The sequence below is a fragment of the Lotus japonicus genome, chromosome 1 (assembly GCF_012489685.1).
Source record: "Lotus japonicus ecotype B-129 chromosome 1, LjGifu_v1.2".
NCBI lineage: Eukaryota > Viridiplantae > Streptophyta > Magnoliopsida > Fabales > Fabaceae > Lotus > Lotus japonicus.
In genome coordinates, this window is record NC_080041.1 from 124,172,415 (window position 1) to 124,311,922 (window position 139,508).

General features: G+C 36.3%; 17 protein-coding genes across 22 annotated transcripts in view; 11 read left to right on the top strand and 6 right to left on the bottom strand.

Moving 5' to 3' along the window:
- Positions 1–21,882: 21,882 nt before the first annotated feature.
- On the bottom strand, positions 21,883–32,572 carry LOC130730191 (signal recognition particle subunit SRP54, chloroplastic-like). Of its 3 annotated transcripts, XM_057582135.1 has the most exons (20): positions 32,335–32,572; positions 30,828–30,941; positions 30,658–30,735; positions 30,229–30,354; positions 30,024–30,126; positions 29,689–29,789; positions 28,691–28,828; positions 28,467–28,610; positions 28,157–28,232; positions 27,331–27,416; positions 27,082–27,207; positions 26,832–26,992; positions 26,169–26,293; positions 25,537–25,654; positions 25,095–25,140; positions 24,610–24,709; positions 24,297–24,526; positions 23,010–23,078; positions 22,760–22,890; positions 21,883–22,612 (listed from the first exon to the last, which is right to left on the bottom strand). In XM_057582135.1, the coding sequence occupies exons 1-12, from the start codon at positions 32,419–32,421 to the stop codon at positions 26,891–26,893; spliced, it is 1,281 nt and encodes a 426-aa protein (XP_057438118.1). In that variant the 5' UTR covers positions 32,422–32,572; the 3' UTR covers positions 21,883–22,612; positions 22,760–22,890; positions 23,010–23,078; positions 24,297–24,526; positions 24,610–24,709; positions 25,095–25,140; positions 25,537–25,654; positions 26,169–26,293; positions 26,832–26,890. The 3 variants fall into 3 exon arrangements, with proteins under 3 accessions (XP_057438118.1, XP_057438117.1, XP_057438119.1); XM_057582134.1 differs by having other exon boundaries at positions 26,169–26,992; XM_057582136.1 differs by having other exon boundaries at positions 24,297–24,538; positions 26,169–26,992.
- A 1,695-nt stretch (positions 32,573–34,267) lies between these two features.
- On the bottom strand, positions 34,268–42,841 carry LOC130730190 (uncharacterized). Its single transcript, XM_057582133.1, has 17 exons — positions 42,205–42,841; positions 41,996–42,108; positions 41,340–41,503; positions 41,152–41,268; positions 40,836–40,976; positions 40,528–40,701; positions 39,154–39,361; positions 38,898–39,073; positions 38,091–38,320; positions 37,882–37,994; positions 36,720–37,003; positions 36,504–36,628; positions 35,972–36,250; positions 35,763–35,875; positions 34,877–35,160; positions 34,660–34,783; positions 34,268–34,406 (listed from the first exon to the last, which is right to left on the bottom strand). Exons 1-16 carry the CDS (start codon positions 42,609–42,611, stop codon positions 34,745–34,747), a joined length of 2,967 nt encoding a protein of 988 aa, XP_057438116.1. The 5' UTR covers positions 42,612–42,841; the 3' UTR covers positions 34,268–34,406; positions 34,660–34,744.
- Positions 42,842–47,621: 4,780 nt separating this feature from the next.
- Positions 47,622–50,636, top strand: LOC130730192 (probable small nuclear ribonucleoprotein G). The gene is made up of 4 exons (XM_057582137.1): positions 47,622–47,773; positions 47,872–47,894; positions 50,123–50,244; positions 50,366–50,636. The coding sequence occupies exons 1-4, from the start codon at positions 47,739–47,741 to the stop codon at positions 50,426–50,428; spliced, it is 243 nt and encodes an 80-aa protein (XP_057438120.1). The 5' UTR covers positions 47,622–47,738; the 3' UTR covers positions 50,429–50,636.
- Positions 50,637–54,326: 3,690 nt separating this feature from the next.
- Positions 54,327–58,552, top strand: LOC130730193 (rho GTPase-activating protein 5-like). Its single transcript, XM_057582138.1, has 5 exons — positions 54,327–55,042; positions 55,951–56,071; positions 56,290–56,409; positions 56,683–56,913; positions 57,590–58,552. Exons 1-5 carry the CDS (start codon positions 54,636–54,638, stop codon positions 58,190–58,192), a joined length of 1,482 nt encoding a protein of 493 aa, XP_057438121.1. The 5' UTR covers positions 54,327–54,635; the 3' UTR covers positions 58,193–58,552.
- A 965-nt stretch (positions 58,553–59,517) lies between these two features.
- On the top strand, positions 59,518–65,314 carry LOC130730194 (signal recognition particle subunit SRP54, chloroplastic). The gene is made up of 15 exons (XM_057582139.1): positions 59,518–59,804; positions 59,918–60,056; positions 60,130–60,197; positions 60,306–60,407; positions 61,031–61,183; positions 61,276–61,353; positions 61,657–61,782; positions 61,897–61,999; positions 62,236–62,336; positions 62,908–63,045; positions 63,127–63,270; positions 63,505–63,580; positions 64,325–64,410; positions 64,533–64,658; positions 64,748–65,314. Exons 1-15 carry the CDS (start codon positions 59,652–59,654, stop codon positions 64,847–64,849), a joined length of 1,695 nt encoding a protein of 564 aa, XP_057438122.1. The 5' UTR covers positions 59,518–59,651; the 3' UTR covers positions 64,850–65,314.
- A 2,582-nt stretch (positions 65,315–67,896) lies between these two features.
- Positions 67,897–68,865, top strand: LOC130730195 (replication protein A 14 kDa subunit B). Its single transcript, XM_057582140.1, has 3 exons — positions 67,897–67,980; positions 68,185–68,446; positions 68,593–68,865. Exons 2-3 carry the CDS (start codon positions 68,188–68,190, stop codon positions 68,655–68,657), a joined length of 324 nt encoding a protein of 107 aa, XP_057438123.1. The 5' UTR covers positions 67,897–67,980; positions 68,185–68,187; the 3' UTR covers positions 68,658–68,865.
- Positions 68,866–70,754: 1,889 nt separating this feature from the next.
- Positions 70,755–87,143, top strand: LOC130730196 (heterogeneous nuclear ribonucleoprotein Q-like). 2 transcript variants are annotated; one of them, XM_057582142.1, is made up of 10 exons: positions 70,755–70,919; positions 71,807–72,637; positions 72,710–72,826; positions 73,002–73,142; positions 73,282–73,455; positions 79,856–80,063; positions 80,144–80,319; positions 86,253–86,338; positions 86,490–86,683; positions 86,878–87,143. In XM_057582142.1, the coding sequence occupies exons 2-9, from the start codon at positions 72,200–72,202 to the stop codon at positions 86,638–86,640; spliced, it is 1,491 nt and encodes a 496-aa protein (XP_057438125.1). In that variant the 5' UTR covers positions 70,755–70,919; positions 71,807–72,199; the 3' UTR covers positions 86,641–86,683; positions 86,878–87,143. The 2 variants fall into 2 exon arrangements, with proteins under 2 accessions (XP_057438125.1, XP_057438124.1); XM_057582141.1 differs by having other exon boundaries at positions 72,175–72,637.
- A 1,772-nt stretch (positions 87,144–88,915) lies between these two features.
- LOC130730197 (uncharacterized) lies at positions 88,916–90,210 on the top strand. Its single transcript, XM_057582143.1, has one exon. The coding sequence runs from the start codon at positions 89,123–89,125 to the stop codon at positions 89,927–89,929; it is 807 nt and encodes a 268-aa protein (XP_057438126.1). The 5' UTR covers positions 88,916–89,122; the 3' UTR covers positions 89,930–90,210.
- A 3,589-nt stretch (positions 90,211–93,799) lies between these two features.
- LOC130730199 (uncharacterized protein At3g28850) lies at positions 93,800–95,332 on the bottom strand. The gene has a single exon (XM_057582144.1). It carries the CDS (start codon positions 95,256–95,258, stop codon positions 94,041–94,043), a length of 1,218 nt encoding a protein of 405 aa, XP_057438127.1. The 5' UTR covers positions 95,259–95,332; the 3' UTR covers positions 93,800–94,040.
- Positions 95,333–103,879: 8,547 nt separating this feature from the next.
- On the top strand, positions 103,880–104,715 carry LOC130732600 (uncharacterized). Its single transcript, XM_057584611.1, has one exon. It carries the CDS (start codon positions 103,976–103,978, stop codon positions 104,468–104,470), a length of 495 nt encoding a protein of 164 aa, XP_057440594.1. The 5' UTR covers positions 103,880–103,975; the 3' UTR covers positions 104,471–104,715.
- Positions 104,716–106,952: 2,237 nt separating this feature from the next.
- Positions 106,953–110,553, bottom strand: LOC130730200 (heme-binding-like protein At3g10130, chloroplastic). 2 transcript variants are annotated; one of them, XM_057582145.1, is made up of 8 exons: positions 110,226–110,553; positions 110,053–110,139; positions 109,899–109,969; positions 109,303–109,404; positions 109,055–109,159; positions 107,929–108,064; positions 107,408–107,517; positions 106,953–107,309 (listed from the first exon to the last, which is right to left on the bottom strand). In XM_057582145.1, exons 1-8 carry the CDS (start codon positions 110,431–110,433, stop codon positions 107,235–107,237), a joined length of 894 nt encoding a protein of 297 aa, XP_057438128.1. In that variant the 5' UTR covers positions 110,434–110,553; the 3' UTR covers positions 106,953–107,234. The 2 variants fall into 2 exon arrangements, with proteins under 2 accessions (XP_057438128.1, XP_057438129.1); XM_057582146.1 differs by having other exon boundaries at positions 110,232–110,552.
- Positions 110,554–111,968: 1,415 nt separating this feature from the next.
- On the top strand, positions 111,969–115,273 carry LOC130730201 (pentatricopeptide repeat-containing protein At2g36240). Its single transcript, XM_057582148.1, has 3 exons — positions 111,969–113,623; positions 113,908–114,084; positions 114,957–115,273. Exon 1 carries the CDS (start codon positions 112,033–112,035, stop codon positions 113,494–113,496), a length of 1,464 nt encoding a protein of 487 aa, XP_057438131.1. The 5' UTR covers positions 111,969–112,032; the 3' UTR covers positions 113,497–113,623; positions 113,908–114,084; positions 114,957–115,273.
- Positions 115,274–116,381: 1,108 nt separating this feature from the next.
- Positions 116,382–120,188, top strand: LOC130730204 (iron-sulfur assembly protein IscA-like 2, mitochondrial). The gene is made up of 4 exons (XM_057582151.1): positions 116,382–116,629; positions 116,946–117,076; positions 117,174–117,282; positions 119,919–120,188. Exons 1-4 carry the CDS (start codon positions 116,450–116,452, stop codon positions 119,982–119,984), a joined length of 486 nt encoding a protein of 161 aa, XP_057438134.1. The 5' UTR covers positions 116,382–116,449; the 3' UTR covers positions 119,985–120,188.
- A 963-nt stretch (positions 120,189–121,151) lies between these two features.
- On the top strand, positions 121,152–126,890 carry LOC130730202 (protein CIA1). The gene is made up of 10 exons (XM_057582149.1): positions 121,152–121,570; positions 121,700–121,846; positions 121,957–122,175; positions 122,308–122,372; positions 122,571–122,636; positions 122,727–122,792; positions 124,146–124,208; positions 124,753–124,822; positions 125,992–126,075; positions 126,550–126,890. The coding sequence occupies exons 1-10, from the start codon at positions 121,388–121,390 to the stop codon at positions 126,616–126,618; spliced, it is 1,032 nt and encodes a 343-aa protein (XP_057438132.1). The 5' UTR covers positions 121,152–121,387; the 3' UTR covers positions 126,619–126,890.
- On the bottom strand, positions 124,870–128,770 carry LOC130730203 (protein BIC1-like). The gene is made up of 2 exons (XM_057582150.1): positions 127,984–128,770; positions 124,870–125,813 (listed from the first exon to the last, which is right to left on the bottom strand). The coding sequence occupies exons 1-2, from the start codon at positions 128,445–128,447 to the stop codon at positions 125,708–125,710; spliced, it is 570 nt and encodes a 189-aa protein (XP_057438133.1). The 5' UTR covers positions 128,448–128,770; the 3' UTR covers positions 124,870–125,707.
- A 1,520-nt stretch (positions 128,771–130,290) lies between these two features.
- On the bottom strand, positions 130,291–136,707 carry LOC130730205 (cell division protein FtsZ homolog 2-1, chloroplastic). The gene is made up of 8 exons (XM_057582152.1): positions 136,525–136,707; positions 135,550–136,316; positions 133,536–133,835; positions 133,114–133,204; positions 132,452–132,576; positions 131,783–131,875; positions 131,010–131,075; positions 130,291–130,747 (listed from the first exon to the last, which is right to left on the bottom strand). Exons 2-8 carry the CDS (start codon positions 136,216–136,218, stop codon positions 130,619–130,621), a joined length of 1,473 nt encoding a protein of 490 aa, XP_057438135.1. The 5' UTR covers positions 136,219–136,316; positions 136,525–136,707; the 3' UTR covers positions 130,291–130,618.
- A 1,278-nt stretch (positions 136,708–137,985) lies between these two features.
- Positions 137,986–139,508, top strand: part of LOC130730206 (iron-sulfur assembly protein IscA-like 1, mitochondrial) — a 3,227-nt gene continuing 1,704 nt past the window's right edge. Inside the window, exons 1-2 of one of the 2 annotated variants that reach the window (XM_057582154.1) lie at positions 137,986–138,228; positions 138,548–138,665. In XM_057582154.1, the coding sequence (XP_057438137.1) occupies positions 138,039–138,228; positions 138,548–138,665 (308 nt within the window). In that variant the 5' untranslated portion in view covers positions 137,986–138,038. The remainder of the gene's footprint in view (positions 138,229–138,547; positions 138,666–139,508) is intronic. The other variant, XM_057582153.1, reaches the window with a different exon arrangement.

The window sequence follows — 139,508 nt, forward strand, 5'->3', positions numbered from 1 at the left end:
TCGGCTGAGGAGCAAGACACCAAGAGATCTCGACGCCACATCTTAACCCAAAACTTTAAGGCATTAGGTTTATGGGTCACATCTCTTACAAAGTATTCTCCTCACCCAAACTTAACCAATGTGGGACTCCAACTCCGCACTTGAATTCGCAACAATCTCCCCCTCAAGTGCGAGTAACCACCACATTATCATGGCCCTCTCCGCGGAAGCATATCCACCCTTGCACCGCCGTTCGCTTCACTGTGTCAACGGAACCCGCCGCCTAGCCACACCGCTAGGAAGACTTTTGATACAAAGAGCCGTAACCATGGCTATACTGTAACACCCCAATTTCTCAACTGAGGAATCACATTAGTAACCTAACAAAGTCTAAGGACTATTCTGCAATCCCTAAAATCCAAGGATATTTTTTTTAAAATGAGAATGAATACCATAGGGTTGGAAACACATGATAACTTTATTTAAATAAACTGTTTCCCGATATATAGTAATAATAGTTTACAACACCATAAGGAAGGTTCAGAATAAACATGCGCACTTTAACAGTGGCGGAAGTAAGGCTTTAATAACAGAGTTCTCATATAGAAAAGGAGACTCAAACATAGTCCACAAGAAGAGAAGCAAAGCTGCTTCTCACACCTCTACTCCACCGCTTACAACTCGATCTCCAACTCAAGCAGCTAAACCTCGGCGGAAGGATCTTCATCTCGCCTAATAGCGTTAAGCGCCCAAACAACAAGTAGCAAATAGAAAGGGTTAACTCCATGCAATTATCATGTATAAAAGAGAAAATCATGCTATTCAAATTTAATTACCTATCATGGTAATTAAACTAGCAACATCACTCAACTCATATATCAACAACTCAACATAGATTAACTCAGATAATAATAACCTCAACAATGTAGCATCAAATCAGATATCAATAAACCAATAATTAAAATCCAACAACATAGGGTCAGGTGTTAGTTCCCTATAATGCAACTATATGCTGCTACCAAAATGGATCGATTAATAACGCCTCAAAAGACGGGACAGACGTGGAACGACAACCACTGGATGCCATTTAATAACGCCTCAAAAGACGGGACAGCCATGTGGAACGACAACCACTGGATGCCACTTAATAACGCCTCAAAAGACGGGACAACCATGTGGAACGACAACCACTGGATGCCACTTAATAACGCCTCAAAAGACGGGACAACCATGTGGAACGACAACCACTGGATGCCACTTTCCCTATATGTCAAGTCAGTCAATGACAATTTCCAAACCAATAATCAACTCAGAATAACAACATGTTATTCATAATTTCAACAATAATCAATGGCCGAAGCCTAGAAAACATTTAGCAGAAGCCTCAGAAACGAAAGTGTAATCAAATATATATCACAGTAAAACAAGTCAACTTCGCAATCAAATTAAACACCTTCATCTCAAACACATACAGTGAAATTAAAGCAGGCAAGACTCAAAGACACTCTATACTGAGCTACCCTTACCTTCGTGAGTAGTGCATAAAAGTTGCGAACCTCGTGACCTTTCAGATCTTTGAAAAATTAATCGCTTTAGAAAATGCTAAGCTTCAAGATCCTAGCTTCCGCTCTCAAAACTCAAAAATTCCCTCACACTCAAACTAAAAACTCAAGAATTTAATAGGCAAACCTTTAAGCAAGCTCACAATTTTTTTTTTCCCGTTCTTATGGGAGTGTTGGCCTCCTCTTTTTATAGTAAGAATTCTGATCTTAAACTTTGCACACCTCATGCTCCTAGCTTCATAGCTTTGCCAGCACAAACAATTCTTCAATCTACACGTATATTTTCTTAATCCTTATCACGCTTGCCATGTGTCTCTTCAGTTTGTTTCCATGATCCTCGTCATGCTATCATTTATACACCTCACGCTTCAATCTTTCATTTCTGGCCCAGTACTTTCTAGTTCCTTTTCATTATAATTTATTTATTCTATTTAAACTACCATTATATCTTATGATTTGAAAAACATATATATTGAATAGGATTTTGAGTATATATTGATTTTGGTAATGTAAGATTTAACTCATAAAGTTATAGAAAAAAATATTAGGAAAATAAATCATTATCCTAAAAATTATAAGGACTCTATGATATAATTCAAAATCACGTTAAGCAAGTTTAAGTGATTAAGAAACAGAATGTTAACGAAATGTGTACACTCACATTTTCTAAGTCATTCTCGTGGCTTTTATATATATATATATATATATATATATATATATATATATTTCTTACTAGTCACTTACGTGACTATTTCTTTCTTCCAATATTTTCTTCCTGTACTTTTTTATTTATTTCATATAATAATAATAATAGTAACAATGACGACACAATCATTTTTCACCAAATCAAACATACATCCTCATAAGGACGTAAGAGAAATTAAATTCTCGCTCTAACGCAAGTCGGGATTTGGTGATCTTCCTACAACGAAGCGTTGTTTCCAAACTTTTCAGGAAAGCGAACGAATCTAACGATGTTGTTCCGAAACACATCAACTTAAGCTTAATAGTGCTTATCGCCCAATAACGGATAAATAATTAGTTAATTAATCGCATAAATTATCCGGGTCTTACATATACCAACCATCGGCTCTGATACCACTTGTTGGGGAGAGTCACGGCGAGGACTCATGGGGCAAGGCCGAGGAGAACACCAAGGAGATCTTGGACGCCACATCTTAACCCAAAACCTTAAGGTATTAGGTGTATGGGTCCTCTCACTTAAAAAATGTTCATTCTCTCTAACCATCCAATGTGGGACTTCTTTACTCACATTTGACATGCCAACAATCTCCCCCTCAAGTGTGAGTCCATCTCAAGCGCAAACCTCCAATTACTTGCACCACCGTTGGATCTCCATCAACGGAACACGCCGCCTAACCACTAATGCTAGGAAGACTTTCGACACAAGGAGCCGTAACCATGGCTACACCAATCATCGACTCTGATACCACTTGTTAACATGCCATAGAAATTAGAACATGCAGCATCAACATTAAGCTTGTATGATCCTAGTGCGGGGCAAATTGGTAAAGAGGAGCAAATTTTCCATGCAACGCAAGAAAGCAGTTATTCAATTGCTTAAGTTTTTTTTTCAAAAGAAATAACAACTAAATAAAATAACGGTGATAAACATTTCTTCTAGTTTGATTTGGAATCTTATAGGGAGAGTGCATAATGACCATGGCAAGCCAAGTGTGGAAAGGTCCAAGGGGTCGGCCTCCGTGCATTTTGGTAATATCATCTCTAGAAAAGAATTCACTTTATTCTATTCTAATACAATTTTTGAAAGGTTTAATCAAATTTTATGGAAAACCCCTTTAACAACTCCAAATTAGACTTTTACCATACTTTTCTCTCTCCTAGTCACCAATTTCGAAAACCACAAAATGATTACTATTATTTCAATTTTTATTTTTATGATTCATATGATTTATTAAATAATTAACCTAAATCTATTTCTAAATATTATTCATTTATGTCGTTCTACCGACGACTAACTACAAAAATAAGACTTATGTTGTTTTCCGACATTCAACTTACAACAGAAACAACAACAACAACAAAGATGGTTGTTGGTAAATCCGCAAGTGTACGGAATCCACCCGGTTTTAAATATCGAACCACAGGGATTGTGAGTGAATGAATTCGGTTCAAGTCTTGAGTATGAAGGTTTGTATTATTGAAATGAAGAAACGTCGAAGTAGTAAAAAGGGAAAATAAACTCAGAAAATAACATGCTTTGGGTTCTTGTTCAACTAGTCAAATTAAGCACATCATTCTAAGCACATGAACTCATGAATCTCTCCTTGATGATATAGCCTAGCTACTCACTTATTGATTCCTCACATAAGCAATTCTCTCATACTAAAAGCTAAGCCCAATTCCTTGTGTACTTAGTCATTTATATGAGGTTTTAGATCATGCAATTTCAGGCCATCAAACCCCAACCCTTCCTCTATTCCTAGTAGCAAGTATAGAAGGGGTAATCCCAAATCGGTTCCCTAATCTATAACAAACTTCCGTTCTGATTATAGAATAGTATAAAGCAAGCATGCATACAAGCTTAGATTGAAATTCAGAAAATGGGATTCAAGGGAAGAAGAAGAACATGTGGGAAAGAACTTAAGGTTATAACCCAAATATAAAAAGTCTTACAAAGAAATCCAAAGCAAAAGAAGAGAGATTAGCCAAGCTAGAGCCATGCTTGGCTAAGAACCTGAATTACAAGCTTGGAAGCCCTCTCTCACTCTCCTAGATGATCCTCTACCTCTGAATTTTACAAAGTATCAAAAGATTACAAAAGAAAATGACTAAAATCCTATTTATAGGCAAAATTCCCGAGTCTGGGCTGTTCTGGGCGCTCAGGCGCCAATTCAGAGCGCCTGAGCGCCAATTCCATCCTGAAAACATGCTCTCTGGAGCTAATTGGCGCCTACCCAGCGCCTGCCAACGCCTAGGCGCTCCAGCTCGCTTAAAAAAGACTCTTTGGCTTCTGTAACTCCTCTTTCAATCCTCTTTAAGTCCTCCTTCAATTCCATGCTTCTTGGCCTTCTATTACCTTCAGTTTCTGCTCTCCAAACCTAACCAACAAGTCAAGGAAGAATCTAGAAGCTTCAAAGAGCTCATTAGCACAAGAGGTCCTTCATAAAACAAAAGAAAATCATGCAAGTCCTAAACTTAACTTAAAATGCAAGAAAACTCCCTATAAGACTACAAAATTACCAAAACTAAACAAAGACTCAAGAAAAGATAAAAAATGCATGAGAATGCATGAAACACTACATGAGACACAAGAAAAAGACTCAAAACCTACAAGTAAAAACCCTAAAAACATCATATAAACCCGGGTCATCAATGGTGTCATCCTATGAGACATTACCATGTATTCATACTATACACACATTCACATAATTACGACAACTTTAAATCAATCAATTTACGGGAAGCAGACAATAGACAAAGATCAACCAATTCATGTATTATCATAATAATATACTTATTTCGTAATAACTTATTTAACAAGGTCTTACAATTCTACCCCCTTACAAAAGTTTCGACCTCGAAACTTAAGAGTCAGGAAAGCAATTCGGGATATTGTTTTCCCCGAACTTCAAGTCGCGTCACTCATGACTTGGTTCCAAATTACCTTCGCTAAGGAACTTGCTCGTTCCTCAAATGCTCGATTCTACATTCAAGGAGAAACTCAATGACTACTTTAAACACAAACGTTATGCTCACGTCGAGACGTACTGATCGCCATCCCGACCAGGTTTCGAGATTAACAATAACCAAGACAACGACAACAACCCAAACCACAACAGCAACCGCAGCAACCACACCGACACGGAAACAAATCCTCACGGACTTCGAGTTTAAGGGTTCCTTCCACCATTTCACAACAGCTAAAGAAACAACAACAACAACAACAACAATGCAGACACGGGAAAAATAAATCTTTCCGGACTTTGACTTTAATGGTTCCATCCACCACTTCACTCGTTCGATGATTCCATACACCACCTTGCCCGCATGATGGTTTCGTCCACCTTCTGATTTGTTCGATGGTTCCTTCCACCACCGTGCTCGACCGATGGTTCCATCCACCATATTATCCGATCGTTGGTTCTGTCCACCAATCATGTTTTCCCGATGGTTCCATCCACCATCTTGGTTTGACCGATGGTTTTATCCACCATCCATGTTTAACGATGGATCCCTCCTTCATCCATATTTACCAGATGGTTCCCTCCACCATCCAAGTCTAGCCAATGGTTCCTTCCACCATCACATCGACCGCAATAACACCAACCCCACAATAATGACTAACGGAGAGGACATCGTCCCAACATCGAACAACTTAACCACAAAAATATCACAATTCTCAAGTGAAAGACAAGGAATTTATTTCATGGGGGTATGGTCAAAAGGTTATGACTTCCATGACTAAAACACGAAAATGACAACACTATGACACAAGATAAGGTGGGTACAACCAATTTGAATTCGAATGAAAAGACAAACTAGGTTAACTAAAAGAACTAGAAGGTAGCAAGGTCTCTAACGTCCCTATACTCTTCCGGGGTTGATTCCTTATCGTCAACAACTCATCGTAACTGGTTCATTAAGTCAGTAATCTTTGGTAAAGGCATCAAGTCATCGCTATCCTTGTACGTCATTCTCCTTCATCTATACCGCGATTGTAGCCAAAGGGATTTCAAAACTCACTTCTTCAATGAGAGTTTCGAAAAGTAGGAGTTTAAGAGCTCTACGAGTCTAGCATTGTGAAAGATAACTACCTAATTGGTGTAATCCAAAAGAACATGACGGAGGGACAACCATTTCATGCCTATGGCCGTATTCAAAATGGGGGTATAAAAGGTAGTTAAAACTACTGTATATCAACTATCTATATACATATCCATAAACACATTACAGCAAGCAATCAACTCACTCTTCCTTCGATTAACATCCCATCAATCGATCTCAGAGTTCAAACATCTTAAGCAAACAAGTCTACCTAAAAGCTCTGGTTATCTCAACCAAAGCTCTGATACCACAAATGTAACACCCCAATTTCTAAACCGGGGATCACATTAGTAACCCAACAAATATGGGGACTAACTCGAGTTTTTCTTTTCTTTTCCAGAAGAGTTGATATTTTCGAAATCACAAAAGCTCACCATCACCCAAGCAATGGCTCGAGAAGTTCTCAGGTAAATTGACCGGACACAATGCCTCATTGAAAGCTCATTCTTGCCTTAGACAGAACAGTCTGAGTTCTTACTTGAACTCAAATGAGGTTTTCAATATCACATTTTTAAAACACTTTCAAAATCGATTCAATCATCATTTAAGTTCAAAAATCAGTTTGATTACTTCATTTTAATCAACTTTTCAAAACCTTTATCATTTGATTTTAAAATCATTATCCGATTAATAATATGCAAATTTAAATGTCGGTTATCGTGATAATAATAATAATAATAGAAATATAATCCCGATAAAAATCCTACGTAAACCGCTAGCTCAATTCAAAAATCCAACATCCGACGAGATCAAATTCACAAATTCAAAAGACAACAATTATTAAAACGTTCGTTTTGCAAGCTTCTTTTTCACCGCCACTAAGCCTTGTCACCTAGCCGTCGAACAACTCTTTATCGTCACGAAAATCAAACTTCACCACTCGATGGCTCATCAATTAAAGTGTTAAGCGCCTAATTAGACAAGTAGCAAACATTAGGGTTAGTCCCAATAACAAACAGCAAAATTCAAATTTTAAAACAAGATAAGATAATGACATTCAAATTCAAAATAAACATAAGATAAGAATTTCAAAATAAACGATAACGACAATTCAAAATCTTATCAACAACAACAATCAAGCCACACGGAAATCATCACGCAAGGTAGGTTAGTCCTTATGCAACTCTTCTTGATTATTAGTTTTTGAGATAAATTTATATATTAATGTTATGTTCTAAGACTATTAGCTTCCTCTTGTACAAAAAATGTTCTAAGACTATTACTAGCGTTTTTACCCCGTGCGTTGAACGACGAATGTTGATCTCATTATTTAGGCATGTATTAATGATTTAAGATATGAAAAAAAATGAGCATTCAATCTGTTTAAAATCAATCACAATGAGTATCACACAACTTGCAAAAATTGACCAAAACTTCATATATATATATATTTAATCCTAAATATTTTTAAAATTATGAAAAATATCCTTAAATTAGATGAAAAATCCCGAGAATTAGAAAAAGTCGTAAAAGTTATGAGACTCAAGGGTTGGAGGGGAACAAAAATTATTAGTTTTTACATGAATTATTTTCATGTAAACTATTTTTCCCCGTGGAAGTTTTTTACCATGTGATCTAAAGATAAGTATATAGTACTCATTTAAGAAAAATGTTTTAAAATATGACTAAAATTTGGCCCTAATTACTATTATTTCGTACTCATTTTAAATTTCAAACACAATTTTTTTTTTACAATTTTTAAAAAAGAAAATGCATTAACTTAAATTGAATATTGACTCCTTAATCTATGATATGATTCTATAAATTATATTTATTCATAAAAGTAAAAGAAACTCAATTAATTATTGTGAGCGTTTCTTACCCGTGCATTGCATATGTTCATATCAAAATTGATATACTGAAATTAATTTTTCTATTTTTTTACCTGCTAGAATCAAGAAACTAAAAAAAATATTAGCACTCAACAAAATAAAACCACAACGAATATCACACAATCTCCAATCTTTCGCACAACTTTTACAAATTTTACCCTTATAATTATTTATAAAAATATGAAGACAAAAATGCATAAATTATATAAAATTTATCTTCTATTAGGTTTAACAATGAAAGTACTTCTTAAAATGTTCCTTCCCGTAGGAGAACCTAACTCCTATAATAATTTGTATAAAAAATTAAAGTAGATTATATTGTTATGTAGTACGAAATTAACATGATATTCTGATAAAATCTTATTAACATTTATTTTTATGTAGAAATTTCATGTAAAATTCTCAACCCCTTAGGAGATTTTAACCTTATAATTACCGATCACCAATTAGATTACCTTTATCAATTCTTTAATATAAGGAAAAAAAATTCAATTTTCTCATAAAATTTGGAAAGGCAAGAAAATCTCACCTCCCATTTCCACACCTTGAGAACCTTCCATATAATCTTTTTTTTTTTCTCGAGAACAAATAGATCGTATTGATAGATAGAATAAATCATGAGAACAATCCTCTCATGTAGATTCTTTAGAGGACAATAAAGGAAGAAGATCCCAAGATAAGACAAGAAAGCTCAATGTCCTAAAAAACCTTGTGCTAGATTGGTGAAAGATATGCTAGCGAAAGAGCCTCATTAGAACCTCCAAAGGAAAAATCCAGTGGGAAAAACCCCAACGAGGAAAACGAGTACTCAGACAAAAGCCAACACCTTCCTAATCTTATATCTGCAAAATAAAAAATCTGATGTCAAAACATTTCAATTGAATTAAAAAAATAATCTCCCAACCTAAAAAACGCCACCATGAAATTAAAGTAACATTTTATCACTTTAACTCACACTGCATCATTGAATAGATGTCATTTCCTTTTAAACTAACCAAATATTAAAATAAAATGCTTAGAAAATTTCCCCGCAAGTGGAATAAGACGCAGGTCAGCGAACCTAAATGAAAATAGCAAAACAATACCAAAATTCAAAAATAGAAGTATTAAGCAATTGTTCATCCCCTATATAAGCTCATATTAAGAGCAATACATCAAAACTTACTATCATTGGTTACATTATTACAAATTATGAGAACGGAAAAATCGACCTTCAACTAAGAGCTAGTTTCAAAACTTGCTATCCTTGGTTACATTATGAATGTATGAAAATCAATGACCTACAAAACATAGAAGTGATGTTGGTTATAAAACATCTCGAGCAATGGTAGAAAACCATACCGTGAATATAAGATTTTAACATCTATATTAAATTTTGAGGCTAATCTATATGAGATATGAACATCTTTTGTAAATCTACCAAACCTCTGCTCCTCATTCTGGTCATCCTGAACGTAAAAAACTAAATACTTGTATAAAACATCAATTGATAAAAAGAAAACTAAATAGATATGACACATTGGTGGAATAAAGAGAAGTAGCCTAACCTTTTCAGTGAGCTATATAAGTTCACTCACTAAATTATACTCTTGAAATGAGTCCTCATCTACTATTAGTAGAACTTCAAAACAAATAAAACTATTATCAGTTAAAACCAACAAACAATTTAAATGGGATCTATTTGAAACTTGTAGAAAATAAGCTAATGGGATCTCTTTGAAACTTGCAGAAAATAAGTTATAAATTCTGAACTTTCAATTGTAAGAAACAAACATAGTTGAGACAAAAAATAAATTCCTAGAAAACCAAATTTAAAGTGATCTTTAGATAATCAAGTTTAGAACTAAAGCTTTGAATTTTAGCTACAATCCTCCATAACATTTATCACCAACAACATAAGACTGCAGTGCTTCTCACATTTATTTTAAGGCATCAGAGCAAGCACTACCACAAAAACATGAAATAATCATAGACAAAATGAAACAATCAAGATTTATCAAAAGAAGAATCCACTAATTAAACTCCTAATGAAAATCAAACAATGAAAATTCGAAACAAAGAAGGCAAGCAATAGTGGAAAATGAAACATGTAGAAGGAAGCAAAACATGATAAAATACAACCACATAAAGCAGTAAAATAAGTGTAAAATTAAAAATACCGGAAAAATTTATCTCTTCATTCCTGCAGATATTCACATTCAACAAATCATGAGTCTTTCTCTAGATCTAGATCATTATAAAGGCTGATAAGACTTCCTATTTACCCAAAGAGTCAAGATCATCTGTCTCTGCTTCCTGTCTCTCCACTAAAGTTTCGACACGTCATTTAATTAATCCACATCATAACCATCCAAGTTAACACCGTCTCCGCTGAAATTTCCCCACTCATCTCTCTGTCTTTATGATCTTTCCGGGCAGCCCCTCCGTCGGCTTGGCAACATCAATCGTCATGCACTCTGGAATCTCCAACGCCTAGTTTCTACCTCATCTGAATGACATCCACACCAACTCCTCGTTTTGGTGCGTCACTCAATTTCGCTGGGCTCTTTGCCATGTTGAGTCAGTATTGTTTAGCCAATCTCCACATCACCTGAAAAAATTCAAACTAAAATGAGCTTTAGACAAAAGCAACACTGGTGAACAAAAATTTATAAATAACAGGGAATGAGAAACATGTTAATTATTATAACTGTGTTATTTATGTACAAAATAAGGAATGTAACATTTATTGCATTCATATTTAAACACTCATCAAAATTGCTTTTTCTTAAAAGGGAAAAAATTTAGTTAATGATGTTTGTTATTTCACTAAAAATTATTTTCGAATTATTGGTGTAAGAACTGTGGTCAAATATAGTATTTTAATAATTTTGTAGAAAAATGTGTAAAATTCAGAATTTGAAAAATGTTAAATTTGTTCAAGAATCAATAATCTTCAAAGGCAAATTTTATTTGATGTTTATTAATAATAATGAATTCAAGATTCAACCACTCATTTATAACGTAGGTTTTATTACTAAATACTAAGACGTTAAGAAAGTTTGAATCAAAGGAATCTTTAATCCATTAGAAATAAGAAATACAACAGTATTGGAATCAATAAAAACATAAGATTAAATATTTTCATAAACAACCTTAACATAAATAATCCTATTTGCTATTTTTTCAAAGCTAAAATAAACTATGTCAAATGTTTGAATTTTCATGTCCTTGCAAAATTTTCGCCACCCGGATCTTGCACAATTAACCTCAGATGATTTTGAAGAAAGCATGTTCCATGAAATGTTGTTTATTACACCAGTATGTAGTTGAACGGAGAAGTACCAAAACGTAATAAAAACGGAACGATTTGATGAGGTAAAACCTGCAAAAACAAACAACACTAAATCTTAAATGATGAAATAAAATATAAAACATGTTGAATTTTTTTAAAAAAATACGGAATTTTTGCAATCTAACCAATTCGTATTGTGCACATTGATATGCGGTGAGTGTCAGTACCAACACTGGATGTTTGCGTTGATAAGAAGCAATGACTTGACATCCAACTTTATTTTTTCAGCAAATTGGAAACGTTTTTCAGAGGTTAGGAAAACATATAGAATCTCTTTCCCACACATTTAGAAATTGAAAACGTTTTCCAGAAAGTCCATAACAAATTTTTTGACGGAAATTGATTTCAGGCCAAATTTTCTCACCCTTAATGTGTTAATTCGTAGATTGTTTTGCTTCTAAATGCTAATTTGTTGAATTTTAGTCGGATATCCCTTTCTTGCCTAATGTAGTAATGTTGCACCATCCAAAGAAAAAATGTTAGAATCTAACATATGTTAAATCTCATGAAACTACAAAATTTACAGCATAAGGGTGATAAAAGTTCGAATGATATGAAAAGGTTGATTATCAAAGCGCTTATAATTTACTCAATCCGTTCCTAATTATAAAATCCAATACAAAAAATTGCGTTTATTAAGAATGCATTAAATGTGTCTAATTAGTGTATTGGTTTTAAAAAAATGCATACATTCTTTCATATTTACCCTTTTTTCATTTTCTCTCATTAGTAATCAATGCATTAATGGTAGGTGGTAATTAAAACTTTGGAAGAAGTATATATGAAAGAGTACAATACGTTTTGCTATATTATTGTAAAATTTCTTATATTTAGGAACATGAAAATTTTAAAACTAGGTCTTATACTTAGGGACAGGGGGAGTATTTACTTAGTCGACAAAGAAACTCGTCGATGCTTCTTTTTTTAATGGTGTTTGTTTTCATTTGTTCGCTTCTTTGGTTTTTGTTGATCTTTCTTTTGTTCGGAGGGGTCGAATAAGATTGTTGATTATTTTTAGCAAAACTAGTTTCTCTTCTCATTGTGTTCAGATTAAGGATGCTCCTATGAGGCTTCCTCCTCCTTGTAATCTGATTATTTTGATAAATGAATTTTTATATTCTTTTTTTAGAAGATGATATATATATATTATAGGGCAATATTAGTTGTTAATTGTTAGTAAATTAGTTCATTCATCAAGATTCGAACTCTGGCCCTTCACCCTGCAAATCCCTTCATTCCCTTAGCTCACCAAGTGAGCTACCCTTCCCCTATATATATCTATAAATTAAGTTTCATATTTAACGACAATTTTTTTTATCACAATAATGTGAAAAAATTTATATGTAAATCATACATTAAACTTCTTTAACTTAACTAAATAGTTCTCAAATGTATATAATATAAAATAAGGTCGAATAAGCTTATGATTCTTTTGTCGTGATAGCGAGTTTTAATTTTCAAATGAACAATTAAAATCAATTTTTTTAAAGTAATTAATTTTTTTTTTTTTGGCTAAAATAGAGTTAAAGTGGTATATAGTCCTAAAATGATAGCTCAAGTGGTAAGAGTTGTGAATATGAGTCCTATAATATAAAATAAGGTCAAATATATTATTATTATTATTATTATTATAATAGATAAAGATTGAACTTTAAGCTATAATCCTATTTAGGGGTGGAAATATGGGTTGGCAAGGCGGGCCAAGCCCAACCCGCTATTGGCCCGTCAAAATGTGGGTTGGGTTTGACTGACCCACTCTTGGTATCTGGGTTGGAAGTCTCAACCCAACCCAACCCATATTTTGACAGACTGGCGGGTTAGCTCACTTTAAGAATATGATATACCATAAAAAAATAGGTTGTACAATGAGAAAAAATAAAAAACTCTCGCTCCCATTTCTTTGTCTAATGAACAAAAAGCTAACAATGTTTTTTTTGTATCTACTAGTGTTTTTTACCCGCGCGTTGCACGGGAAATATGTCTATTGTATTTGATATATTAATTAATACTTTGATTATTAAAAATATATTAAACAACGAATGAAATAGAAAAGTCAGAATTGATGAGTAAAGTGGACATAAAGACTTCTCTTCTAAGCCCGATTGAGATAAAGAGGAACTCGTTTCACATTCTTTGTAAATATGAAGACGATAACACAAATCATAGATATAAGGAATTATCAACATATTAATCTTAAAAAAAAATTAATGTGATAGTAGCACAAATCAGGACTGTGTAAGATATATCATAAAGTATAACATTATTGTGTTTATTCCAACTAAGTAGGGATGACAATGGGTAGGTACTATAGTACCATCTCCATACCCGCGTTTTTAAAAATTACATGTACCCGTCTCCATACTCACGTGGGTAGCAACTCGAAGCTCTCCACCTTTAGACAATTCAATGTCGTTATAGGAAGCTATCCATCTTTGCTAAAATCTAAATCTATGGATGACAATGGGTCTCAAAATCATAGGGTACCCGCAAAAAATATCCACTATGAGTAGGGTAAAAAACCGCTAAATGGGTATGAGGTTGAGTATAGATAATTACCCGCAAAGAATAGAGGGTATGGGTGCGGGTATGGGTACTATAGTACCCAACCGGCTCATATCCGCACACACATGTTGTTATTATTATTATTATTATTATTATTATTATTATTATTATTATTATTATTATTATTATTATTATTATTTGGAAATATATTAACAAATTAACTTAAGCTATAGCTTTCAAACTCACTCTTCTTAAAAAAAAGTTTGGGATATATTAATTAATACTCTAAAAATAAATAATAAATAAATTAAGATAAAATCAAGAAAAAAACCACCTAAATCCTAATCAAATCTAAAATTTAAAAATGTATTTTTTTTACTCTAAAAATAAATCAAAAATAAATTAAGATAAAATCAAGAAATAAGCAACATAAATCCTAATCAAATCTAAAATTTTAAAATGTATTTTTTAATGAGAATTAATCTGAGAATGACACGTGTTATTTTTTTTTTCCAATTAGTGAATATTCTGCACCCTAGAAGATTTTCTTTTCCTCAATCATTTTGCTTTTGATTAAGAAGATAAAAGCACGAATCCTTAAAGCATATGACATCTTACAATTAGTTGAAGAACAAAATCAATTCACGAAGAAGATTGAAACAGAAACCCAAAATGAAGTCTTGAAGAACAAAATACTCTCTTTCACCAATTTGAAAGGACTGTGGTGAAAGAATTGTATTTAGTGTATTTGTGAATCTTGGGGTAGAGTCCTTGTGAAACAAAAAATCAAAGGAACATTTCAGTCAAGAGAAACAAAAAATGATGTATTGCCTCATATGTGCGCACCCCAGCAAATTATCTATATATGTAAGAAAAAAACAAAATAATTCTCTCACCCAAAATAATTGTGGTTACTTCACCAATAAACTTATACTAACAATCAATTTAAATTGAACTTAAGGAAATATATAGAGTAAAGTAAGATAAGTCACCCAATTGACATACTAAAACATGAGTATATGCAAAACTAATGAGTTTGAGAAAAACATGAACCAACCTTAAGAATGAGCTAACCATACTCATGAAGATTAAATGTGAGCTCTTCATATGCTTTCATCAATTTGACTGACCTGTGCATCATTAAAAAAAAATAGTAAGTTGTGCATCATTCACATACAGTGCAAATAGTATACTTATATACACAGCTCAAACATAATGAATAAAAACGTGCAAAATTTGAGAAATGAATATAAATTCAGGCTATCCTAAGTTTCGTAAATTTCTATAAATTATACCAAAATCTGGTTTAGAATGGCTTCAAACGCATGGATTTCTACAAACTATACTAAAATCTGGTTTAAAAAAATACAAAAGCGGAAGTAGAACAATAGAAAAAACATTACGTCTTCAACAATGATTCGTTAAAGGGTCTATGCAAAAATTTGTAAACTTTTGGATCAAAACACACAAAATATGTGAAATTTAAGAATCCAGGATTGAATTACGAACAAAGGATAAACGAAATAGCACAAACCATCAATCACAGCATGATAAACTCTTCTTCACGTAACATCATCTTACGGCATACCTCTGTCGTGATCGCGACATGTGGCAGAGATAGAAATAGCAGCTATCAAATCTCTGCGTGTCCATGGTAGCTTTGTAGACCCTCAGCACCAAATCAACTCCCTTTTCTTAGAATTAGCATTAAATAAATAATAAGATAAATTAAGATAAAATCAAGAAATAAACAACCTAAATCCTAATCAAATCTAAACTTTAAAAAGGTACTAAATAAAGATAGATAAAAACTACCAAAATCTAACAAATCACAATAAAAAACTCATAAAATCCTGAATTAAATAAAAATATGAAAATTCAATAAAAATACCATAAAAATTCATTTATACTCTAAATGTAACTCAAAAATAAAATAAAATATTTCATGAAATTAAAATTAAATAAATAATAAATAAGGATAGATAAAAACTATCAAAATCTAACAAATCACAATAAAAACTCATAAAATCCTGCATTAATTAAAAATTCAAAAATTCAATAAAAATTAATTATTATACTCTATAAATAAATGTAAAATAAAATAAAATATTTCCGGGAAGTAAAATTAAATACATAATAAGATAAAATTAAGAAATAAACAACATAAATTCTAATCAAATCTAAAATTTAAAAAGGTACTAAATAAAGATAGATAAAAACTACCAAGTCTAGCAAATCACAATAAAAACTCATAAAATCCTGAATTAATTAAAAATCTGAAAATTTAAGAAAATTTAATTAATATACTCTTAAAGTGAATCTAAAATAAAATAAAGTATTTTCTGGATTTAAAATAAATGATAAGATAAATTAAAATAAAATTAAGAAATTAACAACCTAAATCTCAATCAAATCTAATATTAAAAATGGTATTAAATAAAGATAGATAAAAACTAACAAAATCTAGCAAATCACAATAAAAACTCATAAAATCCCGAATTAATAAAAAATTCGAAAATTCAATAAAAATTAATCAATTTATTCTAAAAAGAAATTTAAAATAAATTAAAAGACCAAATCTTATCTTTTAAAATAATATCAATCAATTATTTTAGAATATATAAAATTAAAACATATATCAATTGAAAATTATATCTTCTAAAATAATATCAATTAATTAGGTTAGAATATATAAAATTAAAATATATATCAATTGAAAATTATATCCTCTAACAAATTGACACGTGGAATAATTTTTATGAGAATTAATCTGGGAGCGACACGTCACTAACTTGGCCTGTGGGAGCGACACGTCATGCTAGAAGTTGTTCTTTTCTAATATATATAGATAGATATAGATTTCTTTGATTCATCTCAACTAGATAATAATAAACAATTAAAGGGTCAATTTCACAAAAGAATCAATTTTTAGAATTGGAAAATTCTATAAGACACGAGGAACCCGTCCACAAAGGTCACGACAATGAACATTTCAATTGTTTGTTGATTAATTACCTGATTTTTCTCTCCCATCTAATTTATTTTCACCGACTTTGATTGGTTAGATTGCCCAATCATGCTACTCATGTCTGTTTTCCTTCATGCCCTGTAGCTTTGTTCTTTACAATTACACTAAAAATAAAGTCAACGAATTCATAACCAACTCACAAGTTCCAAAATTCACAACTCATTAATGTCTTTTAAAACAACAAAAGCATAAATCAAAGTCCAACAATCTCACAATAACATAGTCTTAGTTCAAAACTTCTAAGTTGAATTCGAAACATTAGATGCTCTCTTGGAAGAAGATACACTCGCTTCTTCATTACCACCACCACAATGATCAACATTCAAATTTTCATCACCATTAAAAGCTACAATACAGGTTGTTGTCGGAGCGGAATGAGCCTAACTCGCATTAGCTCGAAAAAATGCTGGTTGAATTAGACTGACCCACTTTTGATTTTTGGGTTGAATGTCTCAACCCAACCCGCAAAAATGTGGGCCAAACGGGCTGACCTAACGGGTCAAGCTCATTTTGCCACCCCTAATCCTATTCAAGAACGTGAAGGGTTAGATTATAAAAAGAAACAATCGTGTACTATGCACTGCACTCATTACAATATTGGTTTCTAGTCCGTACAAATTGGGGGCAAGAAAACTAAAGGTGAGTAATAGAATTAGAATGCATGTACTCTCAAACATACCCTAAAATTGTAGGATCAAATATAAAGTATTCGAGCAGATAGGCAAAGATGAATAATTATATGCTTGCTAAGACGGAGAGATGGATGTGCAGTCCAATATTACAGTTAAAGTGTTTAACAATTTTTATTTTTTCTTCAAATTAGATGCTCCTCCTTTTTCCTGTGGAAGGTCTCTGAACTAAGTTGATGCATGCCTCTCTAGATGATAGACAAGAGTTGCAAAAATAAGAATATGATCTATTATGCTTGACAAAAGAAAATAAAACACTCTAGACTTCAATTATAATCAGTAAAAGTTATTTACCAAGAGAAAACAAAACAAATGAAATGTCCATACATTGTTGCTAAAACAATGATCATGTCTCCTCTAGTTTTCCATATGATAGAGTGAACTTTGTATCATCTGATAAGCTTGTTATAACTCACAGGAACAAGTGCTTAAATTCACCATTAGCAAGCTGACAAAGCTTCTAGTAGCTGACCATATCTGCCAACAGAGGAAAAAACATCAGAACCCATGTACTTAGGAATTTCATTACAAAATTGAAGAATGGAAAAGAAAATGATACCAATTGAATCACCAAAATTGGTCCACATCTCAGCGCGAATGGACTTATCACTGTCAACAATACCAATAACTTCCACAAAAGTTGTGAGAGGAGCAGGTGGTGGTGATCCTTTCACAACTAGCTGCTTGTCATCAGTTGATTTTCCAATAACAACTCCCCCATCAGAAAAGCGAGGGAGCGAGCGCGGCTACTCTTTTTCTGAGTGAGCGTTTGGATTCAAGGTTTTATAATGAATATATCTCCATTTTTCTTTTTGGTTACTACATATATGTCCATTTTGATTTTAGTCCCTAAATAAAAAAATTTAGGTTTTTAATTTTCTGCGATTAGAAGTGGTATCAATCAAAAAAAAAAAATTGGTAGATGATGCTAAAACAAAACTAAGGCCTTGATGATGGACACCAAGCCTATCCGCTAACAACAAAGGCTCCAATCCAGCATGGGGGGAGTGGTATTAGACTACTTGCACAGTAGGCAAGTATGCACCCATATTCGTCATGAAATCCGCTGGAGCATTCCCCTCCCTAAGAGTATGCGAGATCTCCACACGCCAAGCTCGAGCAACTAAGGCGGTAATAGAGCCAACCAACGAAGCATACGCATGGAACCGCGCAGCTGGACCCTTCACGACGTCAATGGCCATAGTAGAATCGGAGTGAACTACCACCTGCCGATATCCCTTATCCCAACAAAGCCTCAGACCCTGATAAATTGCCATCAACTCAGCATGCAAAATCTCTAAGTGACCAATAGAGCCCGCAAAACCCAGAAGGAAACCACCACCATCATTCCTAAGCACACCGCCAAAACCCGCAAGGCCAGGGTTACATTTGGAGCTACCATCAACGGTGAAGGAAGTCCACCCCTCTGGAGGAAATTGCCACCGCACCCAACGAGGTTGTCGCGTCGACGTGTGAGGAGGTACCCCATCAAACACATAAGAACCGCGGGAACGCCAAATACATCATACCATAATGCAAAACTTACCCCACAAATCCTGAGGTACCATGTCCATCCAAGCACAGAATGAAGCACTGCCCCAGAATCTCGTGGAAGCAAAGCCATTAGCAACCCACACCTGCCTAGCAACCTCGCAGTCACGAAGACAGTGAAGAAGAGACTCAGGCACACGGCTGCACTCTGCAGCACCGGCAAGTGACCACAAGAGGGATTCCACGATGAGCCAAAGTAGTAGTCGTAGGGACAGCATTGTGACAACATTGCCAGATAAAAAGCCTAACCTTATGCGGAACATGAAGCTTCCAGATCCAGTTCCAACTGTCACCAGAGAAACTTCCCGAGGCATCCCTTCTCAACCATTGATAGCCATCCTTGGCTGAATACGCCCCATGCAAACTGCTTTGCCACGTGAGGAGATCAGGAACATCAGCATTGATACATATCATAATCATGTCAAATAATCTTAAATAACATTTTTTAATCGTCAAAACTTGAAACCATGTCATATTTTTATTAATTTTCTTTTGCTATGATGTACAAACTAGTATTGTCAAGATATAGATCCGAATCTTAGGATCCTTCAATATTGTAATCTTTTTGAATTCTGATACTTTACAATCAAGACCCCATATAGGATCTCATGAGAGTAGGATCCATCTAGATCCTAATTGTTGGGGGTAGACAATCAAATCCCATGACCAAAGTCTTGGAAATGAGTTTCGAGTTCCAACCCCTAATAGAGGCTCAAGCTGTCAGGCATTCACAACCACTTCCCATCTTTCTTGTTTATCTTTGTGCACGACCTCCGTGGTAGACCATCTTACGCGGCTGTTTGAGTCCTTTTTCCAGTTTAAGTGTAATTTTCTATGTATGAGTATTGTTTAGTAAACTAGGAGTATACCCGCGCGATGCGCAACGGAGGTTTAATTTCTAAATTTTTAATTTAATCAAATGATTAAGGATGCACATTGTGAATATAATTTAAGCGGTAACATTGCCAATATATTTCATTATTTAGTTAAATTTAAAACATAAATTTAGACATACAGTATAATAAAATTATGTTAAAAGTTTTTTCCCGTTGTTTTTGGAGTATTTTCTTAATTCTAATTAACATTAATTATAACAAAATAAATTTTATTGTTACAACATGAATAATGTTTTCCACTAAAGAAATTATAAAGGTTTTGTATTTTGAGACACAAAATATTGCCAATGGTAAAATTTTGAGACACTAAAAACATTTTAATGCATTTGAACCACTTTTAAAAAAAGAATAAAAGCATTTTTTCTGGAACAAAATGAATAAAACATTAAATATAATTGGCTTAATTGCACTTTTGGTCCCCCAACTATTGCCTTCCTGCGAAAATCGTCCCCAAACTTCAAAATTAGCAAAACACGTCCTCCAACTATACACCCGGTTGCAAAATTGGTTTTCCGTTAACTTCCGTCAAAAAACTAACAGAATATTCCGTTAAAAATGAATTAAAAAATAAAAGAAAAATTCTTCTTCTTCCTGTTCCAGCATCACCTTCTTCTTTCTGTTCCAACTTCTTCAATTGGGCCATGCTCTCTTCTTCTTCGTTACACCGCCAAGCTCCTGTTATGCCGGTGATGGCGGCGTTTTCCAAGCTCCTGTTTCGCCGCCATCACTGACCGCTTTCCACCATCAACTCGCCTTCTTCCTTCGATTTCGATCTGAGCTCGCCTTCTCCTTATGGAAGTTGGGGTTTTCGTTCGGTATGGATTTGGGGTTTTTGAGATTCAAACCTCACCCTCATCACCTGCAAAATCTCATATCTGAATCGTTGGGCTGGTAGCGAGATTGGTGCCTTTGTGAGGGGTGGGTTTCAGGGGTGGGTTGCGGGTGAGGTTTCAGGGGTGGGTTGCGGGTGACGGTGGGGATGGGGTTGGGTTGCAGGTGAGGTGCGGTGGGTTGCGATGGGTTTTGGGTGGGGATGGGTTTCATGGGTGGGTTGCAGGTGAAAGAGGGGACGACAGAGACAGAGGGAGGAAAAGGGACAAGGATGGGATAGAATCGATGGTGATTTTTTATTTTATTTTCCAGCAATATGTTAAGTTTTGGACGGAAGTTAACGGAAAACCAATTTTGCAACCGGGTGTATAGTTGGAGGATGTGTTTTGCTAATTTTGAAGTTTGGGGACGATTTTCGCAGGAAGGTAATAGTTGGGGGACCAAAAGTGCAATTAAGCCAATATAATTTCATTGTTGTTACTATTCACCTCTTTGTTTGAAAATGCAATCTTATAGTACTCCGCAAGCCCATCTAACACGAAACCGGTGGAAAAAAAAATTGCCCATGAACAGGGAAAGAACTTTCAATTAAAGGTTAGGAGATATTGAAATTGAATAGATATGAAGAATGGGTTAGATTAGATAAGAGGAAAATTAATAGAAATTAAAAGCAAACATGCGAGTATAGAAAAAGCAAAAAAAGAAAACCATTACCCCAAAAAATTTGATCATTGAACGGAAGAATGAATATAATTCTCTTCTCCTTATCCTTGGTGAAGTGTCAATAATATCTCATCCTAAATATATCATTCAGAGTTGAGTTAAACATAAGCATGACAGATACAAAGATGAAAGAAAATCTGAGTACCTATACTAAAATCTGAGACTATATTAATAACTATCTAACATAGACATAATGGCCTATAAATGTCAAATTAACACACTCAAAATAACATTACATTTCCAATGTAAAGCATAAAGAAGAGTAAACTCATGGAGCTCCATCACATGTAAATTGAGCAAGATTTGGTTAACTGATTACATTTGGCATCTAAGCTCTCAAGCAATCCTTGAGAAAAGCTTTACTCCATGTTATGATAGTTTGGAATTCTCACAACCAATCTTAGAAGCCAATAACAAACCTGGAACATGACTTGGCTCCTTTCTACTACTCAACAATTTTCCGAGAAGATCCAGTGCTACCAAGTCCTTACACGCTCCATAATAACAAAGAGCTATAACATGCTACCTTTCTCTTTTACTGATAGCCCAAGGAGCAATTCTTCCAAATGATTAGTTAAGGCTGTCAAATCCCCTAAAACAGAAAGAACAAATGAAAGGTGGTCTAAAATTGAAAGATCTCACTCAATTTTATAGAGAGAGACATTTCTTTTGCAAAAACATTTAAAGAAGTATAGCCTCTTCCATGTTTTTTTTAGGTACAAATGAGTTGTCCATTATGAATATGCATAACAAATGGATCTAACACACAAAGCTCAGCGACAACAGTCAGTATGGGATCCAAACAGTTGAAGATAGCTCCCAAAATGAGCATCTTGCCAAGTTTGGGTTCTACAAGAAGCATTGACAACTTGTGCCCTGAAAATTAAAAAATCAAATCTCAGTAGTGGCTCTCTGAAATAAATCAAAATAATGCATTGGAAAGGTTTGTAGAAACCAACGACAGGAGAAAATTCTTTTAATGGAAAAATGGCAGGAGAAGCTAAAGTACACTTTCTTTCTTACCTAGAAGGTCAAATTTTCATTCTCATCTAAGGGTCCAATAGTCTTCAAATATCCAATAGCATTTTGAACCTGAAGAATGACCAGTGTACAATGAACTGCTTCAGGCAATCCACCAGTGTATTACCAACTCTCTGTAATATTTCATATTTAATAATCAGGATTCAGGGAGCTACATGAGGCATGCAGCACATCAATTATCAAAGAAAATAACACCAAAACTCCAACATAAGTGATCAATTTTTTAACTTACTATGGTAAAACTGTCACTAAGCACAGGTGAAAGAGGCAAACAATCAAAATGTTCGAAGTTCATTGCGATCTGCAAAAAGAATAAATATAAGTTAAAAAGATTATCACAATTCCATTTAAAATAACAATAGTGGAATATTATCTAAGAAAACAGAAAATTATATTAATGTAGAGCTAAATTGAAATCAAGAGAAAATTATGCAATCACCAGCCTAAGAAAATCTATTAAAATAGATGTCTCATGTCACACACAGACCAAGAACCTGGAACAATCTAAAAGTAAACTATGATGTCATAAGTAACTTGAATTGCATGTTTGAAGTAACTAAGTGAGTTAACTTTAGTCATTTCAGCAACCTGCAGGCACAATAGGCCATGCCAAAGTAGTCTAAGCATGTGAGCTAATGAACAATAATTGTGACCAAAAGATTCATCCTTCATACTACTACCATCATTAAATCTCTCAACATGTCAACACTAAAGTGCCAGAAAATCAAAAGTCACACATAAAACAGAACCAAAATTGAATTTCGTTTTCTTAGGTTGTAAAACCCAAGTGGCCAATAACTCCAATCCCTTTTGAGTGCATTTCCGCGACAATTTCTCAGAATCTATGATTTATACTGATTAAAGGGCGCAGATATGAATGGAATCATTAATTTTACTTTTATGAAATTTGGGCCAGGTTATTCAAGGAGTTCAAGTAGGGTCTGTTGTAGAGGATGCTCATGAGGCTGAGGACATTCTAAAAAGGTGGTTACTTTGGCAAATGTTCCTGTTGTAGAGGAAGTACATGAGGCTGAAGACACTCCATAAATTATATAAATATTAATTCTAGTGCATGTCACAAATAGAAATAGTACCGAGAAATAGTGAAGAAAATCAAAAGTCACACATAAAACAGAACCAAAATTGAATTTCGTTTTCATAGGTTGTAAAACCCAAGTGGCCAATAACTCCAATCCCTATACTTCTATTCATTACTAAACATTTCGAAATTACTAACTTTATTACTTCCTAGAGGTTTTACCAACCAGTTGTAAAGTTACCCTACAACCTTTTCTCCAAATGCAACAGCATCAAATCAAAACTGCAATGCTCCTTGTAGCCAGTTATAGAATAATTTCAAACATAATACACCTCGGACAGAGATGCAGAATTGCAAAGTCATAGTTCCTTATGATTTATGAAGGCACTCTAATATCACAAGGAAGAACCATATAGTAAATATGCAATGCAAATAAGGAGGAAAAGTTTATTACATTGTATTGAGGATAGTCTTTTGTACCTGAGAGGAACAACTTCGACAGGTTAAACTGCTACCAAGAATCCCATCAAAAGGACCAAGGAAGAGTTGCTTCCATCTTTCCTGCTCGCTTTTCCAGTCCCTCTATATGGGAGCAATATTCTATTATTAGAAGCAAAAGCGTCTGCTAAAGAACCCACATTTGGAGCATAGCAACCTCCAAATTCTTCCCTGAGAGAGCATAACAGATGAAGAAACGCTTCAGCAGCATCCTACAAAAAAAACTAAGCATGAATGAGACAGAGAACCAGAACATGGTCAGTTGCTAAATGATTAAGGGAAAAAAAAACTCTACCTGCTGGTCTGTTAGATTAAAGTCTAGATTGTAAAGGACATAGCAAGCATTATCTCTCGCGGACTTAGTATAACCTCCTCTCCACTAACTGAACTAAGCTCTGCACATACAGAACATTAAATTCAACTGCAAGCATAAAACACAAGGATTCCCCAGATCTTGATAATCATAATTAAAAAAAAGTGAAAACTCATTTCAGTTCCAAGTAACATGCATCATTTATCAATTTAGGCGGCATTTGAATACACAGCTTAATTAGGTGCTTATGACAATAAGCCTGTGGATAAATAAGATCAGAAGAAATTTGCTTCAAAACTGCCATCATATCACGCTATCTACAATGTTTATTATGTCTGTAGGCACATAGCACAATTATAGTCCTTCAGACCTCATTTTTCATTTACTGTTTCTTCTTTAACAATGTTAGTTGAGTTCTCAATTCCTTTTAAATGATAGAAATGTTCAAGTTTCAGTAAAATCCACACCTTTTCTTGATCAGCTGGCTTTGCATACACTCCATATCTTTCCTTCCTGGCATCATTCAATCCCAAATCAACAAAAAGTAGCATCAAATTCTTGGTATCACATTGCAATTATTTAAGATACTATAAAAATCATTCACTGTGATAAACTCCCAAACAAAAAAGAAATAGTGAAGAAAACAGGAGACAAATTACAGGGTTCCAGCAGAGAAATTTGGCTACTTCTTATTTCAATTATTTCATGGTGAAAGATCATTTCAATTTCACCATGCAATTAACATATCAATTTCTATTTAAAGTACCATCAGCAACTAAAATTCAAAGATTAGATCATGATTTCATGAACATCTTACTCAAAGTCCTAGAGTTCTTAAAAACTGATTTCCTAAACATAATGAACCCAGTACGAAGTCTAAAATTCAGAGCTTAAAGTTCGAGAGCTTACAAATCCCAAGTTCTGGAATTTTTCCGCGAGAAGTCACCGAAGAAGATGAAGTTCACGGAAGCGCCGATCTGAACTTGGATATCATATCCTTCCGAGCGCTGGCCTCAATCTTGTTGCCCTATCATTGGCAAAAAAAATCATCATAAGGCAGTTAAATTCACAACAAAAACTCAACAATCCAAAACTTTACAACAAAAGATAGATATATATCGTAAGGGATCAACCTTGACATCAACTAAAACAATATGGATAGCAAATGGACTCAATGGGTCGTTCACAGGGAAAACATCCCACATCCACCCTACTCCTAATTTTCATGAAATTCTTTCCTGAACATAGACTCTTGATGGGGTTGACACGAGAACTCATATATCACCGTAGACTCATTCACAAAACACACTCAATAGACAGAAATCAACCAAAATGAACTGATGAAAGGATGAACAAATCAAAGTATGAGCCCTTATATTTATAGAGAGAAAGTGCAAGCTGTGACCAGCCAATATACAACTGTAATTGAGTACGAAAATGGATTATAGCTATTAGATGATAGCATATGGAGTAGAACAGGGCCATGCAGACTGTAAAGAAACAAATAAATTTAGAAGAAAATGGTTGAAGGTAAAAAGTACCTAAGAATATAGGAAGAGCTTCCGGAGAATAGGTTGTAGATCTCCTGCATAGGGATCTCCCTTCTATGCACCAGCACGGCAACAGCTGGCCGGTGGGGGACCTCCTACATCCATGCCGAAGAGAGCTAGAAGAATAGGAGAAGAGGGTAATCGATGAAAGAATAGGGAACAACATTGGTACAAGCATAATGATGTACACAAAATGATATACAAAATTACAAACATAAAACAGAGAATTCACGAGGAGCCAGTCGCTAAACCATCTTCATTGTACAAATTACAAACATATACAAATATGCAATGGAATCTTCATTGTAGATTCTTAAACCATCTTTTTCACAACTACATGCATTTTCTCTTTTTGGCCATCCATTTCAAACTGACAAATGTGGGGACAAAGGCATTGAGTTAGAAAACCAAATGAAAAATACTGGACGGTCTCTATAAGTAACATTAACTTCCATTCCATGCTCAGATACAAATTTAAAATTGTACAAAAGAATGGCACCCAGATTTCTTCAATTTGCGCATTCCGCTAATATAGCTCATTTATTCCTAAAGTACAACAAACTCCTAGACAATGCTCATTGCTATATGAACGGATCTAGTGACGGAATGCAATTATAGCTAAACCGAAAGTGTTGACCACTTATGAGAAATGACCTGCTGAACAAAACTTTTTCGTCATATTGTTGAGTGTCGACCCCCTGTAGAAATTTTCATTATTTGCTCCCAAAACCACGAGGAGTTGGCCTTGCTGTTGAGTCCGCAAATAGGCTCCTTTGTTCTGATCTCTTTCTCCTCCTTGCAGTGCCAGGTGGAGCCTTTTAAAATAAACATGCTTAGTTAATCCAAATTAAAAGAAAGTAACTTGAAAATTGTTAAATTTCTTATGTGTAGGAAATGAAATAACCTTTTCCTCTGGTTTAAGTGCTTCTTCAAGATTACTAAGTGTTGGCATTGATCCACCTTGCATTACACCCATCAGATTCTGCATTCGAACACGCATTTGGAATAGTTGAGCTACAACTTGGCTTACCTGACATTGTTGTCATACATTCTTCAAAGTCAGAAAGAGTAGCAATGGTAGAGAAAGAAGAGCTAGTTTACTTAGACAAAAAAATAAGTTTTGAAAAATTGAAAGAAAAATCATTCTGCATACCTGCTGCTCTGTTTTCCCTGATTCCTGAGCAACTCTTTTCCTCCTAACAGGGGATTCAGCCAACAGTTCTGGTTTTTCCCTCTCCTCTGAGAATAACAAGAAAAGTTGGTTTAGCAAATTCAGTGAATTCAGGTTCAACAAATCAAAAGTAAAACCGCAAAGCTCTCCTCACAACAAAATTAGCATCCTCGTCATGTAGTAACCAAGGGAATCTGGAGTGTCTTTCAACTTCGTTAGAATTTTTTTTATCTAATGACTGTTTGTCCATCCACGTTGTGCAAACCCATGTAAAGGATGTATGGTAAATGTCTAAAGTGAAGATATTACAAAAAGAAGCAGATGATATCAAATAATACCACCTTCAAAGCCTAAACATGAGCAAATCACCTGTCACATTCAAGCTGAAATCTCAATGGAGAACAAGTGACATGAAAAGCCTAGGGGAGAGTGGTTAAAGTATTGATTGCATAACTGTGATATCTAAAGGGTAAAGCCATCTCTCAGGGATCAACTTCATGTCTCACAGGAAACAGGCAACGATTGGGTTGAAATTTTCCCAAAACAATTTCGAATAACTGAGTTTCAAACAGATAAAAAGTATCACTTGAAAATTGAACTACTAGAATATGTGAGAGGTGGATTGAGAGATAGAATTTGACAGGGGATTAAAAATCATCAACATATGTCGCATGTAGCCTCAATCATTGCTCAGTTTTTTATTTACATTAGATAAACCAATGTTAATAAACAAAATTACAAATATGAAGATGATAGAGCAATTTTTATTTGAAATATATGACATCATTGATCAGTAGAAAGAAAGGACCTGGGGTCATGGCTTCTATCATTGCTTCCATATTCTTCAAATTCTTCTCTGCTTCTCGAATTTGAGCAGGAGTAACCTGTATGCAATCAGATGAGATTCCATAAGTTTTACGTCATTAACAGAATTAAAACTGCAAATATCAAGAAAAGTTTGCAAATGCAAGCAGTGCTTAGTTTGGAGGTTCATACACCAAAACTGGGAGATTGTCATCATATAAGTGCCGCCTTTGTTCTCAATTGGTATGGGGAAACACATATTAAATTTTCATAAATTGAAATATTTAGGAGAGTTTACATGAAGGATCCCATACCTTCGACATACCAGGAATCATTCCCATAACACGAGACACAGAACCCATTTGTGCAACAGCACGAGTTTGCTTTAGAAAATCCTTAAAGTCAAACTTTGCACTCATGATCTTCTCTTGCAGTTTCTCAGCATCTTCTTGTTGCATCTATAATAAGTGTGGTTAATAACATATTACTTTACTTTGGTTTTGTGACAATGACAATAGAAAAACATAATGAGACTTACAACTTCTTGTGCCTTCTCTACAAATGAAAGAACATCTCCCATTCCTAGTATACGTCCTGCCATTCGATCAGTGAAGAAAGGTTCAAGATCATCCATACGCTCCCCTCGTCCTACCAGCTTAATTGGCTTCCCAGATACCTGCCATCATTGAACTATCCATGTAAATGAAATATAAGAGAAAGAAGGAGGGAGCTTCAAAATGGGGTACCAATTACTTTGCAATTCCAAATAAGCTTAAAATATTGGTAAAACCTAACACTTCAAAAAATAAAAATAAACTATAGCAAGAACTGTACCAAAATATATATTTATATAATACATATAGATAGATATAGATAGATAAATAGATATTCACATATTTAAAGCAGTATCCGTATATTATGGCTATGAAATCTAGGGGTCATATAAATCAGGTTTAGATATATGTCATTCAGAACATATTAATAGATTCAATGAGGTTATAGTAAATTTACTGAAACATAAATATTGAAAAAAGATCCCCCAATAAATTATGAGTTCTTTAGTACAAAGTAATAGGAGTTACGGAGCATATCTCTGAGAAAATCATCAAATAACATGTCCTAGGCACATATATTCACTAAATGAGAGACAGAAATGCCACTGACACAACTTAATTACCCTAAAGAGTCTGTTAACATTCCATTGTCAATCCGTTAAGTTGTTTGTAATACATGGAACTAACTTAATACTTGACTGCATATCATAAAATTTGTTTTAATCAATCGAAGTTAATGAAGCTTAAGCTACCAAACAGGTTCTTTACAATAATAGTTTTTAATAAAAAATGTGCCTACAAATCACATTTTTGTAAATTAATGAAACTAACTTTCAAGTTTCAAGAACTTGCAATGTTGAAAATTATGGGGTAGAATAGTACACATTTCTTAAGATGAGAACAAATTCAAAGTAGCTGCACTTTTCAAAATAAAATACCAAATAAAAACATCTTATGAAAGCTGTGATAAAGACAAGCAAACCTCTTTGACACTCAAAGCTGTTCCACCTCTTGAATCACCATCTAGCTTTGTCAATATAGCACCTGTTATTCCAATCTCAAGATTGAAAGTAGTTACCAAGGCTGTCCACCAAAAATAGTAAAGTCAGAATCTTTGAATGGTTATAGTTGTCATGGTATTACAACCTACATCGAGTACAAAATTACACTAAAGCCAAAAGGGTTTTTTTATCAGTAATACGATAATAATTAATTTACAGTCAATTCATAAACATGACCAGTTTTGTTTTTCATTTTATTTTTATAGAAAAATACTTTCTTTTTTGTGTAAAAGGGTAAAACTTCTCTTCTGAATACCTGCTGCTTCTTGCCATGTCATTGCATCCACAACTAGCAAGACTTCTGTTGGATTCAATGCCTTCTTAACTTCTTTTAACTCATCCATCATAGCTTTGTCTATCTGTTTCACAAGAAATGGAAAACTTGACCAAAAGAATAAAATTGATTCTAATAAAAATAAATAAGTCACGATCGTAAAACCTCCAATCCTATAAAGAATTACCTGCAGCCTACCAGCAGTGTCAACAATAACCACATCAATTTTCTTCTTTTTGGCCTCTTCTAAACCTTGTCTAGCAATTTCTGAAGGTTTAACATCGGTCCCTGCTGTATAGACAGGCACACCCACCTGATACAAGCTATAACTAATTATAAAGATGTGACTAGAAGTAAAAATGAGAGAAGAAAAGGTAAGAAATTAGTCAAATTGTCTTAAGTAGATGCTGTTAGATGTCTAAATTCAATTGGCTAAAAGATGAGAATGTTCACAACATTTCTCTTGATTCCTAGTCATTTTAAAAGCCCAAGAGATTGCTAAGTACACTGAAGATGCAATAACCCTTCTATAACATAGCCGACTACAATTAAAGGAGGTGTATTACTAAATAAATTACAAATGATCAACAATGTCAGTGACATAAAATATCAGTACCTGTTTACCCAAAATAGTAAGCTGGTCAATAGCAGCCGGTCTGTAAATATCCCCAGCGACTAGCATGCAACTCTTCCCCTGAAATCAGATTATTCCGTTTCAATAAGGTGTAGGAACTAAAAACTACCAGAAGGGAGATGGAGTAAGTAGGAAGGAGACTGGATAGACACCTGTTTCTTTAGATAATTTGACAGCTTCGCACAAACAGTTGTCTTCCCAACTCCCTGGAGTCCAGCCAATAAGATGACAGTGGTCCCAGACTTTGCAAAAACCAGTTCAGAGACCTCTCCACCCATCAATTTTACAAGTTCTTTAGTAAATTATTGCATTTTTAGTAAGAATGTAAGATCTTAGGATCCGATCCCATCCAATCCCGTCATATAATCTATGATCTTTCACCCCGATCCAAACAACATTGGTACTAACATAATGATGTACACAAAATGATATACAAAATTACAAACATAAAACAGAGAATTCACGATGAGCCAGTCGCTAATACATTTCTGCATGCAATGGAATCTTCATTGTAGATTCTTAAACCATCTTTTTCACAACTACAAGCATTTTCTCTTTTTTGACATCCATTTAAAACTTACAAATGTGGGGACAAAGGCATTGAGTTAGAAAACCAAATGAAAAATACTGGACGGTCCCTATAAGTAACATTACACTTCCATTCCATCCTCAGATACAAATTTGAAATCGTATTATAATTCATTATTACTTAATGCAGAAGCAACTTAATATGATCAATAGTTCTATGATGTCTGCAATCAGGCAAGGGACCACGTATATGAAATAAAATGTTCAAAGGGTGAAGGAAACCTAGACAATTGAGAGTAAGACAATGTTAAAAGACAAATCCAACCGTGGATGGTGCCTAGGAATTTCAGAGTGCGATGTTATTTGTGGGTTTGGTTGTTTGGCCATTGGAGGGGGAAGGTTGTGTTTGGGGGTAAGGGGTTGTGTGTGAAGGTTTCAGGAAGGTAGCAGTAGATGGGAAAGGGGGTCGTGGATAGCGGGTAGGCTGGGTTTTGGTGTCTCGTAATTTCTCTTTTATCTACTCGGCCATGCCAATGGCTTGAGACACACAATATTTCAGTTCTTTGTTGATATCGTCATGTAGCCTAGACAGAAAACAATTGAGCATGAGTTCAGGTGTTCAAAATAGATGATAAGCATACATCCTGTAATTGTTTGGAAACCAGATTTTTCTATTGTGTAAGCATATTCACAAGAGTCATGAGAGGAATACAAGGAACTTGGCTATTCTTAAACATCTTTTAAGACAACCCAACTTATCCATCACACACAATAGTTGAAGAAAGCCAATAGCAGAAAATCAGCATTGTCTACTGCGTACTTTCACCTTCATCAATTTAAAAATCAAAACCAATCAGCCTTGAGATAAACAAATCATGCAACTGCTGCTACTGAGTACTGATGATAATTAAACCAACAATTAAGTCAGATGAAAGAAAACTGCAACAGCTTCAATTTCAAGTTAAAACTAAAGCTACCAATTGAACTACAACATGTATGTGTGTGTAATCTAACTCTAGCAAGAAATGGAAGACAGCTAGCTAGTGTTCTATTCAATATAATTCAAACAATTTCAGCTAAGATTTTCCCTAAGTCAAACTTGCCATTGTTGCATTCTATAGCATCCACTACCTCATGAAATGCAGAAACACTACACAGAACTACCCGGCCATTCCTTTGCTCAAAACCAAATTCATCATAAGCTTTTTCCAGCAGCATCTTGCATCTCTTACCAAAGCTGCCAGAGGCCAATCAGCAACTCTAAGAAATTGGAAATGTTATATGAAGAGCTTCTTGAGGGAAAACTTCTATGTCATGTACTCTTTTGTTCTCGGGGAGAAGCTTTGGGTCAATAGTCATGACAGACCGCCACATATCCACAACTTCCCCCACACTTTTATCTCTAGCATTCTTGAATAGGGTATTCTTACCTACCAGAACCTTATCATAAAAAAGTGCTTCCCATCCCTCACCTGCACCTGATATTGCAAACATCACAATTTCACCCATATTTTTTCTATCAGTTAGTTGCAGAAGTTCCATAACTCTTCCGCATATTATGGCGGAGAAGCACACTTCTATGGCCATGGTTAGTTTCACCCCGACTTTCACTTGCTCCATGATCACACACAATAGAGATGCTGCGTAAACACAATTAACAAAAGGTCAGTTTCAAACTTAAAAGTTAAATTTAGATCTAAGTTAATAGTATTTAAAGTTAGTAGTACCTGTGATTTGAATATCATCACTACTGATCACATGAGGTTCATCCGCATCTGATCCCCCAAAGCCATGACCAGCGATGTGGACGTAGAGAATGTCACCGGAAATTGCTTCTTCTACCAATCTCCTCAATTCTGCTTCTACATTCAATTTGATTGGCTTTTTATACTTTTTTCTTCTATCATCTGAAAGAAGCAAAATGTTTTGCTTCTCAAACTTATAGAAGTGAGTTAGGAGAAGCTGAATCACCTCTATTGTTGCGAGACTTCTATTCAACTGCTCACTTTTCCCTTTTTCATCGACTCTTCCGGGGTAACAAATGCCAATAAGGAGAGATTTTCTACTTGGTTTCTTCACAACTTTGGAAGTTGTTAAATCTCTAGGAGGTTTAGGGGTTTTTGACTCCCTCTTTCTAGAACTTTTACCGCTCCCTTTGATTTTCTTTTCAGGCTTAGGAGGACCCTTCACATCTCTTTGAATTTTCCAATTATTTCCCTTGTCTTTACCAGCTGGCTTTGTAAACATTTGATTCCTAAACTGCAATGAAAAAAATGAAACATAGGGCACACAATTTAGAACAAAAATGACAAAAAATTCAAATGTAATATAAGCTGATCTGAAGATCTTAAACTAAAGGGGGGGAAATGTAGAGCAGTGGAATAATCTAATACCTGAAAAGCACACAACTCAGATGTTGAGTCAGCAACGTGAAAATCTACCAGGCATCCAAACAATCATGAAGAGTGATTAGTATGTGCCTTACTAATCAAAATGTCTACGAAATTGAAGACAGATAAAATAAAATGCAAGAATTCTTGAAATAAGCCAAGAAAACTTAACCAAGGTAATGATCATATCATATCAAATAACATATAAGAACAAGGAAAGAGGAATTTTAATTGCGCCACATCAATACACATTTATTCTCAATTTTGCGGGCAATTTCATGACGAAACAGTAACTGCAATTTAAAACGGGGTGATTAATATGTACCTAGAATGAGGAGCATGGAATCAAGGAAGAAGTGTCCGTAAGCATCTCGTGCAGCAGAGCGAAGCAAGGAGAGGAGTGAACCGAGAGCTTCAAAAAAGACTATATGACGAGACCTGAAATAAGAGGATTGGAAATGAACATGAGAAGAGAAATGAAATTAAATTCAGTTTAACAGAAAATCAAACATATAATAGGCAAGCGAAAGATACCGAAAGAGAGGGTCTGCGTAGAACGAGAGGATCTCAGCGAGGACGGGCAAGACGGCAATGGGCTTGCCGTGGCAGAAGACGCTGGGGAATAATAAAGTGAGCTGTTCTAGCGAAAAGCAAGCACGAGTGTTAACCTTAAGTTGCTGGCTTTTGGTTCTCCACATTGATTGGAAGAATACGCTGACCAAATCAGAAGCTGTTAATTTGACAATATCTTCTGGACAGATAGAGTAGAGTGCATTGAGGCAGACAACTATCCATGAATCATAAGCTGTGTTCCTGCAGGTAGGTTTCAACTTAATGTTGTAAAAGAATTTAATATTTTTTTTTTTTTTACTTTGCCCGCTACACAAAGCAGATTTCCAATAGAAAAAAGATAATCTAAACTTAAGTATAATTGAATAAAAGTAACAATATAATCAAAATTGAAAGCAGATGTGTAAAAGAAAATCCTTTTACAAGGGCGTAAATATAGTTTACTGCTAAAGCCAATTCATATGAAAATGAAAAACAAAACAAAACATATTCGGACCTGAAAACAGGAAGCCCCTCCTTTTCCAAACTCAAGATAGTAGCTATTGAGCGAATTAAATTCTGATAAGGAATGATATCATAGTTTATGACAGTTGCAATGATGTGCACATAGTCCAAGCACGCTTTCGAGAGAGGAGAAAATTGCTTGTCAGTAAAAAAAAGTAATGTCTAAACAAAACATGAATTTCAAATTTCATCATCAATGACCCACCCACCATATGCAAATCAGAATCCCGATAGCATAAAAAACAACAAGCAGCGGAAACGAACGATGAACGGATCAATCCTTCAACATAGAGTGTCCCATCAGTCATACATTTACTGAGAAGCTTCAAAGTGTAAGTGGCAAAAGGCAGCCACCTACTTTGGTCACTGATATCAACCAACAACCCACACCCATCAACCAGTTTGTTGATTGATGGAATATCTTCAATTCCATTGAAGGACTTGGGAAAACACTTGAACGTTAAACTGGAGGGTGCATTGACATCAAGTGTATCTACAAAATTGAAGACAAACAAAAATTTAACTCAACAAAAGAAAAACGCAAGCATGCATTGGAAATAAGTCAGCAAAATTGAACCAAGGTAATGATCACATCATATCATATGACAGACATGAAAAAGCAAAAAGAGGAATTAAGCTAGATTAGAATAACTATGAATAGAATATTTGGTGTCATATTTGAATCTTTTGGAATCACTTCTCATCCATCAAGAGATAGGTGAAGTAACTACCCCCAAAATCATTTATACTCCCAACATGTAAATACCATGCACCCAAACAATCATGAAGATTAATACTCCCAAAATCACTTCTACTCATGCATCCAACCAATCATGAAGAGTGATTAGTCTGTGCCATACTCATCAAAATATCTACGAAATTGAAGAAAGATAAAATAAAATGTAAGAATCCTTGAAATAAGCCAAGAAAACTTAACCAAGGTAATGATCATATCATATCATATCAAATAACATATAAGAACAAGGAAAGAGGAATTTTAATTGCCCCACATCAATACACATTTATTCTCAATTTTGCGAGCAATTTCATGACGAAACAGTAACTGCAATTTAAAACGGGGTGATTAATATGTACCTAGAATGAGGAGCATGGAATCAAGGAAGAAGTGTCCGTAAGCATCTCGTGCAGCAGAGCGAAGCAAGGAGAGAAGTGAACCGAGAGCTTCAAAAAAGACTATATGACGAGACCTGAAATAAGAGGATTGGAAATGAACATGAGAAGAGAAATAAAATTAAATTCAGTTTAACAGAAAATCAAACATATAATAGGCAAGCGAAAGATACCGAAAGAGAGGGTCTGCGTAGAACGAGAGGATCTCAGCGAGGACAGGCAAGACGGCAGTGGGCTTGCCGTGGCAGAAGACGCTGGGGAATAATAAAGTGAGCTGTTCTAGCGAAAAGCAAGCACGAGTGTTAACCTTAAGTTGCTGGCTTTTGGTTCTCCACATTGATTGGAAGAATACGCTGACCAAATCAGAAGCTGTTAATTTGACAATATCTTCTGGACAGATAGAGTAGAGTGCATTGAGGCAGACAACTATCCATGAATCATAAGCTGTGTTCCTGCAGGTAGGTTTCAACTTAATGTTGTAAAAGAATTTAATTTTTTTTTTTTTTTTACTTTGCCCGCTACACAAAGCAGATTTCCAATAGAAAAAAGATAATCTAAACTTAAGTATAATTGAATAAAAGTAACAATATAATCAAAATTGAAAGCAGATGTGTAAAAGAAAATCCTTTTACAAGGGCGTAAATTTAGTTTACTGCTAAAGCCAATTCATATGAAAATGAAAAACAAAACAAAACATATTCGGACCTGAAAACAGGAAGCCCCTCCTTTTCCAAACTCAAGATAGTAGCTATTGAGCGAATTAAATTCTGATAAGGAATGATATCATAGTTTATGACAGTTGCAATGATGTGCAGAAAGTCCAAGCACGCCTTCAAGAGAGGAGAAAATTGCTTGTCAGTAAAAAAAGTAATGTCTAAACAAAACATGAATTTCAAATTTCATCATCAATGACCCACCCACCATATGCAAATCAGTATCCCGATAGCATAAAAAACAACAAGCAGCGGAAACGAACGATGAACGGATCAATCCTTCAACATAGAGTGTCCCTTCAGTCATACATTTACTGAGAAGCTTCAAAGTGTAAGTGGCAAAAGGCAGCCACCTACTTTGGTCACTGATATCAACCAACAACCCACACCCATCAACCGGTTTGTTGGTTGATGGATTATCTTCAATTCCATTGAAGGACTTGGGAAAACAGTTGAACGTTAAACTGAAGGGTGCATTGACATCAAGTGTATCTACAAAATTGAAGACAAACAAAAATTTAACTCAACAAAAGAAAAACACAAGCATGCATTGGAAATAAGTTAGCAAAATTGAACCAAGGTAATGATCACATCATATCATATGACAGACATGAAAAAGCAAAAAGAGGAATTAAGCTAGATTAGAATAACTATGAATAGAATATTTGGTGTCATATTTGAATTTTGGAATCACTTCTCATCCATCAAGAGATAGGTGAAGTAACTACCCCCAAAATCATTTATACTCCCAACATGTAAATCACCATGCATCCAAACTGTCAAATAACCACTTAATCCCAAAAGCTTAAGCTATTGGGTAAGGGCAACTTTAATGGTTTTATATTATATTCTAACACGCCCCCTCACGCAAGAGCCCTTTGGGCTTGAAGCGTGGACAAATGCACAGGCCCACCTACCAAGTGCTTAATTAAATTCCACTTTTTAATTAGAAAGTGAGGGGAGCGAGGATCGAACTCTAGACCTCTCAGTCATAAAGGCTCTGATACCATGTCAAATAACCACTTAATCCCAAAAGCTTAAGCTATTGGGTAAGGGCAACTTTAATGGTTTTATATTATATTCTAACACAAACAATCATGAAGACTAATACTCCCAAAATCACTTCTACTCATGCATCCAAACAATCATGAAGAGTGATTAGTCTGTGCCTTACTAATCAAAATATGTACGAAATTGAAGAATGATAAAATAAAATGCAAGAATTCTTGAAATAAGCCAAGAAAACTTAACCAAGTTAATGATCATATCATATCATATCAAGATAACAGATAAGAACAAGGAAAGAGGAATTTTAATTGCGCCACATCAATACACATTTATTAGCAATTTCATGACGAAACAGTATGTACCTAGAATGAGGAGCATGGGGTCAAGGAAGAAGTGTGTGGAAGCATCTCGTGCTCCAGAGCGAAACAAGGAGAGGAGTGAACCGAGAGCTTCAAAAAAGACTCTGTGACGAGACCTGAAATAAGAGGATTGGAAATGAACATGAGATGAGAAATGAAATAAAATTCAGTTTAACATAAATTCAAACATATAATAGGCAAGCAAAAGATACCGAAAGAGAGGGTCTGCGTAGGAAGGGAGGATATCAGCGAGGACGGGCAAGACAGCGGAGGGCTTGCCGAGGAAGAAGACGCCAGGGAAGTTTCGGGCGGTGTGAGAGATGAGCTTGACGACGGCGATGACTTCTCTGTCGTTGTTGCCGGAGGAAGAAGGGACGACGTAAGCGTGTAGGAGATTGGGGAGGACGGTGCAGAAGCGGACCTCCATACCATACATAAGTGGCTACATATTTAAAAACCTCTATATTAGTAAGAGCCATATAGAAATATAAAAGTACTGTATTACTTAAGAGCAAAGAGAGGAGTGCAGCTCATTTCACCAAGTGCAACTCTTGCTAGCTTGTGAGAACAAAGATATTTGTTCAATCAGTACAACAGTTAAAAAATTCCATGCATTAAGTGTTCACATCATATAATATCATACGAATCATCAAACTGTGGTGATTCACTATATTTATTACCAATATGATTATATAAGTATATATGCCAGCTAGTCAAGAGATACTAAATCAACTAACTGAAATTAATGTTAATAAGCCCGTGAACAACTCAATTCAAGAAACAATTAACTAAAAGCTGGGATTTATGCCAGTGGAATCGAGAAGGATTGGGATAATTCAAAGCATAAACCATTGAACTTGATTAAAAAAATTCATGCTTTGCAGTTAATGAAGTGCAACAAATTTCTCACGCCTCCTCTCAATGGTCAGACATAGTTGCCGCAGTGTGGTGAAGCATATTTTATTGACAATGCAACAAGAAAAACAAATAAGACTCAAGCAGGGCAAAGAGCAACTAACTTGTGCAAAGCCAGCAGCACCGTATCCTGCACCGATGCCACCATATGCACCTCCAACCATACCATAACCAAGACGATGTGGATACGTGGGAAGTACGACTGGCTTCTGTGAATTTGATGTGCCGGACGACCTTTGATCAGCCTCCGGCTTAGCAAGTGAACATTCCAAATTTTTGCCTGTCCATTCCAAAGTACCCAATGCTTATCATATGTAACAGTTCACTGTCTTTAAACAAAGTTGCGGAAAAAGAAAATACCATCAATTTCATATTTCTCTGTATTCTTCAATGCCTTCATGGCACTTGACCTATCAGAAAAATGCACAAAACCAAATCTGCTCTTTTCTTGTCCAGATTTAGCAGGAGGGAGAACCACTTTTGTGATCTTTCCATGATGTTCAAACAGCTTCTTAAGACTATCTTGAGTAATGTTTTCTGGAAGGTTTTTTACATACACTGCTTTTACCTATACCAAGCACCAGGTCTAAGTAATAAAACTTAATATGAATAATTCAATTCAAGGCATACATGCTAAAAATCCAAAAAGTCAATGGTTCATGTGACTAATAACAGTTGCAAATAGACACTGTAAAATAAAATACAATAACCAAAGATCCCCTTCTTCAAAATATGCAGAGAGCAAACACATGTGCTGGCAACAGAAAGAGGATAAATGAATTGTAAACACAAATTTCCAGAGCCAGGAAGAGGACACCTCAAATAATAGATAGAGCACCAAGCAGTTGGGTAACCCAAGCCAAAGAAAATAATTGAACCTTGCAGTTTCATTCGAGCCGACCTAGACCCATAATAACTAGGTTGTGAAGGATAATATAGAGTAACTCTGCAACTGAGTACTTATAATCCTGTTAGGTTGTTATGGATATAGAAGTGAGGCATGGGAGGAACATGACTTACGTTCTCTATTTACAAACCACAGGTGTAGCCAGACTGGATTTTCTATAGAGATGTTTTAGGAAGTTAGATACAGTTTTCCTCTGGGTAAAACATAAACCCTCCCTCTCCTCCCTCCCCCGCCCCACTCCCCTCTTCAACTTTGCTCTATGAGCACTGTCAAGAACCAATGGGTAAAGGACACATGAATGGTTTTATATTATATTTTTAACACGCCCCCTCACGCAAGAGCCCACTTAGGCTTGAAGCAAGGACAATGCACTGACCAACCTACCATGTGCTGAAATCCAACCTTTTATTTGAGGAACTGGGGCGGCAAGGATCAAACTCTAGTACACTTAGTTATAGAGGCTCTGATACCATGTAAAGAACTAATTATCCCAAAAGCTTAAGCTATTGGGTAAAGGATAAATGAACGGTTATATACTATATTTCTAACAAGCACTTAAGACTTGCAACTTTCATAATGTGCAAGAACATCCCTAAGTTTCCAATTATGTGCACCGACAGTTAAAAACCTTTTACGTGGGAGCAGCATATGATAAGCATGCAAAGGCAATTTCGCCCAAAGTATAGACATACAAGCCTATTGACAACTATGATATGGGTAGATATATCAGTAAGATTTAAGTCAGATATAACAAAAAAAAAACCAAAATTTTAAGGTAAGTTACACAGAAATTTAAATTTAAAAACATAAAGAATATAATAGATCACCTGGGAGACTGCAGATGATTCAGAATTACGTGGTTCAGCCCAGCTCACTGTTGGAGCATTATTTTCAAGTTTAAAATTTGAGTTTGACATCTTCTGCCTCGAATATTCTGCACAAGCATGGTTGTAATACTCAATAAAAGCAAAGCCCCGATTACGGCCAGAACTCTGTAGATCCTGTAACAATGAAACCATTCGCTAGGTCAAGAAAAAAAATGAACTTAACAGTTTTAATAACAATAAGAAAAAGGGATTAAATAACACATAAAAAAACAAAAACTGAAACATAATACAAAACGTTGTTATCATACCTTCAGCAGTTCAATAGAAATGACTCCAGGGCCAACATCTGCAACAACCTTCTTCATATCTTCTACAGTCCATTTTTTAGGAATATTACCAATGAACAACCTATGCTTAGCTTGAGATGATGAGCACTTTATTTTTTTCCCCTAGAAACTCAGAAAGTAGAGACTTAATTCAGATAAATGAGATAATAATTCTACAGTCTAGAGAGGCCAGCCAAAGAGATAGGATGGAATATTTAAGATCCATAACTTGATAATCATGAACAAGATAACCACCAGAAATTACAGAAAATGACAACAAACAAGTGCACCAAAATACCTTAAATTCAGAGTTGTTCAGTTCCTCAATAGCCTGGGAGGCCAATTCCTTTGTCTTGAAGGCCACAAAAGCATAACCTTTTCTTTCACCGGATTCTTTCGCCTTCATAATTCTTACCTGTACAAATTTAATTAGTCTAGAGAGTCATGCAAGGAGAAAAAAGGATAGAAGAATTTCATGTATCATACCTCTGACACTTCTCCAACAGATTGACAAAAGACTCTCAAATCTTCTTCAGAAACATTGTTAGCAATGCCCCCAATGTAGACCTCTGAACTATGAGGTGGAAGTGCAAGTAGCTCAGCATGTTTCTTTTTCTCAACCTCATCATTAGTATGATCGAATCTCATCTCTTGGTGTCATGAAAAAGCAAAAAGAGGAATTAAGCTAGATTAGACATGAAAAAGCAAAAAGAGGAATTAAGCTAGATTAGAATAACTATGAATAGAATATTTGGTGTCATATTTGAATCTTTTGGAATCACTTCTCATCCATCAAGAGATATGTGAAGTAACTACCCCCAAAATCATTTATACTCCCAACATGTAAATCACCATGCATCCAAACAATCATGAAGATTAATACTCCCAAAATCACTTCTACTCATGCATCCAAACAATCATGAAGAGTGATTAGTATTTGCCTTACTAATCAAAATATGTACGAAATTGAAGAATGATAAAATAAAATGCAAGAATTCTTGAAATAAGCCAAGAAAACTTAACCAAGTTAATGATCATATCATATCATATCAAGATAACAGATAAGAACAAGGAAAGAGGAATTTTAATTGCGCCACATCAATACACATTTATTAGCAATTTCATGACGAAACAGTATGTACCTAGAATGAGGAGCATGGGGTCAAGGAAGAAGTGTGTGGAAGCATCTCGTGCTCCAGAGCGAAACAAGGAGAGGAGTGAACCGAGAGCTTCAAAAAAGACTCTGTGACGAGACCTGAAATAAGAGGATTGGAAATGAACATGAGATGAGAAATGAAATGAAATTCAGTTTAACATAAATTCAAACATATAATAGGCAAGCAAAAGATACCGAAAGAGAGGGTCTGCGTAGGAAGGGAGGATATCAGCGAGGACGGGCAAGACAGCGGAGGGCTTGCCGAGGAAGAAGACGCCAGGGAAGTTTCGGGCGGTGTGAGAGATGAGCTTGACGACGGCGATGACTTCTCTGTCGTTGTTGCGTGAGGAAGAAGGGACGACGTAAGCGTGTAGGAGATTGGGGAGGACGGTGCAGAAGCGGACCTCTAAAGCCTCGCCGGAGGGGTTGTTGGGAGTGAGGGTGGAGGAGGATGCTGCTATGCGCTCAGGGAGGCTCGATAGGTTCGCCTTTGCCATCGAAACGAAATAAGCTTCTTCTTCTTCTTCTTCTTCTTCTCTAACTCTAACCAGAGTAGAGTGTGGGAATGTGAATGTTATTAACTCCTTTTCTTTCACTTTCATAGTTTCTTTATTTTCGTTTCTTGATTCTTCTCTTCTAAAATGCTAGTCATTCAATTTCATTTCCTCCTCCGGTGCGTGCTTCTTTCAGTTCACTGGTTCAAGAGTTTGAGAAATGAGAAACCGAAGCGTCAATGACTAACAGGGTACAGGAGAGGAGACAAATGACTGGACCTCACCATCGACTTTCAATATCCCCTTTTCTTTTCTGTTTTGGCCCAACAACACTAAAGGCCCCTCATGGATGCTTTACTGGATCAGGTTCTTTTTAGAAAATGAAATATATGTTTATTTATATATATATCTATAAATTAAATTTCAGATTTAGCGTCAAAAAAATTTTATCACAATAATGTGAAAATTTGTATATGTAAATCATACATTAATCTTCTTTAACTTAACTAAATAGTTTCTCAAATGTATATAATATAAATAAACATATATTTCATTTTCAAATGAACTATTAATATTAAATTTTTTAAAGTAATTAAAAGTTTGTTTGGCTAAAATAGATTTAAAGTGGTTTATAGTCCTAAAATGATAGCACAAGTGATAAGAGTTGTGAATATGAGTCCTATAATATAAAATAAGGTCAAATATATTATTATTATTATTATAATAGATAAAGATTGAACTTTAAGCTATAATCTTATTTAGGCGTGGAAATATGGGTTGGCGAGGCGGGCCAAACCCAACCCGCTATTGGTCTGTCAAAATGTGGGTTAGGTTTGACTGACCCACTTTTGATATTTGGGTTGGAAGTCTTAACTCAACCCATATTTTGACAGGGGCTGGCGGGTTAGCCCACATTAAGAATATAGTATACCATAAAAAAATAGGTTGTATAATGAGAAAAAATAAAAAAAAAAAAACTCTCGCTCCCATTTCTTTGTCTAATGAACAAAAAGCTAAAAATGTTGTTTTTGTATCTTTGTACAGTGAGAAAAAAGCCAAAATATACATTTAGCAACACTACCAAACTAACACCAAATTAAACAAGAAGATGTAATTACTCTCTATTTCTTTGATTCATCTCAACTAGATAATAATAAAAATAAAAGGCTCAATTTCACAAAAGAATCAATTTTTAGAATTGGAAAATTCTATAAGACACGAGGAACCCGTCCACGAAGGTCACGACAATGAACATTTCAATTGTTTATTGATTAATTACCTGATTTTTCTCTCTCCTCTAATTTATTGTCACCGACTTTGATTGGTTAGATTGCTCAATCGTGCTACTAATGTCTGTTTTCCTTCATGCCCTGGAGCTTTGTTCTTTACAATTACACTAAAAATAAAGTCCACGAATTCATAACCAACTCACAAGTTCTAAAATTCACAACTCATTAATGTCTTTTAAAACAACAAAAGCATAAATCAAAGTCCAACAATCTCACAATAACATAGTCTTATTTCAAAACTTCTAAGTTTAACTCGAAACATTAGATGTTCTCTTGGAAGAAGATACATCCGCTTCTTCATTATCACCACAATGATCAACATTCAAATTTTCATCACCATTCACATGCTCAAACTAATTCTGAAATAATTTTTTTTAACAAATGAACTATTTTTTTATTCGTCTAAAAACCTTATAAATTCAAATTAAAAAATCATATTTTTGGGCATAGAAAAAGAATTTTCACAGAAAACAATTCTATTTCAACTGGAATAATTAGCATTTTAGGAGATTTTTCATCCAAAAAAACTCAAACATAAAACCTTAAGAATAATTAGCATTTAATAGAATCAATCATTGATAATGAGTCATCTTCTTATGTTGAATATATAGAAGGGAGATATTCCATGTTCACATTATTGCTATAATATATGAAAACTTTGAAATCAAACACACCCACAAAACGCGGCACAAAAATATTAACAAAATGTAGGTAGCGTGGGTTTCAACCTTACATTTGTTGACTGTAAGTTATTAACGAAACAAATTGGTTGGTGAAGGCTCCAAAATTTGTTATTGCTGATCAGTGCTGACATGATCCATGTTACATATCTGACATTAATTTATTGATTAATAGATAATTTACACTAATTAATTATACTACAACTTCTGCAGGCGTGTTGAGATGATCCTATACGTACCATTAATGTACAAATGGCTTATTCAGTTAAGATTTAAAATTGTTATGGTTACATCCATAACCGCTCTTCATCTCTAATCTCAATGTACGGAAAACTACAGAAATAACGACCATTCAACTAACATACTTGTTTATTCTAATTATCATTTATAAAATATGTTCCAATAATGAATTACGTACCAGGCTTTTGGATTTACTATACATAATACATGGGTACCTTCCACGATATTCTTATCCACAGCTCCAACCCAATAAATGACAAGAAGAAGAAGAGAGAACTGATTATGTCATCCTCATCATCAATACGTGGAGTACTATAGCTAATATATGAAGCAAGCTATCATCAACACTGGTTTTTCTCATATTTCAATTTTTTTACATTTTACCTCACACACTCATCAATCCCTATTTTCCATTTGCATCACGTCTTGTACATAGTATACACCAGGTGTGCTGGTGAAAACATTTTCTTGGAAGTTATTTATTTCAAGAGCCATGTAAAGATTGTAACGAAAAGAAAAGAGCCATGTAAAGATAAATAGAATGCACAAATATCGTCCCCGCCGGAATCATACTTTTTTCTTCTCTCACTTTTTCTCGTTAATTATATTTTAGAACAGAAACACCTACCACCATGCATACTCTGTTATGAGCATTATGATATGCACAGAGGAGTGTGAAAGCAAATTCGGATAGTCAAAAAACAAAGGAAGGAAATATAGAAGATAGGATTTCTAGTTTCTTAAATAAGTTCTGATAAAAAAATAATATCTTAAAAATAGGATTTCTTTCAAATAAATTGTTTGATGACCAAAAAATTGAAAACAAACATATCTTTGCCAAAAGTAATATTCATAAATTAGGTGAAAGTCTATCAATTATCCTTTAGAAACTGTTAACTTTTTTTCCCAAAAGAAATGTTTACTAAAACATGCAAATTGTTAAAGTATCTTGAATTGGATAGTTGCTTAAGAGTCTTAAGAATCAAACTCTCGATTTAAGAGTTCAAATTAGGGGTGTTTGCGGTCTAGGTCAGTTCAGTTTTGAGGGAAAATTCATTTGATCCAATCATTTTGATTTTGTCATTTCATCATCCAATCGGTTTTTTTTTCTTTTTTTAAATCCGATCTAAATTTTATCGGTTTGGATTGGATTTAATTTTGGTTTTTCAAAGACAAACTATCAAAATCAAGAAACTAAAGTTAACTTTAATCATATAACATCACACTACAAGCCTAAACAGTGAGACTTTGGAATAAAAAAGTAAAGACTATCACCAAAAATCTCCAAAATATTACTACATTACTAATCTTGGCTCATTGCCTCTAAAATAATGAGAAAGAAAAAGTTTATTCCTACATAGTAGATGATATATTTTTCAAATATATGTCCATTTTTATGCATATTTTTAAATTATTACTTGAAACTCTATTTACCCATATATGTTCATAAATAAGTACATGTCATATAATAATTATATAAACATTTAAAGACATTTACATTTGAGTATAATTGATATTATATATGTACCAATACAATTATATATATTTACAAACATTCGGTTTGGATTGAATTGGTTCGGTTTTGATAATCAAATTCAAAATCCGATCCAATCCAATAAAAAAATCGGTTTTTTAATTTTGGATTCGTTCGGTTTTTTGATTTTTTTTATCAGTTTTTCAGTTTTTATTGGTTATCTCGAAACCCTAAACCCCTAATTGCAATTCACTAGAAAGAGAATATTACTACAATTCTTCAATTTATAACTTTGGTTAAATAATTTTAAAGTAATATGTTAAGAAAAAAAACAAGCACATTCCTTTCAACAACAAAAAAAAACACATTCATAGACTAATGGATGTAGTAGACCTTGTGGTGGGCGGGGCCTAAAATAGTCGTTGGCAGTGACAAATTGACCCAACAAACAATGAGTGGCTGTGCCTCTAGTCTAGCCCATCATCAATGGTGGAGTTGAGTCCTAGTACTAGCATCTAAAACTATACTACTCCACTTGACTTTGACAAAACCAACTATACTTGAGAACATTTCGAATATTTGTTTTTGTCTTAGGTTCCGTACACCGTAGCCTATTTGTACGTTGTCAAAAGTATTACTTTCTACGAAATTGTTCATGACAATTTTATCACACAACACATATTCATTTTGAGTAGACTTTTGGAATGGGCTAGTAAACGCGTGAAGACATGATCAAAGAACTAAATCATAATTAAATACACATAATTTTACATAAAATGGGTAAAATACACTTAGTAGTTAGTACATGATAGGCAAAGCTTATACACTTATAGTGTTAAAAACTAGTCTATTTATGAATTATGTTTTTACATCTAATATATATATAGTACATATTACTATGCTTCTTATGTATCAATAAAGAAGTCCTTAAAACTCCTGAACCACTTTTTCTTTATCCACATTCCACAATAGACAAAGCTTAAGATTATAACCATTTGATTTTGTTGATTTTGTTTTACGGTATATTAAAAAGAAAAACATATTTTGGAATTTCTAATATATATGATAACTAAGTTTTATAAATTAATATTTGATAAATCAATTAAAGAAAACACCATAGAAAATAAATTTGTTTTAAAACTCATCGAATGATAGATTAAGTGATAAGAGTTATGATACATAGAGATTTGGGTGGGGAAGATCCAATGTTCAATCTCTAGAAAGTGCAATTTATCCTTCTGATATAAAATAAAATAAAAAACTATAAAATATAACTTTGAAACCTTATCTCATATAGGTAACATAATTTTTTTTAAAAGATTAAAGAATGATAAAATATTTTTCAAAACACACCTAAAGCCATTAATTGTATAATTGTTCATACTTTCTATATGGGCCATCCTTGAATATTTTGGGCTTTTTTTGGAGAGTTGTGGTCCTTGTTAGGGTTTTAGGTGAAAGGAGGTTCTGTTTTTCGGTTCTTCCCACCCCTCTCATCCATCATCTTCATCTTCTTCTTCTTCTCCACTGAACTCTTCTCTCATCTCTAACCATGAGCAGGTCAGGACAGCCACCAGATTTGAAGAAGTAAGCATCACTCACTCTTTTCACTTCCAACTCTTTTTCTTTGTAATTTCGGCTGCATTTTTTCTGATTTTTGTTCGCTTATTTTGTGGATGCGGCAGGTACATGGACAAGAATCTTCAAAGTAAGTTTCTGTCATTTTTCCCCACTAATTGAGGTTTTTGAACTGATTTGTATGGTATCATCTCATGTTCCTGTATGATTTATTGGACAATGATTGTCCCATGCTGGTTATGAGTGCTGTGAGCTGTTATCAATGTTGACTTACAGGGAAAAGTGTGTGTGACTTTGTGATACTGACTGAGAGTATCATTACTCTTTTAACTGTGTATTGATTGATTTTTCAATTTCATGAGTGCACTTGTTAGTTATTTTGACTACTATTCATAAATCATTTATCATTAGGGGTCCAACTATGTAATTTATCCATTTGGCGTACCATAATAGAATTCTGGTTAGGCCTAATTCTACCCAAAAGACAGCTCCTTTGTTTTCAGTGAATTATCTGGAATCTGCAATATCGCAGTCTGTCACCAGGAGAGTTTAAGCAATCAAGCTGCCAATTAGCATTCTGGTACTCACTCACTACTAGCATTGTCAAGTTTCACTTTAATATCTGAAACTTCAGCTTCCAGAAGATTTTTCTGGCTTTCTACATGAGCAAGAGCTTGGTGCAAGTCAGTACCTGATGTTGTAGGCACTCTGTTTGCTTCCAGTTCTTCTCCTGTAATTTCTGTTTCTGCTGTATAGCAATAGCATGGATGTCATTCGCAAGTTCCACTATCATCAACTTCTTCTCTTCAATTTCCATTGCATCTAGAATTTATCACAAGATTCCTGAATCCGTTTAATTTCATTCTCTTTCTCACCAAGCTGTGAAGAAAAAGTGATCAATGAGTTCATTAATTATCACGAGTTCATCAGTTATCATATTTTTCCTATTCATGAGCTGTATAAATTATCTTTCTCATGCTCATAGATTTTATTCATAGCTCCTTTTGTAATCAAAGCATTTTCAATTCTCTTCCAAATGATTCTTGTTCCAGCAAAACAACCTCTTTCTAGAGCTCCTCTAGAACCTTGTCTTTCTCCTCTATGGTCTGAGGTATCTGACATTATTAGACTTAACGGACACGGCTGGTTCTCCCCTTGCTGGAACAGAGGTAATGTCTCCCTTCCTCTTAGCTCATGTTCAACAGCACAAAATGTTGCTGCAGATAATCTAGCCTCTTCTCTTTCTATCCCAACTTATAAACCAAGCTCTCCTTTTCTTTTGAAGGCTTTCACTTTTACAGACATCTACTTGTGCAGGAAGTGAAGTTTCCAGTTCTGTATGCATCACATGTTTTTCTTTCAATAATTGACTTCCATATTTGCAATTCAAATTCCATTTCATTAATTCAGTCATTTTCTCTCGTCCAATTCAATGAGTTACTGTCTAAAGCATCATGAACTTCTTTCATTTGTTCTTTTATGTAACATTCCATATGCCAAACTATCTCTTTGAGGATCAGCTGACACATAGTTGATTCCTCCAGCATTTCCTTGTGCCGATCAAGTTCATTTTGCTGTGAGTGATGCAGTTCTATGTTGGATCCATAGGACTCGACCTTCCCCATCAAACATGCTTCTTTCTCACATTCTTCATGTATGCTTTCTCACCTTCCCCATCAAGCAGCATCTTTCATCTCCAAGTGCTTCATCAGTTGAAAAATCTTATCTTCTCTCTTGTTGTTTATAGATCCATCTCATGTCTATGGCCGGCAATTTAGCCTCAAAGAAAGTCCGTGTTGAAGAATGAGACCTTTCCAACTCTATCTGGAGCCCTTCCACTGCTGCAATTTTAGTTTCCAACTCAAACTGACAGTTATTCAGGTCTCCTGTTAATTGTTCTAGCTGAGAACTCCACTTGTTTCTTAAGCCTTAAAATTTGAGACGCACTCTTTATGAGCTTGTTGCAAGTTACTGAGCTTGGACCTCAGCTTGTACTGTGAATAAGCTCCTGCTTCTTGAATTTGAGCTTACTGGAGTTCTTTGAGGGGCGTCCGTAACTCTTGATTTTCTTGCTCGAGCTTTCCCGATTTTGTACTGTAATTCTTTACGATATGCCTCTTTTGTTTTAACTCCTTTCTTTCTAACTGTTCTGCATCCATTTCTGATTCATCTACCTGTTATTTGTTTACTATCTGTTAATTTTGCTTGTCTCTGTTTGATTGCTCCTTCATATATATCCATTCATATGTGGGTTAAAGACTTGAACTTATGGATAATAATTGGGTTTTTATTGGTGAAAACATTTCTTTAAATTTGGGCGTAGTAATTATACTGAAGTACATGGTAATTTCCTTGCAGTTAAGCTGAATGCAAATCGCATGATTGTTGGCACCCTCCGCGGTTATGATCAATTTATGAATATGGTTGTTGACAATACTGTAGAAGTGAATGGCAATGAGAAAAATGACATAGGGATGGTGGTGAGTCCTCATCTTTTACATTTTATTACTTTCTAATATAACCATCTAAGTGGTCAAGGCATAAAAGCTAATAGAGTATGAGCATTGTTTTTAAATTGATAATTTCACCCTCTTTCTGCAGGTAATCAGAGGAAATAGTGTGGTCACTGTTGAGGCACTTGAACCCGTGACCAGAACCTCCTGATTTCTGTTTCTTGTGAACTATTTTTAAAAGTAAATTTCAAGGTTTAATAGAAAGACACAGCTGTTGAGACTTGAGAGTAGAACATAATTGTGAATCTTAATGTGTCATGTGTACTCAGTCTTGCTATCTTGTGCTTCTGGAAAGTAGAAACTTTTTCTTAACTAAGGGGAAGTTGATATTAATGACAGTGCCTTAGCAGTTAGCACTACTCAGCACTTCAGTACTTATGCGTTGCTTACAATTATTAATTGTAGATCCATAAAGTATGTCAAAATCACATAAAAAGGAGTTATGGTATGTTCTTGGAATCTGTACTTGGGAAGCTACGTATAAACAACCATGTTTATACGAGCCATTTTGAATTTGAACATGAAGTAAGAATATTACTAGGACAATAGGACTTAACGGTTTTCTTCCTTAAAGTTGGTTTTTCTGCCCAGTACAGATGCTTGTGTTAGCAAGTCACCTTTTCACTTTTTGTTTTTCTTAGTTATAAACTTTGTGGCTTTCTGCAACGGGAGAGAAGTATAGGCCATTGTCAAATGCAGAACCCTGTCTCTGCTTATAGACTCTAGCAAAGTGTCATGGAGTATCTTGTCTTTAACATTATATATCCGTTAAGAAGAAAAAAAAAGGTTCATGTGTAGCTTCTGGGGACAAGAATATTTTAGATTATTCCAATATTTTGTTTGTGCTTTCTAGCTCCTTAATTTCTTTACCTGAAATCCATGTCAATGTGCTTTCTTGCAAGGATTAAATGGTAGCACGTGTTTGGTGAGAATAATATCTTCTAACTAATGGGAGTATCGGATAATCCAGTTAGTCATGGACAGCTCCATGCTGCTTTTCTTAAGCTACTTCATCCACAAGATTGCTTCTTGTCCTATGCTATAACCAAAGTATTAGAAACATTATTCCTTATTCTATGCTGATATTTTTTTTTGATTCATTACGGGGCTAAACGCCCAAGCTAAGGAGGACCACCTCTATGATAGAGGGTGTTACAAGAGTCATGCATTAGCGCTACAGAAATAAAAGAAGGAATAGCATCATAAATCCTAAAATCCATCAACAAACCCAATCCATTCTTTGCGAAGGCGTCGGCAACAGAGTTAATTTCTCTAAACACATGCTTTAGGTGAACCTGGTCAAAATTACTGAGGGTCCTTTTGATGTTCTTGACTAAGGCAGCAGCTGGCTTTGACGGTAGACAACCTTTGTTGACAAGGTTGACAGCAAAAGCAGAGTCTGACTCAATCATCACCTTCTTGAAGCCTCTATCCAAAGCTAACTTAGCCCCATGATAGATGCCCCAAAGCTCTGCAAAATTAATTGAGCATCTTCCCAGTAAGGCAGAGAACCCGACAAGATAATTACCATTGTGGTCTCTCAAGACACCTCCACAAGCAGCAAGGTTGGAAACTGGGGAGTAGGATCCATCGGTGTTAATTTTGATCCAATCATCGTTAGGAGGAACCCATCTAAGATCTCCTGTACCATGAGCCCTTTGAATAAGAGCATCATCCGTAGCATCCGTGAGCGTATAAAGAAAGTCTTGAGAAAGCTTCTTTATTTTGCTGCACACAACAGCTGGGGTGTGACCCAATTTTTCGAAGACAAGCTCATTCCTTGCCGTCCAAATCATGTTCAGAATGATACCAAACTCAATACACCACGGGATATTCAAACCACCCTTCGATTGATCAATGATGTTTGCTTCTAGCCATTCTACTCTATCAGCAGTAAAGAAAGTTCCTGTGTAGCTTGGTGGGAGAAAATGAGCCCACACTTCCCTGGCGAAGGGGCAGTCCCTGAGGACATGAGTAGTGTTCTCCACCAGCGTTGGACATCTTGGACAGGTATTTTGCACTCATAAAAGCAATATGTTTTATAATTAAAGGTAAAACAATTAGGTAAGAAGATTTGTTGAACACTACCATTTCAGAAAAGCCACATATACATCTCATTAGAAAAATGATTTTTTTTTTACAAGTATCGCCACCCATTAAAATTATTAGAAAAATGAATTTACTAATACGTAGTTTTTTTTTTCTATTACAAATATTTTTTTGTCAATAGAGATTTTTTGATGGGACTAACTCTTCCAAACGAGATATTTTTTCTTTTTAGAGGGAATGAACCATATAGTACCATTTTATTAAGGCTTTTATTAATAATGTCCCTAACATAACACAAACAATGATCACGAAATTAGGGACACGTGGAGACAACATTATAGAATTCTGAGCTGATTGAACCTAATGTTACATGGTGAGGGATCTTGTGGACCAGGTGGGCGCGCACACCACCATATCATTATTTGTTTGTTTGGTTAATTCAGTAAGACAATGCCAATTCACAGCTCTTCTTAAGCATGTATAGTAAAATGACCCCAGAGAAAAGCATGTATGACTAAAAAGAGGTCCTAAATATAGCAAAGTTTTAAATGGGATTTTTTTCATCAATAATAAAATTACTCTATGAATTTTAATTTAGTTTTAAGAATTGATTGAATTAAAATATATAGTAAAAAAAAAACAACCAATTAAAATTAAAGTTTACTTCGATCCATTCCTTACTTTTTTTTTTGTCATTTAGCTACCAGTCTCCACGGGGGAAAGAGTACTCTAATCATTCAATTTTTTATACTACATAAATTAATTAAAAATCTACATAACTAATTTAATTATATATATAAGCTAAGGAAAGTGAAAGAAAGGAAGAAAAAGTTACAATTCACTGAAAAAGGTAAAGGATGGATGTTGGATGGGTGAACCAAAGGAATGGTGAATGGTCAATCTACACCTCTGAATTCTGATGTTTCATTTTCATATGTCATGATCATGGATATATCATCTTGGATTTTGGAAATAGATATGTCTATACTCTAAAATGAATTATTCTTGTCATGTTCCTTTGGAATGGACACTGATTAGGAGATTATTAGTAACTAATAAATGCCACCCTCCAGCTAGCCTCAGTCAAAACAAAACATACCCTCTTCTTGCTGTTGAAAAAGTTTCCATTAATCTTGCAACAAGTAGATTAGGTCCTAATTAAATCAACCAAAACGGTGCACATATAATCGGCATTAAAGGAGTAGCACCAAACACTAGGATAGTTTGGATACTGGTTCTTATAGGCCAAGTTAGTCTTTTATGGTGATTCTCTCATTAGGGGAAAAAGTACTACAAAAAAAACGTAACTGAGTGATCCAAATATATTTAGTTAATTTTTTTTTTGTCTTGACCAAGGTATCCCCACAACCGACAGTCGTGAGACTAATCCCTCGCCCCACGGTCAGCGCACTAAGCGGTAGGGGGCTGACCAATGAGTTTTTTCTATTCGCAAGAGTTGGGATTCGAACCCCCAACCACTTGCTTAAAGGATGAAGTGCTGAACCACTACACCAACTCACTTGGTTATATTTAGTTAATTTAGATATACTATTATTTTATTTTAATTAGATATCCTATTTTAGGGTTGTCATTTCCTTTTTAGTATAAATTATATCTCTTTCCCATTGATAAATATCAGAAAATGAGATTTGCTTCTAATTTATTTGTTTTACTCTTACTAAATCCCTCTAACCCTAGCCGAATTGTCTTGATTAGGATTTCTAATCCAACGTACGCTCCTAACCATGTCACTTCGGAGTATAAAGCAAATACTGTATAACTTAACCACTGTTTACTTTTTTTTTTCTTAACTAAGATATTCCTACAAAAGATATCCGTGAGATTAATTTCTCAATCTAAATATAGTGTTTTATAATACTAATTAACAAGATTAAAAATGAAAAGGAATGAAAGAATTGTTGGGGTCTTGTTTGTGACATGAGTGGAAGTGGATTAGAAGTTGTATTGCACATGTAAACATGATTTGGAATGTGTGAGGTGTCAGCATCTTCTTCTACCAGTGCCACCTTCAAATACCAACATAGAAATAAAAAATCACAATCTCTTCTTCTTCTCTCTCCTCTGTTTCTCTTCATCTTCACTTCACCCTAACCAACCACCTCTCCCTCTGCTCTCGAATCTGGATTCGGGTCGGGTATAGCGAGAAGTCGAAGGCACAGTGTTGATGATGATGGTGATGATGGTCACGTTTCACCTTCCACTCGAAGACCCCATTTCTTGAACGAAACTCCACTCCATCAACGAAGAAGAATATTATTGTATTGAAGAGAAAGAGACAGTAGTCAAAGATGACAGAAGTGTTGCAGTTACCTTCACCTTCACGACGTTGTTCCAATGATGGGTCGCACCAAACTGCGCTTATTAACAACAGTTCCTCAGTGGAAGAAGGGGTGTTGCAGTTGCAGACCCATTTGGATTTGGTTGAAGAAGACGAAGAGGAAGAGAAAGAAAAGGACAGGGAAGGAGATCAGCTTTCTCTTTTGACCCTTTTGATTGCGACGTTTCGGAAATCGTTGATTGGTAGTTGCAGCACCAGTCCTAGAGATAGTGGTGCCCTTTCTTCTTCTTCAATGGAGATTGGTTGGCCTTCCAATGTGAGGCATGTGGCTCATGTTACCTTCGACCGCTTCCATGGCTTTCTTGGTTTGCCTGTTGAATTTGAACCTGAAGTTCCCAGGAGACCACCCAGCGCAAGGTTTGTTCTCTTTTTCAAATTGGGTTTGTTCAAATTCAATTGAAGGCTTGATTTTCAATCTTTCTTGAACTGATCTGTAATTTTATTGCGCGTTTGAACATGATTTGTGCCACTGGAATGGTGTTTTCTGTGAGATTGGGTTCTCAAATGGGAATTTTCATGGAAGCCTATGTTCCAATTGCTTCAATTCTTATTTCTGAATGAATGTAGCATATTCTTAGTTCTGTTTCCGTATTGAAAATTTAATTTTTAGGTGATTATCTGGTGATTGTGTTTCTATCATCACAAAAACATGGATACATAATTTTTAGTTCTGTTTCCATATTGTGGTTTGTTTGCCCCTCTGTCTTTTTACTGCTCCTGTCAAGCTTGAAGTTGATTAGTTAATAGATACAATTGAAGGGTCTCTAGACTATTAGGTATCTTACTGATAAAATGGTACTTGTTTATCTTGTAACTTGTCATCTGAAGTGGGTTTGGTTCATTGTAAGGAATAAATAAACAAACAATATGAGAAAACTGAGAGGAAGGTAAATAACATTGGTTTAGGTGCTTTGTTTCATCCTTGTTAATTATGCCACACATACCTTTTATTTCCTTGTTGTTTTTTGTTGTCAGATTTTTCCTTTGAACTTTTGGTGCACTTCATCAATGGTGTTGGTTTGTCATCAGAAATTAATTGATTGATTTTTCTTGTAACTGGGTTAACACATAATAATAAACCCGATGATGTATTTTTACCTTTGTCAGTGCAGCCTTCGTCGATACAAATGCTTAGCACTTTATTTGATGTTAACACACGACCTATCTATTTGTTCATCTACTCTCTGGAAATCTACATGTCTGGTGAATGCATCCTGACTTATCATCTCGTTGAATGTTGATATATTTTCATTTATTATCCACAGCACAAGCGTTTTTGGGGTTTCAACAGAATCTATGCAGCTTTCTTTTGATGCCAGAGGAAATAGTGTACCTACAATATTGCTGTTAATGCAAAGACATTTGTATGCGCGAGGAGGCCTCCAGGTACTTACCCTAGCTCCTATATCATTCCTTTGTCTAGTTAGTTAGCATGTGAAGTTTATTTGAACTGATTAGGTAGTTGAACAAATAATGGTGAAGGAACAATTTCTATACATATAGTTTTTTTCTTTGTTCGCTTTTGACCAGAAACCTTTTGTATGGTTTGTTGTTTAACTTCAATGGACTTTAATCTTGAAGCTGAAACTTAAATATACATGCAGGCTGAAGGAATATTCAGAATTAATGCTGAAAATAGTCAAGAGGAGCTTGTGAGGGAACAATTAAACAGAGGAGTTGTACCGAATGGCGTTGATGTGCACTGCTTGGCAGGTCTTATAAAGGTATAATTAAATTTTAATTTTCCTTCAATGTATCTCTTTTTCAACATTTTAGAAGTTTAGTTGGATATAGGCTTTTGGATTCCTCGGTTTGGGTCCTATCTTCTAAATAAAAGTTGGCTAGGTGATTAAGATCAATGCAGTAATGTTAATTCTTTTCCTTTTGTTTACCATGGGGCAGAAGGGTGGATGGATTGAAGAGGCCACTAACTCATTAAGGAAACTATATTAATGGGATTATTTCCTTAATTTTTATATAATTGAGCTCCTTTGCAGGCTTGGTTTAGAGAACTCCCAACTGGAATATTGGACCCTCTTTCACCAGAGGAGGTGATGCAGTCCCAGTCAGAAGAAGAATGTGACCAGCTTGTGAGGCTTCTTCCTCCAACAGAAGCTGCTCTGCTAGATTGGGCCATAAACCTAATGGCAGATGTTGCTCAAATGGAACATTTTAACAAGATGAATGCGCGTAATATTGCAATGGTTTTTGCACCAAACATGACTCATGTAAGTGGAAATCACATTCTTTTGTATATTAATTATATTATTCTACACTTAGCCCCAGCTTTTGTGACTGAATTTATACTAGTTAATTAGATATAATAACTTCAACTTGTGGAACAGACACTTTTTATATGTTTATATCCTTTCTTCCATGTCGTTAATATAACTGTCTTCTATTGATCTCTTGTGGATGATACCTGTGGTAAAAGAAACCTGTGTTATAATGCATAAAACATAATTATATTATTAGTTGATTTTATTCCCTCCCTCTAGAAGGGTTACAGAGATTTTAAAGAGTTGCGAAAACATACTGATGTAAAATGGGTAAGCTGTTTAGGATCTGAATGAAGTTAGGGTTCTCTTGCTATGTGGTTCGGTTATGTTTGGTGTACAAGTACCATCATAGTAGCAATTTAGAGCTGCTATTATCTGGGCATATTGTTCTACTACATCATATAATCTTTGAGGAATAGTACACAATCCTGTAGATGCTTGTATTCGTACAACCTTTTTTCAGTTTATTGTGCACCAATAACAACATTCTGACTTAACTGGTGTGTGTGATTAGTACTCTTTTTACTTTTTTGTCCTGCTTGTTATGCAAACGTATAGTATTGGACTGAGGTTATGATTGTTAATCTATGGCACAATAACCGCATTTCTGACATGTCTATTGCAGATGGCCGATCCTTTGACTGCTTTGATGTATGCAGTACAAGTCATGAATTTTCTCAAGACTCTTGTCGTTAAGACACTGAGAGTAAGAGAGGAGTCCATTGTAAAATCCAATCCCGTTCCAAACCTGAATTCTTTTGATGATGACGGGCACCAGAGCGATTCACAAGTGCTCCCCAAGGATGGCAGTGAAAATGGAAATGATTGTAGTGATGAGGATACAGTATTTGTCTCTGCAGAACCATCTCAACCAAGCCCTACCCATCATACTGAAGATGGCTGTGAAACTGAAAGTGGATCCGAAACTTCGCCAACGCCTGCTGAAAATTTTCTCTCTAGTGGAAGTAGGTTGTTGATTGATAGTTGTCCTTGCAATGTTGTCTCCCAACTTTGCTCGTTTGCAATTGGACTTCAAGACTCTAGCATTGCTACTGGTCAAGCAAAAATTAGCAGGAGCAAAAGCCTTCAAATGAGTACTTCTGATATAGACAAGAGTTTCAAGAACGTGATCGAGTTTCCAGTAGTAGGGCCTGCAGAGAAGAACAGGGGAACTGCGATCATTGGGCGTATAAATTCAAGAACAGAGTTGACTGAAGCTTGGCGTTGAAAGTCGTCCGATTTTTTTCATCTTGCTGCCTTGAGGGGCTGGGATGACAGAAGATAACTGGTGCTCCAACAATGTTTCAATTGTGATTTCAGTAACTATGAACCTCTTTGTGAGTTGCATAATTGCTGATGAACATAAAGGAGTGCATGCATAAGCTCTTTCCAGGATAGCAAGGGTGTAAAGAGGTCTTTGTGTGTTCCCACGTTCTGGAAAGGCTTTACTGTGATTTGGTGTGTATTTTCTGTTTGTTTTTGGGTGTTTGCCTTAACCATATTTTTCATTCTATTTCATTAACCTTTGCAGACTCGTAACATTTTTTCTTTCTGGTTCATGAAGTATAGAGTTTAATGAACTTCGAAATTGCTACGTTAACCACACTTTTTTGTTTACATTTTGAGTATGCAAGACTGCATGGTCATTACTGTGAAGTCTTGTTTATCCTTTATAGCAGCTATGTATGCTGACACTCCCTTAAAAAATTGCGGTAAAACATTCCATATCCTGACAATGCATACGGACAAAACACCAAGTGGAAGCCAAAGAGCTCTCTATATTTATATTTCGCCGAGCTATTTCAGATTTGACATAACACATCTTAAGATTGAAACTTGTTACTTCTGAAAGGCTCCAAAATTATTGTATTTCAAAAATAATTAATTTATTTCATATCCTCCTAGTGAGTTAGATTCTTTAAATTCATTTTTTTTTCTGTTGTAAAATAACAAATAATGTCCCTCATTATAAAATGAATTAGCATTTTTATTATTCAGTTATGACTTGTGATATGTATACACTAAATAGTACAAACACTTTATTTTTCTCCCAATCTCTCTTTTTCACGTCATAGATCACAACAATTCATCCTCTCGCTTATTGTCATTTTTCACTCATTGAGTGTCTACTCCACCTTTCTTTTATTATTTGGCAAATAAATATTCCATAGCCATCCAAAATTTGAGCGTGAAGCTACTCAAATCAAACGCGATGCTGCACAATGATAAATGTGATGCTTAAGTTAGCTCAAGATCAAATAGAGAAACTAAAAGTCTTAAAAAAGCAATAAGAGAGCATATGAGTAATGCTTAACTTATAGTGTGATCAAACATATATTTATAGAAGTCATATTCTCCATGGTTAATGTAAATTTTCGTTTGCTAGTCTATCATGCAAGGAGCATTACTGTGTTTAACCTTTACTGATGTGAACTTTATCACAATCCAACAACTTGTCTTGACTCTTGAAAAATCAGTGAAAAACAACATATCATACCCTTTGGTGGGTTGGTTAGTGAAATTTAACAATTGTTAAAAGCACAGGGTAATGAAGTGTGATGCATGGCACTTAGATATTTCTGTTGGTCGTTGTGGATAATAGATAGATATTACGATAGATAGCACTTAACTACTCAGCAGCAGGTGAAGCTTCAACTTCATCTTCATCTTCATCAGCAGCAGAAGAAATGGAAGCTGTACTAGCATCTCGCCATTTCTCCACTCCTACCCATTCTTCCTCTCACAACCGAACAGTGTGCTCTTCTTCTCCTTCTCCCAATTCACTCAAGCTTTCATCTCCTTGGACCAACGCTTCCATTTCTTCCAGGAATTCATTCACGGTAAGCAAGTTTGTTTAACACAAGTTCAATGACAATTATAGCATGTTTGGATCAACCTTGTTTTCCCTCATAATCAGAAGCTACTTATTCCCAAAATTGATTTTGGGTTGCAGAAAGAGATATGGGGCTGGGTGCAGGCAAAGAGCGTGGCCGTCAGAAGAAGAAGGGACATGCCCGGAGTGGTGAGGGCTGAGATGTTCGGACAGTTAACCACTGGCCTTGAAGCTGCTTGGAACAAGCTCAAAGGAGAAGGTTTTTTTTCTAATTCCTCAAACATTATTACCAAAATCAACCCATTTGTAACAAATGGATTTTGTTTCTGCAGAGGTTTTGACCAAAGAGAATATTGTGGAGCCTATGAGAGATATTAGGAGAGCCCTTTTAGAAGCTGATGTAAGATTATCCTTATTTTAACAGATTTGGATTTTTTATTTTATATTTTATTTGTCTGTTAATGTAACAATATAACATAGTTAGCTAATATGCATGTTGTGTTGGCAGGTTAGCCTTCCTGTTGTGAGAAGGTTTGTGCAATCGGTCAGCGATCAGGCTGTAGGTGTTGGAGTGATTCGAGGTGTGAAACCAGATCAGCAATTGGTTAAGGTAAAATCACACACTAAAGCTTTGCTTGCTACATAAAAGTTTACTGTTCTTGAGTTGCTATCAATTTTAAATCACCATTGGCAGATTCTAAGGCTCAATACTTCAATTCAACAGTCTTAAAGTTGCATTTAAATTCAACTGTTTCTGCTTACTACATACTAATGTTATCATATTATTTGGGGTTGTCAAGCTGCATTTGAAATTTGAGGAGGGAAAGTGTCATTGCAACAACTAAATCTGGTTACATTGTAGATAAGTGGACAAATCACCATATATGCAATGGATTGTTCTGGCTTTTCTTGATAAAAACTTTGTCTAATTCACTTGTAGTGTGATAAGAACCTTGGGAGAACCACACCACAAAAGCTAGCTGTTGTAGTTGGAGAGCCCAAGACCTTATAAACCCCACATTAGAATCCCATACTTCCAATGTGGGACTCAAGTCCCATACCTTGCAATGGGGTCCTAACATAGTGAAGGTGGGAGAAGTTGTTTGGATGAGATGTTTATCTCCTATTGTGATCATAGTATGATTATATTTATGATACTTCAACAAGAGCTATTTTTGGAGTACTGAAATTCTTTACAGAAATGTAATGGGTGTTGATCATTGGGTTTTGCAGATTGTACATGAAGAACTTGTAAAATTGATGGGCGGAGAAGTCTCTGAACTGGCTTTTGCAAAGTCTGGGACCACTGTCATCTTATTGGCTGGACTCCAGGGAGTTGGGAAGACAACTGTTTGTGCTAAGCTGTCAAATTATCTAAAGAAACAGGTGTCTATCCAGTCTCCTTCCTACTTACTCCATCTCCCTTCTGGTAGTTTTTAGTTCCTACACCTTATTGAAACGGAATAATCTGATTTCAGGGGAAGAGTTGCATGCTAGTCGCTGGGGATATTTACAGACCGGCTGCTATTGACCAGCTTACTATTTTGGGTAAACAGGTACTGATATTTTATGTCGCTGACATTGTTGATCATTTGTAATTTATTTAGTACTACACCTCCTTTAATTATAGTCAGCTATGTGATAGAAGAGTTATTGCATCTTCAGTGTATTTAGCAATCTCTTGGGCTTTTAAAATGACTAGGAATCGAGAGAAATGTTGTGAACATTCTCATCTTTTAGCCAATTGAATTTAGACATCTAACAGCATCTACTTAAGATAATTTGACTAATTTCTTACCTTTTCTTCTCTCATTTTTAATTCTAGTCACATCTTTATAATTAGTTATAGCTTGTATCAGGTGGGTGTGCCTGTCTATACAGCAGGGACCGATGTTAAACCTTCAGAAATTGCTAGACAAGGTTTAGAAGAGGCCAAAAAGAAGAAAATTGATGTGGTTATTGTTGACACTGCTGGTAGGCTGCAGGTAATTCTTTATAGGGTTGGAGGTGTTACGATGAATAATTATATCGTGATTTATTTATTTTTATTAGAATCAATTTTATTCTTTTGGTCAAGTTTGCCATTTCTTGTGAAACAGATAGACAAAGCTATGATGGATGAGTTAAAAGAAGTTAAGAAGTCATTGAATCCAACAGAAGTCTTGCTAGTTGTGGATGCAATGACAGGGCAAGAAGCAGCAGGTATTCAGAAGAGAATTTTTACTCTTTGCACAAAAAAGAAAGTATTTTTCTATAAAAATAGAATGAAAAACAAAACTGGTCATGTTTATGAACTGACTGTAAATTAATTATTATCGTATTACTGATAAAAAAAATTCCCTTTTGGCTTTAGTGTAATTTTGTACTCGATGTAGATTGTTATATCATGACAACTATAACCATTCAAAGATTCTGACTTTACTATTTTTGGTGAACAGCCTTGGTGACTACTTTCAATCTTGAGATTGGAATAACAGGTGCCATATTGACAAAGCTAGATGGTGATTCAAGAGGTGGAGCAGCTTTGAGTGTCAAAGAGGTTTGCTTGTCTTTATCACAGCTTTCATAAGATGTTTTATTTGGTATTTTATTTTGAAAAGTGCAGCTACTTTGAATTTGTTCTCATCTTAAGAAATGTGTACTATTCTACCCCATAATTTTTAACATTGCAAGTTCTTGAAACTTGAAAGTTAGTTTCATTCATTTACAAAACTGTGATTTGTAGGCACATTTTTTATAAAAGCTATTATTGTAAAGAACCTGTTTGGTAGCTTAAGCTTCATTAACTTCGATGTGATTTATCTTCAAAATAACATAAAACAAATTTTATGATATCCAGTCAAGTATTAAGTTAGTTCCTTGTATTCCAAACAACTTAACAGATTGACAATGAATATCTATTTATCTATCTATATATATATATATTATAAATATATATTTTGGTACAGTTCTTGCTATAGTTTATTTTTATTTTTTGAAGTGTTAGGTTTTACCAATATTTTAAGCTTATTTGGAATTGCAAAGTAATTGACTATGTAGTCCCCCATTTTGAAGCTCCCTCCTTCTTTCTCTCTTATATTTCATTTACATGGATAGTTCAATGATGGCAGGTATCTGGGAAGCCAATTAAGCTGGTAGGACGAGGGGAGCGTATGGATGATCTTGAACCTTTCTACCCTGATCGAATGGCAGGACGTATACTAGGAATGGGAGATGTTCTTTCATTTGTAGAGAAGGCACAAGAAGTTGTAAGTCTCACTATGTTTTTTCTATTGTCATTGTCACAAAACCAAAGTAAAGTAATATGTTATTAACCACATTTATTATAGATGCAACAAGAAGATGCTGAAAAACTGCAAGAGAAGATCATGAGTGCAAAGTTTGACTTTAACGATTTTCTAAAGCAAACTCGTGCTGTTGCACAAATGGGTTCTGTGTCTCGTGTTATGGGAATGATTCCTGGTATGTCGAAGGTATGGGATCCTTCATGTAAACTCTCCTAAATATTTCAATTTATGACAATTTAATATGTGTTTCCCCATATGAATGGAGAACAAAGGCGGCACTTATATGATGACAATCTCCCAGTTTTGGTGTATGAACCTCCAAACTAAGCACTGCTTGCATTTGCAAACTTTTCTTGATATTTGCAGTTTTAATTCTGTTAATGACGTAAAACTTATGGAATCTCATCTGATTGCGTACAGGTTACTCCTGCTCAAATTCGAGAAGCAGAGAAGAATTTGAAGAATATGGAAGCAATGATAGAAGCCATGACCCCAGGTCCTTTCTTTCTACTGATCAATGATGTCATATATGTCAAATAAAAATTGCTCTATCATCTTCATATTTGTAATTTTGTTTATTAACATTGGTTTATCTCATGTAAATAAAAAACTTAGCAATGATTGAGGCTACATGCGACATATGCTGATGACTTTTAATCCCCGGTCAAATTCTATCTCTCAATCCACCTCTCACATTTTCTAGTAGTTCAATTTTCCAGTTATACTTTTTATCTGTTTGAAACTCAGTTATTCGAAATTGTTTTGGGAAAATTTCAACCCAATCGTTGCCTGTTTCCTGTGAGACATGAAGTTGATCCCTGAGAGATGGCTTTACCCTTTAGATATCACAGTTATGCAATCAATACTTTAACCACTCTCCCCTAGGCTTTTCATGTTCAATTGTTGTTTCCATGGAGATTTCAGCTTGAATGTGACAGGTGATTTTCACATGTTTAGGCTTTGAAGGTGGTATTATTTGATATCATCTGCTTCTTTTTGTAATATCTTCACTTTAGACATTTACCATATATCCTTTACATGGGTTTGCACAACGTGGATGAACAAACGGTCATTAGATAATTTTTTTCTAACGAAATTGAAAGACACACTCAAGATTCCCTTGGTTACTACATGACGAGGATGCTAATTTTGTTGTGAGGAGAGCTTTGCGGTTTTACTTTTGATTTGTTGAACCTGAATTCACTGAATTTGCTAAACCAACTTTTCTTGTTATTCTCAGAGGAGAGGGAAAAACCAGAACTGTTGGCTGAATCCCCTGTCAGGAGGAAACGAGTTGCTCAGGAATCAGGGAAAACAGAGCAGCAGGTATGCAGAATGATTTTTCTTTCAATTTTTTAAACATATTTTTTTGTCTAAGTAAACTAGCTCTTCTTTCTCTACCATTGCTACTCTTTCTGACTTTGAAGAATGTATGACAACAATGTCAGGTAAGCCAAGTTGTAGCTCAACTATTCCAAATGCGTGTTCGAATGAAGAATCTGATGGGTGTAATGCAAGGTGGATCAATGCCAACACTTAGTAATCTTGAAGAAGCACTTAAACCAGAGGAAAAGGTTATTTCATTTCCTACACATAAGAAATTTAACAATTTTCAAGTTACTTTCTTTTAATTTGGATTAACTAAGCATGTTTATTTTAAAAGGCTCCACCTGGCACTGCAAGGAGGAGAAAGAGATCAGAACAAAGGAGCCTATTTGCGGACTCAGCAGCAAGGCCAACTCCTCGTGGTTTTGGGAGCAAATAATGAAAATTTCTACAGGTGGTCGACACTCAACAATATGACGAAAAAGTTTTGATCAGCAGGTCATTTCTCATTAGTGGTCAATACTTTTGGTTTAGCTATAATTGCTTTCCGTCACTAGATCAGTTCATATAGCAATGAGCATTGTCTAGGAGTTTGTTGTAATTTTGGAAGAAATTAGTTATATTAGCGGGATGCACAAATTGAAGAAATCTGGGTGCCATTCTTTGTACAATTTCGAATTTGTATATGAGTATGGAATGGAAGTGTAATGTTACTTATAGAGACCGTCCAGTATTTTTCATTTGGTTTTCTAACTCATTAGGTTCTTTTTGGCCATCAAGAGAAAATGCATGTTGTTGTGAAAAGATGGTTTAAGAATATACAGTGAAGATTACATTGCATGCAGAAATGTATTAGCGACTGGCTCATCGTGAATTCTCTGTTTTATGTTTGTAATTTTGTATATCATTTTGTGTACATCATTATGTTTGTCCAATGTTGTTAGGATCAGGATCCTACTCTGGATCAGGGGTGAAATATCATAGATTGTATGACGGGATTGGATTGGATCGGATCATAAGATCCTACTAAAAATGCAATAATTTACTAAACAATACTCATACATAGAAAATTACACTTAAACTGGAAAAAGGACTCAAACAGCCGCGTGTGATGGTCTACCACGGAGGTCGTGCACAAAGATAAACAAGAAAGATGGGAAGCGGTTGTGGAGGTCCGACAGATTGAGCCTCTATTAGGGGTTGGAACTCAGGAGCTCATTTCCAAGACTCTGGTCATGGGATTTGATTGTCTACCCCCAACAATTAGGATCCTAGTCCTAGATAAATCCTACTCTCATGAGATCCTATATGGGATCTTGATTGTAAAGTATCATAATTTCGAAATATCTCAATATTGAAGGATCCTAAGATCTGGATTTATATCCTGTGATAGGGATAGAATTAGGGAGAGAGGGAAGAACAGAGAGAATAGAGAGGGAAACAAGGGAAAAGGAGTATCATTATCATTAACAACATACCAATTACATAGTGTATACTACCTTATATAGCTAACTAGACTCCTAACCCAAATGCATGTGTAACATATCCCTCCCCTTAAAATTTTCCTTGTCCTCAAGGAAACATACAAACAAATCCAAACAACTAAATGAACAACTAAATGAAACAAGACTCAAAAATTGAAACGGGCTCCAAAACTAGAAATAGAAAGCAAAAGTAGCAACAATTTTCCTAGTAGCCTAATAGTCTTCTAAATCTAAACCTATGCATCTCTTGGCCTTTATTATTTTTTTTTGTTTCCTGCCAGACCCAACACCAGCAAGGCCCAACTCCTTCTTTGAACAACTTGGGCTTGGCCCACTCGAATGGGAGAGGGGGAGGGGTTCAGCAGGCACCCACTCTTTGGTGGCCTCTTCCCCTTCACTGTAACAGCCAGTATCGAACCTTTCACGCCTTCATCTCTCTTTCTTCCTCTGCCGTCCTTCGTTGAGTCTGGTGGCTTCGCCGGTGGCCGATTAGCCGTGACTAGCTGCCAAGATTCACCAGCATAGAAGCACGGATCTCTGCCACACATGAACATATCCGGCAGTTTTAGCGGCGGACGTGTGGCCATGACCGGAGCGCCATCGCAAATAGACACGTCCGGCGGTTTCTGCGGTGGACGAACGTCCTTGACCAGCGGCTTGCAAGAATCAGCGGCCAAGAAGCAAAGGTCCTCACCGCAAAGGAAGAAATCTGGTGGCTGCCGTGGAGGTATTCTTCCTCCGCCAGACACAAATTCCTCAACCTGAGACAAAACAACACCGCCGAGCCCAACGTCGCCGCCGTACTGAGGCGAATCGTCGCCGAGGAGCCTTGAATTACTCAACTGGAACCATTCGGTGACCCCTAGATCATCAATTTGGAAAAGATCGATCAAAACACAGAGGACCGGTCGCCAAGAATCTGCGACCAAGAAGCACAGTTCGCCGCTGCAAAAGAACGAATCTGGAGGCTTCCGTGGAGGCCTTCCTGCTCCATCAATGGCTGAATCACCACCATAATCACCTAGAACACCACCGCTGAGCACAGAGTTCCCAATTTTGGGCGAAACCGCAAACCTTAAATCACTGATTTGGGGAAAAACGATTTCGAGCCCTAAATCACGAAATTAGGGTAGAACGGCATTGAATTGAGGAAGAACGACGTTGATTTTGGGAAGAACGCAGGATTTGTTCAAGAACCCAAACGAAAACGCCTTTGAAGAACCGAAGAAGACGGTGACCGTCGCCGATTGTTCGTACTTCTCCGCTGCATCTTCTTCAGCCTCAGCCGCAGCACGCTCTCGTTCTGCTTCCACTTCTCGTTCTACCGCCGCTGCGTTTTCTTCTTCGGCCATGGCTACCGCCGCCGCTGCCGCTTTGGCTTCGTACCGCTCGTACGCCGCCATGTACTGCTCGTATTCGGCCACGTGGCGCTCATACGCCGCTGCCGCTTCTTCTCCCTGGCGAACTTCTTCACGTCGGCGAGCTGCTTCATGGGAACGCTTCAGGGATTCATCAAGCCTGTCGAGAGCTTTCCACCAATCTACATCCATTTTTTCCTTTTTTGATTTTCTGGTCTCAGGTGCACCGGATCGGTGCTCTGATACCAATGATAGGGATAGAATTAGGGAGAGAGGGAAGAACAGAGAGAATAGAGAGGGAAACAAGGGAAAAGGAGTATCATTATCATTAACAACATACCAATTACATAGTGTATACTACCTTATATAGCTAACTAGACTCCTAACCCAAATGCATGTGTAACATCCTAACAATACTAGTTTGTACATCATAGAAGAAAGTTAATAAAAATATGATATGGTTTTCAAATTTTGAAAATAAAAAAAAGGTTATTTACAATTATTTGATTGATACCACTTCTAATCGTGGAAAACTGAGGAATTAAAAACCTAAATTTTTTATTTAGGGACTAAAATCAAAATGGACAAATATTTAGTGACCAAAAGGAAAAATGGATATTCATTATAAACCTTGAATCCAAACGCGTACTCAGAAAGGAGTAGCCGCGCTCGCTCCCTCGCTTTTCTCGTGTGCTTCTCTTCACTGCCGCTCTCAGAAATTGAACCGGGTAACCCTAACAATCCATCTTCCATGCACCAATTTCGCATTGATAACCAGGATCGTAGTGTCGTCTTCATCATCAATTGAACTGTTGTTGCATTTTCAAATAATTTGAGTGATGATTTGCTTTTGTAGTGAAATTGTAGTTTGTTCGTCTTCTATGGTTTTCGCCCTATCTCTTAATCCATTCATCTTGTTGTGTATTGTGTAGAAGATGGATACATCGAATCCTGCAGTCTTTGTCAATGCAGAACTGTTGCAGTTCCATGTTGGAAGAAGGGTTCGTGCAGTAATGCAGGTTGTGAGATCTGATGGTGCAGTTGTTATTGGAAAATCAACTGATGACAAGCAGCTTGTTGTGAAAGGATCACCACCACCTGCTCCTCTCACAACTTTTGTTGAAGTTATTGGTATTGTTGACAGTGATAAGTCCATTCGCGCCGAGATGTGGACCAATTTTGGTGATTCAATTGGTATCAATTTGGTTGTCATTACTCATTTTAGTTTTCCAATATGACTGAAACTTATGAAAGCTTTTATTTCCTTTGGTATTTTTTAATGAAATTCCTAAGTATATGTATGAAACTGTGGGTTCTGATGTTTTTTCCTCTGTTGGCAGATATGGTCAGCTACCAGAAGCTTTGTCAGCTTGCAAATGGTGAATTTAAGCACTTGTTCCTGTGAGTTATAACAAGCTTATCAGATGATACAAAGTTCAATCTACTCATATGGAAAACTAGAGGAGACATGGTCATTGTTTTAGCAACAATGTATGAACATTCATTTGTTTTGTTTTCTCTTTGGTAAATAACTTTTACTGATTATAATTGAAGTCTAGAGTGTTTTTGTTTTCTTTTGCCACGCATAATAGATCATATTCTGATTTTCGCAACACTTGTCTATCATCTTTAGTTTTTGAGTTAGGACCAGGATTGATCTCTTTCACAAGATATATTGAGAAATGGATTTGTTGGTTTATGTTAACATCCTTTGTCATGAATATACCATCCTTGTGCTGCAGTGATCAGCATTGCATATCAGACTCAGGCATCCCATGTTACACATGCAGCTTGTATGCGATTGTGAAATAGGTATGGTATAAAGCCAGCACTACCACCCTTGAATTGTTGAACAGGTTTTAAACCTACTACTGCATTATCCGAGAGTTCCCTTTAGACTGTTTGAGGTACTAGATATAGTTAACAGATTAATTAAATGAGTGTACCTGAACTCCAACCACCCCATCTTGTACCCAAAAACACACACCCATAAGAGAACACCAAACCCCATAGACCTAGCTGTCTGCACCCTTCTCCCTAACCTGCAATTGAAGCTCAACCCCGGTCAAGACCGCCAAGCCCTCTCCAATCTTCCATCGAGACAGCCTTCTAGCATTCACCACCCTTCCTTCTACCCAATATCCCACCACAAACAGCCTTCTCCCATTTCCAAATTGAGCCCAAGCCCCACTCCATGTTTCCTCAGTCAACAACTGAACCACCAAACCCCACAAAGCGCACCATTTCAACCTTGACCTGCCAACCATTAAGTCATCTTAACCCACCAAGACCTGCACAACCAAAACTAAATGAACCCCGCTCCGCTCTATCAACCATCGTGACCTTGCTCGGTCAAGCTGTACATTCTTTGACCCAAAAAAGGTTGTACCATTCTTGTAAGGTATCCACTAGAGATAGAAAGTTATTGATAGACTTAATAGCTCTAGACATGGTTGATTTTATGTGATCTTGGGTATTGATTGGTTTGCCTCTCATCATGTTACTTTTGATTGACATAACAAAGTATTGAGATTTGTAATACCTGGAGAGTCATCTTTCTCATTTTCTGGAGGGCAAAATTGGATACGGTATAATCTAATTTCAGCATTATGAGCTAGCGTTATTAAGGAAGTGTTGCCGGGGATACTTGTCCTTATCGGATGGCTTCAACAAAGCTTAAGGAGCTAAGATAGTAACTGCAGGATCTTCTTGATAAGGGTTGCATTCGGCCTAGAACATTTCTTAGATGAACATCGTTTTGTTTGTGAAGAAGGATAGAAGTAGAACAATGTGATAATGTGTTGACTATAGGGTGACAATAAAGAATAAGTATCATTTACCTCGTATAGATGAATTATTTGACTAGCTGCAACAAGCAATTGTTTTAAAAAAATTGACTTGTGATAAGGTAATATTGTAAATAAACCTTGACAGTACTTTCCCTTAACGGAAAAATAGCTAAAATTACTTTATAAACATATTTTTAAAGTTTGAAAGCACACTTCTTTTTACAGAAAAATGCCTACACAAAATGATACATGTTGCGATACATGCTACCACACTTATTTTTTTAAAAGAGAAAATATGTGTAACCAAACAGATTCCGGCAAGTGAAGGCAGAGCACCAAAAGTCGGTAGAGTAGTTGCAATAAGTGTTATTAAACTCAAACTGGTAAGGATACTGTATCAACAAGTGAGGGCACAACACCAAAAGCTAGTAGAGTTGTTGTGATCAGTGTTTAGCTTAATTATTTTATTTTTTGGTACCAATATTTTCAAAAATATTTCATTCATAAATAAATAACCAAATTGTTTTTCCAATGGAGAAAAAGAAGTAATTACACTCCTTTTTATTTTAATTCAATTATTGAGTGTATGTGTAAAGACGATACGAACATGTAACAAAGAAAAAAAAAAGACCATATGAACACATTAAACCCATAAAAATTTAATAAAGTAAGCTGTAGTTATTATTTTTGGTAAAATAGTGATTGATTATGTTGGCGTAGAAGGCCCGGCCCAAAGGTCCAAGGTAAAACCCCTCCCTCTGCACACCGCCGGGCAATCGTGAACTCGGCCACCATAAGCATAAGCCTCGGCTCGCACAGCACTAGCAGGATTAGGGGTTTAGGGTTTCGAATTCAATTTCGTTTTCTATCGCAATCAGGTACTTCCTATTTTCCTACTAATTCTGTAATTAATGCACAAATCTTAGAGCTTTTCCTTTTATCATCTTGTTCTTGTAATCTGGTAATATATAATCAAAATATAATGTTTAGTTACTTTACTGCTACTCCATGAGATTAGTTGAGCTGTTTTGCATAATAAATCGTTGAATGAGTGGAATTTCGTAGTCAATGCTGTGTATAGTTGAGTTTGATGTGAAGGGATTTATGTTTGTATCTAAGATGTGATTTTAGTAAAAAATATTGAAAGGTGAGTGAACTCAAAAGCAAACAGGAGATGCTTCTGCTCTAATGAAATTCGAACCAAGCTTGATTTTAGAAAAATATATTTAGATAACTTGATTTTATGTTAACTCATGTTTGCGGCTGTCTCGACCAACGTTTAATTCACTTTTATTTGGATAATTATTAAAATTTAAAATTTCTAAAAAAAAAACTTACTAGTTCGATTTGTTTTTGTACCATTGTTTTTGGATTGATTACGAGATCAGTTAGTGTCTTTGGATTAAATAGACCAGGCACCTAAGAGCACCTGTTAGGTGCCTAGTTCAAACAGTCGAACAGGAAAAACTAGGGTTTCATCAGGTCTTTCGTTTGACAAATGTTTCCAAACATGTGATCAGTCTGTAATAAAATCTAATTGCCTTGTGGTTCTCTGGTTCATGTTTTATTCTGTGACGTCGAAGTAGGGTGGACTTAACTCTAGGAGATAGTACTTTTTAATGTCTTTATTTGTCTCCCTATGATATGTGAAATGTTTTTTTAAATATATACATATATTGTTATCACAATGTAGTTCAGTTTCTTATTTCTTACTTTTCTTTCTTTCTCCCCCTTTTCTCTTTGTGCATTGTTCCCCGACAAATAGTTAAACAACAATTAAACTGTCCACTATTTCTTGGCAACTCTCGGAATTTTGAGAAATTCCGTAATTCGTTTCTTTGTATATTATTTTTTGGTCTTTGATTGGCCTGTTGAGAATCGTTATCCTCTTGATTTTTCGTTCGGAATTCTCTCTTGCCTGTCTTTGTTACTTTTGTTGCTATGTTATGATGATCCCTGGGTTTACCATTTAGAATCAATCACATTTGCTTCTCCTCCGTCCATACCTCATGGCTCGGTTTCAATCAAAATTCTTACTCTGCTATTCCGTCTGGCCTCTCATATTGTTTCCACCTTTCCATATTTGCAATCTCTCTTCTATGAATGCTTCTGGCTTCTGTGCTTCCTTCACAGTTGCCCTGCAAGCTTGCTTTTCTAGATGCATAAAATGCCTGGGACAAGACAAAGAGATGTAACAGCCCAAAATCCAGAGTCACCAGAGGGGAACAGTGAGCCTGAAAAACCCACAGATTCTGATGAGCAGGTAGACTTTGATGGGGACAATGATCAAGAGGAAGAAATTGAATATGAAGAAGTAGAGGAGGAAGAAGAAGTGGAAGATGAAGAAGTTGAAGAGGTGGAGGAGGAGGAGGAGGAGGAGGAAGAGGAAGAAGAAGTAGAGGAAGAGAGTAAGCCCTCAGATGGCGAGGAAGAGATGAGAGTAGATCATACTAATGATGAGGTTGAGAAAAAGAAACATGCTGAGCTACTTGCACTTCCACCTCATGGTTCAGAGGTCTACATTGGGGGTATTGCTAACAATGTTTCTGAAGAAGATTTGAGAGTCTTTTGTCAATCTGTTGGAGAAGTGTCAGAGGTATGATACATGAAATTCTTCTATCCTTCTTTTCTCCTTGCATGACTCTCTAGACTAATTAAATTTGTACAGGTAAGAATTATGAAGGCGAAAGAATCCGGTGAAGGAAAAGGTTATGCTTTTGTGGCCTTCAAGACAAAGGAATTGGCCTCCCAGGCTATTGAGGAACTGAACAACTCTGAATTTAAGGTATTTTGGTGCACTTGTTTGTTGTCATTTTCTGTAATTTCTGGTGGTTATCTTGTTCATGATTATCAAGTTATGGATCTTAAATATTCCATCCTATCTCTTTGGCTGGCCTCTCTAGACTGTAGAATTATTATCTCATTTATCTGAATTAAGTCTCTACTTTCTGAGTTTCTAGGGGAAAAAAATAAAGTGCTCATCATCCCAAGCTAAGCATAGGTTGTTCATTGGTAATATTCCTAAAAAATGGACTGTAGAAGATATGAAGAAGGTTGTTGCAGATGTTGGCCCTGGAGTCATTTCTATTGAACTGCTGAAGGTATGATAACATGTTTTGCATTATGTTTCAGTTTTTGATTTTTTATGTGTTATTTAATGCCTTTTTCTTTTTTCTTATTGTTATTAAAACTGTTAAGTTAATTTTTTCCTTGACCTAGCGAATGGTTTCATTGTTATAGGATCTACAGAGTTCTGGCCGTAATCGGGGCTTTGCTTTTATTGAGTATTACAACCATGCTTGTGCAGAATATTCGAGGCAGAAGATGTCAAACTCAAATTTTAAACTTGAAAATAATGCTCCAACAGTGAGCTGGGCTGACCCACGTAATTCTGAATCATCTGCAGTCTCCCAGGTGATCTATTATATTCTTTATGTTTTTAAATTTAAATTTCTGTGTAACTTACCTTAAAATTTTGATTTTTTTTGTTAACTTAAGGTTGTTATATCTGACTTAAATCTTACTGATATATCAACCCATATCATAGTTGTCAATAGGCTTGTATGTCTATACTTTGGGCGAAATTGCCTTTGCATGCTTATCATATGCTGCTCACACGTAAAAGGTTTTTAACTGTCGGTGCACATAATTGGAAACTTAGGGATGTTCTTGCACATTATGAAAGTTGCAAGTCTTAAGTGCTTGTTAGAAATATAGTATAAAACCGTTCATTTATCCTTTACCCAATAGCTTAAGCTTTTGGGATAATTGGTTCTTTACATGGTATCGGAGCCTCTATAACTAAGTGAACTAGAGTTTGATCCTTGCCGCCCCAGTTCCTCAAATAAAAGGTTGGATTTCAGCACATGGTAGGTTGGTCAGTGCATTGTCCTTGCTTCAAGCCTAAGTGGGCTCTTGCATGAGGGGGCGTGTTAAAAATATAATATAAAACCATTCATGTGTCCTTTACCCATTGGTTCTTGACAGTGCTCATAGAGCAAAGTTGGAGAGGGGAGGGGGGCGGGGGAGGGAGGAGAGGGAGGGTTTATGTTTTACCCAGAGGAAAACTGTATCTAACTTCCTAAAACATCTCTATAGAAAATCCAGTCTGGCTACACCTGTGGTTTGTAAATAGAGAACGTAAGAGTTGAAATATTTGGTAATATTATTGATATGAAAAACTGTACAGGGATTCCTCTTCTTATAGAGGGAATTACATAATGTGATTGATCAAAGTCAAAGAAGGAAATCCTTGACTAAAGAGAGAATTAGGGAGAATGAATGAAAATAAGAAACTACCTAAAATAAACTAAGTACAAACAGGAAACAACATAATTATATACAAACAAAAATATAACTGCTAATTAAGAGCATTAAATGCTCTATTTCACAGTCTGTTGACACTCCCCCTCAAGCTGGCCTAAAGATATCCTCCATAGACAGCTTGCTAGTGATGTTGTCAAAGGATTTCTTGGGTAATCCTTTGGTTAGGATGTCTGCCGATTGCTCTGCAGTGGGAACATATGTAATACAAATCTGCCCACTTTCTATCTTCTCTCTGATGAAGTGTTTATCAACTTCGACATGCTTGGTCCTATCATGTAGGACCGGGTTGTGTGCAATAGATATTGCAGACTTGTTGTCACAATAAAGCTTTATTGGAGGAGAATTGAAAACCTTTAATTCCTGTAGAAGCTTTTCCACCCATAATGCCTCACAAATTCCATGAGCAACTGCTCTAAATTCAGCTTCTGCACTACTCCTTGCTACAACGGTTTGTTTTTTACTTCTCCAACTAACCAAGTTTCCTCCAACAAAGGTGCAATAGCCTGATGTTGATCTTCGGTCTGTCACACTCCCTGCCCAGTCTGCATCAGTGTAGGCTTCTACCTGAAGGTGCCCACGGTTTTTATAAAGAAGCCCCTTCCCAGGTGATCCCTTCAAGTATCTTAAGATTCTAAAAACTGCCTCCAAGTGTTCATGACCTGGTGCATGCATAAACTGGCTTACCATGCTTACAGCAAAGGCAATGTCTGGACGGGTGTGAGATAAGTATATTAGCCTTCCCACTAGTCGCTGATACCTTCCTTTGTCCACCATATTTTCTGTTTCAGCTGGTTGCAGCTTTAAGTTGGGCTCCATGGGTGTTTCTACAGCTTTGCATCCAAGTAATCCTGTTTCTTTTAAAAGATCCAGAATATACTTTCGCTGGTTCATAAAGATACCTTCCTTTGATCTTGCAAACTCAATTCCAAGGAAGTATTTCAATGGGCCAAGTTCCTTGATTTCAAAAACTTTAGCAAGTTTCTCCCTCAGATTTTTGAGTTCCAAGCTATCATCACTGTCAGAATAATATCATCAACATATACAATCAAGATAGCAACCTTATTATCTGCTGAATGTTTATAGAACAATGTGTGATCAGCTTGGCTTTGGATATATCCAAGCCCTTTTACCACTGTTCCAAACCTCTCAAACCATGCTCTTGGAGATTGCTTCAGCCCATATAATGACTTCTTTAGTCTACACACCTTATTTCTTCCAAGTTCTTCTTCAAATCCGGGGGGAAGACTCATAAACACTTCTTCCTCTAACTCCCCATTCAGGAAAGCATTCTTTACATCCAATTGATGTAAAGGCCAGTTGTAACTTGCAGCAAGGGATATAAGAATCCGAACAGAGTTAAGTTTAGCAACTGGAGCAAACGTCTCTTGATAGTCTACTCCATAAGTTTGAGTGAACCCTTTTGCCACCAATCTCGCCTTGTACCTCTCTACACTTCCATCGGCCTTGCACTTAATGGTAAATACCCACTTACAACCCACCTGTTTTTTGTCACGTGGCAGGTCTGTTATTTCCCAAGTTTCATTCTTTTTCAGTGCACTCAACTCTTCTAAGACTGCTAAATTCCAATTGGGATCATCTAGTGCTTCCTCAATGTTTCTAGGCACAAACAGATCTGTTATTTTAGAGGTAAAAGCTTTGTGATTCGGTGAAAGATTTTGGTAGGAAACATATTGGGAAATGGGATGGTTTGTGCTAGATTTTTCTGATTTTTGGGTGCAGGTTCTGGTTCCTTTTCTAATAGCTATGGGTAATTCAATAGTAGAAGTGAAAATGTCAGTGTTACCTCGAATTTCTTGTGGTATTCTTACTTGGCCTTCTTCCGGGATTTCTGGTTGGCTTGGTGCAGAGATGATGGATTGGTCTTTGGTCCTTTTAGGATACTTCCGAGTATAAACATGGAACTCCTTTTTTGACTGTGGTATTTCTTTCTCTGTTTGGGCTCCACCTAAGTCTGGCATAAGATTTTCTTTAGAAATTTCAGAACTTGTTTCCACATGTTCTTCCTTGTTGCATTCATTAATAAAATTTGTATTCTCTGTGTCTACAATAGGAATGGGCAGCGGTTCATGCAACAAATTGTCTTCACTCACATTATTATTCTCCCCCTGAAGGGAATTTTTTTGAAAAAAAGGTTGATGTTCAAGAAAGGTAACATCCATGCTAACACAAAGCTTCTTTGTGATAGGATTAAAGACTCTATATCCTTTTTGGTTTGGAGAATAACCAACAAAAATGCATTTTTCTGCCCTTGGGTCTAGTTTGGACCGAGATGTGGAAGGTTTATGCATAAAAACTGTACAACCAAACACCTTTAAAGGCATATCAGTATGTAATCGACATGCTGGAAAAATGGTTTTGAAATTTTCCAAAGGTGTGCGATAATTCAACACACGAGTGGGCATTCTATTTATAAGATAGGCTGCTGTTAGGACAGCATCTCCCCACAAATACTTTGGAACATTAATCTCAAACATAATGGCACGAGCTACTTCAAGGAGATGTTTATTTTTTCTTTCAGCGGTGCCATTTTGTTGAGGAGTATTTGGACATGTCGATTGATGCTGAATGCCTTTATTTTTCAGAAACTCATTGAGATTTTGATTGAAGTACTCAGTTCCATTATCACTCCTCAAAATGGAGATCTTTGTATCAAATTGAGTTTCTACCATTTGTGAAAAACTTTTAAATATATTAGGAACTTCAGATTTTTCATGCATAAGGTAGACCCAACACAACCGGGTGTGATCATCTATGAAGGTTACAAACCACCTTTTTCCAAATTGAGTTGTAATTTTTGAAGGCCCCCAAACATCACTATGGATTAAGTAAAAAGGTCTAGATGCATGATAAGGTTGAGAATAATAAGGAGCTCTTTGATTTTTTGCAAGAACACAACTTTCACATTCAAGAGAAGAACAATTAACATTTTTGAATAAATCTGGAAACAAATGCCTAAGATATTGAAAATTCGGGTGCCCTAGTCTGTTATGCCAGAGCATTATTTGGTCCCTAACAGAGGTGCAACTCATACCACAAAGACCCTGAGCTGCTTTATTTCTGAAAGTATCCTCAAAGTAGTAAAGTCCATCCTTCATCTTAGCACTGCCAATCATCTTCCCCGAAATCCGGTCCTGAAAAACACAATGAGTGTCAAAGAATGTCACACTGCAATTGGAATCTTTGCAGATTTTGCTAATAGAAAGAAGGTTGCAAGATAGTTTGGGCACATGTAAAACTTTTCCTAAGTCAATGTTATTGGATAAGGTAATCTTCCCCTTCCCTGCAATTGCGGAAAAAGAACCATCTGCAATTCTAATTTTTCCATTTCCAGAACAAGGAGAATAGGTTTTAAATAAAGGAGAAAGGCTAGTCATATGATCTGAAGCACCTGAATCAATGATCCATGGTGCATGAATATTTGAGGTGCAATTAAGGGAGCTAGGGGTAGAAAAATTACCTGTTTGTGCCACAGACCCACTAGGAGTACCAGATAAAAAATTAGAATTTAACAACCTTATGAGTTCCTCAACTTGTTCCTTTTTCAAGGAAGTCTTTTCTGCCTCATGAGCTGTAGGGAAAGATTTTTGATTTTTAGGACCTGACTTGCCACCCTTTAGATGTGCTGGCCTCCCAATAATTTTCCAGCAACTTTCCCGAGTATGACCGGGTCTGTTGCAGTGATCACACCAGCGGTTTGAGAAGTTCTTCTGGTTAGTAGAAGTCTTAAGGGCAGCAGTTTCTACAGCAAGAGCATTGGTCTCAGAAGGAGGTGCATCCGTTTTGGTCTTTCCCATCATCACACTTCTGCGAGTTTCCTCTCTTCTAACTTCAGCAAAGACCTCACCCAATGAAGGTAAGGTTGCTCTCCCAATGATTCTGCCACGAACTTCATCTAGCTCTTCATTCAGACCAGCAAGAAACTGAAATATTCTACCTTCTTCCACGGTTTGTCGATGGTGTTTGGCATCCTCTGCAGAGTTCCACTTGTAAGTGTTGAAGAGATCTAGATCCTGCCAAACTCGCTTCAAAGAGTGGAAGTATTTTGTCACGTTATTACCTCCCTGCCGAATTTCTCTGACTTTCAAGGTGAGTTCATAGATCTGAGATTTGTTCTCAAGATCTGAATACATTTCCGTGACACTATCCCATAGCTCTTTGGCTGTGGAATAACACATGTAATTGCTGCTAATGTCCTCCTCCATGGAGTTTACCAGCCATGTCATCACCATGGAGTTTTCAGCGTCCCAAACAGCATATTGTGGATCAGCAATATCTGGCATGGGTTTCTCACCAGTGAGATACCCAAGTTTTCCTCTGCCACGAATATACAACTGGACAGATTGGGACCACCGGAAATAGTTCGACCCATTGAGTCGAAAAGTGGTGATTTGGACAGAATGAGATTCACCGAACAGGACTCGCTGCTCCTGCCTTGGAGGCACAGAATGAGATTCGCCGAACAGGACTCGCTGCTCCTGCCTTGGAGGCTGCGAGACTTTGGGAACCACAATCTCCTCCGTATTCTGATCATCGCTGGCTGAGGAACTGTCAGCCATGGATGCAAATCAGATGAATGAGGCCTAACTTAACCCAAAAGCTAGCTCAAGAGTTGAGGTTTGCACTACCCTTATAAAGCTTATCTTGGCTCTATCTCTAGCCAATGTGGGACTTCTAACACATCCCATGGGATTAACAACGGGTGGCCCAATAATGGGAGGTCTCCACAACAAATGGATCTAGGATAGGCTCTGATACCAAGTTGAAATATTTGGTAATATTATTGATATGAAAAACTGTACAGGGATTCCTCTTCTTATAGAGGGAATTACATAATGTGATTGATCAAAGTCAAAGAAGGAAATCCTTGACTAAAGAGAGAATTAGGGAGAATGAATGAAAATAAGAAACTACCTAAAATAAACTAAGTACAAACAGGAAACAACATAATTATATACAAACAAAAATATAACTGCTAATTAAGAGCATTAAATGCTCTATTTCACAGTCTGTTGACAGTAAGTCTTGTCCCTCTCATGCCTCACTTCTATATCCATAACAACCTAACAGGATTATAAGTACTCAGTTGCAGAGTTACTCTATATTATCCTTCACAACCTAGTTATTATGGGTCTAGGTCGGCTCGAATTAAATTGCAAGGTTCAATTATTTTCTTTGGCTTGGGTTACCCAACTGCTTGGTGCTCTATCTATTATTTGAGGTGTCCTCTTCCTGGCTCTGGAAATTTGTGTTTACAATTCATTTATCCTCTTTCTGTTGCCAGCACATGTGTTTGCTCTCTGCATATTTTGAAGAAGGGGATCTTTGGTTATTGTATTTTATTTTACAGTGTCTATTTGCAACTGTTATTAGTCACATGAACCATTGACTTTTTGGATTTTTAGCATGTATGCCTTGAATTGAATTATTCATATTAAGTTTTATTACTTAGACCTGGTGCTTGGTATAGGTAAAAGCAGTGTATGTAAAAAACCTTCCAGAAAACATTACTCAAGATAGTCTTAAGAAGCTGTTTGAACATCATGGAAAGATCACAAAAGTGGTTCTCCCTCCTGCTAAAGCTGGACAAGAAAAGAGCAGATTTGGTTTTGTGCATTTTTCTGATAGGTCAAGTGCCATGAAGGCATTGAAGAATACAGAGAAATATGAAATTGATGGTATTTTATTTTTCCGCAACTTTGTTTAAAGACAGTGAACTGTTACATATGATAAGCATTGAGTACTTTGGAATGGACAGGCAAAAATTTGGAATGTTCACTTGCTAAGCCGCAGGCTGACCAAAGGTCGTCCGGCACATCAAATTCACAGAAGCCAGTCGTACTTCCCACTTATCCACATCGTCTTGGTTATGGTATGGTTGGAGGTGCATATGGTGGCATCGGTGCAGGATACGGTGCTGCTGGCTTTGCACAAGTTAGTTGCTCTTTGCCCTGCTTGAGTCTTATTTGTTTTTCTTGTTGCATTGTGTTAGGTACCAGAAAATATGAAGGAAACTGGAACTGAAATTGTATTGATTATACTGAATTTCTGGTATGAAACCCAGAAATTGTGTTAGAGAATACAAGAAACAGAGGAAAATAAACAGAGCAATTCGAGAGTGCTCTTCTCTCCCAATCCTAAGCCCAAAAACAAGCCTACCTCATTCTCTCACCATAACTAACATATATTCCTCTCACTCCCTAGTGGTCCCCCCCCTAGCTGTACTACTCATCAATACTAATAATAACACCTCATCAGGTGGTTATTTAGGAATCCTAACATTCTAGAAGGCCTTGTCATTTGACAGAATGCCAGTGGACTTGGGCTTCCTATTGTAGACTTTGCCAAACCTGGGCCTGGCCATAGCAGGTGCAACATCTCTCCCCCCTTGAAGATTCACCTTGTCCTCAAGGTGATGGTCTGGAAATTGTGCTATCAATCTGTCCAATTCTTCCCAGGAATCTTCAAAAGCTGGCAGATTCTTCCATCTCACTAGAACTTCTGTGGTTCCAAGGTCATTCTGTCTGGCATCCAAGATGGTTTCAGGTTCTACTTGAAGCTCCCACCCTTCATTTAGATATTTGGGCAATGGTTGGCTGACGATCCCCTCCTTCACTACTTTTTTGAGCAAAGAAATGTGGAATACTGGATGAACTTGGCTGTCCTCTGGTAATTGAAGCTTGTAAGCAGCAGCATTGATCTTCTCTATTATAGGATAAGGACCATAGTATCTAGGGCTCAACTTTTGATTCTTCCTCCTGGCCAAACTCTTGAGTTTGTAGGGTTGAATCTTGAGATACACAAGATCCCCTACCTCAAATTGAATGTCTCTTCTATGTTTATTTGCTTGCTGTCTCATTCTGTTTTGAGCCTTCTCTAAATTTTCCTTGAGTTCATCTAGCATAAGGTTCCTTTCAGCAGTAAGCTTCTCCACTTCCTCTACTGAAGTGACAGAATCAGTTCCCCTGATGATAGCAGGAGGGTCTCTCCCATATAAGGCCTTGAAGGGAGTGGTTTTGATGGCAGAATGATAGTTGGTATTATACCAAAATTCTGCCCAAGACAACCATCTTGGCCATTGCTTAGGTCTTGTTCCTGTCACACACCTGAGATAGGTTTCAACACACCTATTTACTATCCGGTCTGCCCATCTGTTTGAGGATCGTAGGCAGAGCTAAATTTCAGTTTGGTTCCAGCCAATCTAAAGAGTTCAGTCCAGAAAGTGCTAAGAAAAACTCTGTCTCTGTCAGAAACTATGGTATTGGGAAACCCATGTAGCTTTACTACCTCCTTTATGAATATTTCAGCCACTTACTTAGCATTATAGGGGTGTGAGAGAGCTATGAAATGGGCATATTTGGTGAACCTGTCAACCACCACAAAGATGGTGTCCTTCCCCATTGCCTTAGGAAGGCCCCCTATGAAATCCATAGAAATATCAGACCACACTTGTGATGGTATAGGAAGAGGTAGTAACAAACCTGCTGGATTCAATGCTTCATATTTGTTTCTCTGGCAAACCTCACAATCTTGCACAAATTTCTGAATGTCCATCTTCATCCCTTCCCAGTAAAATAGAGCTGAGATTCTCTTATAAGTTCTAAAGACCCCTGCATGGCCTCCAAGAGCAGACTCATGGTATTCTTTGAGTATGGTGAGAACCTTGCTGGACTCCTTTGGTAACACTATTCTGTCCTTATAAAATAGTCTTCCCTTCCTTAATTGATACCCTGCTAGAGATTGCCCTTGTGTCAATAGCTCTTGCATGATTTTTTTACATTTTTCATCAGCCAATAACTCTTCTTCTAAGTCATTCCAGCCTTCACACTGAATAGATGAGATGGCAGAAAATTGCATTTTTCTGGACAAGGCATCTGCTGCTTTGTTCTCTACTCCAGGTTTGTACCTGATTTCAAAATCATAACCCATCAATTTGGAAACCCATTTTTGCTGATCTTCACCCATCAATCTCTGGTCAGCTAAGAACTTTAAGCTCTTTTGATCTGTGTGGATTAGGAACTTGCTACCAAGTAAATAATGCCTCCATTTCTGGATTGCGAAAACCACAGCCATTAATTCTCTTTCATATACTGATTTTTCCTGAGCTCTGTCAGATAAAGTCTTGCTCATGAATGCAATTGGTCTCCCTTCTTGCATCAAAACAGCTCCAAGCCCCTTTCCTGATGCATCAGTCTCAAGCACAAATTCCTTGCTGAAATCTGGTGCTGCCAACACAGGAACAGTAGTCATTACCTCCTTTAATTTGGCAAAAGCTAGACTGGCTTCCTCATTCCATTCAAAGTTGTTTTTCTTGAGGAGATGGTTTAGAGGTTGAGCTAACTTGCTGTAATTCCTCACAAACCTTCTATAATACCCTGTCAAACCCAAGAAACCCCTTAACCCTTTCACTTCTTTGGGTTGAGGCCAATTCAGCATGTCATTGATTTTAGAGGGATCAGCAGCTACTCCTTGCTTGGAGATTACATGGCCTAAATAGACCAATTCTGGTTGGCCAAATGAACATTTCTTTTTATTAGCTACTAAGTGATTTTCCTGCAAGCTTTGGAGCACCAACCTCAAATGTTCCATGTGCAATTCTAAACTCTTGCTATAGATTAGTATATCATAAAAAAAAACCAAAACAAACTTCCTTAAATGAGGTTTCAAAACCTGATTCATGAGGGCCTGAAAGGTTGAAGGAGCATTAGATAACCCAAAAGGCATTACTAGATATTCATAATGTCCTTCATGAGTTCTAAAAGCTGTTTTATGAATATCCTCCTCTTTCATCCTTATTTGATGATAACCAGATTTTAAGTCCAATTTAGAAAAGATAACAGCAGAACCTATCTCATCTAATAATTCATCGATTATAGGTATAGGGAACTTATCTGGTATAGTAACCTTGTTCAAGGCTCTATAGTCAACACAGAAACGCCACCCTCCATCTTTTTTCTTCACTAGAATTGCAGGGCTACTGAATGGACTAATGCTGGGCCTTATAATCCCATTCTTGAGCATGTCCTGCACTTGAGTTTCTATCTCATTTTTCTGGTAGAATGGATACCTATAGGGCCTTATGTTTGGTGCTGCTGCTCCTTGCTGCAGTATAATAGCATGATCAGTAGGCCTCTTAGGAGGCAGCCCATGAGGTTCTTGAAACACCACAGGGAATTTTTCAATAACGGTTCTCAATTCAGCAGGGACCTCAGCTACTGCTATGTTGATACCTTCTACAAACTCATGAGAAAGGCAGGTCTTTGTTCTTCCTTGTGCTCTTTATGTTTTTGCAAGCTTCCTGAATTTTATTACCCTGCGGTTCTCCATGTAACACAAACTGCTTGCCCTGAAGGTGCCACTTAATAATAAGTTCTTTGAAGTTGGCCTCAATGTCCCCAAGGCTGGCTAACCAATCCATTCCCAGGACTAAATCAGTGCCCCCAAGCCCAAGGATAAAGAAATGTTGAGTGATAGGGATTCCTTGCACTACCAGTGACAAATTCTTGCACACTCCTGAATTTCTCTCTCTGGCCCCATTTCCAACTTCCACCACATATTCAGTGGTTGCTACAACAGCCAAGTCTAGTTCATTCACAATATTTTGGGAGATAAAATTGCTGGTTGCTCCACAATCTACCAGAATCCAGATTTCCCTTGTTCCAAGTCTTCCTCTAACTTTGAAAGACCTGTTAGATGTTAAGCCCTCTTTACTATTAAGAGACAATTGCAGTATTTTGCCCTCCAAAACAAACTCACCATCTTCAGCTTCTTCAAATATGTCTTCCTCTTCTTCCTCTTCATCTCCCTCAATGAGAATGAATTGGAAATGTTTCTTAGCACACACATGTTCTCTTCCCCACTTCTCACCACATTTAAAACACAATCCTCTTTTACTTCTCTCTTGCAACTCATTTTGAGAGAGTCTTTGTCCCCCTTGCCACTTCTTCTCAGGGTTCTTAGTTTCATTCCCTCCATCGTCCTGGGTCTCTTTTGGTTTGGTTTCCTGTCCAGTATTGTTCTTCCCCTGATGACTGGAATTATAACTTATGTGCTTTCCCCCATAACTTGAAGATTTGCTTCCAAACCCACCCTTATCCTTCCACACACGCTTGTCCTCATCCTTTCCTTTTTCTCCTCTGAGAGCAGAATTTTTTTCCTCAATCAACAAGGCCCTATCCATCAATCCTGCCAGATCAGCAGCAGGGTACAATTTCATTTCAGCTTTGATTTCCTCCTGCAATCCATTAAGGAACACTCCTTTCAGGATCTCCCTATCAGCACCTCTCATGGGTGCTGCTGCCTCTTCAAAGCTTTCCCTGTAGGCCATGACACTCCCTTTTTGCTTAATGCTAAGCAAAGGGCCAAAAGGGTTCTGAACCAAGGTGGGTTGAAATCTCCTTATCAAGGCTTGCTTGAAAGGTTCCCAGGTTCTCTCCACAGCTTGCTCTTCCCACCATTGAAACCATCCCAGTGCTTTCCCTTCCATGGCAATCATCACCATCTCCAACCTCTCCTCCTCCCCTACACGACTGAGTTGGAAGAACCGTTCAACACGATTAATCCACCCATAAGCATCGCTTCCATCAAACATGGGGATGTCGACCCTTCTTCCAGTCACAGCACGCAAATGGACGCGATGGGGGTGATCGAATCGCTCCCTGCTGTGGTCTGAGGTACGCGACCCGGTTCGTGACCCGGTTCGCGACCCGGAGTGCGAAGACGAAGCGTCGCGATCTCGCTCTCTGTCTCGCGATGGTCTCCGGTTTCTGGGTGTGTTCGATCTTCCTCGCGTGCGCCTCCGTTCCCGATTCATGATGAGTCGCCGGAGCTCCTCAAATTGCTCCGTGGCCATCTCCTTCATCGTGGTAACAGATCGCTCAAGGTCATCAACTCTGGACTCCATTGCAGCTCGCGTAACCACCATAAAAGCTCCCTCAGGATCGGGAGCTCTGATACCAATGTTAGGTACCAGAAAATATGAAGGAAACTGGAACTGAAATTGTATTGATTATACTGAATTTCTGGTATGAAACCCAGAAATTGTGTTAGAGAATACAAGAAACAGAGGAAAATAAACAGAGCAATTCGAGAGTGCTCTTCTCTCCCAATCCTAAGCCCAAAAACAAGCCTACCTCATTCTCTCACCATAACTAACATATATTCCTCTCACTCCCTAGTGGTCCCCCCCTAGCTGTACTACTCATCAATACTAATAATAACACCTCATCAGGTGGTTATTTAGGAATCCTAACATTCTAGAAGGCCTTGTCATTTGACAGAATGCCAGTGGACTTGGGCTTCCTATTGTAGACTTTGCCAAACCTGGGCCTGGCCATAGCAGGTGCAACACATTGTCAATAAAATATGCTTCACCACACTGCGGCAACTATGTCTGACCATTGAGAGGAGGCGTGAGAAATTTGTTGCACTTCATTAACGGCAAAGCATGAATTTTTTTAATCAAGTTCAATGGTTTATGCTTTGAATTATCCCAATCCTTCTCGATTCCACTGGCATAAATCCCAGCTTTTAGTTAATTGTTTCTTGAATTGAGTTGTTCACGGGCTTATTAACATTAATTTCAGTTAGTTGATTTAGTATCTCTTGACTAGCTGGCATATATACTTATATAATCATATTAGTAATAAATATAGTGAATCACCACAGTTTGATGATTCGTATGATAATATATGATGTGAACACTTAATGCATGGAATTTTTTAACTGTTGTACTGATTGAACAAATATATTTGTTCTCACAAGCTAGCAAGAGTTGCACTTGGTGAAATGAGCTTTGCTCTTAAGTAATACAGTACTTTTATATTTCTATATGGCTCTTACTAATATAGAGGTTTTTAAATGTGTAGCCACTTATGTATGGTATGGGAGCAAACCCTGCTGGCATGCCAATGATGCCAATGCTTCTACCAGATGGAAGAATTGGATATGTAGTGTAAGTGTCATATTGATTTTCCTAGTTTCTGAAGTTCAACCTATCATCTTTACTCATGCATGGTAGGATGTGTTAGCTTCTTCCATTAGGCTAATTATTGGTTCCATCCATAGTTGAGTTTCTTTATGCCTTCTTTTTTGGGGGACTACAGGCAACAGCCAGGTTTGCAACAGCCAAGTTTGCAACAGCATGCTCCTTCACCAGTATCCCGACATGGCAGGAGGAGTGGTGGTGGTAGCTCAAGTGGTGGGAAGCGCGGCAATGACAATAACCGTGGGCATCGCCGATATAATCCCTACTAAAGTAATTGCCTTCATGTGTGCTTCATGGCGCTGGGAAATCAAGGTTTGTTCCAACTGGTTACTCCTCTAATGTACAAGCTAATCGGTGTTCGTAAGGATAAAAAAAGTAATTTATAGTAGAAATCCAGGGAAATTTATGTTACTTTTATTATTTTCTTACATTTTTCTCACCTTGATTGAAAACAAATTAATGAAATGAGGTTCTTTAGTTCTTATGTGTAATTTTATGTGTATCAGCGATTGCACCTAAGGCTTTAAAGTCCCCATGACACACAAGGCACGAAGCTCAGCCAGATAAGATGAATAGGTGGTATTGTGCATTAAGTTATGATTCTTGTAAGATTATTACATCTACTTTAATTTAAGGCTAATATTCAATTTAGTGTCTCCGTGAACTTTTCATTTAATTTTGTATATTAATCTTGTCCTTGAGATTTTCATCCTCATTCTGAAAGATGCCAAATTGAAGGACATACGTTATATGTTAGAAGGTTGATGAAAAATTATGAATTTAGCGGTTGATATATATTTTTACCCGTGCTTTCAAATCGGTTTTAAGCACAGGGAAGATGTCAACAAAAACATAAAATTAATTAAAGATATAACTTTCATAAAATAAAAATGTATATCAATATCAAAATTAGTCATTTTAACCGTACGTCAAGATAAACAAATATTTGTTAACATGTTATTTCGACTGTGTACATATCCATGTGCAGTACCATCTTGTTAAGATACATGCAAAACAATGGGTTCAAATAATGAAATTTTAAATTATAATATATAGGAGTATCATTTTGTAATCGTCATATATACCCAAAGTCATTATTCTTAAGAAAATTGCAAGAATTGTAAGCTTCAATCATCGCATAACGAACATTATTATTGAACACATTTTATGGTCTCCCATGTTACGTATTATGCCTACTTAATGGGTCACTTCTTAGTTATCATTATTAAAAATGAAACATTATGTTCGACAAGCCATCATACAGCAGCAATTAAAAAATAAATAAAAGAAGCAAATAAGTATTAATAAAATTTTGAAAAGGTATTGAGTTTGAAAGTATTTTCCTTTTTTTTTTTTGGTGCATCGGAAAACTGAAAGTATTTTCCTAATCTAACTATGACAATTGAGATTTATTTCACTTATACCCATATTCTCCAATAGTTAGAGATATGAGCCGAAGTGCTTAGAGCATCTCCAATGCAAGGTTCTTAGTTCTTATTTTGGAGTTAAGAACTAAGAACTAAGAACTTTACCATTGAAGGTGCTGACATGGACTCCTTAGTTCTTAAAAATAAGAACTTAGTTCTTATATAAGAAGTTTTACTTTTTGAGTTCTTAGCTTAAAATATTAATTATTTCTCTCTCATCCAAATTACTTTATTACTTTATGAGTTTTGTTTAATTACTTTATGAAAATAAAAAATATAAATAATGTGGTTGGTGGGACCAAATGAATAGAGGTAAGAACTAAGAACTAAGAACTCATTGTTGGAGCAAAATTGCTTGAGAGTTGCTTAAACACATGTGGCAATACGGGCTCACATGAATAGTGCTAAGAACTAAGAAATAAGAACTAACATTGGAGATGCTCTTATAACAGGTAACACAATTGTTTTAATTCTTAAATTTAATATGCAAATGGGAAATCAAAGACGTGTAGAGTGTAGACTATGTTCCGCAGTTGCTTTCATATGCTTTTTGAGTCTTCACGAGGAAAATATTGAAGCTTTTCTACCTTTTTATCCTTTCACTAAAAACTAGAGATTAAAAGGAAATGGCGTGCATTCATTTATAGTAAAATAATTATTCTATTTCTACTTAAATCTTTTAATGCACATTTTTCTTAGTAGTTAATTTTTTTCTCTTTTCATTTTATTTATTATTATCTTATTTCATCTACCTTCCTTGTTATACGTATTCTATCTTAATTCTTAACTTCCACATCATGCTTGAGTTATCTCTTCTAGCATAGTTTTTTTTTCTCATCTACAAGATCCAAACACAAGATATTGTTTAAAGAGAATCAAATATACATCACTTGAACCAGCCAACCGTCGATATAAAATGATAACAAATATTAAATGCATGGTTAGCTTTTTGATAATTTTTCAAGTCTAAAATAGGAGGAAAATTTCAATTGAAAGGAGTTTTTCAAAGAGGAAGTTTCTTCATAATCCTATTTTTATATAATTTATTGATTGAAAAAAAATTATCATTGAAAGTTGGCACTCTTAAGTTTCAAAACAAAGCAAAAAAAAGCACTGCTATGGCATGAGAGTAACCCCCTCCCTCTAAATTATATATTCTCTCTCTGCCCTGCTCATCACGCTTCTCATCACTCTATAATTCAGTTTCCTTCCTTCTTCCTCCAACTTGCACACACACAATCTCTCTCTCTCTCTCTCTCTCTCTCTCTCTCTCTCTCTATGTAAGTTTCTGCGAGCTTTCCATTTCAGTGTTGACGAGCTTGCGATGCAACAAGCTGAAACACTGGTTTCAGCGTGTGCCGGCGGTTCAATCGACCGGAAAATCACCTGCGAGACCCTAGCCAACAAGACGGATCCACCGGAGCGCCACCCGGATTCTCCGCCGGAGTCATTCTGGCTCTCGAAGGATGAAGAACACGACTGGTTCGACCGCAACGCCCTCTACGAGCGCAAAGAATCCACCAAAGGAAGCACATCCAGCTCCACCACCAACTCTCAGCGATTCTCTTTGAATCTCAAGTCCAGGATCATTGGCTTACCTAAGCCTCAGAAGCCCTCCTTCACCGACGCCAAAAACCGCCGCAACCACAAGCCCTGCAACAACATTAAGCTCTTCCCTAAACGGAGCGTTTCCGTTACGAAATCGGTGACGTCACACGCTGAGCCGTCGTCGCCGAAGGTTTCATGCATGGGGAGGGTCAGATCTAAGCGCGATCGGAGTCGGAGTCGGAGTCTCAGGTTGAGAAACTCTCGAAAATCCTCCATCGACGCCGGAGAAGAAAATCCGGGGAGAATCGGGAGAAAACACGGTTTCTTCGAGAGGTTTCGTGCTATTTTCCGGTCCGGTCGACGGAAAAAGGCTCACCGGGAAACTGATTCTGCTGCGGAGGATTCCACCGTAACGAACAGCGTTGTCAAGGCGCGGGATAGCACGGCGAGCGTGAACGACGCGTCGTTTGCGGAGTCAATCTCGAGCGAACCGCCCGGTTTGGGTGGGATGATGCGGTTCGCGTCGGGGAGGCGGTCTGAGTCGTGGGGAGTAGGTGAATCCGAAATCCACGTGTCTCGATAGTATTCGCTGAGACGTAACCGTTTGGCGACGGCAGCCATGAACTGGGGCCCGCTTTGATAAGCATATCTCGCGACTCGCGGGTCTTTCACGTGGGGCCCTGACGTGTGAGATGGGTGACGTGGCTTGTTGAACAACTGTTTATGAGACTGTGACTTATTTTGATTTTGATTTTCATACTACTATAGTTTGATTCAATTTTGGTTGTTTTTCTCACTGTTTTATAAGTTTTGTGAATATTTAAATTTGTCATATTATACCAATGGCCGGTTGTTTTCCTTTAAGTAATGTTTCGGTTTCGAGTATTTCAAGTGAAAAGCTCTACTCAGTGAAGTAGCTCATTTGCGATATGAATATTTTTAACTTCAACAAGTTTGTATTCGATAGAAAACAGGTTCAAGTAATATCTCGGGTTCAAGTAATTCTAATGAAGGAAATACTAATTAACTTGCAGTATGAGTCTACTGTCTAAAGAATACAGTGACTATACCGTGTAGAAAAAGTTGAAATAATGCATTATTTTCCAATTATTGGATCATCGTCTATAATTTCGGTTTGAAATCAAAAGCATCGTCAAAGGTTGCATAACCGTATCTAATGATTTTTTTTTGGTAAATACCGTATCTAATGATTTACAGTAAAATACAATATTTCATACGACTTGAAAAAATAGTAAGTAGAAGTTGAAACTCGAATCTTAATATACTTACCAACAAACTAACAAGTTTCCAAAGAAGGTTATTAATTAAAGAAGTATGGAAATGAATAAGAGATGCATCTGCTTCTAAAACCTATAGTGTATCACTATTCATAATTCTAGTATTCAATTAACTAGGCCTTCCCTCCCTCTATCCTTAATGTCAGGTAAGTTTTGGCTAATCAATTGCCTTATTTACGCTAATTTTTTATTTTATTTCATTTCATTTTTCCCCATACATCATATATTATATTTCTCACATTTTTATCTTCTATTTTATCTCTCTCTGTTTGATGTGAGTGTATTAGATGTGAGCAAACCATTTTCCTAATCAATTAGATCTTAGGTTAGAACATTTTCCCTTTCTCTTATTTATGAGGAGTTGTTGTGGAAGCAGAAGTCTCAAATCATGTGACTACTGGAGGTTGATTGTAATACTCAATTATTTCACATAACTACTACTATTCGGAGGAAGAGAAACATAATTGGAGCTCTTTTTCACGTTAATTACCAATTCTGCATAAGCTAAAAAACATGACTAATCCCACATAAGCAAAAAAATATGACGGTGAATTTCTCCTACATATTAGTTTTGCTGGTAGAGTTACCCTTGCCAAATTTGTCTTCTCAACTTTACAATCATATTGTATACAGATCATGCTTCTTCCCAAAATTAAAGAGCATGTTTTTAATTGGAAAGATCCAACAGGATTTTATTTTGGGTGCGGAAAATGGGAGTTGGATCAAGATGAGTGAAGTTAGCTTGGATGGGGTGTCCTAAGGCTCAAGGCATGCAGCCTTGGTTTTCGGAGAATGGCGAAGTTTAACCAAACATTGTTAATGAAGTTTGAGTGGGGTTTGGTTTCTAAACCAGAATCTCTTTGGCCAAGGTTATTCGCGTGAAGTATGGCTACAACCCTTCTGCAAAATTTTACAATATGCATCGATTCTACAAAATGGATTCTCTAAAGTCTCAAAATAAAGGACACATTTCATGTATAGTTATTTTCTAAATTTTTAATTTATATAGATAAAAATTTAAAAATGTCAAATATAAATTACTAGTACTATTTGGTAGAGTCGTAGAGAAGTGGTACTGATTGTTCAGTCATGTAGTACTCAAATTTTGTCCAACAGTTCCGATCCATAGCTATTTTAATACGCCACTGTTAATGTTGAGGCTAGTGAATAATCAACTTGAAATATTGAAATCCAAAAACGAAAAGTAAATATTGAATACTCCAACAAATTAAACTGAAAGCAGGGGGCATTGAACTGAATCTTAATTAGAATATTTAGAATAGATTAACAAGTAGGCAGTGATCTCACCTGCATGCCCAAATAATTTGCCATTTATATATGCCAATAAGACCAAACCTTTTGTCAAGTAGATCGAAGTGTATACTTTTCTATGACTATAGAGTATTATAATCAATCTGTTACCTTCTCAAGATGCTCGTGAAAAAGTGGTGAGAGAGCCAAGATATATGTATTACCTTTTGGCCTCCACTTCATACTGCCTCATACATTTCTTTTTATTTGAATAGGACTAAGGAAATTAAAATAAGCTAGTTTGATCTCATTCAATATCTTCATCCCTTGAAGTTTGATATATAAAGGGGATGGGGAAATAGAGGTATTGGCATTCTATCATGCTTATTCTATTTAATCATATTTTAATCAATTAAAGAAATAATAAATGATGTCACTGCATCCTATTTTATCCCTTTCTTTACCAACTTAAACACAACCAAAACCGAAGAGAAGAGAATATAAAAATATGGATGAGATGAGATAGGACAGAAGTTTTTTTTTTTTTTTTTGAAATGGAGATAGGACAGAAGATACTTGTTACTTAAATCGGTACCCAGCACTATAAGCTAAAAAATTAATAGGGGTATCTGCAAAAAGATATTTGACATTCTATTAAGGCCTGTTTGGTTTTAATTCTTGATGCAATAGATATATGGATCCTATTTATTGGTTCAATTTGATGTGAATTTCTACTAGACCTAATCCACTTGTATTTTCCAAACACACACTTAATGATAACTTGGAAAAGAGCTTTTGGAGTTCAAAAATGGCTTTCTCACCGTTGGTATAATGTTTCCTACATACATGAAAGTAAAATTTAGTACGAAGAGGTGATTGATATTCATCATTTCTTAATTTGATGTTATTGGCATAGCTTCAGATTGCGCCCAATATATATAAGTATAACTGATTGAAATAAACAAGTTATGCCATGTTAAGTAATGCAGTACATGTGGGATCACGGGGGGCAAGTTTATTTTTAGCTAAACTTCAAAATGGGTCATCATTGCCCCCCACACATGTTACTCAACTAGGCCTCATCAAAACTTAGTTGGTACATTTGTTCAAAATTCAAATATTAACTCATTGATTACTGTTTTGTACTTTATACTAAGCCTAATTGAAGTAGAGCTCGGGGAAAGAGCGACAAGTAACCAACAAAGTGTTGGCTCAAGTGGAAGGAATTCATATTTTCAATCAAGGGATTCTTCCTTTATGAAGTTAGGGCTCCATGATTATCCGATCTTAATCAGAGGACTTTGATTTTAAGAGGTTATTGTGCACTTAAAATCAACCTATTTTAACCAGAAGCGTTTGGTTAAGATCAAATAATCACAGACCTCTGACTTCAGTGAACACAGAATCCTACAACCGTAAGGAATTCGAGTCCAAGTGACAGGGATTTGAGGCTCTTAAACATGTGTGGTCCTGGATCCGATTTCAAGATCTTGTGTATGACCAAAGTTTTGTTGGAACGGGTCCCAATTTGGTGCCTAGCAGTACACCCCTGGGATATGCCAGTTAGCCACTCAGACAATATGCCTCTCCCAAAGATTGTGTTGACGGTTCTCTTCTAAGCTGTGGAAAGAGATCTGAATTCTTGATGATGTAATAACCATTTCAAATTCTCTATACTTCCTTCAAAGCAAGCACCAAAGAGAATTCAAAGCAGCACTCACAGCAGCCTCATGTATCATGTATGTGAATCATAATTTGATCAGTTTCTTTCTTACACCACATCTCCTAGATCAACCTCCACCGGCAACAAATTAAGGTGAAAATATGCACATTCCAATTTGCAAAAGCCAATATTATGCTAAAGATTTCCTACGAGAAAATTTTCTTTGGACTGACTGAATGGAAAGAGAGTAAAAGAATCCAATCCATGCGTGTAAAATTAAATTAGATTAGTGGAGGAACAACAACTAGTGTCCCAAATGCAAGAGAGTAAAAGAATCAACAACATAAAGGGAACTAAAACAAGCTTTAGAACCCTACCCCTAGCTAGAAATAAACATCAAACACCATGCTTTTTCTGTCTCGTCCTACAAATTAAGAACAGAAACCACCCCAAAATCAAATCCAAACCAACACACACAAACCTCAACAACAGATAGGACATTGCATGATTCCATTCTCATTACACTTCCCACACTTGACTGTCTTCTTCTTATCCTCATCCAAAACCTTGCAACTTCCATTACATTCCACACACATCACAAACCTCACACCACCACAACCTTCACACCCACCCACTGCCTTTGGAATCCCCTCCAACAGAACCCCCAATTTCTCTTCATCTTCCAACTTCACAACTTCATCAACTCCTCCAACCAACCTTCCCTTCACAAAAACAACCGGAACTTTCACTTGCTCCGCCCCCATCAGCTTCCTCAACTCCTCCTTAAACCCTGAATCCATTGACACATCACGCTCACGCATTTGCACACAGTAAGATTCAATGATTGCCCTCACTTTGTTGCAATCCTCGAAAGTCTTCCTGATTCCTCGCAAAGTTGTAGTGTAAATCACCACAGAATTTTCCCCTCCCGGTGGACATTTTTTCTCAAACATCTGAATTAAGGACAGTGAATCCAGCGATTTCCTTGCTCTTCTGGTTTTTGGAGTAGCCCAAACCATTCTCTTGACCTGTTCTTCCTCTTCAGAGAGTTCCTTTTCATATGATGCAACAAGCTCTGGATCAAACAGAGGACTCTGACTCTTCCTCCGCGAGGAACATTGCAGAGTGTCTTTCTCATTCCCACCAAAACTCTTTCTTCTGGCACAAATCGGAGACCCTTTCGCTGGAATACCCGAATTCTTACTTGCATTGGGTGACAAATTGCTTGGTTTGAGAATTCCCTTGGGACTATTACTATAATCCAAGCGTCTCACACCACCAGTTCTGACTCCATTGACTTGAACCTTGTTCTCCTTCCCAGTGGACTTCTTCACGGTCTTGGGGGACCCCAGTTGATTCAAGAACTTCAAGGGGCTCCTGGTGTCTGAGTTCATGAACCCACGAAGAAAAGGTGAAGAAGACTTTGGACTTTTCTTAGGCTGATTTGAAATGGGCACTCCATCTTCAAGACCCTCCATGAGTTCCCAAGCGTTGATGGTGGTGATAGCTTCTGGTTCTTCGCGTGGCTTTGCAGCAATGACTGGTTGGTCATTGTCCTTGTCCAACTTGAGTGCTCCATAGGTAGAGGAAGTTAGAGAAACCACATGGCTTAAGTAACGGCCGCCGCCACCGCAATTGTCGATGATGACATGCTCTTGCTTGATGTCTTTCCTGATGAGTTTAGAGGAGACGCAGCCCATAGATGGTGATGAGTGGAAGTTTTGACTCTCTCCCTCTCTCTCTGTCTCTGTCTAGATTCTAGAATGACATGTTTTGTTAGTTTTAAGGTTGTGCCAACGCAACGGCTATTGGAAGTTTTTTCCAACCGTTACCATGTCTGAAACGGGCCTCAACGGTCGGAAAATTCGAATCCCCTCGCACTTATTTTGGGCCGTTTCTTGGGTCAGGATAGAAAGGCAAGGTTCATAAAACAAGACTTTAGTAACGGGCTTTGTATGTAGTCCAAAGAGAAAAAAGCAAAAATATTTAGCCTGATTTAGGAACATAAAGGGATGGATCATATGTTTTCTTAGTTTTTTATCCTCATGTTTTATTTGACCAAAAAAAAAGTGTTTTATTTGTTTTTTCTGAGTTATTTTATTATAAGTTTCACATTAGCTAGAGATAAACTATAAATAGTCTTTAAAAGGGTAGTGAAAACTTCAACTCTTGATCTAGATTTTATAATTGGGTATAAACCTCCCAATTTCTAATATATTTTTTTTACTTTGAGTTCTTTGTTTCAACTAGTTCACTTCTTGTTTCAAAAAAAAAAAAAAAACTAGCTCACTTCTAAATTTCAAAAAAAAGACTAGTTCACTTCTAACTAAATTGAGTTATGTGGGAGATAACATTACAGGCTTGTCATATTAGGTTTACTTCGGCCTTCATCTTTGACAAAAAAAAAAAAAAAGTCATCTAATCTCAAATAGTACCTGTCACATTAATAAAATTAAACCGTGATTTTATTTGGCTTGTTTTTTCCCCTTAATCTTACAAGTCATGTAGAATGTCTTAAGTTCATGTGTTAATTCTCATGTCTCTAGATAATTTCTTATTCCATGTAACCGCTATGAAACTCTATTATCATATCAAATAAGAATGAGATGCGTAAGTTTGTAACTATTATATTCATATTTTTTTTAGTTTGAATTCCAGAATTGGTGGAACCAGAACTGAGATATATATAGCATATGTCTTGATCCTATTTTCATATGATAAATGCAGTGTTAGTCTAGTCCTAATTACTGTGGGACTAAGTTGACTGCAAGACACGTGGCACCATTCAAAGGACACAAGAAAGAGCCAGTGGTGAATGGATTGTAAATTCTACAAAGAAAGAAAGAAAAATGATGTATTAAAAATTAAAATGACTCTTGTGGTTCAGTGGTGCCGTCCAACCATTGAGAGGCAAGTGTCACAATCTTGTGAGTCTTAATTGTCAGCCCAAAAATTCGGCTCCTTTCACCTTCAACTAAAGTGCACAAGCTATTTAGCAAAATGAACTAAGAGTGAAATTAAGTAGGAGACCATTTTTTGGTGTCTTCTGCGTAACCAAGTAGTGAAGGTTGTATGACTTTGTGCTTCAAATTAAAGTGGAAAAGGTTCAATAGTTTCTCTATTGGAAGTAAGTGGAGATAGATAGATAAGTATTTGCATTTGAGTTCTTCAAGTCCAACGTGCATGATGAGAAAAAACTTAAAGTAGAATGTCTCTGGATTCTTGTCCATGGGTAGTTACAAGCAGAACAGCAAGGAGAGCCACACAATGGAGAAACCGGTCATGTTTTGCTGCACATATGCGCTCATGTCACAACCACAAATCCAACTTTGCATCTGCATACCACTAACTGCATATTTGGATCAGCTCAATCGCAACTAACTAATATATATGGTCATGGACATAATTAATTTAGTTAAAATTAACAACCATGCTAACGTGAATCGAGAGTGAAGTCATTTATGTATTGATTGATACATAAATGACACCGGATAATCTAAGATACACTCATACCTCTAGATATCAATTCATGTTGACAAGAGTTAGGGGATTACTGTTGCGGTGAATATGATCGGCCGACCAAAACCGCCATAAAGGCCAAAGGACCAAAACCATTGATTGGTTAGCACACAATTACTCCCCATCACATATGCTCAAAAGATTTAGTCGACGCAGTCTGCCCAATCGAGCGTTCAATCCTACCGATCACCAAGGACCGATTGTGGTCAAAGTGGATTACCAGTTACCGCAAACCCAATCATACCGATTTTGACCCTCCCCTTAGATTAACCTCTTGCTACTCAAAATAATGGCTGTCAATCCTTTTGCTAATCGTAACTGGCAACTAGAGAACTTGATGTATGGTAGAACTTGACAATACCCACCAGAGTCAACATTCACACGCTTGAGGAGGGGCGCAAAGCTCGAAGACCTGGTACAATATGTAAATCACCTTTTATCCCCTCCGATTGAGCGGCTTGTTAGGCAAATCCAACAACTCTTTGATCATTGTACCTTGTACTCATCTAGTTAGTCATTCATTCGACTTTCACACCTCGAAACCCTCGAACCCAGCCTTATAAAAGGCAAGGTCAAAAGATCACAAGGTACATACCTTATACACGACTCCCCTTTTCTCACTCACGTTTTAAATTAAGCGTCAAAGTATCTATGCGAGTTCCTCCTCTAGCGCATCAAGATGGTGGAAGAGCAACCTCGGAGCACGAGGAACCATTGTATATGAGTGATTGACCAACTAGACTTATCAAATCAAAATTATAATTCCTTTTAATCATAAGTTTAGTTAGATGGAATTTATCTTAACAACTACGAACTTGTTGTTAGAATATAATATAAAACCATTAATTTAATTATTATCCAACAACTTGAATTTTTGAGATAATTGGTTGCGTCACATTGTTTCTCATTATGGAAAATTGAAAATGTTCTGTCGTAGGCATTTTATTAGAAGGAGATCAATAGCTGCTTTTGAGTTTTATGTTCTAAACGAAAAGAGATGGGTACCCACAACACAAACGACCCTATGTTTCGTTAATTTAAGGAGTTGATCTAATTAACAGTCAAGAATGCGAAGTGACGAAGTCATTGTCTTCATCATTGATGTCTGAACTTTCGGTTAATGCGTATGAAATCTATACTATATGCTTTCTTAATTCTTAACATCGTTAAGGTAAGGATTGGATTTTAATTAGTTAATATATGAAATTTGACTCAAAACTCTCTCTAGTATCGTAAAACAACTACATAAAAATGCACCAACATGTGTTTAATACAATGCAACTCAGGTTTAATAGAATGCAACTTAGGATGACTCTCTTTGGCGAGTTTGGTAGTTTTCTTCTTCCAATATCATATCTTTTTTGTGTTAAGACGTTCTTATTTAATCATATTTAATCTTTCTTTGTTAAAAAAAATGGAAAGGGAATGAAATCAGTTTTTCTAAAGTGATATTCGTGACCACAAATGTATTATTTTTTACTTCAGAGGGAATCGAACCCGAGCTAGGAGCCTAGACGAAATCCCTTAAGAAAACGCACATTCATCACTTGTACCACCCCTTATGGTTTTCTAAAGTTGAGTTGTTGATGCAAACTTTTGAAAGAAAAATATAATTGTTAAATTAACTTTAACTCAATATTTTTTCATAATTGGAGGAATTTAAAGGAGATATAATTTATATAACTAAAATATTCTTATTAATATTTTAAAACTCAGTTTTTTTTTTTGTATCTAGGTACCAGTAGGATTTGAACTCAGGACTTGAAAAATTTTAATCCATCAAATATCATTTAGGCTATCGATACCAGTATTTTAAAACTCAAAGTTACATTTTAAACGTTTTAATGTTAGTACTTAGTTAAAAAAATATTACTACTCATCTCCCCTTTTTAACAAATATAAAAAATTAAAATCTCTTACTCTCCTTTTCTCCTCTTCATTTAAATCTTTCTCCTCCTATAGATAAAATGGACCCTGATTCTCACAAGTAGCTTAACTTATTTTGCAATATATATTATGTTGTTTGCTCAATTTCTAACTCATTGCTACCATGCATCATGGCGCACAAATATAGTAATATACCATACCTAGATATTTATCAATTTTTTTGATGAAAAGATTTAGCGCCATTATTTTGATGATAGTTTTTTAGCCGGCAACAACAATAACTCAACAATCACTCTGAAAAGATGTAAAGTGGGGCACTAAATTAAACCAAAAAATGGGTTCATTCATCAGGCTGACGTAACTAATTACACCATATATAATTATATATCTCTCATGTCCTAAATAAATAGATATCTGTCAGATATTGTTTAGTAATTGTATGTCACCTTAAAAGGGATAGAGTCACTTAGCTTGAATTGGATTGGTCTCAAATGCTAGAAGTGGTGTGGCACTTAAATCAAATCAACTGGCCAGTGGATTATCCAGCTGAGGCCGATGGTTGTATCCCATTTCCAGATTTTATTTTGGTGATATTTTCATCAGAAACAAAAATATCTTTGTTTGCTTTCAATCAATGTCTTTTTTCACTTTACACCGCACAATTATCTTTCCTTTAATTTTAATAAGATGAAACCGGTCAAATCACAATGATGGTGTTGATTGAGAAGGAACGATGAGCTTCAAATGGGAAAACGGTATGAGAGGGGTGGAAACTCTCTATTGCCTAAGTTGGAGGTTGGGTGAAGAAGGTAAAGTAGAATATGAGTTTGATAGTGTTACTTTGTGTTCTTCCACGGGTTAACTTTTATCGAGGTTAGACTTGTGGGGTTCAAGGTTACCATCATTGCTTGGTACGTTCTTGAGCTATGCGCCCTCACCTTGGTTCCTAGACCATAGTCAACCGATGTTATGCGGTGAGGGGAAAGCCTTGGGTCAAGACATTGACAAACCCTTGGTGGGAGCATCATCAGTTCTTTATGCACGTAGTACGATGGAGGATATGGTCGGGTTACTCTTGGGATTGTTGGAACCCTTTAGAATCTGGGTTGTGACGGGTCATAAATCGTCCATCGGAACAAACTTTAATGATGTAATAATGAAAGTTTTAAACTTTTAAGGCCAAGCATAACATATTAGAAAAAAAAAATTAGTAGTAGAGGGGGGAGTATTGGTCCAATGGAAAAAATTCGAGACGTGGAATCAGCCTATCACAAAAAGGTTGGGTAAAAATGTCTACATTAGATCCACAATACAAATCAAACTCCCTCTCTGGATCTCATGCATAGTAGGGAGCTTTATAGCACCACTTTACCCCTTCTATTAACTTTTCATCTGTTACGTAAACACTCCCAATATCTGTAATCTGTAACTAATTAAGAACCAAATTCTTAGCATCAACACTAAGGTTCGCCTAGAGTTATAGTTAACTTTGAGGCAATCAATCACTGTACTCCAATCTAGCCAGAGAAGATTATATCTGTTAATAAGGCTTAATACATCAGAAGGCCCCTGTAATTGTAAAGGGAATCAAATTCAGGGCCTAAAATTTTTTTGCATCAAATTGGGTCCCTAGAAATTTTTTTTTAATTCAATTAAGGCCAAAGTGTGCCAGCAGACTATTTTATCCCAATCATCAATTCCACGTGGCTTTTATTATTATTTTTTAATTACAAAAATAATAAAAAATTATTTTTATTTCCAGCTCAATTAAATAATCAGAAAAAAATTAAAAACTTAATAAATCAATCCAGCCCTAATTAACTCATCTAACCCCAAAATTTATTTTCCACCCACATCTTCATCTTCATTCTGTTCATCTTCCACTTCCTCTTCTTCCATCAAACCCAGCAATCTAGAACCACCACCACCTCATCTTCTCTCTTCCATCAATCCCTAATCTAAACGGAGGATTTCTTTAACAAAAGCACAAGAAAACCCCTCCTCCACTATCGAAGCTTCATCACAGCCAAGCTCCAATTCCATCTTTCCTTTGCAGCAACCCACGGTAGAGAGAAGCAGAAACAACAGAGGCAAGGGTTTCTCGTAGATCCAAAGTTTACGGTTGCATCTCCAATCTTTACCCTAAACCCAGCAACACAACAACCTTACAACCTTCATGAACACAGACAGCAACAACAGCCTCCACCACCACAACCCACAACCTTCACCCTTTCTACAGAGCCCAGAAAAACAGACAAGAGAAGGAGAAGGAGGGATCCAGGGAAAGAGATTGAGAGAGACAGAGAACCCCCGATAGAAACCTCACACCCCAACCTCCATCGAGATCGAGACGGAGGGGGGATGGAGAGGCGCGGTGCGAGGAGCCGAGAGACAGCGAAGCGAGATCGAGAGACGATGGACCACCACCATGCCTTGCACCTTCCACCGCAAATTCCAGAACCCACCTTTGCTTTGGGTTTTTTGAGATTGGTTGTTGTTCTTGGTGATGGAGGAGGAAGGAGAGATTGAGTATTGTCTGGGTATTTTTGGTTTCTTGCTGGAATTTTATTTTTGGTTGTTGTTCTTAGTGATGGAGGAGGAAGGAGAACTTGGTTTCTTGTCTGGGTTCAATTTGGGGATGGAGAAGTTTTGTAATTGGGTTCAATTTGGGGATGAAAGGATTTAATCAGGGATTGGTTATAATTAGATTATTAGGTTAGTTTATTATTTAGATTATGTAATTGTTTTGTTAAGAGATTATTAGATTAGGATTTTATTAAGTTTTTTAAATTTTTTTTCTGACTTAATAAATGAACTGGAATTAAAAATATTTTTTTAATAATTTTTATAATTTAAAAATAAATAAAAAAGCCACGTGGAATTGCTGACTAGGCTAAAATTGAAGTCTGACAACATTTGTCCTTAATTGAATTAAAAAAAATTCTTATGGACCCAATTTGATGCGAAATTTTTTCAGGCCCTGGAACTGATTCCCTTTACAATTTCAGGGGCCTTCTGATGTATTAAGCCTGTTAATAAAGATGAATTATAGAGGATAATTAAATGCCCTTATAATGATGTTATAGTAACTTTCAAGAATGCCATTGCTTTTCTAAATTTGTTTGTGTATCCAATTTGATTTTTCAACTGAATAGCCCTCTTTCCTACCTCCACTAACCATAGCCTGCGAGAAGTTTCATTATAGCAAAGCATGCGTGTTGACAACATCAGCCAGCACTAAGTTTCTTTTACCCAATAATCTCCACCAATTTAACAAGGTACTGCTCTGTCTCTCAATTTGATGCTTCTTTTAGAATTTTTTAGTCTCCAACTCCAAATAGTACCGAAGCTTCTTCTTTCCCGATTCATTGGATTGATAATGCCTCAGAGAATTGCTGATTTGTCATACAATTAACTAGAAGTGTCAAACCGCCATTTGTAGCCTAACCAATTGGATCATAACTTTTGAAGCTTGGGAATGACTAATTTTGTTCAGAATTTTATCAGATGGACCACCACTCGCTAAAAATAACACAGGACCAAACCAAATATATGAGCTTGGGAATGACCCTATTTGACCCAATCACCCATTGGTATGTATCAACACCTTCATTTAAATTCCTTAATTCGATCTTTGATTTTAAGTTAAGACAACTCGTCCATACGCATCCGATTAAAAGTTAGATAACGTAAAAATAAATCAAACTGGTAATCATCAGTAACCGTAACAATCCTGCACTTTTGAAATGCATCCAGATTTAACAACTGCAATGAGAAAGTTATAGGTACTTATGCTGAGAACATGTGATTAAACTAAAACATGCTGAAAAAATGCTAGAATCAACAAGTTCTTTTCTATTACTTAAAATTTATTTGAGATCCATTATATTTATGATATCACTTCTAATTTGATCGATATCATTCTCTAGCTTTCTGATAGGACCCATATGTCTCATTTCCTAACTATTTGATAGGATAGGACCATATAAATTTCATTTGAAAGGGTATATGGAGCTTGTGACAGCAACACCAACGTTATGCTTCCAAATTTTTAGTACACACATGAATCTGTCTTTAGCCAAACAACATGATCATAATTCATATATATCGTGCAAAACAGAGGACGAAACTTCCCAACATGCGTTGAAGTTTGCTGCCGACCTTCATCAACATGCATGTTTTGATGTGACAGAAATGAACCCTTACATTTTAGATTTTCAGATGATCTTATCATATAAAATATATATTTATCACATTCTAATAAACATTAAATGAATGGACCTATATCACAATCTCAATTTTTTCAAACAGTAATTATTCTTACATTTTATCTTTTTAAATGTCCCTTAAATTTTAGATGAGCACATTATTAAAAATATATACTCCCTCCGCTCCTTATTAACTGTCCACTTTGAAGAAAAAAATTGTTCATATATATCTGTCCACTTAGAGTTTCAAGAGAGCATTAATTGATATTTTTCCAAAAAATGCCCTTACAGAAACAATAAATGAAGAAAGATAAAATACATTCTAAATGGTGATATAGGAAAACAAATAATACTTTTATGAAAATCAACATAATTAATTGTTTTTTTTAATTTGTTTGAACCTTCTCTTCCTCCTGAATAGATAAATAGGAACGGAGGAGGAGGAAGTAGAATGTATTCTAAGAACATAGGGACAAATAGTCAAAGTGACATAGATTTAGTCAACACAACAAAATCCATAGTGCACAAGTGGTCAACCACTTGAGCTTTTGAGGGGGCCGACCCCATGCAACATGATCAAGGGCAGTGGGGCCCTACACCACCGGTCACAGACCACTCACTCTTCAAAATAGGTATTTTCGTAATATTTCACACTCCATGAGGGCCTTTTCCATAAAAACTTGGTTTAAATATTGCAATGTGCATATTGCTTCCATAGTTGCATTCAAGGAACTAGAGCTAGCTAGTTATAAGCACTAAATTCTATATCATCTTTTGCCACCACTAAAGAAATTAAAGCAGCCATGGGTAATTGCTTGGTGCTGCTGCAAGAAAATGTGGTGAGAGTCATGAAAACAGATGGGAAAATCCTTGAATACAAAGCACTTATCAAAGTGGAACAGGTTTTGGCAGATTTTTCTGGCCATGCAGTGTCTGACTCCCAAACAGGCCTCCGGCATCTCCAGCCAAACACCAAGCTGCTAGGTGGCCAGTTATACTACCTGGTGACTCTTCCATCACCACCGCCGTCACCGTCGAAAGCGCGCAAGAAGGTGAGGTTCGCGGAGCCAGAAGTCCAAGATGTTCAGAAAAGCAGCGTGGTTAGGATTAAGCTGGTTCTTAGCAAACAACAACTGCATGATATGCTGCAGGATGGAGGGTTTTCAGTGAACAAGATGTTATCACTTGCGCAAGGTGAAAAGGGAGAAGATGGCGGTGAAGATTTGTTGAAAAGACGTGAAGATGATGTCTCTCAAGGGTGGAAACCAGTATTAGAAAGCATAGCTGAAGTAAACTAGCAAGATATTCCAATACTGTGTTTCTTTCTCACTAATAGACTTGTATTTATGAAAACAGAATATTGTTAGTTAATTAGTTAGACCTCTAACTAATTCTGTTAGTTCAGCTAGTTAGTGCCTAGAACAGTATTCTGTTTTCAATCTTCAAAGAGACAAGTCTAATACTCACTGCTTGCAGTTTTCCTTTTCTAACAAGTGATATATACAGTAGGATAAAAATATAAGATCCACTTCACTCTTCTTCAGCTTCAGCCTACTCTTCTCAAGGCTAACTTTGTATTTTCATTAAACAACATACAACCCAAGGTACTGCAAAGTAACCAGGGTCTTTGAGATCTATATAATCAAAAGTTAAAAAAAATCTAGCATGAATAAAAGATAATGATCAATGAACAAATAAAATCAGGTCCATAGTCCATATCAGTTAATCGTCTTCCTTTGTTTTTCTTTTCCTTTTCTTTTTCAGTGAAATATAATCCTTGCAGAAAGGGGAGCGATCAAAAAAGGATTAATCACCCGTCTTATTTATGTCTTTTGTTTTCTGATCAAAACAGTATTAACAAAAATGCTTATAATTGAAAGGCTTAAATAAGTTTTTAATCTCCATTTTATAGTCAGATTTGACGTGGTTAATAAAGGGTCAAAAAAAATCTACAGTGCTCTTGTAGTAAGGACTCCCTCATATTCAACCAATGACAGAATAGTTAGTTTTTCCTTTCTTCAGTTTGAGCACTGAGTCTTCAATACAACAAGAGTACTCAAGATTTGCTTCGTGTCACCAATGTCACGAGTCCATAGTAATCATGTATGGCCTATTTTGCTACCAAGTTACTAGCTCTTTTAGTTAAAAAATATCAAATATCACTACTATGAAATTCAATTTCAAGAGGTTTGTAGTTAACTAAAACTTGAATCATAGGTTTTGACACGAGTATATAAGTACCAAATAGGTAAAATGTTAAGTGTTAAAATTACTATCACTTAGATATTGGCATGAATATGATATTCATATTAACTATAATATAATAATTTAAAATTTCATGAACTACATGTTCATTTTTGGTGTGCCAGAGTCTTACGAGAGTTGGATAGGACCTCTATGCACCATAAAACTCTTGAACTCGATATGAATGACACAATATGAATTCAACAGAAGTCATTTAAATTAGTGAGGAGCTCTCTCGTGATCGCTCAAATTTAGAGGATTGTATTGTTCTCTTTGTTAATCATTAGAATGCAGTTTTCAAAACTCTATATTATCTGATATGACATGACATTTATTTCACTGAGCAATCACTTATTGGTCAATTATGGAAAACAACACTCAGGTAGGGGCATGAAAACGTTTTCCTAAATTATTTCGTTCGCTATAGCCTATAACCACCCACACTTAAGGTAAAGTATGCAATCACAAGAATCTTTCAAATGCTGATACAACTTCTCCATTAAAAAGAATATGATGTGGAAAACATTATTATGTTTGCCATTCACACTTGGGCTCATGGGGAAAATATGATCATAGTGGTTTTAAGATACTTTTTTACTGTTACTGCTGGAGGATCATTTTCACATTACTATCAGTACTCCATACATAATTTGATGAGACAGGTCAACTTCTAGTAAACTGTCCATATTCGTTGAAAGAGTCTTTGATTTCTACCTTATACTGTTATACATGTTAATTTTATATTCTTAATTCAAATTTAATCCCAGCCACTTTAATCTGCAGGATTAGGTGAAACTATTGCAACATCATATTCATATATTAAGCAAATCTCCTATTGGCATATCAAATTGATCTACTGAACCTTTACTTTCTTTTGCCGCAACAGAATGGAGGACGCATGACTATAACTTTCTAAAAGATAGGATCAGCTTAGAAATTTCAATTGCATCTGTGAGTAACTAGTAAGAATGGCTCAATTGGTAGCTTGAGTTACCCTATGTGGACACCTTTGTTAGAGGAACGCTGAGACCCTCAAGGGAGGATTAGTCACATGCTGAAAAGGTAGAAGACCTCGTGGGAGGGGAAAAAAGGGGGGGGGGGGGGGCGCTTTTGTGAGTCATTTACGGATTTACAAAAGTTGGGAGAGACAAAGCATAAAAGAACATAAAAAAGTAGGAAGATGAAATCAAAAAGAAAAAGAAGAGGGGAAGGTTAATAATTAACAGGTCATCTATTTGGTGTTTACATGCACATAACAAGGAGCATTAATGCCTCAGAAAGGATTAGAAAATTTGAGGAAATAACTAAACAAGAAGGAGAAATTCTATATCTCAAACTGTAAAACATGCCTCTCTTACAATCAGATAAGTTCTAACAGGACTAAATTCCACTGAAGAATAATCCATCACTTCACTCAACTACAGAATACAGATAAAGTAACGAGCAAAACAGGCAAAAACAAATGTGTGAAAATCCATTAGTCAAGTCCCCCCTTCCCAAGTCCCAACATTACTGGAGAAGCTTAGCGAGAAAAAATAAAAGCAGAAAACGTATCTATATAACTGAAAAAGCAAGACGGGGATATCTTCCTATTGATACAGCAGCCCTCTAGGTTCAGCTATTCATAAATAACTTCCTTCATGCCATACGATGTCACACATTTACATTGCCATACTTATATATTGAATTGGCTAATCCACCATTATACATATCTTTTAAAAAAAGGTCAAGCATCCATATTGAGTGCGAGACGTATTTACAAAAAAGATGAGCATCAATATTGAGTACCTCAAGATTGTACAGTGGCTAATATTGTTCCTAATAATCTTTCCGTTCCACCTCCAAAGCAATCTCGTTACGGCGTTGAAATGGAAGAGTAAACGGTGGATTATACTGCAACAAAATAAAATAATAATTTACTGTTACAGAAGAAAGTGCCTATGGGTAAGCCTCAGAGACCGTTAACCCCAAGATTGCATTGAAGATCTAACCTGTGCAACTTCTACTGAAGTTCCCTTTTTAATTTTAAACTGTCCATCACTTTTCAAGGCTTCCCTGAGTTTCAGTTCTCGCTGTTTAACTTCTTCATCATTCACAAAACCTGATTGAATACAAAGGAAAGATATATATTTGATCAAGGACTTCAAGTGAAATTCAAACAAATCTTTTATCCTTTTATGTTGCATACAAATAAATATACTCGATTAGAACTTCATGGTAAGCCAACCAAGATTCACAGTCAAGCATACTAACATTTTATTGAAATATAAAGGCAACACATCCATCCACTCTGAAAAAAAAAATAGAATAGAACATGTCCAGATGAACAGATACACATCAACACATAAATATATAAGCGATTGTAATAAACTAAATTGTGCATTATTTGAGCTTCCTCCAGTCAGGCATTATGCCTTTCTGCAACTATTCAAATGAACATTGCTAGGGGAAAATATGGAATTAAATTAAATGTGTACATGTATTTATGAAATTCTTTAAGGCGAGAGCACACCTGAGAAGGAAACTACAGCAACTATTTTTCTGGGAATCTCTTTAATCCTCACAGAGGAATCTTTCGGCAGTGGCAAGTTAGCACCATACTTTGACGGCAAGATGAAAGACATTGTCCACTTATCTTGATCTTCCATCTAAGATAATATCATTGATAAATTAGAACATCATAGAATAAATATACATTGAAGAAATAGCTCCTAAGTAAACACTAGTATTAAGACAGATCTTCCAGAAGATAATATAATATCACCAAAATCCACACAGTTAAATGCAAAGTGACGCTAGTTAACAGGGTATACATAAAATAGGAAATATAAGGAAAAGAACAATGAGAAAAGAAAGTTATAGTGACGCCTAATTGGGATAGATATTGATTCTTAAGATGAAGAATAGCATTAATTTGTCCAAGCTACAAGCCAATCCCTGGCATTTACAGCTTGAACTTAACATAATAGTTGGTCTGTATATTAAAAAACTTATAACTTCAAAATACTTTTCAGGTGCTAGCTATGTATTCCAATAAATCATGAAATGTTGTCAACCTGATAAAGTGTCAGGGTTTAGCTATTGTTGAATCCTTAACTGAGCTTTGATTCTGTTGAAGTTTGAGTTGATATTGTTGACATATTAGTTGATGTTTTTTATTTACTATACTTTAATATGATTCTGATTTGATGTGATTTAGTAACACTTCTATATTGTTAAGATTAGGAATTGATTTAGATTACTCCTTTCCTAGTTTAGGGTAAATCCTTGTATCTATAAAAACCAATGTGTATACTGATTATTATGTAAGTCAATAAAATACAAATTCTGTCCCAAACTCTTAATTGATTAAATTGAACCCGAATACTAGGAAACTGGATTTTGAAATTGAGAATAATGGTAGGTCTAATAGTCAGACTGAAAATAAGTAAGGTGTAATTATTCAAGAATCTAGAGGGCTCTTAGTTTTGGCTGTTTAGCTACAATACGAGCTAGTGTTACCATGATATGAAAAGGCATGTCTCTACAGTTATCTTTGTAGAAATGAATTCATAAAGCAAAGCGTAAGAAAACAAACAAGCAAAGATAAATCTATAAACGAGATATTTCACAAATTCTGTGGAAACTAATCATAATACCTTTGCTGTATACACTGGAGTTGTCATATCCATTTTAACCCCATCAGATTGATTCTTACTTGTATAAACAGGTGTAGTCATCTCCATTTTCTCCTTCAATGTATTCTACCACCACAACAACAGCACACATCTATAACTTTTATCTTGTCTCAAAATAGAAGGCGAAACAAAGAAGTGAAGTGACCAGAAGCAACCCAGTAAAATTTTGGAATGCACGAATCCAGTTCGGTTCTAAAATGTATAACTACCTTACCAAAAAGGTACTCAGCTAGGACATTAAAGGACTGAGAAGCCCCACTGAAGTCAAACCCACTCTTCCCAGGCATTGTAGCCTCCGCTACAAAGTAAGGCTGCAAAGATGATCATCAAATCAAGGTGAAGGTGAAACATCTCGAAGAGCAGACACTTTGTTAGTGATGACACAGCGCTTATCATTCCATGGAAGTGTTAAGGCAACAACTTGCAAGTATTTGGGATAAAGAGAGTTCAATAACAGCAAATCAGCTTATCATTCCATGAAATGAACATAAAGTAAACTATCTGATCCATCATCCAGTCTCCCAACTCTAGGGTTTAGCAGCTAAAAATCGAATGCTGGAAACATAATATATCCTACACTAGGTTCTCTGAGTGCAATAATCACGATTCATGATAAAGAAAGTTAAGCACATATGCACAATTGCAGGAAAATGATGAAATCACACTGTCCTTGTAGGAAATAAATAGAATTGAACTGAGCACCAGTGCTTTCATCTCATTAGGTCTATTCATTTAAGGAAAAAAATGCACAAGTTCAAATTCTATGTCAGAGAAAGAAAGGTAGCTAAAAGCATACACAATATACCTCAACTTCCCTGATCTCATAATTGTCCCTTCTACTAAGAACTTTGAACTTGACAGTCTCAAGGTCCGGAACTACAATGAAGCTCAAACACTGAAATAATCAATATGTAGCAAATTAAGTGCAATTTGAAAATTCAATAAGGAAAATTTACTACCTGCCATCAACGCCTCCTCGAGGGTGCGGCTTTCAAGTCTCTTCGGGAACAAGTATCTTGCGGTCTCAGTAGCAACGTCCACTACAACTGCAGCACAAAAATTGATTAGGAAGAAGATTGCAGAGAAAATCACGAAAAGTTAAGTAGAATATTTTTGTTATTTTGTGATTAACATTTACGTCGCTGGGTGAGAGAGTTGGCTTGGGAAGCAAGGGCGAGAATGAGTGAGCTTCGAGCTTCAACGGCAGACATGGTTCTTCTCCGGTTGCTGATTCTCTCGCTGGAAGACGCGGAGTTGGTGATAGCGATGTTAGGTCTTCCAGGAATGGAAGTTCTGATGCTCGATTGTGAACTCAGAGAAGCGTTGCAGAGAGGAAGCATGTTTTTTTCTCTGGGAATTGAAATTGATGAACCTCAATTACTTCTTCGCGCTTTTTGAATTTCTGTTGAGATGCGATTTTCTGCTACACTGGTGGTTGTGAATTTGATTATAACTTGTCTTTATGATCGTATCCTTTGCACCAAAAAAAATAACTTGTCTTTATGACATCATAAACCATTTTAAAAATATTTTTATCAGTTTTAATCTTTCAAATTTTGTTCATCAAATTGAGTTATTCCCCTGTTTTCCCTCTTCTTCCTATTCCTCCTTCTCCCACCATTTTTTCCAACGAACCACCGCGCTCAAAACATATACCTCATCTCCCTCAAACCTCTCCTTCTTCTCCCTCAAACTTCTCCCTCTTCTTCTTCTCCATCTTCTAGAAACACCATGTTTAGTTCGCAATAAGGGGGGAATATTACATAAACACCATGTTTAGTTCATACAACTTTTATGTGATTTTGCTTCAACTGATGATCCTCACAATTTCGTGATTTTCCTTCGACTGATGCCCCTCCCCCACTTTGCAATTGGAGAAACGTCCAAAAATGAAGGCAGTGACGTTCACCAACGACGGAGCTAGAACAAGGTGGTCGAAAGTTAGACTTAGATGTGATCTCCTCGGGACTTAGCAAGAGCCCAATAAAGCCCTTATGCGAACAAGCTTGAAGAAGCTATGATCCTTCATGATTCACCTCAAGCCCAACAAACATCCATGCCTATGGGTTTGGAGGGTTATGGCCCCCCTTAGACTCTGCAAGAGCCCAATAAAAGCACTTATGCGAACGAGCTTGAAGAGACTGTGATTCTTCATGATTCACTTCAAGCCCAACAAGCATTTATGTTCATGGGCTTGAAGGACTACGATCCCTACTAGACTCAGAGTGAGTCCATCAGTCGCACATGTGGCCCTTTTCGAAGCCTTTATTGGGCCATAAAATTAGTAAGACCACGTTCACTCGAGCCCAAGAACAACCTAACAAGGTTACTTGACCATGAAAGGCAACATCTTAACTTGAATGGCTCAACTTAATGGGTTAAAAGCATAGTGATAAGACATAACAACACATTAATTTAGATTCTAATAGCCTAATAAATAGTCGGTCATAACCGCTTAATAATCAATTGTAGCGACTACAATTGCTCAATGAGATAAGACACAACCTCAGCAACTCAATGAGCAATGAAGAGGCCTATAACAGAAGCCACGAAGTCGAAGAAGAGCCAACTTCACTCTAACACTAATCCTAGGCCCTAAGCTTGGACTCTTGTCCCTGAGTTTGGGACCCTAAACTTAGGGGAGAACAAGATGACTTCAATGAAGATGATGACAAGCAAGGCAAAATTAGATTCTGTGTTAACTTAGAAGGTCCTATGCCAATGAAACAATGAAGCATGAAGGGTGGAAATGGAGACTAGGTTTCTAGTAATTTCAGCAAAAAATTAATAAAGGACCAATACCAATAATTCAGTATAGTTCATGAACTAAAAAGTAAAAACATATTTAACCCAAAATAATATTGCTTACTGTTAGCTTTGAATTTTACTTCTTCTCTCTCACTCACTGATTCATAACCGAAGCAGAAAATTGAACTCCGATGAAGAAGAAGTTACTGCAACCAATCACAAAACCAGCGGTTTCTTCACTCCTCAACCCTTTCCTCCCACCGCCACCAGAAGCAGTGGCATCTCTTCCTCCTCCTCCAACTCTCACTCTCACTCCCACCCCTCACTACGACCGTTTCCTCCACTTCCTCAGCAACCACCTCTCTCCACCTTTCACCGCCGACACCCTCGTCCACTTCCTCAAATCGAAGCTCCACCACCACCCTTCCTTCACCCACTACGACTTCCACATCTTCACCTGGGCCTCTTCCCTCCCCACCTTCCGCCACACCCACTCCTCCTTCGAATGGATGGCCCGCACCCTCGCCGTCACCCAGCGTTTCCCCCACCTCCGCACCCTCCTCACCTTCATCGCCTCCAACCCTTGCCCCTGCTCCCCCGCCATCTTCTCTTGCCCCAGAACCGAACCCATCTTCCGTTTCGCCATTCACGCTTTCTGCAATGCCTCCAAGCTCGACGACGCCCTCTTCGCCTTTCGCTCAATGCGGAGGTTGATCGATGGCAGGCCACATGTCTCCGTCTGCAACATTCTGATTCACGGGTTTGTCAAATCCGGTAGGCACGATAAAGCTCTTGAGTTTTACAATGAGATGGTTAGAGATAGGGTGAAGCCTGATGTTTTTACTTTCAATATCTTGATCAGTAGTTATTGTAAGAATTCGCAGTTCGGATTGGCCTTGGAGATGTTTAAGGAGATGAAGAAAATGGGGTGTGATCCAAATGTGGTTACTTTCAATACTTTGATTAAGGGGTTGTTTAGGGAGGGAAGGGTTGAGGAAGGGATTGGGATGGCTCATGAGATGATTGAATTGGGGTGTCAATTTTCCATTGTCACTTGTGAGATTTTGGTTCATGGGCTTTGTAAGGGAGGAAGGGTTTTGCAGGCGTGTGAAATATTGGCGGATTTTTCCAAGAGGGGGGTTTTGCCGAAAGAGTATGATTATTTTGATTTGGTGGAAGCTTTGTGTTGGGAAGGAAATGTTGATAGAGCCTTGGAGCTTATTTATGAGTTGTGGGATAGAGCAAATGTTCCGAGTTTGATTGCTTGTACTGTGATGGTTGATGGTTTGAGAAGGTCGGGGAAGACTAGAGAAGCTCGGAGATTGGTGGAAAAAATGCTTACAGAGGGTATGGTACTGGATGTTGTGACTTTCAATGGTGTCCTTCAAGATATTTGTAACAAGCAAAGGACGGAAGAAGCAAATAATTTGAGATTGCTTGCTACAAGCAAGGGTTTGGAACCTGATTGCATGACATATGAAATTTTGGTTACTGGGTATGCAGGAGAGGGCAGTCAAAAGGAAGGAGAGTTAGTGGTGGATGAAATGTTGGATAGGGGGTTTATACCTGATCTTGCCTCTTATAACAGGTTGATGGATGAGCTATCTAAGCGTCAACGCTCTGCATGCCTTCGACTCAACAAATTTGGCCGCTGAAAGCCTGAAACTTCAGACATTTGAGTTGGTTTTCTGTGCACATTGTAAGATGATTGTGGAATGACTGAGAAGTAAACCTGCAAAAAACTCAGTTGATGGATAAGAGTGGTTTTGCTTAAAGATGAAGGTAGTGTGCAAGTTCACTTTTGAAGATGCTTGGTGCTGTAAACTCCCCTCTTTTTAAACTATGTTATTATTTAATATGATTTTTTTCTGATACAATTGAGCATTGTAAGGATAATGGTATTGAACCTGATGCACAAAGTCCACACACAGAGTAAAGACATCATTTATGTGCTTTCATTATCTAATATTGGTTTTAAGTTTGCTGTTGTCCATACCTTCAATGTAACAGTTTCATATGTGTTTTTGCTCTTTTTTTCTTTGTTTTATGCTTTGCTTTTTATCCAGGGTTCCAGAGATGTCTTATTGGACCTAAGAGGGGATGGTAAATGGTGATTGGGGGATCTAATCCCCCCACCATAAGTCCATAACTACAAGGAATGCTGAAGTTGAGAAGCCAAACCCAGCTAGGCAGCAGTGCTGAAGAGTACTTCAATGATTGCAGTAACTTCAATGAGACTGAAGGTATCCATAGTTGGGCTTTATATTCATTCTTTTCTGTGGTCAATTTAATGATTACTGTATCAAGTTTTGAAGGCATAGTTTCATTGAAAGATTCAACAGATCTCAGTTCATTTTCCATCCTTACATATTGTTATGTTTTTTTTGTTTCTGCTCCTCATCAAATAAGCTGTTTTATTCTCTCATTGAGTTATGGGCTAGTAGGCTATGCTAAAGAAAGTAGTACTTAAATCCTATCTTGTTTATAGATCTCCTTGGCACATTTCCATTTGTTTTGATATCATAAATCCAACTGATATTTTTTCAAAAAAATAATAAGAATATGAGATGTATTGGAGGTACAAAAAGGGCATTAGCTCATGTTCACAGACTTCACAAGGCAGACATCATGTATGGATGAAAAGAGACAGTATAAACAGTTTGTATGATGACAGTTCACTTTAATGGTTTTATCTTTTTAGCCAGATTAGAATCTGAAAAATGACAGGATGTATGACTCCTTGCCTTGTTGTAATGGTTTTATCTTTATTGCCAGAAACTCGGTAGCTTTTGACAGAACAATAAAATTTGATAGTCTTTTGTAACTAGCACATACGCTTACCTTGTTGCATAATTGTTATGGAAGTAGATTTCAGCAAACAAACTTGTTATTGCTATCTTGATTTTTTATTTTTCCCCCTTGATGTTTTGGTTTGATTGACAATCCATAATTTTTTCAATGATGTTTACATACAGTGCAATTGCTTTATTAGGTTCAGTTATCATTTTTCTTCTTTGATGCTTTAGATACTTGTTTGAATTTCTGGCCATATTTAAAATCGGCAATGCGTGGGTGAAATTGCATAATGTCACTTAATTGTTTAATTTGTTATCAGAATTTCAGGGGCTTAAGCTCATTTCTTGTCACCTGTAAATTACTGCTGGCAGTGCAGCCTCCACACACTGCATTCTTTGAATGCATTATATTACATGTTGCCCAGGTGAATGGAGCTGGGTTCTGCTAGACTGCAATCTCCTTAATGATCATCACCAAGTTAGGCTCCAATGATCTTACCATATACCTTGGAATTGGAATCTATGTGTTCTGGTAGAAGTAAATTTGTTAAAATGCAGTCACCTAAGTATGTATTTAGTAGTCTTCTCGGTGATGTACAGATGGACTAGGAAACCAATAGAAAAAGATTCATTGTTATACCTCTGTCTTTGATATATATAATATATAAATTTTACAATTTGAAGATCGTTTGTGCTCCGTACACACACTAATAATCTAATATGCTTGTAATTATTTAAGGATCAAGAGAAAAATGGAAGTTATATGAGTGAGAATGTGAGTAATACATAGCCGTAATCATCTAGTAAAATGTAATAGCTAATCATTAGAACAAGAAATGGAATTGAATCAGTTGTTTTTTGCAGATGCATTTCTTTGACTATCTGTCTCTCCAGGATGTAAATTCTGAAACTAGCAAAACCATTCTTCATGCAAAATACATAGCCATCTGAACTTCTTTCTGCTTGAATCCACATTTCTCATAGAACACCTTGTTCCCAATGCTGCAATCCAGAATTACCTTGTAGCAACCCACTGAACGAGCATGATTCGTGAGGAAATCGATTACTTTCTTCCCCAATTGCTTCCCGCAAACATTGGAATCCACAACAACATTTTCAACATGCCCAACCTTGCCACAATTCCTTAAAAATTTCTTCTCAATAAACACGTTTCCTGTTGCAATGATGTTCCCAGCAAGCTCGTCCACAATAACGCAGATAACATGGTCATCTCCAAGGGAATTGAGCTCTCGAATTCCTTATAGGAATCACAAATGCTAAGTTGTTGCAGTAACACCTTTATTCCATTTGCGACTTCAATTATTATTTTTTATAGGTTTAAATAAGTGTTTCGTCCTTGCAAAATACATCGATTTTGTTTTTTGAAAAATATTTTTTTGTTTAACATCCTTCTAAAATTACGCATTTTGTTTTTAGTCTTTTCGTCACATTTTCCATCCAACCTAAGCGGAATTACATGTGATATGAGTTAAATGGTTATTGTGTTTATTCATTTATACTCTTGCATTAATTGTGTTTATTTCGTTTAGGTTGGATGGAAAATGTGTCGGAAAGGACTAAAAACAAAACATGTAATTTTGGGAGGATGTTAAATAAAAAAAATTACTTTTCAGGGAAATGGAGTATTTGGACAACATGGTCAATTCTGAACCGTTCATTTTAGTTTGATGAGGTGGCTGATTCTGAGCTGTGAGATAGGCTGAAATTTCAGTTTAGGTCCCTGTGAGGAATACGCAATCGCAGAGAAAGAAACTGAGAAGCCATCAATGGTGGTTTAGAGAGAGAAAGAGAGATGCAGACGTCGTCACTGTTTCGACGCCTGGCTCCGTCGTTGGCAGCTCGATTTCGACAGAACCAGAAGCTTACAAGCTTCTCTTCTTCTTCTTCTTCTTCTGTTCTTCACGATGCAACCACTTCCTCTTCTTCTTCTTCCCACGTGGAGCCTGTTCACATGACCGAAAATTGCCTTCGGGTATGCTCGTTGCGCTCTATAGCATCTCCTTTTTATCTGATTCTTCGTGTTTTCTGTGTGAGTCGATAATTTTGTGATCTAAGAGCAGTTTTTCGAATCATTCAAAGGGTTTTTCACGGATTATACACGTAGAGGCACACAAGATGTTTGTTATAATGCACTAATTTTGAAGATTCATGAAATTCACATTTGTTTTGATTGATGCACCTTCTCCCCAATGGTTGTGGTTACGTTACATATGTATAGCTTAGGAGCTATGTAATATTACTTGTAATCAATTCCAATCCATTTCTGTAACTTGTTGAATATGGAACAGAGAATGAAGGAATTGGAAGCCAGTGAATCAGCAACTGCCCCAAAAACGCTTCGATTGAGTGTAGAAACTGGTGGATGTTCTGGATTTCAGTATGCTTTTGATCTGGATGACAGAATCAACTCAGATGATAGGTATTTATTAAGCTGCCATCTGTGTATTGGGCCTGAACAGGCTAAACCCTTGTATTTTATAAATTTGAACTTATTTTGCTTAACATATTATTGGCAGAGTTTTTGAGAGGGAAGGAATTAAGCTGGTTGTTGACAATATATCATATGATTTTGTGAAAGGCGCGACTGTTGATTATGTTGAGGAACTAATTCGTTCAGCTTTTGTGGTAAGTTAAGTAGCAAGAAGCATTTCTGATAAAACCAGTGTTTATTTGAAACTTGTCAGGATCCATTGACACTTATGTCAATATTAGCATACTTACACATTTAATAACTTTTTCTAGAGTGCCAAATCAGTTAATCCCATCTTTTAATAAATATTATATATTATTTTGATAATTATGTTTACAGCATTTCAGATAATTTAGATACTTTTAGGTATGTTATTTAATAGTAGATACTAGTGCATTATGTGTTAAAATGAAGTGATGTGGTGATCTATTAATTAGTTTTTGAATTATATGAAATTTTGTAGGCTTGATCTACTTGATGAGAATTTCATAATCAATTTGGATTGATAAAATTCACCATTTTTAAAAGGTTATTGAATGCACAAATATGTTCGTATTGACACTTGGACTTGGTCTCATGGGATCCGGACTCATTTGTAACTGTCTTTCACATGCTTGCCTTGGCACTTCATAGCTATGACATTGTGAAACTGCATTATAATTAGATTATGATAAAATCAGGGTTGTCAAATAGAGGTGCCATAGCGCCGTAGCGGCCCTTGGCCGCTCCTAGTTGTTGCATAGTGGTGCAGTTCAGTGTAGCGGCTGTTACAGCCGCTAAAGCCAATGAAATAGTATCCGTAGCGGTGCTATTTTGTGGGATTGATAAAAACCTATAAACAACCCTCAAAAAGTTCATGCTAGGGCATATTGAGGAGGTATTTCAGGGTTTCCACTTAGGAAACATAATGAAAATGGTCTACTTTGAGGAGGATCCAGGAAGTGATATAGAACTTTAATGTTTTTAGGCAGTTTAGTTTAGGAGAGACATAAACCTCTTGGTTTCCTTGACTTTTGTTGGTACTAGTATGTTTTGCTTAATGTTAATTATGAGTGCCATGTTTTTTGACAATTTTTTATCATTGATATATATATAGTTTTATTATATAAACTAAACAAAATATTCAGCATAGCGGTCATGCCGCTATGAGCTATACCACAATAGCATTTTTTTGGTCGGCCGCTATGCACTGCTATCCGAGATTGACAACACTGGGTAAAATCATGGAAGAAAGTTTCTGAGATCTACATACCATATAGTTTTCTGTGAACTATAATAAGAATTCACATCCTGTTATCCAGTTATATTATGGATAATTTGAGAACTTCTATCTGATTATCCATTTATGAGCCATTATCTATCAACAATTATCTATCAGCATAAGCTTTCAGAAGAGTCAATTAAAGTCTCTATGATCTAGTAATAAAGAGTTTGATCCTTGCCTTCTTTGCTGAAATATAAAAGTCGAGTTTTAGCACAAGATAGAGGAAGCACGCTCATGTGTTCATGCTTCAAGCACAAAAGACTTTTGTATGAGTGAGAGTTCATGTTAGATATTAAATTGTTCTAGTTACTTAACTATTTGAGCTATTATGAGAGCTGCTCCTTGTTAAGTTTTACTAGTTAAGTTAGTATAAAATCTTTATTCAGGTTCAGATTGGAATCCAATGTCAATAAAGCCCTGTTCCATTTTTTTAAGTTTCATAAATTCAAATAAAATAAAAAAGAAATGTGTGTCACCTTTTCATGTATATTTTCCATGGAAATCCTGCTCCTAGTTCTCCAAATAGATTCTCATTTTGCGACCATCCAAGCAATATCTTTAGATGCTTTTAGTCTTTTCATAGAAAAACGTTATAGTGCTCCACTGTTCTACACATTTTAGGAACATATCAGCATACTATGCTGTAAGCTATTTGGTGTATTATAGACCAGCATGTTGCATTGTCTTGTTATGTGGATGTTGCAGTTTCTCTTCTGACTGAGCTTTTGCTTGGGATGGTTCTCTTCCAACTCCAGTCATGTTTTCAAGGCACACCTCCATCGAGAGTTCAAACAAAGCTGGAGCTGCCACTGGAGATGTGCATGGAAAATGTAGCCTGGCATTAGAATAAAGTTGTTCATGGCAAAATGATGCCCAGGAAGAGAAACTATAGCACTAATCCACTAACCATAAACCAAGGCTACATGATGTGCTCCTAAAACTGCCACTTTTGTAATTTGTAAAAAACTTGGAGCATGATGTGCTTCTAAAATATGTAGAGAATCATAGAAACTTCCAATTTCAAAATGCATCATTCCATTATCTTTGGTTAACAAATGAAAGCAGCACATTCTTTGATATTTCTTTTATTGCATGAGATTTCACTTAATAATAAAGCATGATATTTCTCGCTTTGATTTTGCTATTGTATGTACTTTGTAATTGCAGTTAGTCATACCTTGCTGTGCTCCAATTAGCCTAAAAAATAAAAGACTTATTTCTACATAATTTCAAATTCATGTTTTGTCTTATATGTTTCATGGCATTATTTCTGTAATAGAAAAGGGGACTGTCTCGCAGTCAGACCCTTAAACCGTGTGTGCTTTTTAAACCAAATCCTTAGGTTGCATGTGAGACTGTAGAGTGTATGGAATTGAAATGGGCGTGTGAGAGTATGGAATTGAAATGAGCATGTGAGAGTGTATGGAAAACAGGGCTGTGTGGCCAAAACTAATCTTTATTAGTTTTAATAGCATTCTTGAGACATTTAACCAAGGACAATTTTACAGTTTCTGGTTTCATTTGCAGGTGACTGAAAACCCTAGCGCAGTTGGTGGTTGCAGTTGTAAAAGTTCCTTCATGGTGAAACAGTAATTTCTTTTATGCAGTGGAACTAGATTCTGTTAGGAAACATGATTTTTGTACCTTAACAAACGATTGATTGAACTGAAGATGAAATATATTGCTTGTATAATGATATCAATGTAATATTCACTTGTATTTAATAAATTGTCAGGCATTTTTATCTAGCCTGTTCTGATAATATGAAATGAAGCTTGAAGTGATATTTACATCGAACTAGACAGCAAGTTTCTTGTGTAATGCCATACATGGACAATGACTTGGGTTGATACATCCTCTTAACCAAAAGTGTGCAGCTTCTTTAAAATGTGCAGTTGCCATAAAAAAATTCTACCAAGTAAAGTTCCGGAAAATCATTGGTTTGAAGGTAAAGAATGTGAAATCCAGGCCAAACAAACCCGAGCATTTTTTATTGGTTCATATTCTACTTTAGTCTGAATCGATTCAAACCAACATGTGTGTACCTCTACAATAAGCTTTTAATTTTCATCCACACGAACAAGAATTTTTTTAAATCATTTGATTAAATTAAAATTAGAAAAATGACATGTTCTTTTTGCATCATTATATTTCAGGTCTAACTCCAGGACTTAGTGAACATCACAACCATGTGACTTGGTAGTTACTGCATTGTCCCACTTCTTACATGTCTTCCACTTTGTCCAAGTGGTGACTCGTCGAGTTTTGGTTCAACCGATCAAATCGGTTAATCCGAGCCAAGTTTTAAATCTAATACATCGTACCAAATGAATCATAAGAATATAGTCTCTTGTTCAATCGTGGATGCAGAAATGTGGACCACCTCGGCGGGCCCTCATCTTGCCTTAGTAAAAAAATTCATAAATGTGATAGTGAAATCAGATTAAGTTGATGCTATCGCCATTATGCATACTTGTTCTAAAAATACTCATTATTGTGCTTATGGCCCAAATTAAATAGCTCATTTCAACTAGTACTTACTACCACTGTTATTAAATTCAACTCAAACCGACCAGATTCACCCGTTCGACCGGAAACTTGAGACTTGAACGATCTAAATCACTCATCCGATCGGCCATGCAATAGAACTGGTATGACTGGGCCGGTTTAAGCATAAAACCAGTGACTTGGCTAGGCTCGGTTGGACCGGCAAGTCACCCAAAAAAAAAATTGAAATGAAAAGCCACGTGGTTGTTCACATGTGCCCACAAGACGGAGAGATCGCATACTTTGAGTTCTTGCCCCTTTCTTCTTCCCCAACATCACTTTCTCCCAATTAGAAGAAGCAGCGCCGCGCCCCCATCGTCGTCAACCCACTCCTCTACTCCACTCACCGCCGTGAGCCTTTAAAGGTACTGTGTGTGGCCGGTGGGAGTGGTGGCTCGAGGTCAAGTGAGTTTCTGTCTACTAAGCGGCCAGAGTAAGATTGGTTTGCGATGGAGAGGTTGGAGTTGAAGGAGGTTCAGAGGCTGGAAGGTCACAACGACAGGGTTTGGAGCTTGGATTGGAACCCGGCAACTGGTCATGCTGGTACTCCTCTCGTCTTCGCTTCTTGCAGCGGCGACAAAACTGTCCGAATCTGGGAACAAGACCTCTCCTCTGGCCTCTGGGCCTGCAAGGTCTCTTCCTCACTCCTTATAATCACTCTCATCAACTAAGTGCTTTGAAATTTTTTTTGTGTATATCGTAATCGAAGTTGCATAGTTTTATTCTTAATTATGATATCAGAGTTTGGCATTGATGTGCAGGCGGTTTTGGACGAAACACACACTCGAACCGTTCGATCTTGTGCTTGGTCACCTTCTGGGAAACTGTTAGCCACTGCAAGCTTTGATGCCACCACTGCCATATGGGAAAATGTTGGGGGTGATTTTGAGTGTGTTGCTACTTTGGAGGTGTGCTGCTGCTGTGTCACATCATATTCTTTGATAATTTGGATGTGTTTATTCTTTTATCATTGTTCTTTTCTTGTCTTACTTTGAGATACATGTAATTGTGTGGATAGGGTCATGAAAATGAAGTGAAGAGTGTATCTTGGAATGCATCTGGAACCTTGCTTGCAACTTGTAGTAGGGATAAATCTGTCTGGATATGGGAAATGCAGCCGGTCAACGAGTTTGAGTGTGTGTCCGTGCTGCAAGGACATACCCAGGATGTTAAAATGGTCAAGTGGCACCCCACGGAGGATATCTTAATTTCATGTAGCTATGATAATAGTATTAAGGTAATGCAAATGCTAAAAATGGCTCCATTGTCTTCATTTTATTTTTGTTACTTTAGTGTCATGTCTGCTGCTTATGTCAATGAATGGGATTGAACAGTGTGATAACATTATAATGCAATCAATTTTCACCAGGTTTGGGCAGATGAAGGTGACAGTGACGATTGGCAGTGTGTTCAAACTCTCGGTCAACCTAATAAGTACTGCTTTATGACTGCTTCCATCTCCTCTCATATTACAGCTTCTTTGTATTCTTCTCTTTTAGACATGGTTGTTTTTCTGTATTTTATGCAGAGCGCATTTTGCATGTATCTTTTACATGGTTCATGTAGGACTACCAATTTTTTAAACCAATATTAAATGTGCATATGTTCATGTATATTTGTGTTAATTGTCAGTGGTCATACTTCTACTGTTTGGGCCCTCTCCTTCAATGCTAGTGGAGACAAAATGGTTACCTGTAGGTATGTGAAGTATTTCTCTTGTTTGTACCTGCGATTATTTGTCATTTTCTTGAACTTCTGTGGTATTTGACTCTAACCTCCTTATGGCAGTGATGATCTTACCGTGAAGGTATGGGAAACAGAAAACGTACAATCTAGTAGTGGATTTGCACCTTGGTAAGTACCATTGGATTTTTTCCTACTTTTATCTTTCCTTAGTTTTTGTCATCTAGGATACAATACTGAGTATGTAATTAACATTTCATAAATTTGACATGTTGTAATGCTTAAGACATTTCCAAATGAAGTGCAATGGCAACGTATTGTAACATTTTTCATATTTTAAATCTTTTTGTAAGTTATTTAAAAATAAAATGAAATTTCTTAGTTTGAGTTGTGTCATTATCAAGTGTCATGCCTTATTTGAGTTTCGGCTAAGCGTCTAAAGTTGAGACGTGTTTAATCAGTGTCCTTAAGGAGTTAAGGTGTTGGCTAGGCATCTAATAAAAATCAAATTTTCAATAGGATAACTGACGTGTATCATCGGGTGTCGGTTCCGGGGAAGCGTCTGACAATCCAACACCTTAAGAAGAAGTGTTTGTGCTTCATAAGTTGTATCACATTTCCCTAGTCACCTTATTTTCAACTGAAATATGTTGAATTATCTGATTCTGATAAAGATAAAGGATCCATTGATGGCATTTGATATTTTGATTTAATTGTGGCTTTCAAGCCATGATTCAACTGTATTTCTGCTATTTTTTCATACATTTTGGAATGGATTGAAAAACTTTTTTGTTTCTATCAAAGATTTTAAAACCAATTAGTTTATAATCTTTTATTTATATAGCACTTATACAAATGAGTGTAGATCCTTTCATAGGGTTAGTGTATTAAGTCTTTTCTTTTCAGATAATTTTGATAGAGAGTACGATCATCTAGAGGATGCATCATAATTTGGTACTTGGGAGAGACCTGGATATCTTGAATATTGATAGAAACTGGAGTCTTTATTGCTGAAAATAGTCAAATTCCCCTCGATTATATAACAAATAGCAGAACTTTGAAGATCTGACAAGCCTTCCAATGTCCAAAGGCTCTGAACTATCTCAAATGACTACACCCGCCCTGCCTCTCAACCTCTTCCTATTTATGGGCAACATGCCTTACTCGCTAACTATTATTCTGTTAACTAACTAACTAATTAACTATAACTAATTCTACTAACTGACTGTACCTATCAAATATCCAGGAGATTTAACAGTTTTCTTCAGTAAGCAGTTCTTTCTTTCTTTATTAGTGCTGGTACTTATCAGATTGAAACACTATTGTTTGTTTCTCTCAAAGATTTTAAAATCAATTAGACAGTTTATAATCTTTTATATAGTATAGCACTTGTATAGTTTATATTCTTTTATTTACTATAGCTCTTGTACAAATGAGGGGCAGATCATTTAATAGCGTTGGCATATTAATCCTTTCCTTTCAGACATCGTAAAGTTGTTTCTTGTTTCTTTTTGGGCTTCTCAGGAGACATCTTTGCACTCTTTCAGGATATCATGATCGGACGATTTTCTCAATTCATTGGTCAAGGTAGTTGCATCTTGGTTAACTAAATAAAATTTGCAGCTCACCTGACATTCATTTAAAAATGTGGTTTGAAGAATTAACCAGCTCGCCATTTAGTAATGACAATTTCATACGTATGGCTTTAAGAAGTCAACTGTCATCATTTGCATCTATGGCCATTCTTGCCATTAAGCATGTGAATTTAATTAAGATATAGTGATAATGGAAAAAAAGTGAGCTATATTGTTTATCAACCAATATCCATATTTGGAATTAATGCTGACAATGTTTTCTACATTTCAGATGAATTACCCTCTTCCATTCTTTGGGTCATATAGAAGTTTCTAAGAATGTAAATGTCATTATCACAACATTATGCAGATTCAATAACTACTTCTCCCTGACTTCAAAAAATAAAATAACTACTACTCCCTTTCCCCCCCTGCTATTTTTGAATGAAAGCAGGAAAAATGTAGTGGCCCGTGCATTTCACGTCTGTCATGAAGATCAATTTTGGCTTACAGACATTTAATATTTTTGAATCCCACATTTTGTGCTTGTATGACAGAGAAGGTATCTTTGCCAGTGGAGCTGCTGATGACACTATACAGCTTTTTGGGGATGACAATGAAAGTCAGGTATGCCTATTTTTTAGCATTATATATTTTACTGCATTTATCCACTGACAAAGAGAAGTTTCAAATGCCTTCTTATATATAGCAATTATGAACGTGATTTGTGTTCCTATTGCATAATAGATAGATTTCACCTGTCAGTATGTTGTCTCTACTCTCTACTATTGTGTGATACTGTAATTACTTGTAAATCAGACTATTTGTGATGGGTACTAGAAGTCTATCAATTGAATACTTTAAAAACTACAGTTGAGAATGTTAGCGTGAATATTCATAAGCTGTTGGCCCCTCATCCCAAGCCTGTTCTTTTGAATGCCGGTGGGGTGAACAGTTGTCATTATTTTAGTATGACATGTGAATGTCACTCCCTCGGGATGCCACAAGGAGCATGTTCATATTTTATCCTCATACATTTTAGTCTAAAGTGCATGAAGAATTCTCAGAAAAGAAAGCATTGGATTCTTCGTATGTCCATTACAAGTATTGTTGCCCTGGTGCAAAATCAATCACTTTAATCATGGACACTGCATGGTTCTATTGACTATTTGTGCATATGAATAAACTTGGAATTTCTTTGTACTTGCAATTACAAGGACAAGAGTAGCCGAGGAGGCGAGGACTTGACAAATCAATGATAAATGTTTATTTACAACTTAAGTGCAGAGAATGATTCAGCCAAACAGTTGTACTGTGTTAACTGTATTTGCAACTACATTTATCTGCATCAAGATTTTTTATTTGAACTATGTTTTGTCTTGAAGAGATTAGCATGGTGTTCTTGCATAGTTGCCTTGAAGGTAACTGGTGAGCTGCATTAGCTGGTTTCCAATGTTTTTCTTAACATAATAATCCCCATTCTCAATTTCATTTGCATTGGATCTTTTTTACTTAGGTGCTCTTCTTGGCGTCTGAAAACATGTGGATGTTTTGAACCTCAACATTGGTGCAGTTGTTATTAAGGGATAAATCCATATGTACATTGAAATCCAAGTCCCTGAAAAATTCAAACATAGATAAGAATGTGCAATTGTGTAGGAAAATAGTGACGAAAATGTATAAAAGTCTGCTTGAAGTAATTGAGTTTGTATCTTTGTAGACTATAGATGTGCATCTCACTTTATCAATAACCCTAGTTTAGTTTGACCAAAGTTTACTATGTGCTTGTAACATAGGTCGGAGGTCCTCTGTACACGTTGCTGCTGAAAAAGGAGAAGGCCCATGACATGGATATAAATTCTGTGCAGTGGAGCCCTGGGGTAAGATTCTCAGACACTACTTTCATTAAGCATATGATGATGAAGTGAATATCTCTTTGCGCAAAGATGAAATGGGTGGGATGGTGGATTTCACTGCTAATATCAGATAATCTTAGTTGATTGTGTCTGATTCTGAAGAGTGGCCTCTTAAAATTTTACTTTAATAACTTGTACTTGATGTATTAAACTAGTTGTAATTAGTACGCTTTCTATTACTAATGAAGTGTTAACCTTACTTTTACAAAGAGTTTGCTCCTCAAAGAACAGAATAAGTTATCACAATGGTATAGTAAACATAAGATTAGTAGTTACGATTATGTTAGACATCTGCGAATTACATACTGTTTAATAGCTTATAAGGACTTTGTACATTTAGAGAAGCCAGTACTCTTTTTGCTTTGTCTTTCTCTGCAATTGTTTTTTGCTTTCTCTGTATTAATCAACAGTTTTGGCCTACTGTTGCATTCTAAATAGGAGAAACCACTACTAGCCTCTGCCAGCGATGATGGGACAATCAAGGTGTGGGAGCTGGTATCCCAATGATGATGCTAATTTTGCTTATTTGCTGTATCAGTAGTAGAAATTTATACTGGTAGAGCTAAAGAGTGGAAACAAATAGATGTGCAGCATCCTCATAGTGCCTTTTGTTTTCTCTTTAATATATGTATTAATAATTTAAAGCAGATATTGGATATTTTTTTTTGAGTAAGGCTGTAAATTATAGTTACTGTAAACTTAACTTGCATTTTTGCTCGGAATTGCTAAATAATCACTTACCCTATAGTGAATTAGTATAGTAAGTGTGCTTATTTCAATGAGCCCTATGCATTTTGGAAATCCTTATACAATTAATTCTGAAGTTAGAATTAATTCAAAGAGAAAAGCTTGTGAGTGCTTTTGGGTTTTAGAATTCATTCTAATAAAAACGAAGTTGATACGTACTATAAATGTTGATAGATCAATGCAATGAAAAGGAAGGATACTCGTTAATGAGTGTGTTTCAGCCTACTGTCAGAACAGGGTTTCCTAACTAAAGCAACAGGGGATTGAATTGAGAAATCCTGTGCCCATAATTTTCTGATGGGTTTGCAAGGCCAGGAGATGGTTGGTTTGAGCAAGTATTCCTCAAATAAAGCATGCAATGGCAAAGGCTTATAGCCCTTTTTCCATATATTGCTACCAGTACACATCATTGGTATACCCTGGTAAGCCTTTTGTAAATGGCAATATATACTTCACTGCACATTGAGGACTAAAATATAAAAAATGAGCATCATAATTGATAATATTGAGCATTTTTAAGTTACGATAGATTATGGTTAAAATGGGAATGACTTCTGGGCACTTGACTTTTAATTTAATTTGATCAACTTTTAGTTGGAATTCTGGCGAATCTTGTTAAACAAATGCACTCAGATTAGGTTTTCTATTTTTATATTGTTGTTTTTTGAAATGTACCATGCTGCCGGTCAGAATAGATAATTACATAAAATTCAAGAATAAAAATACATGTACCATTAGAGACTAATTTGCTATCCTCTTGCCTATCGTCAAAGTTTATTTGGACTATATTATTCTGTTTTGCTTGAAACAACATATGAGAACTGTTTTTTCAAGAGGCTGAAAGTTTCATGAGCTGAAAGTAGTCAATGAATGAATACACATATATAAAATAACGTAATTTGCATATATCTAGTTCCCAAACAAAATGGTTTTAAGTTTTCAAATGCATCACACCATCAACAATCATCAAAATCAAATTCGAAAAGAAGAAACGAAAGGATTATATATATGTATATAATATCTATGAAGATCAGGATTAATAAAACCCTCCATCATCAATAGATGGTTGTGGTTAAACTGAATTACAGAAACAAAAACAAAAAAAAAAGAAAAAAATTCTAACACCTGTTCTCTATCCTTAGACCAGCAGCATTGGCTCTTCTACCCTCTCCAACCAAAGCCTCACGTGCCATGGTGATCTTGCTTGGAACCAAAGGAGCATCAAATGCAGAACAATCTATCCAATCCTTCAACAGATCCTCCTGACCCCACATGTCTGGAATCCAAACCCTTCCAGCCACTTCAACTCTATGCCTCTTCAGCTTCTCACGTCCACTATCCTCTGCTAGAAGCTCCTGTAACTCTGTTTCCTCCTTGTTGCAGACAAGGGTCTTTGAAGCAGAGGGGCTTTGTGTAACACCTTTCAGGTTGAATGGGGTTTCTTGTTCTTGCTGCAACATGGAATCTTTAGATGATTGGGGGCTACTTTTCAAGTCAAATTCAAATGGGTAAGGAGGAACCTGGTTATCAGATTCAGTAGAAGAGGATTGGTGAGCCATGATGAAAGGGTGGTTGTGTTGTTCTGTCATGCAGAAACAGAGCAAAGTGATATTTGTTTTTCTGTGTGCTGTGTGTACCTCCTTGATGTGTGTGAGAGGAGCAGATTTTCTGTTGTGTGGGCAATGAATAAAGGAAATGGGAAACAATGGGTGGGAAATTTGGTTACACGTAGTCCACAAGAGTTGTTTCTGTATGGTATGTGACAAACGTACGTGTCTTGTTTGGGGTGGGATTTTGATATGTGTGGCCTAGTTCTAGTTGCCACTTACTGAGCACTGAAAAATGCCAAAATGAAACCAAAAGAAAAAGACTTACTTTGTGGGAAAAGAGAGAGGGGGTGAGTGAAGAAGCCAATGGTATTCCTCAGATTGATTTTTTGATTTGGAGGATTGTGAGGTTGATGTTGATCTCCATGTCTATTTGATTCTTGGCTTGCAACCAATGAGGTTGGATATGATATTTTTTGAAAAATAAATTTCGATTATGCTATTATTATCATTTCAAAATCAAAGAATATAAAATGCATAAAAGGAATCAGGAAATATAAATACTTTTGTGTTGTGCTATGCTATTTTATGAGGCACACACTCTTTTGAGATGTCCAAAAAGATCTTTAAACTACTTTTGTGTGGTCATTAAACTACTAGCTTCCTTTCTTATTTTCCCTAGGAAATAAAAATTAGACGATTTTTTTGGTATAGTTCTTTTATTTATTTTGTACATGTATTTTTAATGGGAAATATTCTTATTCACAAACTGAACCTTCACATCTTTGTGGGACTAATTTTTTAATACAAAATTCGAAACTGAGACACTTATTAAGAAGAATATCACTGAAATCAATCACTCATCAGTAGCTTATTAACATAATTGTTTATACTTTATTCTAATTAGATAAGATACATTTATCTTTTTATTGATGTATTGTATAAGATTATTAGATTATGAAAGGATTGGAATGTAGGGCGAGCTCAACACATGTTTACATCTGAAGTGAATTTTAATGAGACCTATTTGAACTAAATAAAAATATATTGAAAATATTTTAGTTTTATTTAAATTAGTTTTTTAAACTTTTTAAAATGAAAAATTAGTTATTGAATTTATAATAGGTAATTGGCATTTATCATATTTTGATGACACTAAATTTAAAAATGACAAACTTTATTTTTGTTTTTTATTATGACTTTTCCACAAATATCAAAATAGCATTATTCTCAAATCTCAGGCACAACTAAAGTAGATATAGTTTTGTCCATTAATAAGCAAGTTGCAAATATATATATATATATATGTGGCAAGCAAGCTGCAAATATAATATCCCAACTTGAGTCACAAAAAAAGAAACGAGCTCTTTACTATAAACGACAAGGGGGAAGAAAAAGAAAATAGTTTTATTTGAATTGGAAATTAGAAAAATTCATTTTAATTTAAATATTTTCACACATATTACTGTAAACGAGTAGATGTGATAAATATTGTTTTCCTTTTCATTTTCTCTATCTCGTTGAATAGGTTAGGCCAATGGGTCAAACTCATTTTGTCACCCCTATCTAAGGAAAATGAAAATAAAGTAAAATTATATAGACTGAAAAGTGAAAACATAAACAAACCATACTCAAATAACTTAGTATCATCAGAATCTTAATTGAAAGTCCACAACTCTGGGAATGTAAGCGCGAAAGATAAGGCCAAAAGCAGAGAAGGAGAAGTTAAATGCCATTATTCATTAGTATATTATCATCAGCGAAAATGTAAAATTCTGCTGCAGAGACTCATTCTGAAGGCTTGAGAAAATGTTGAAACACTCTTAGTTTACTTATTTTGCCTTTGGAACCACACAGATTTCTTATTTACTTTAAAAACTGCAGCTTAGCTAACTCGGTTAGCGGTTCTCATAATGATTAATCTTCAAGTGATTGGTAAAAAAATGTCAAACATGAATCACAAGCCCTGACCATAACTCATATATTCTCTGTACAAAAATATAAGCTAATGCCTAAATGTTCAAATATGCCAACAAGCCTCAACTTAAAAGCAGAAGTTTGGAAAGTACTTAGCTTTCATGAACAAACTGTATGGACGAGAATACATACCTAAAACTGCTAACAATGGGCAAAAAGGAGATCTAATACCTAGACCGATTTTATTTGTATCCCTAAAAATTGATCCAGTGGTAAAGAAATGCAAGGGATCAATATTAAACTCTTGGATAGCGGGATCGTCCTTTCTTCCTTAAGAATTCAGGGATCTCAACCAAACTGCCGTCAGTGAATGGGGAAGGTCTCCGATTGATACCAATGGTATCTCCCTGTGTGAGTTGACTGGCCTGCATTTTGCACAAAAACCACAATTATGGGTATGGCATCCAAGACGGAAGGAGGGAAAATAAAGGGATTAAGCCATATCAGTATCCCCTAATGTCATATGACATTATCATGTGAAACATTGTGCCTCTCTTCATAAATATTCAAAGGGTCTGCCGATATTGTACATTTGAAGAGAGAGAGAGAGGGACACTAAATTTCAACATGACAATGTCATGTTAAGTTTCAACATGAGAGGATCTTGATCTGGATTGAGCTATATACCTGTACGGGTCTCCCTTCACTTTCCTCTTGACGCTTGAATCCAGTGGCGATTAATGTGATGCTTACCTATATGAAGCCAAATGACATGGTTCACCATGCCAATCATGCCATATACACAAATTATTAAACTAACTTGGAGAAATGTTAGTTTAAAGAGCATTGAAATCCAAATGCCACAACACAGAAAACCGAGGAAGCATGGACATGCCATACAATACGATATAGAAACATAGACTTGGCAATTTTAAAAAGTGCAAGACAAGACACAACTATGGAAAAATATATAAAGTTAACAAAAAAACACAACTTAAATGAGAGATACAATGTTTTAAAAGTTAGCATTAGTTATTGTAGATGTAATAAAATTGTATTATTTATTTAATTATTAGTGTTTCCAGTTGCATTGGTATAAAAATTTAAAAATAAAAAAGGAAAATTTAGGTGTATAACGTGGTCAAGTGACCAACATAGATAGACAACTATTTTGAAGCATCTGGGCTTCCTAGAAAGAAAGATAAGGTTTTAGTCACTATTCATATTCATTTATTCAAAAACATGCTAGTTATGGGGTCTAAACTTGATTAACCAATTATTATCTTTGGTTCTTTTCTCTGACTATTGCTCACAAGTTGTGTTACACAACATGTTAGTACAACATTATTTCAATTGATTACTTGATAATTGTTCTCACTTGTGTTCTGGAAGAATGTTGGCCAGCGAGACATGAAGAAATTCATGTAATAATATTTAAGGGTTTATATAGTTTAACTTACTTGACCACTGAGTGATGGATCTATTACTGCTCCAAATATTAAATTAGCAGTGGGGTCCACAAGGTCATATATAACTTCTGCTGCAGCATTTACCTGTAAAAGATAATATTTAAAGCCATGGCATACTAAAGAACCATCTTAGAAAGAACAAGCAAGATGGATTTATCAGATAGCAGATCACGAAGTCAATAGTCACCAAGACTTAAGAACATAGAAAGCTAATTCATTTTATTTCTTAGCGCACAGCACGGACATGGTGCCATTCGCTTGCTTCAAAAACCAAGTTTATAAATAAGACAACAAAATTATATTAACTGCTAACCGGATTGCTGGACAAGGTGGAAAACTTTTTACAAATAATTTTATAAACCTCAGATTATTTACACTCGCCTAATTATCTTCAGGTTTATGGAAAACTGATGCAACTAAATCTTGTCAACTATGTAAGAAACTATTCCAATGGTATTTGGTACATGGCTGCAACAGAAAATAATGTATCTTAATTCAGTGAGTGTTGCTCATAGCTAGTCCTTACTCCTTAGATGATCCAAATTCCAAAAGAAAGAATATACAAAAAAAAGGAATGGGAGGAGAGAGATACAGTATATGCACAGATGAAACAAATATTTAACAAAGATAAAACTATAAAGCCAGAGAGTAACTACCTACCTCGAACAAGGTCAGATCACTTCCACCAGTTATGTTCCATACAATTCCAGTAGCCCTCTCTATACCAATATCTAGTAAAGGTGACTGTATAGCATTTAATGCAGCATCTCTTGCCCTTGTTTTCCCTTCAATTAAAAAAGAATACATAAGATAATTTCAGTGATAAATCTGAAATATAACCAGGAACGGAATATGGTTATTAATCCCCCCTACCCTAAAAGAGAAGTATGCCAATCAAAGGATAACTAACAGTACATAGAGTGGGGTCCAGAGGTAAAATTTTATTGCTGAGGACCATTAAAGCACACTCAGCATCAATGTGTGTGCTTCTCCAAAATTTTCAAACTTCTGACATGTTGTACGGCTCATGAGAGTTAATTCTGTAACCTTCAAATTGTTTGGTTTGGATTAGGGATGTACATGGAATAGTTTGAAGGCAATGAGGCAACTATGCCTCTAAAACAGCTTTGGTTGTATAATCCTTCCCTTGTAGCTATGCACCACATATGGTAAGCTAATATATATGACTGTCCTTCTACATATATAGTTTGAGTATGATACTACTCTAAACACATTATACAATTTCAGTAAGCAAAGCAGAGGTTTCAGATAGAAGATTTGATTCAGGAACAGCTGGTCATGTATGCAGTTTCCATACATACCAGTTGCAGTTCCTATCCCCATAAGCGAAGAACCTGCATTGGCCATTATAGCTCGAACATCGGCAAAATCTACATTCACCAACCCCGGTATCTGCAATCAATTAACAGAATTTATGAGCAATAATAATTTTAAAGATAGAGAACATCAGCTTTAAACCATAGCGAGCGTATTATCAGGACATTTTTTTAGTGGGATGGCCAGAGTACTTTTATCTACATCTATCCAAAATTGATAACAAAAAGTACAGCCATAAGCCAACTTAACACCCACAAGTGAATCCAGCAAGGACTACAGGATTGTAAAAACAAAGAAACAACATACTTACGGCTCCCCTTTGTTCATCCTTTTGCTTTTACTCTCTTACAAACAAAATTTGATAGGAAATAATTGACTAAGCTTTCATAGAGCATAAATTCCATACCGTAATAATATCAGATATGCCACGAACACCTTGTCGAAGAATATCATCAGCCAGATTGAATGCTTCAGTTACAGGGGTAGATTGAGAAACTGCAGTCAGCAGCTTGTCATTTGGAATTACTATCAGCGTATCAACATTATCTCGTAAGGCTGCAATTCCTTCTTGTGCTTGAACTGCCCTCCTTCGTCCTTCAAATGAGAAAGGGGTTGTGACAATACCAACAGTCAGTATACCCATTGATTTTGTGACACCAGCAATAACTGGAGCTGCACCAGTCCCAGTTCCTCCACCCATTCCAGCCTGCACAAATAAATTTAGAATTTCAATTTTACTAAAATATACTAATACTGAACAATTTAGCAGAACAACAAGTGGTGCCTGTTCCAAAATTTGAAAAATCAGCATATCTGAGGGTTTAAAAAATGTGGATTGAAAAGCAGATTCCTCATTTCACATATGCATTAATCAATGAACAAAACTCAAAACAATAAAGACCAGAATATTATATATGTTCTATTATGAATGGTCAGGATTGGAAGTTATTTAATTGTCACGTGACCACTTTAAAAAGTCATTTGACTTTACTTTTTTAAAAGTCACATGACTTAATATTTTAATCTTGACCGTTCATAAATAGATCCGACGATCATGATTTATTCCTAGCATTCTCACATAAGAAGACCATTCTCATATGATAACCTACACACACACACACACACACACACACAGGTTTCAACATTTTTATATATTATAGTAAGCTATATTTTGAACTTCAACATCATAACAGTACAAATATTAGCAATAATGTTTACACTTGTGCCATCATCATATATCTTCACTAATGGTAAAATTTAGATAGAATCCTCCTTTGAAAGGCTACAAATCTGTTACACTATAACATATAGAACTAGCAGTACTGTTAATCACCAAAAAAGTATCAGCTCATCCAATATTGACATTGTAAATGCTTATTTCTTTTTTTTAAACAAATTAGATATATTATATTATAACTTTAAAGTGACACCCATGAAAATATATCTTCATAGCAATTTTCAGATAGATTGACAATCTCAGGGTAGAAGTCTTCCATGAAATATACTTTGTTGACAAAGAAATGAAAGAATGACAAAGTGCCTTTTACCATAAAACAATAGCTTACACCATGAAAATGGAGATGCCAGAAGCTATCTTGTATGGTAGTTGATGCAGAGGGAAGTTTTTTTGTATAGTAAGCAGATATATTACTATCAAAGATGTATATATTTATTGTGAAGAGTTTTATAAGTTCTGAAAAATTTTTCTCGGTGATAAGGATGAGACAGGGTTCTTTTAATCTGCGAAATCTGGAGTGAAAAATAACCAGATATTGTTGATGCTCTTGTTTTGGCAGTACAAACCTCTATTTTACCCCTATAAATGTTCTCCTCTACAAAAAAGAACCAACAGTTCAACATTATTTAAGAGCATGCATTGAACATGAATAAGATAACTAGCCTTTAGTTGTTAATTCATATACTCTCAAATTTTAACAACTTGGAAAAATGTAAGAACCCAAAAGAATGACACACATTAGTTGACAGATAAACAATGTATGCTAAATTATGAAGGATTTATAACTATCATGCTCTTGGTTACCACTATAGCAAATGTTACAGGCAGTAAAGAGCAAACCTTCACAATGAATCAAAATAGAAATTTATCACGCCACACCAGAGTAAATCCTCATATGTATTTCTAGTTCCTTGATGACCTCTTTGTAGAATATAATGGCTTATTTCTCCTCGCACAATATCTTACCATATTCTTTCTTTTACTTTTACATATATAATACTCTATCCTAGTTTGAGTTATGATTTTGAAACATACACTTTGGCATTGTAATGGAGCATATAAATCATATCTACTAGTTGTAGTGTTTAGAAGTGTAGGAATGTACTAAAAATGAAATTCATAATGCAAAACAGTAATGCAGCTATAGCAGAAGCTATAATTGAAGAAAAGTGGTTGAACATACAGTAACAAAGACCATATCAGCCCCATAAACTGCCTCCTGTATTGACTCTTTACTCTCTTTAGCAGCATTCATGCCAATCTCCGGGTTACCACCGGCGCCAAGACCCCGCGTAAGCTCTTGCCCAATTTGCAAGCGGTTATCAGGAAAGACAGGCGACATTCTCATGGCTTGAACATCAGTATTAACAATCCAGAACTCCACACCGTTCATGGAGCTCTCAATCATACGGTTGACTGCATTTGACCCGCCACCACCCACACCAATGACTTTAATCTTCGCCTCATTATAATTATTTGGAGTAACCACATCGTCTAAGCTCTCAGCCACATTTCCACCAGCCGACGCATCCTTTCTCGGCCTGGGGCTTCCGTCTCCTCTCAGCAGTGAAACCTCAGGGTGCAGGTCCAGAAAAGGGTCTTTCTCTTTGCTATGATAGTGGTTGATGCTGCTGTGGGAATTCGCCGAGCCAGAGCACTTCACTTGAAACAAACCACACTTCCTGCCGCCACCAAAAACCCCCCACTTGTTCTCCTGCATTTTCAAGAAGCAGGGTCTACTATTGTGACTCTCAAGCAGTGTTCTCCCTCCAACAACAGCCAAAACCCCAGCTGAATTTCTAGCATTGGAAGGTGCAAAACACGTTGCCATTCTCACGCTATCCAAACTCATGAGTTCTAATTAGCGTTTCAATAGATAGAAGCTAAAGAAATTAACAGAAATTTAATATGGGAAAATTGCAATTAGCCCAGAATTGTTTCTTATAGAACCTGTCCATGAAATTAAACAAAAAAAAAAGGTGAAATGTTAGGGCCAGAACGAAATAAAGAAGGAACTACATACACTATGCTGAGACTCCTAGGGGTACTACTAACAATTAATGGTAAGACTTAAGAGTGAATGATATGCAGGAAATGTGGAATTGGTAGAGAATAAAGGTGAAAACTGCAAATCTAGAGAGGGAGAGAGAGAGAGTACCTGAGAGAGTGAGGAGAAGAGCATTTGAGTGGTGAAGAGGGGTTAACTAAGTGCTGTTTGTTTCAGAGAGAAAAGAAGCACTTTTCTTTCTTTCCCTTTCGCTTATTAGCTGTCCAGAATTTTTGTTGATAATGAAGTGAGAAATTAATGAAAGAAAATGGTTCGGTCGGCGAGGTGTGTTTTTGTTTGGGTCCGATGGTGGTGAGTGTCACTTCCAAAAACATGTACAGACACAAACATGAGGGCAGCTTAGGAATTTTCAAACCCTTAATTCGACGGCCGGAGATTCTCTTATCATCATCCTCTTTTCTTTTTCTTTTTCTTTTTTCATGAATATTATTATTTTAATCAAAATTTGGGTTGATTTGCTCCGCCATCATGAACCCTCCGAGACCTTAATCCGTTAATACAACTCTTACATTGGTAGTAAAAATCAAACACACAATGCGAGGAGAATTGATTCATCTTTACTAACCAAGCTAGCATGTCGTGACAATACGTAGATATTATTATCACAGTAATAATAGAGTAAGAGATCATTTGTATATAAAATAATGTTTTTATTGTGTCACGATGCATACTGATGGAAGTTGACAACGGGAGCGCACTCAAATAGGGGTGGCGGTGTAATTTGTGACGGGCATGGACGTTGGCTAGGTGGTTCCTCAGCGACGCTTGGCCCCGGAGTAGCATTCAGGCGGAGCTTCAAGCCTTGGCGATGGGGCTTACGCTGGCATGGGACATGGGGTTTTGACAATTTGATTGTTACGTGGACTGCTTGCACGCAATGGAGGTTCTTAGTTCAGAAATAAATGTGGAGAACTATTAGCTCAAGGAGGAGCTTCTCCATTTGTGAATTGTTGGCTCAAAATTGCAAGAGTTACTAAGACACACACCTCGGGAGCGTAATATGGTGGCGAATGCTTTGGCAAGGATCATGGTGCGGGGTGGCAGAGGTTTGAAGATTTGGCGGCTTCCTCCTTCTCATATTGTTCTCATCCTTTGTCAGGATGTTTTAGTTTAGTTTTGTTTATTTCCTATGTAACCGGATTTTTTCTTGTTTGTTGATAAAAAAATATGGTCTATGAGTTAAAAGGTACTCTCTATAAATTAGGTTTAGCACATGAAAAATATTTTGTCAAATAACTTATATTAAATGTTAGTTATAAAAAACGTGATTCATAAATGAAAGAATAAGATGATGTCCATTAAATAACCACTTCATACTTAATTCTTTTTTCCAACAAACCCAACTTCATGAAATACGGCCCAAAGATGCGAGCCCAATCCCCTTTTCGAAGGTCATGGTGGGCTCAAAGGCCGTTCTGACCAGGCCACATATGCATTTCCGGAACATTCTACGCGCGGTTCAGTTGCCACAAGTCGACAACGTGGTGACCACGCGCACAGAGAATACATCTTAAAATGACGGAACTACCCTCACGGTGCAAAGACGGTTCATCTTAAAAAAATAATAAAAATTCCAAGCAATTCGCATAGTAAACGCAGAATCAATGGCTTCAAAGGCGATGGCCATGGCAGCGGAGAAGATAGGCACGGCGGCGCGACGCCAAGCCGTCACGTTAACCGACACCGCCGCGTCGCGAATACGGCAGTTGCTAGAGAAGCGCCAGAGGTCCTTCTTGAAGCTCGGTGTCAAGGCTCGCGGTTGCAACGGCTTATCCTACACCCTCAATTACGCAGGTCACAAACCCTTAATAGTTTCATTTCTTCTCTATCACACAGTTTTTCGACGCCGATTGTATTCTTGTTTATATCTTCTTGATTCAGTGATTTGCAATGGAATCTGGAAAATGATGATTTGTTGTGTTTTTATTTTGAAACTGGATGAATTGGTGATGTGAATTGTGAAGTATGGTTTTGTTGTTCTATTTAGATGAATTGGTTTTAAGCCTGTTGGGATTTTATTATTTTATGTACTGGTTTTTCCTTTCAATTCTGGTTTTGCTGGAAATGGATGCATTGTGACTTTTTGAACTTAACCTTGTTGCTGCTTTGACAGATGAAAAAGGGAAATTTGATGAGTTGGTTGAAGATAAAGGTGTTAAGATATTGATTGATCCAAAGGCTTTGATGCATGTCATTGGAACTAAAATGGATTTTGTAGATGACAAACTGAGGTACCTGAAATGTTCAACTTGCATTTTTTGTTTGTATATTCCATTGTTTTTGAAAGTTGTGTGAGGAAATACTGGGAATCAGACAGCTTAAGATTACAGTCTCAAAACTGCTACAACTAAACCAACGGAAATCATTAGTTTTCCTTCCTCATGAAATTGTTTAATTATAGCCATCCTAATGGTTGCTTTTGAATGTTTGGAGCTACTAGAGCGGGATCTATTTTTTGGGCAATAGGAATTGAAATAGTAACAAGAGTGTTTCTATAGGAACATCTCTCACAGGCCTTGGAGATATAGTAACTAGTTGATTGTGGGATAAGTAATTCGACTTATTTATATTGATCTCATGAATGTTTGGAATCCATATTATGCGAGGGTAGAACTATTTTCATGGCATTTTTTTTTTCCAAATTTGAGACATGTTGATGATCATGAAGTATCATTTTTTTATTTGATACCTTTGAAATCCATGTTTGAAGTTGTGATTTCAGAAAATTAGGCTTTTTTGAACCTTGAATGGGGTGCTTTGTTTTCTCTATTAAAAATCTACTGATGAAGAAGTTCTGTGCCTTTTTGGAACTCTGTGCTAGACCCCTACCTGCTGCTTAGTCTGTCGATTAAGATGTGGGCAGATGATGATTTTGATTTCACTAGTTCTAATACACCCACCAATTAGGAGCCATTTTCCCATAAATTGAATCTGTGGTGTTTACATAAGATATTGTGTCTGTCCCAAAGAAAACAGAAACTAGTGTACGTATGTATGTGTGTATGAACAGAACTTAGATTTCTGATATGTTGCTTTTTTCTCCGTGCAATTCTGCTTGTCTGTGATTAATAAAC

Excerpts from the sequence above, each read along its gene's own strand:
- LOC130730191 (XM_057582135.1), bottom strand. The coding sequence starts at position 32,421 with ATGCTGCTGGAAAAAGCTTATGATGAATTTGGTTTTGAGCAAAGGAAT. Across the intron at positions 28,233-28,466 it reads TGATTCCTGGTATGTCGAAG|GTTACTCCTGCTCAAATTCG; the intron begins GTATGGGATCCT and ends GATTGCATACAG. Across the intron at positions 26,993-27,081 it reads CACTTAAACCAGAGGAAAAG|GCTCCACCTGGCACTGCAAG; the intron begins GTTATTTCATTT and ends TTATTTTAAAAG.
- LOC130730190 (XM_057582133.1), bottom strand. The coding sequence starts at position 42,611 with ATGAAAGTGAAAGAAAAGGAGTTAATAACATTCACATTCCCACACTCT. Across the intron at positions 42,109-42,204 it reads TACGCAGACCCTCTCTTTCG|GTCTCGTCACAGAGTCTTTT; the intron begins GTATCTTTTGCT and ends CTCTTATTTCAG. Across the intron at positions 41,269-41,339 it reads CTGTTGGAGAAGTGTCAGAG|GTAAGAATTATGAAGGCGAA; the intron begins GTATGATACATG and ends AAATTTGTACAG.
- LOC130730192 (XM_057582137.1), top strand. The coding sequence starts at position 47,739 with ATGAGCAGGTCAGGACAGCCACCAGATTTGAAGAA. Across the intron at positions 47,774-47,871 it reads CAGCCACCAGATTTGAAGAA|GTACATGGACAAGAATCTTC; the intron begins GTAAGCATCACT and ends TGGATGCGGCAG. Across the intron at positions 50,245-50,365 it reads AAAATGACATAGGGATGGTG|GTAATCAGAGGAAATAGTGT; the intron begins GTGAGTCCTCAT and ends CTCTTTCTGCAG.
- LOC130730193 (XM_057582138.1), top strand. The coding sequence starts at position 54,636 with ATGACAGAAGTGTTGCAGTTACCTTCACCTTCACGACGTTGTTCCAAT. Across the intron at positions 56,410-56,682 it reads GCTTGGCAGGTCTTATAAAG|GCTTGGTTTAGAGAACTCCC; the intron begins GTATAATTAAAT and ends GCTCCTTTGCAG. Across the intron at positions 56,914-57,589 it reads TTGCACCAAACATGACTCAT|ATGGCCGATCCTTTGACTGC; the intron begins GTAAGTGGAAAT and ends TGTCTATTGCAG.
- LOC130730194 (XM_057582139.1), top strand. The coding sequence starts at position 59,652 with ATGGAAGCTGTACTAGCATCTCGCCATTTCTCCACTCCTACCCATTCT. Across the intron at positions 60,408-61,030 it reads CAGATCAGCAATTGGTTAAG|ATTGTACATGAAGAACTTGT; the intron begins GTAAAATCACAC and ends TGGGTTTTGCAG. Across the intron at positions 63,581-64,324 it reads GATAGAAGCCATGACCCCAG|AGGAGAGGGAAAAACCAGAA; the intron begins GTCCTTTCTTTC and ends TGTTATTCTCAG.
- LOC130730195 (XM_057582140.1), top strand. The coding sequence starts at position 68,188 with ATGGATACATCGAATCCTGCAGTCTTTGTCAATGCAGAACTGTTGCAG. Across the intron at positions 68,447-68,592 it reads CAATTTTGGTGATTCAATTG|ATATGGTCAGCTACCAGAAG; the intron begins GTATCAATTTGG and ends CTCTGTTGGCAG.
- LOC130730196 (XM_057582142.1), top strand. The coding sequence starts at position 72,200 with ATGCATAAAATGCCTGGGACAAGACAAAGAGATGTAACAGCCCAAAAT. Across the intron at positions 73,143-73,281 it reads TTTCTATTGAACTGCTGAAG|GATCTACAGAGTTCTGGCCG; the intron begins GTATGATAACAT and ends TCATTGTTATAG. Across the intron at positions 73,456-79,855 it reads AATCATCTGCAGTCTCCCAG|GTAAAAGCAGTGTATGTAAA; the intron begins GTGATCTATTAT and ends TGCTTGGTATAG.
- LOC130730197 (XM_057582143.1), top strand. The coding sequence starts at position 89,123 with ATGCAACAAGCTGAAACACTGGTTTCAGCGTGTGCCGGCGGTTCAATC.
- LOC130730199 (XM_057582144.1), bottom strand. The coding sequence starts at position 95,258 with ATGGGCTGCGTCTCCTCTAAACTCATCAGGAAAGACATCAAGCAAGAG.
- LOC130732600 (XM_057584611.1), top strand. The coding sequence starts at position 103,976 with ATGGGTAATTGCTTGGTGCTGCTGCAAGAAAATGTGGTGAGAGTCATG.
- LOC130730200 (XM_057582145.1), bottom strand. The coding sequence starts at position 110,433 with ATGCTTCCTCTCTGCAACGCTTCTCTGAGTTCACAATCGAGCATCAGA. Across the intron at positions 108,065-109,054 it reads CTCCAGTGTATACAGCAAAG|ATGGAAGATCAAGATAAGTG; the intron begins GTATTATGATTA and ends ATATTATCTTAG. Across the intron at positions 107,518-107,928 it reads TGCTGTAGTTTCCTTCTCAG|GTTTTGTGAATGATGAAGAA; the intron begins GTGTGCTCTCGC and ends GTATTCAATCAG.
- LOC130730201 (XM_057582148.1), top strand. The coding sequence starts at position 112,033 with ATGAAGAAGAAGTTACTGCAACCAATCACAAAACCAGCGGTTTCTTCA.
- LOC130730204 (XM_057582151.1), top strand. The coding sequence starts at position 116,450 with ATGCAGACGTCGTCACTGTTTCGACGCCTGGCTCCGTCGTTGGCAGCT. Across the intron at positions 117,077-117,173 it reads AGAATCAACTCAGATGATAG|AGTTTTTGAGAGGGAAGGAA; the intron begins GTATTTATTAAG and ends TATTATTGGCAG. Across the intron at positions 117,283-119,918 it reads TAATTCGTTCAGCTTTTGTG|GTGACTGAAAACCCTAGCGC; the intron begins GTAAGTTAAGTA and ends TTTCATTTGCAG.
- LOC130730202 (XM_057582149.1), top strand. The coding sequence starts at position 121,388 with ATGGAGAGGTTGGAGTTGAAGGAGGTTCAGAGGCTGGAAGGTCACAAC. Across the intron at positions 121,571-121,699 it reads CTGGCCTCTGGGCCTGCAAG|GCGGTTTTGGACGAAACACA; the intron begins GTCTCTTCCTCA and ends ATTGATGTGCAG. Across the intron at positions 124,823-125,991 it reads GGGATGACAATGAAAGTCAG|GTCGGAGGTCCTCTGTACAC; the intron begins GTATGCCTATTT and ends CTTGTAACATAG.
- LOC130730203 (XM_057582150.1), bottom strand. The coding sequence starts at position 128,447 with ATGACAGAACAACACAACCACCCTTTCATCATGGCTCACCAATCCTCT. Across the intron at positions 125,814-127,983 it reads GGTCTAAGGATAGAGAACAG|GGACTTGGATTTCAATGTAC; the intron begins GTGTTAGAATTT and ends TGAATTTTTCAG.
- LOC130730205 (XM_057582152.1), bottom strand. The coding sequence starts at position 136,218 with ATGAGTTTGGATAGCGTGAGAATGGCAACGTGTTTTGCACCTTCCAAT. Across the intron at positions 132,577-133,113 it reads GGGGATAGGAACTGCAACTG|GGAAAACAAGGGCAAGAGAT; the intron begins GTATGTATGGAA and ends TTTTAATTGAAG. Across the intron at positions 131,076-131,782 it reads ATCCATCACTCAGTGGTCAA|GTAAGCATCACATTAATCGC; the intron begins GTAAGTTAAACT and ends GGCTTCATATAG.